The following is a 144,179-nucleotide window of genomic DNA, read 5'->3' as shown; positions in this document are numbered from 1 at the left end:
ATGTTTACAATGGGTTGCCTGGCTTATATACCGCCATGGGCACCCTTTGGGAAAGGGCATGATCTTATGATCGTGCCCTTTCATCTAATTAAACCTAGAATTAAAAAATAACCTAAAATTAACTAATTTTTTTACATAACATTGCCTTCCTCTCGAAAGAATGCTTTGTACTCAAAGCATGCGCAATGACAGATGTTGTTGACAAAATGCTTCATTCTCCCAAGAAACGTCTTCTTTGGGAAGTCCTTCCACTTGAGCAGATATTCCAAGATAATCAATGTCACACACTGTAAAAGGTTTTGGATTAATCTCTCAATTTCCGTTTTTTGGAGATGTGGATATCGGTATGGCTTGATGTTGACAAGGTCTGACCCTGCTTTAACTTCCGTTCTACGCTCAATTTCCCTACTAGGCGGCATCTTCATAGGTAGGTCTTGAATCTCTGGTGATTCTTCTCTGGTCATATTTGCAGATAACATTTCTAATTGGTGACATTGTATTGCATAAGCAAGTGCTCTTCTTCGACTCAGCTTCATCAAACAATGTAAACTTTGAAACGGGAACTATAAACTCAAAACGGGAACTCTGGCCAAAAAACCCCGAAAAAACATCAAAAACAGTGCTAAAAACGAAAAGTGTTGATGCTGGAATAACACCTTTTTTTTTCCAAGCTAAATTTTCAACATGTTTAAAAATGACGGTGAAAACCAATTTTTGGTGCAAAAATTGTCCAAAAAATGCCCTGAAAACGAAGTGTTGATGATCGAATAACATTTTTTTTTTCTCAATGGTAAATTTTGTGCAAAAAACACCCTCAAAACGAAAAGTGTTGATGCTGGAATAACAATTTTTTTTTTCAAGGGTGAAATTTCAACATTTCAAAATAATAGCATAAAATATTTTATCATGACCCCGAAAAACATTAAAATTTCAAAAAATAAAAATAAAAATTAAAATAAAAATTAAAACAATGAAAAAACACAAAACAAAAAAATAAAAATAACAAAACATAAATAAAAATATATACTAAAAACAAAACATAAAATAAAAAACACAAAACAAAAAAAACGGGCCGCCCCGCCCCGCCGCCCCTTTTGTGCTGTGAACTTGTAAGTCAAATTTGGAAACTTTGGGTTTACATGCATTTCTGTGTCGAACTGATATGTGAACATTTATATCAATACAAGATTGATGTTTATATGAAGATAATTATTATGTGGTTAGGCATTATATTATTTCACAATTATTATGAAATATTAATAAATTAATTAATTTAAAAAATAATATTAGAAATTTGTTAAAATACATTAAATAAAAAATAATATTAATATTTTAAACAAAATTTTAGTTAAAATGTTTGTGAATTATTTTGAATTTTAGTTAAAATGTATGTGAATTATTTTGAATTTTTTAAATAAATTATTAATTTAATTTAGAGTGTAATTATGAAAAATGATTACTCTTTTCCCTGCCCAAAGTTTAACGTAATGCATTCATATGAGACATCTTATTGTAATAACTTTGTACACATAGGAAATATATTATTGTAATAAAATATTTGGTTGGTTTGTAAATTAGTTAGTTAGTAGAGGACTTTGCCATCTCTGTTACTCTATGATATTTTCTCAAAGCTTTGCTCAGTCATGGTTGCTGGGTTATTGAAGTAGCGAGTATGAATGCATGTGATAAGCCTATTGTCTTTTGGGATGATGTTATAGATATTTAGTTGCAAAGTATTCTGGTCGTATCGGTATAGATTACATGTGGGAAAAATGGGAAAGAATAAAACTAAAAGATCAAATAAATCAAATAAATAAATATATAAACAACTACAGAGATTTGTCAGTGTTCATCATCATGTTCTCAAATTCCTCAAAATCAATTCTACCATCTGAGTTTCTGTCAAATCTTGCGATCATCATTTCACAACTCTCCAGATCTTGTCCTTCTTTTAGTCCTAAGCTGAGCAGCACCTGTTGAAGTTCCCATGGGCTGATGAACCCATCCCCATTCTTATCAAAAACACTGAACGCTTCCACCAACTCCTCCTTCAGAGCCACATTGTCCCCAGTCTCTGCCTCCTCTTGAGCACCTTCCTCCCACAGACTCAGAAAAAGGCTGCAGAAATCATCAAAGCTCATCCGTTCCAGAGAACCCATCACTGATTTCATATGATCATCAGACATATGTTGAATTCCAAGCTTTCCCATTAACCCTTGTACGTCCTCTGCAGTAACCAGGCCATCGCCATTGCTGTCCAAGGCACTGAACAGTCGAGCGAGGTCCCATCTATGAACGATATCCGGTCTCCTTTTATTCATAAATTCAAGGCTTGTTTCATCAACCATGCATCCAGACAACGATTCACCAACTGCCATTATAGTATCTGAGTCTTTTGGATTGCAAAGTTCAGGAAACATAGTTTTCATCATCTCAGAAACCCAAACATAAACATAAAAGTTGTAGAAGCTATAAAACTTTTGTACCCAACTCAGGGCCATGGATGCAATCATGCTCCAGTACATGGGCATGGCACAAACATTTGAAACTGCAGGGTTTCTGATGATAAGATGAGACAACATGTTTGGTATATGAATGAGATGCCTCAATTCAATAATTCCTGTAATGGAAAGAGCAGAGAAGAAAAAAGGAGCAGTGTATCTTGGGCGTTACAGAATGGTAGCTATGAAAGCCTGCAATTCCTATTTAAAAGCCTTTCATTACATAGCAGTGAATAATTCCTGCAATGGAAAGAGCAAAGAAGAAAAAGTGGTCCGTGTTGCTTGGGCGCTACAGAATGGTAGCTAACAATGCCTGCGAATCCTATTAAAAGCCTTTGATTGACCGCAGTGAGATGCTACGAAACTCAGCAGCAACAACCGTTGTGATTCGTATTAAGAAAGCCTACATGCATTTCTGTGTTCATCATATATAAACAACTACAGATATTTGTCAGTGTTCATCATCATGTTCACCCCGGCCCTCCCCCCGCCCCCTCCGCCCTCCCCTCCCTCCCCCCGCCCCCTCCCCGACCTCCTCCACCCGCGCAGGGCCACCCCCGGGCCGCCCCGCCCCGCCCGACGGGCGGCGGGTCGATTCCGGGAATCGACCCGCTGCCCGTCGGGTGGGGTGGGGCGGCCCGGGGGTGGCGCTGCGCGCGGCAGGGCCACCCCCGGGCCGCCCCGCCCCGCCCGACGGCGCACAGCGCCACCCCCGGGCCACCCCGCCTCGCTCGACGGGCGGCGGGTCGATTCCCGGAATCGACCCGCCACCCCTTCTGTGCTGTGAACTTGTAAGTCAAATTTGGAAACTTTGGGTTTACATGCATTTCTGTGTCGAACTGATATGTGAACATTAATCCCGCTACAGAGCATCTCAGTGCAATCAATCCCTTCAAATTAAATCACACTGGCAGTTAATATGATTGTTTAGGTGTAACATGTAGGCTATCTGGTTAACTCAATAGATCATTGGTGAATTGTAGGCCAACTGTGCCAGATGGGAGCCTCGTCATGGGCGGTTTCGCTTCAGATACCCTTGGACTCAGTACCTTAAAATTGGCGGCATGCTCAGACATTGTGCTTACTCAGTAGTTGCATTACATGGCTGTCTACGCTCTGAGATACAGGTAAATTAAGCTACATAATTTCACCAGATCTTTATCAATGGTGTTTTACTTGTGGAATTCGGAGAATCTTTCATGGGGTTTCAGTGCTCCATTCTTTTTTTCAGTTCAGTAAGAATTTAAAAAAGAATTATAATTTGAAACGTCATTCATAAAACTTTGCTTCTAGAAATTTTAGATTCTTTTTAGAACTATTCATATAAACAAAATTTTGAAAAAGGGGGAAAAATTCGAAATAGAACTTTGCCCCCAAAGACCCCGCCTTCTGTCCGAAATGTATTGAGGAGGCAATGCACAAAAATCAGCACTGAAGCAGTGAAGGTTCTGGAAGAACTGGCCGAGAGCGTCAAGGAAATGAGGAGATGTGGACCTCTGGAGCCGATGATGAAACGAATTGATACAGCGGTAAAGGAGCTTCACTCGGTTCTTCGCGCCGAGCCCGAGCTCTTCATCGACTCTAAAAAATGGTCCATAGTCGAAGAAATCCCGGAAAAAGATGAAGCTCCTGAAGAAGAATTAACCTTAGAAGATGAGACGACCTCCAATATTGAACCCGAAGCACAGGAATCTCAGGCTGGAGTAGAATTGATGGAGCATAGGAAAACTAGAGCAGTTGCAGGAAGCTCAGACTTGAGGATCTCTTGCTCCATGGATTCTTCGGGACAATATAAATCGAGCCAGGGTAAGCCCTCCCCAGAAAGATGTTCGAGACTTGTATCCTGGCACGGTCCAGAAACCATACCGACAACACCAAGACGAGAAAATACATTTCCAGCCTTAGGCCGCCATTATTCCTCTAGGAAGTTTAACAGAACAAATCAGCTTCAATTCGCAGAGGCGTTTCCTCTTGCTACGTTTGCATCGCTGATGGTAGAATTTACAGCGAGATTAAAGCACCTTGCAGTGGGAGTTGATGAGCTAGGGAAGCTTGCTAGGTTCAAACCTGCAACAGAAGGAGGGATCAATCGGCGTGGGCTGATTTATACAAGATCCAAGGACTTTGTGTCCACTCATGCTTATACTCACGCAGCTGAGTAGTGTCTCTGTATATTTTCAAGAAGTGTAATGGTTAAGAGATGTTGTGCATTTGAATTCCGACAGTAATATATTTACACCTGAAATTAAAGAGCGAGATCCCTCAATATGATAGATTGTTTATGGGCCAGATCAGAAAATTTCAGACATCGATTTTATTTTCAGTTAAATTATAATTTCAGGTTATTATTATTAATAATATTACAGATGAGATGAAAAAGTGAAGATTCTCCAGACAAGAAAAATTGTATTTTAAAAAAAAAGTTATATATTCATTTTACCTTCAATTAAATTATAATGCTTTAAATTAAATTATTATTATTAATCAACTTTTTACATCATAACATATTTTATCCATATTTCATAAATTCAAACATAAGCCACATGTTTCTTTATATTTGTTAAACAATTTTTATCATTAAAATATATTTATTTATAATTTGGAATATAAAATAAAAATATTTTATTTTTAAAAATAATCTCTTTATAAATTTTCTTTACTTTAAAAATAATAATCATGGTAAAACAAATTATTTATCTTTATTTTCATTACTGAATTTTTATATTAAAATATCCTTTTTATTATTGGATTTTTATGATAAAATATGTTTATTTGAATTTTTGAAAAAAAAAAACTCTTATAAAATTTTAATAAAATTTTAATAATTTTTTTCAAAGAATGATGATTAACATTTACTAAAAATGAAACATGATTTAAAATAGAAGAAATTATTTGGATTTTTTTATAAATTTTATCGTACTAAAAATAATAAAAAGTACATTCTAAAATTACTATAACTTTGTTAAATTAAAAGGTTAAAATTGTTGGTGATGTAACAAATATTTTGTAATGTCCTATATGATATGTACACAAATACAATAGCATAGAGGTAAAGGTTAAACTTATAATACTAAAAGCTTGTCATGTGCATGTACATGTTATTAACTTCTAGAGGGAGAAATTAATCTTATAAGATGCTAGATCATGATCTATAATCACATATTATGGCCATAGAGGAAAGGGTTGAATTGGGTGGTCATGATCCATATGGCACTACATCTATTAAGAGTAGTGGTTGAAATTATAAGACTAGAAAGATATTACCTATATCTACATATTACAATAACACAAAAATAGGGGTTTAACTAGGAGGAGGTTATGAGACAATTATATATATTTTTATATTTGTTTTTTAGAGACAATTATTTTATGTGGATTGAAAATTTAATTAATGATGTATAAATATGTAGAATATCGAAAATGTAAAATATCGACCTTCTTCTTTAAATATGCAAATCAATAAAAGCCCCACTACAAAAATAAAAATAAAAAAAATAAAAACTAGAAAATATGAAGAAGAAGATCACTTCCAAAATTATTAAATTTACGAAATAATTATTTAAATTTCATACATTAGAAAATTTAAAGTCAAAAAATAGGTCTTTTGAAAAAAGGGTTACGAAATAATTATTTACATTTCACACACTAGAAAATTTAAAGTCAAAAAATAGGTCTTTTAAAAAAAGGGTGTGATGCAGAATACTCACTTTTTAAAATCAGCATGAAAATCATTACCATTCTAAAACTTGATTTCATCCTTGAACATGAAAAAAATTTAAAGTTCCAAAAACCATGTTCTAAAAAAAACATGTGTATTCTGCATCACCACTTTTGAAAATCGGGTCATTTTTTGCTATCTCTACGAAACGGGTAACAGTATCAGTTCCCGTTTCAAAGTTTACATTGTTATCATCTGAGATGATGATACAACATGATTTTCTGGTGCTTGGAATCCATGTAGTTTGTACTTCTGACCTCCCCATTTGAATTTTATAAATTGTACTTGATGGTTGGCGGCATAAGTACCTAAAGTTCGTAGCCATTGGATACCTAAGACTACATCTACTCCTCCTAATGGTATTATGAAAAACGGAGACTCTAAACTGAAGTCTTGAATCTGCAATTTAACCTTATGGCATTTTCCCACCTTTTCAATCTTCTTACCGTTAGCTATCATCACTTTCATGTTTGGTAAGGGAAATGAAAATATATTGAGTCTCTTTGCCACGGTTGCATCTAGAAAATTGTGTGTGCTTTCAGAGTTGACGAGAACCACTACGTTGTTCTTCTTTATGTGTCCTTTTAACTTTAAAGTTTGAGGTTGTGATATACCTGTCATAGCTGATAATGATACTTGTGGAATACTTCCATCATCTAGTTCTGGTGAGAATTCTGGGGCATCTTCTGTGTCTTCTACGTCATAATCTTCACTGTTTGAATCATTGGTTGCTTCACAATTATATAGGTTCTTTGGTTCTTTTCCTTTAGCACATCTATGTTTGGGGTCCCACTTCTCACCACAGCGTTTACATTTACCCTCTTTTATCCTTTGCATTTCCACATTAGATTTTTCATCTTCACGACGATGTGGTGGAACATATCTTGTATTATTTGAGTCCACATACTGGGGTATCCTTCGTCTTGCATAAGCTTTTTCCGCTGTTGACCAAAATATTGGTTCGGATTTCTTTTCGGCTGTTTTTGATTTTCGTCTTGCTTCTTCTATAGATGTAATATCATGCATCTCAAGTTCTGCTTGTAAATGGGTTTTGAGTCCCGAGATGTATGATTGAATTAGACGAGATTCTGATAACCCAGGTACTCGTGTTACTAAGGTCTCCCATTCTTGAGTGTATTCATCGACACTTCCTTTTTGTCGTAGTTTGATGAGTTTTGAAAAGAATTCTTCTTCCTTTACACCTTGGAATCTTTTGAAGAATGCATCTTTAAATTTCCTCCAGCTAATGACATGTGTTGTCTTTTTCCACCACATATACCAGTTATATGCTTCTCCCTCCATTTTCATGGATGCATGTCTGAGATTTTCGTCATCGTCAGTGATGTCATATATCTCAAAGTATTCTTCTGCTTTATTTATCCATGCAACATTGTTTTTTTCGTTTCCATCGAATTTAGGCATCTCGACTTTTGCCCGTCGCTGGTATGTTGCTACTGGTTGAGCGAAAAAAGGGTGTTGATTGGTAAAGTTATCCCAGAGTTGCTTGTTTGTAAAGGCTGTGTTACTCGCTTCTTGGTGGGGTGTCACTGATTTTTTTGGGGATTCAACTTTGTCATGAGAGTCTGTGGACTTAGTTGAATCTGACGAAAGGTGTTCTTGATTCTCTTCACCTTCTTTTAGCAGTTGTTCAGGCGTACAATTCGACCTTTTACACAGAAATTTTAGCATTGTTAAGACCTCTTTGAAGTTTACTCCTGTTTGGACATGTTGACTTTTCATTTTTATCTCTATTCGATTTGTCGTATCTTCAAGATTTTTGATTTTGTCCGCTTGCTCCCCCAGCTTGCTCTCGACTTCATTTAATCTTTTACTGACCTCGTCGTGGTTGTTATTTATCTTATGCTCTACATCCAACAACGTTTTTTGGAAATCCGCCATTGTCATTGTCGACATTGAGCGGGTTTGCGGAGGCGTGTATTTATTTGCCAGCTAAAATATTTTTCCTCCCTCCTTTTTTTTTTTTTTAGCTAAAATAAATTTTATACATATAAATTTTAATTAATTAAAATAAATTTAATTAATTAAATTAACATATATATATATATATATATATATATATATATATAACTTTTTAATTAATTAAAATAATTTTAATTTATTAAATCAACTTTTTATATATATAAAAAACTTTATAACTAAATTAAATTACGTATTATATATAACATATATATATAATTATATTATATATTATATATATATTTTTGATATTATATATAAACAAACGTTATATATATATATATATATATATATATATATATATATATATATATATATATATATATATTATAATATACGTCACGTTATATTTATTCCAACTCTTTGTCGACCGTCACGTTTCTTGCTGGAACCGGTTGACTGTCCAAAACCCGATGGCTGACACGGAGAGTCACGTACACCCTAACGTCACGTCCGATGCCCCGTATCTGCACAGAAATACCGTGGCCCTTCCTGTCTGATTGTGGCCACGAGATTCTTGTTTACCAGCGGTTGCAGAGTTTTCCACGGCCGCAGTTGTTTAACCTGCGGACGTTTTGTTGTTTTGTATACTCACGCAGACGGAAGAAATAAACAGCGGCGGCGGGTTAGCAAGGAAATGGCAGGTGTGGAATGGAAGAGCGATGACGGGGTATTACAGTAGTGACAGGAGCAACTACGGGCGTCAAAACAAATTACAGTGGTGGTGGAGACAGCGGATGGCTACGGACCGGTGACGGTTGTTGCAGATGCCAAACTGGTTGTCCTACCAGATGAAGCACACACAATTAAATACTAAATTGACAAATTATATGTATATATTTTCCACTGCCGCTGGGAACGCACGTCTATTCAGCAAGATGCAGCTGGACTGAGCGAACTGCCTGAGAACCGAACCGCTCTGATACCAATGAAACAGAAAATTTAAGATATATGCAGAATTGATATATATAAATATTTTATTAATATGATGAATTACAGATGATGATGTTTACAATGGGTTTCCTGACTTATATACTGCCATGGGCACCCTTTGGGAAAGGGCATGATCTTATGATCGTGCCCTTTCATCTAATTAAACCTAGAATTAAAAAATAACCTAAAATTAACTAATTTTTTTACATAACAAGAATCCATAAGTTAGAATTTTGCTTCTGTTATGCAGCAAGAATTTGAAATGTGCTTGCTTGGTGAGCTTACCTATTTTCTTGGTCTACAAGTTCAACAAAACAAAAATGGTATTTTTCTCTCACAAACCAAATATCTGAAACAAATCCTAAAAAAGTATGGCATGGAAGATTCTAAACCAATATGTACCCCAATGGTAACAGGATGCAATCTTAGCTCAAATGATGAATCAAAAGCGGTACGTCAACCAAATTACATATCCATGATTGGCAGTCTGATTTATCTAACAGGTACCCGACCGGACATCATGCATGCTATGGGAATAGTTGAAAGATTCCAAGCAAATCCCAAGGAATCACCTCTTCAGGTAGTTAAAAGGATTTTCAAATATCTTCAAGGAACAGAGAACTTTGGTTTATGGTGTCTGTTTAGTCAATTTAGTGTTCCTAAATTGATGTCATTAATTGTCAACCCAAGGCTCGTAAGCTGATGAAGTGAAGGTGTACTATATGTACTTAAGCAACCTCTTAGAGCTTTTTGTCGTTTGGGGTGTTGTTTGTGGTTAATTTATCTTCCTAAGATGGAGTGATGATTTTATAAACAGATGAGTGATAGTGTGTGTAAGGTGAATTCTAGATGAGTGAGGGTGTGTGATTGGTGGTTTCTAACTACTTACTGAAAAGGAAAAGCTTGAAAGAAATAAATAACTTGAAATGAACTGAAAGCAAAGAACCACTTTCTAATGGCACTAGACACCATTCATGCTGCTGCAAATAAAAGGTAAGAAAATCACTTTAAAAACCAATGATAATGTTTATCTCTTCCTAACTCTCTGCTTCCAACACATAGTACTGTGTAAAACACGATTAGGAAGTAGCTAAAGATGAGTTTAAAAAGTGATCAAGAATGAGAAAAATCTACTTTAAAGACTAGTTATAATGTTCAGCTCTTCCTAACTCTCTGCTTCTAACATATGGTACTATGTAAAGCACGATTAGAAAGTAGTTAAAGATTAGTCTAAAAAGTACTCAAAGCTAGCTGAAATTTATTAGTATTCTGATCTCTAAAAGATGAACAATTTGTGATAAAGAGACCATCAATATGTTAGCAGACAACTTTGAGAAACTAAACTAGAAATCAGCTATGAAAATAAAGTAAAGGCAGCAACTTTGAATCTGTCAACTAAAAATACCATCAGATATAAAGCAAATACATAAAGACAAAAACAATCCCGGGTTAAAAACCTGCAAAAGAACAATACTGATCAGTTTAAGTGAATGCTGCAAATGAAATGACAATGAAAGTGAATCAAGCTGTACATGTTTCAAAGGAAAGGAAATGCTGAATGGAAAATAAGGAAATAGCAAGAATATGAACATAAAATACTATACAAGGGCAGTCATGAACGGGGGCCCTCCATTCATAAAACCCAAAGAAGACTCAAGGATTTGAAAACGTCAGAACAACACTGTCTTCTATTACTCCATATGCAGAAAATTACAGTCAAGAGTGCTAGAACAGCACTATCAAAACAGAGTCTTGAAATGCACTAAAATTATAACAAGTTCATAAAACACAGCAACTAAAAAGTAACATTAAGCGTACACAGACGCAAGTTTTTATAGGCATCTAAACGATTGCCTAATGCGTAAAGCTAGAAACTGAAAAATTAACTAATCTGTCATGCGTAATAAAGGTTCAGCAACACGTCATAAGCCTCGTGGATGAGCTGGAGGTTCTGGTCGTTATGGGAATTGAATCCAAAGTTGGATTATGTTTCCCACAACCTGCGTAACACGGACAAATCACCAGTTGCATTGACGTGACCCAACAGCTTACGCAACACCGTTTAAGCTGCCTTTGTTGACCGTGGCTTGACCCTCGTTGACCGGAGGTGTAGATGATGTGGCTGACCAAACCAGTAGCACAAGAACCTTGAGCACCTTTATTCCCACGTGCCCATGTGGCTCGTTTTGCAAAATGACACATGGAACCTCGAGATTAACAAAAAGGCTGTGGAATCACCAGATGGCTGCGGAATCGCTGAATGGCTGCGGAATTGCCAGACAGCTGCGGAATCTCTGTAAATATGTCAAAATCTAAACAAAACAGTCACACATTAGCAAAGTTCACTTAATCATGCTTAAAGACATTAAATGTAATGATCTGGGTTGGTTTACAAGGAAAATAAGGTAAAAGAGAGATGAGTGAGGGAAAACTGTAGGTAATGATGGATAATCAAGTGCAAGTTAGAGGCTCTACATACCCCCACTACGAGGGTGTTGCATGTCCTCATGCAACGAAAACATTGTTCAATCCACCTGCTGAGATGCCTCTGCTAAGACATCTAATCTTCTCTTCTTCCTCTGTGTGGCCACATTGACTCTTGGTCTTTTCATCAAACATCTGAATTTTAGATTGATCAAAGCTCTGTTTAACTTCTTGCATCTCTTCTTGAGCTTTTTGTTTTCATTTTGCCAAAGGCCCATATGAAGCATGGTATTATCTTGGACCATCTTGTCCACATTGCTTTGTTCCTTCAGTCTTTCATTTTCTTGTTTGATGTGGCGATTTAGTACCTCCAGCTCAAATACTTCTTGCTTCAGTGATTGAACTTGCTGCTCCAAAGGTTGAACAGTGCTTGGACCAGCAGCTGCTTGTTCTAACGTCTCCAGGTAATTATAAACTTTCTGCTAATCTGGGTCAACCTCTGGTGACTTTTTTGGACTAGGTTCATACTTAAATTCGGATCCATGTTCATATTCAGGTTCATGCTCAAAAGGACTTTCCTCACGTGGAGGACTGGTCTCAACATACTCAGTGTGTGGAGGGCTTTTCTCAAAGTCAGGTCTTGTAGCAACCTTTTCAGGTGTGCTCAAGTCAATGATGAGTGACTTTTTACCCTTTGTGGCCCCCACTTTGTCTTGTATCCTTCTGCTCCTTCTCACGGTGGTGATGTTCTGTTTTTCTTTTTGTGCATTTTGCTTTTGTTTTTCCACCTTCTTGGAAAGGGCAGTTTCATGGAGTTGGGCCAACCTTTGTGCTAAGGGCTGAATATCTTCTTCACTGGAATTTTCAGGAGTAAGGTAAGTTTCTTGGGCTGCAGCTTTGCCTTTATCTTTCTTTTGTTTCTTCCTACTCTCTTTTCTCTTTTGAGCAACTTCTTGGGCAAGTTCTGAAAGGGTTTCTGTGATGATTCTTTGGGCTGTTTGATCAATGTCCACAGCAGGCTCAGGGTCAATTTCATGTTCAGAATGATGTACATCAGTTTCTTCTTCAATCTGTTCTTGGACAGTTTCCTCTTGGACAACAGTTTCAGGGGTAGCCTCTTCTCTTTTTCTTCTACTCTTTCTAGGCACAGAGGTTTCTCCTGCTTCTTCAAAATGGTTTCTCACAAGAAATCTCTCCCAGGTATCTCTTTTTGCTTTCAACTGTTCCTCAACTAGCATCTTAACAAGACCATGATGATACAGATGTGGTTCAATGTTTCTTGGGTTCCTTTGGACAATTGAACACATTTTTCTAAGACTTGAGAGTAGAAAATATGGAAGGTTAATATCATCTCCTAAGAAATGCATCATGACTTTGGCATGGTAAACATATAAAACTCCAAACCTTCCCTCACAAGTAAAGAATTTTTGCACTAATAAAAGTAAAGTTGTCCATTCTTCCTTGACATAAGTAACATGAATCCCTTTTGTAAAAATGCTGGTATCCATACCTGGATTCTTTAAGATTTGCTTCCACTGTTGGTCTTGTACTGATATGTTTTTAAACCATCTTTCTCCAGTTTGTGGAAGTGAAGTGGCCTGTGCTATACTGTTCTCAGTGACTGTAAACTTTAGGTCCCCTATCTCCACTTGATTGTCTTTGTCTCTAAAGGAACGTGCAAAGGCCTTCGTAACCTCTTTGTGGTAACCTCTGAATTTCTGGATGCATTGGAGCCAGTTTGCTTTCTGCAAAGCCTCTTTAACTTGAGGATATCCCTCTAGAAATTTTGAACCCTCTGGTTCTGCTCTTAAGAGTTTACCCATTGGCTCTACGGCTCTGTTCTAAAACTTTTGGAAAAAAGGTTACACGGCTTCAACAGTGGCCTTAACACAGTAAATTTACGGCTCTAATGTAACAGCCGTAACATACTTTCACTGATAATCAGAATTAGCAGAGAGGAAGAAGTAAAACAGAGTATGGCTAAGGTAGCAGCGTAGTGAGCACATCGGAATAAGGGAACTGTGGAAATGAAACAACGTGAATGGAATGATACGAGCGTAGGAGGGTTATGAAATGATGGGTAGAAACGGTTAGGTCCTTAGGCTTCGGTCATAGGTTTACACTTGGCTGCGGAATTATGACGTAGAGAGACGTAATACAGTAGTCTACGTCACTTAGGTACGAAAACCTTAATGGAGGAGCAGCCACAATTGAGTTTCAAAATCGTGATGAACAGGACCGATAAGTGTGGGGGATAGATGGATTTTTGGTCGCATGATGGGAAAGACTGGTAATCATTACATTAAATGGTAGAAAACATAACCCGGAAACTTTGCAAAATGAGATAACCGTAAGTTTAGGATTTAGATCATACCTCATATCCGCGCTTGGATTGCCTTTGATCATTTGCCACTAACCCTTCATTGTTTGATTGTTGTTGCATGACTCTTTTCCACTTATTGTTGATGACTTCTGAACTATAAATTTCTTTTCAAACAGACTGTGTTTCTTTTATGCAGGTGCAGAGAGCTGCGGAATTGCTGAATGGCTACAGAATTGCCAGACAGCTGCGGAAACTGCAGTGGTACCCTCCGGCTGCATAAAACAACTTTAGTTATCTAAAAAAATAACTTTATTGATGGAATGAAATGTAATGAATGGATGGATGGATGGAAAGAAATGAGGTGGAGTGAGAGTGATTAAATGAATGAGATGGTGAATGAAGTGGATGAAATGGCGAAATGAGATGGAAGAGAGAGAGATATTTTTTTTTGGAAAACATGAGGTGTCAGGTGACCCTGATTTTCACCTCAGGTTTTCTGCATAAGACTGCCAATCAGAGATTGGTTTTCAGGCTTATACATTTTTTTTTTTTCTTTTTTTTTTTTTTTTTCTCTTTTTTTTTTCTTCTTTTTTTTTTTTTTTTTTCAAAAACCAAAGATTAGGCTGATGGAGGAGAAGAATCCTTCTCCACCAACCTGATTGCAGAATCTTCTTTAAACAACTTTACAAACTCTTCTTTTGAGAATGGCTTTTGGTAGATTTTCAAGCGATGGCCAATCACAATAAGAGGAGTATGAAATTCATCAATAGTTTTCACTCGAACTGCTCCATTGCTAAAGACTTCATCAATCTCATATGGCCCAAGCCAATGAGTTTGAAACTTTCCTTTGAAGTCTTTGAACTTTGAATCAAACAATAGAGCCCAATATCCTTTCTGAAACTTTCTTTCTTTGATATGACGATCATGCCATTTAGATCTTTGGTGCTGAACTAGATCGGTCCTTAGAATTGCATCTTGCCTTATTTCATCTAGCTCATTTAGCTGGTCCATTCTGTGTCTTTGGGCTTCTGTGAGGCTCATTCCCAATTGGACTGCCATCTTGAAGGTCTTGATCTGGAACTCAATGGGGAGCAGGACTTCCTTCCCATAAACAAGTTCATAGGGAGAATGTCCTGTTGTGTTCTTCCATGTAGTTCTATAGGCCCATAAGGCTTCTGGGAGCCTTTCCGCCCAATCTCTTCTATGAAGATGAACAGTCTTGGTGATAATGCCTTCAAGAACTTTATTGGTAGATTCCACTTGGCCATTTGATTGTGGATGGTATGGAGTAGATGTTCTGTGCTTGATCTTATATTCCTCCATCAGCTTCTCCATCAATTTAGATGTAAACTGGCTGCCCTGATCTGTCACAATTTCCCTTGGGACACCAAAACGAGTGAAAATATCCTCAAAAAGAAATTGAACAACTGAATTTTCAATGGCAGAAGGCAATGCCTTGGCTTCTACCCACTTAGTAACATAATCAGTACAAACCAGTATATACTTCTTTTGCTTTGATGGAGGATTAATTGGTCCAACGAAATATAGAGCCCATTTCTCAAAGGGTTCGATGCATACCTGAGGCTGTAGAGGCATTTCATTTGAAGGAGTTGGTTTCCCAACTCTTTGGCAGCTGTCACACCTTCTAACATACTGCTTTGCATCTTTAAAGAGAGAAGGCCAATAATATCCCAGAGAAAGGATTTTATAGGCTGTCCTCTTGTCAGCAAAGTGCCCGCCGCATGGTTCATGATGACATGCCTTAAGGATGTCAGGCGTTTCATCTTCCCGAACACACCTTCTGATTATACAATCTGGCCCTGTTTTGAACAATTCATTAGAAATCCAAGAATAATGTGAACTCTCCTGAATGATTTTCCTTTTCTCATTAGGAAATAAGTGTAGAGGAAGCTTCCCTGTAACAAGATAATTAGCCATATCTGCATACCAAGGAGTCTTGGTAGTCACTGCAAACAAGTATTCATCTGGAAACTTATCTTCTACTGGAGAATCTTCATTAGTGTTTTGGATTCTAGACAAGAAATCAGCTACTGTGTTTTGTTTTCCAGGTCTATCTAACACAGTAATGTTGAATTCTTGTAAGAGTAAAAGCCATCTTGTAACTCTACCATTGGTAACAGGTTTGTTCATTAAATATCTTATGGCAGAGTGATCAGTATGGACAAAGGTTTCATAGCCGGTTATGTAGTGTCTAAACTTATTGATCGCATGTACCACAGCTAAGAACTCTTTTTCTGTAACAGTATAATTTAACTCAGTGGGAGTCAAATTCTTACTTGTGTAATAAATGGCATAAGGGATCAAATCCTTTTGTCCCAAAACAGCTCCTAGAGCTGTATCTGAAGCATCAGTGGAAATATGGAAAGGAAGTTTCCAATTTGGCCCCCTTAAGATGGGTGCTTCAGATATTCTAGTCTTTAAAGCTTCAAAAGCAGATTGACACTCGGGATCCAATTTGAACTCACAGTCCTTGGTAAGCAATTTGAAAAGAGGGGATGCTATCTTAGTGAAGTTTTCAATAAATCTTCTGTAATACCCAGTAAATCCAAGAAAACTTCTAACATCCTTCTGGCAATTTGGAATAGGTAACTTAGAGATGACTTCAACTTTGGATCTATCAACCTTAATCCCATCTCCTGAAATATGATGTCCGAAAACAATCCCTTCAGTAAACATCATAAAACACTTTTCATGACTTAAAGAAAGATTTGTTTCCTTACATCTTACCAGTACTTTTTCCAAATTTTCCAAAGCTTCTTCAAATGTATTACCATAAACTGTGAAATCATCCATGTATACCTCTACACAATCATGAATCAGATCTGAAAAGATTCCTAGTACAACCCTTTGAAATGTAGCGGGTGCATTGCACAATCCAAAAGGGAGTACTCGGTAGGCAAAAGTTCCCCAAGGACAAGTGAATGTGGTTTTGTCTTGATCTTCAGGTGCTACCTGAATTTGATTATACCCACTAAAACCATCCAAGAATGAGAAATACTTTTTACCTACTAAAGTGTCTAGTACCTGATCAATAAAAGGTAGAGGGAAATGATCCTTTAAGGTTGCCTTGTTCAATTCTCGATAATCAATGCAAACTCTCCATTTACCATTCTTTTTGGGCACTATAACCAAGGGAGAAACCCATTGGCTATCTGAAATGGGGTAAATGAAGTTTACCTTGAGCAATTTCTGGAGTTCTTCTTTCACGATTTCCCTAAGGTTTGGATTCATCCTTCTTTGTGGTTGCCTAATAGGTCTGCTGTTTTCTTCAATATAGATGTGATGAATACAAGTCTTAGGATTGATTCCTTTCATGTCAGTGTATTCCCATGCAAAGGCAGTGGAATGTTTTTGCAACAGTTTGGTTAATTCTTCTTGTTGTGGTCTTCCCAAGTTTTTGTTAATGTTCAATGTTTTTCCTGGAAGGATTTCAACTGTAGAACTACCAAACTCTTCCATTGAGAAGAGAGACATCTGTCTAGAGGAGAGATATTCAATGTCTGCATCTAACTGAAATTGTGTAGAGTCATATTCTAAAGGTATTTCAAAATTTTCTAATGTATTTAGAATTTGACTATCCTCACTGATTTCAGAGATGGTTAGAACAGGTTGAATAGTATCCTCATCATCAACCCACTCATCTTCTCCTATTTCTGTTATTGCCTTTGCTGGAGGATACAAGTTGAATTTCTTGGTGGAATTACCATCTGATATATACATGTCCCCAGACCTACAACTTATGAAAGCATCAGCTGTGGCCAGCCAAGGTCTTCCTAAAATAAGAGGATATCCTCCTAGATTGTTCTTGGGAGTTAAAATCATAAAATCAACTGGATATTCCCAAGAATCTAGGGAGACTGGAATATCTTCCAATACACCATCAGGTTTAATGATTGATCTATCTGCAAGCTGCAGCAAAGTAGGTGTAAAGAGAAGGTTAGGAAGCTTTAACTGATCCATGGTCTGTCTACTCATGATGTTGATTGTGGCTCCTAAGTCAATCAAAGTATTTGGGATTTCAACCCCATTAATATGAGTTTTGACAATAGGGCTACCGAGGTCCACATATTTTTGCATGGTAATCTTACCCATCATAATGTCTACAATTTTTCCAACTAGATGTATCCTTTTAGTATCTCTGGTTCTTTTTCCTGTTTTCTTCAAACTCAACTCCTTTATTGTCTTTGCTAGAATGGGAATTTCTTTAATGGCTTGTAACAAGGGGATCTTGATACAGACATTCTTCAATTCATCTAGAAAACTATAGTCAGGCACCCATATTTGCTTTTCCACTCCTTTGTCAATTTGTAATCTTTCAGGAAAAGGAGGTGTAGCTAAAGGTGTAGGTTGCTCAACTATGGGAGTTGTAGAGGTTGATTCTTTTTCTTTTCCTTTTTGGATATTTTGGTTTTGAAGTAATACTTCAGAACCTTTATTGACTTTGAGAGATTCTTCCTCAGAAATACTTGGTTGTTGAACACTTGTAGAAGGTTGATCTAAGATTCTACCTGATCTGAGTTGTACTTCATTGAGAGGAACAACCATATAGGTAGGGAATGGTTGACCTTCCATCATGTAAGCATTTTGAGGGTTCCTATTATTTGGATTTGGTAATGGCTGAGAGGGAAGTTGATTTGATTTCTGCTGGGATTGAAGCGATAATTGAGAATTTTGATTTTGTGGAGGAGGTTGTTGTTGTTGAGGATATGGCAATGATAGTTGTTGACCTTGATTTGGAAGTTGTGGAGCCTGCTGATTCTGAAATGATGGAGGATATTGATAGAATTGAGCAAATCTCCCATAAGGATTTTGCATGCTTTGCATCCATGCTTGAAAAGCATTTTGAGGTTGAGGCCAAGGTTGTTGCCAAGGATTCCAATTTGGTTGGGATTGAGAATTCATAGAGTTGTTAAACCCTTGATTCTGTTGTCCTTGCCAAGGTCTCCTTGCAATAAAACAGAGAGATTCAAGTGTATCTGGATCCTCTTGAAAGACTGCTTTGAGGCCAGGAATTGAAGGACAATCCTTGGTCTCATGAGTTTCTGAGCAAATTACACATGTTTCTACAACGTGTGCATCTAAGGGACATTCCCTTAAAGCTTGTTTCTTTCTACATTTCGGGCAAAAGATAGCCAAAGCCTCATCTTCTGCTTTTTGTTTATTGTGAATCTTAAGGGTATCTAGTTGTTCACTAAGACTCCCTAAGATGTCAGTTTTAAATTCATCAAGCATACTGCCGATTTCAGCCCTACTTACTGATCCTGTTGCAAATTTATTTGCCCTAAGGAGAGAAGGATCTCTAGGCCCTTTTTGAGTTTTTGATTTGCCCCTTGAGAGATGGATACAGAGTTCTGCTATATCATTGAGTGAAAGTTGAGAAATATCCCCTTTCCCCATCATGTTTAAGATATCTATCCATTCATCCCTAATGGCTTTTAATAAGAGGGCTTTTAAGGTCTCTTCATCCAAGGTACTCATTTTTGCTCTTTTCAAGTTATATTGAAATCTCTCAAGTAAATCTTCTAAGCTCTCATCTTCTCTTTGTATCATTTTAAAAACCTCGTCCTTGTGATTAGTAGGCATACAATAGTCGAAATACCTATCCAAAAATGTCTGTTTCATTTCATCCCAAGACCTAATGGATTGAGTGAGTAACCCCATGAACCATTTCAAGGCTTGATCCTTCAGTGTTGAAGGGAACAATTTGAGTTTCTGAGAGTCATCCAGGTAGTCATAAGTTTGACACACCACTTCAAACTCAAATAAGAATGTTTCAGGGTCCTCAGTCCTTAACCCATGGAAATTTGGGAGGACAGATGGTGATATGTTTTTCATAGTGGCTCGGGAATCCTCATTAACAACGGGAAACCCAAATGAATTATCCCCATCTCTATTTCCTCCTCCAAGGGGACCTCTACCTCCATTATTGTTATTGTTGTTTCCTCCTCCTCCTCTACCTCTACCTCTACCTCTACCACCTCCTTCTTCCTCTGCCATGATGATTCTCCTAGGGATTTCAAAATCTTCGGGTTCCTCTACAAAAGGTGAATGAGAAGAGATTTCTCCTTCTTCTTCAGATGATTCCACTTCCTCAATTACAACTGGTCTTTCTGTAGGAGAAAGAGAAGAGTCTCTTCCTGGTTCAAATTCAATAGAAGGTGTAGGAGAGTCAACTCTTGGCTCTTGAATTCCAGGAATTCTAGGACTAGGAGTGTCGGTTGGAGATAAGGGAGGTGTCTCTTGTCTATCCCTTGAAGCAGATGGACTTGTAAAAATTGAACTTCGAGCTCTAGCTAAAAACCTTCCCCTACAATCTCTAGCTCTATGCATGTCATTTTTTATTATTTTCTTCAAGTCAAGTTAATAGTTCTTTTTCTGATCTTCCAGATCACTCTAGGTGCAAGAAGAGAGCATACTCAAGAAGCTACCAAATCAATAACTTTTTCTTTTTCTGATCCTCCAGATCACCTTGAAGTGCAAGATGAGAGCATACTTTGATAGGTTATCAACTTCTTTCCTTGAAATTTTTATGTTTTTTTTTTCTAAGAATATGGCTACTTAATTTCACTTCCCCGGCAACGGCGCCAAAATGTTTAGTCAATTTAGTGTTCCTAAATTGATGTCATTAATTTTCAACCCGGGGCTCGTAAGTTGATGAAGTGAAGGTGTACTATATGTACTTAAGCAACCTCTTAGAGCTTTTTGTCGTTTGGGGTGTTGTTTGTGGTTAATTTATCTTCCTAAGATGGAGTGATGATTTTATAAACAGATGAGTGATAGTGTGTGTAAGGTGAATTCTAGATGAGTGAGGGTGTGTGATTGGTGGTTTCTAACTACTTGCTGAAAAGGAAAAGCTTGAAAGAAATAAATAACTTGAAATGAACTGAAAGCAAAGAACCACTTTCTAATGGCACTAGACACCATTCATGCTGCTGCAAATAAAAGGTAAGAAAATCACTTTAAAAACCAATGATAATGTTTATCTCTTCCTAACTCTTTGCTTCCAACACATAGGACTGTGTAAAACACGATTAGGAAGTAGCTAAAGATGAGTTTAAAAAGTGATCAAGAATGAGAAAAATCTACTTTAAAGACTAGTTATAATGTTCAGCTCTTCCTAACTCTCTGCTTCTAACATATGGTACTATGTAAAGCACGATTAGAAAGTAGTTAAAGATTAGTCTAAAAAGTACTCAAAGCCAGCTGAAATTTATTAGTATTCTGATCTCTAAAAGATGAACAATTTGTGATAAAGAGACCATCAATATGTTAGCAGACAACTTTGAGAAACTAAACTAGAAATCAGCTGTGAAAATAAAGTAAAGGCAGCAACTTTGAATCTGTCAACTGAAAATACCATCAGATATAAAGCAAATACATAAAGACAAAAACAATCCCGGGTTAAAAACCTGCAAAAGAACAATACTGATCAGTTTAAGTGAATGCTGCAAATGAAATGACAATGAAAGTGAATCAAGCTGTACATGTTTCAAAGGAAAGGAAATGCTGAATGGAAAATAAGGAAATAGCAAGAATATGAACATAAAATACTATACAAGGGCAGTCATGAACGGGGGCCCTCCATTCATAAAACCCAAAGAAGACTCAAGGATTTGAAAACGTCAGAACAGCACTGTCTTCTATTACTCCATATGCAGAAAATTACAGTCAAGAGTGTTAGAACAGCACTATCAAAACAGAGTCTTGAAATGCACTAAAATTATAACAAGTTCATAAAACACAGCAACTAAAAAGTAACATTAAGCGTACACAGACGCAAGTTTTTATAGGCATCTAAACGATTGCCTAATGCGTAAAGCTAGAAACTGAAAATTAACTAATCTGTCATGCGTAATAAAGGTTCAGAAACACGTCATAAGCCTCGTGGATGAGCTGGAGGTTCTGGTCGTTATGGGAATTGAATCCAGAGTTGGATTATGTTTCCCACAACCTGCGTAACACGGACAAATCACCAGTTGCATTGACGTGACCCAATAGCTTACGCAACACCGTTTAAGCTGCCTTTGTTGACCGTGGCTTGACCCTCGTTGACCGGAGGTGTAGATGATGTGGCTGACCGAACCAGTAGCACAGGAACCTTGAGCACCTTTATTCCCACGTGCCCATGTGGCTCGTTTTGCAAAATGACACGTGGAACCTTGAGATTAACAAAAAGGCTGCGGAATCACCAGATGGCTACGGAATCGCTGAATGGCTGCGGAATTGCCAGACAGCTGCGGAATCTCTGTAAATATGTCAAAATCTAAACAAAACAGTCACACATTAGCAAAGTTCACTTAATCATGCTTAAAGACATTAAATGTAATGATCTGGGTTGGTTTACAAGGAAAATAAGGTAAAAGAGAGATGAGTGAGGGAAAACTGTAGGTAATGATGGATAATCAAGTGCAAGTTAGAGGCTCTACAGTATCCTAGAGATACAGATGTTACATTTCATGCATATACAGATGCAGATTGGGCAGGAAGTGTTGATAACAAAAAAAGCATTAGTGGTGGTGCATTCTATATGGGTTCCAGGTTAGTGTCTTGGTTCAGCAAGAAACAAAGTTCAATTGCATTATCTAGAGCTGAAGCAGAATATGTGGCTACTGCATCTTGCTGCACACAACTACTTTAGATGATGAAAACCTTGCAAGACATTCAGATCACATGTACTCCACCCATCTCCATTCTATGTGATAATACAAGTGCCATCAGTATTTCAAAGAATTCAGTCATGCACTGCAAAAACAAGCACATACCCATAAAATATCATTTTCTACGAGAACAAGTGCTTGAACAAAAGGTCAAATTGGAGTATGTTCCCTCCAAAAAACAGGTTGCTGATATATTCACTAAACCGCTACCCAAAGAGACATTTGAATATCTTAGAAAAAAACTGGGAGTAGTTGCTGCATCATCCTACTATTAAATCCTATCTTCTTCGGAGAAAGGTTGTTATACTTGAGTTTCATGAAGCATAGTCGTGTACATATGTTGGTTTCTGTGGGTACAATCGCGTACATGTTGGTTTGAAGAAAAGCAGTGGGTTAGACTCATGAGAAAGGGGTTTGATATGGTTTGTTACAATCTGCTGATCACATATGGAAATATCTTGATCCTCATAAAGTTGATTGATAACTTGATGTATATCTGATTGATGATGATGCTGTGATATCTCTTACTAACATATGCAATGATCAGATTTGACAGTGAATAGGTGGAACAGATTCAGGGGGAGAACATGGTTGCTGGTCTGGATGCTGATTGACAGATGTTGTTGATGATAGTTGTTGCTGACTATCATGGTCTTGTTTAAGACATTTGGTCTCTGTTATATATGTCATGTATATCATTTAATGTAAAGGTCATGAAAATACCTAATTTGTAACCCCACTATGCATGGGACAAATGATGTAATGTTTCTTGCTTTTGTCATATATAAACAATTTGGTATATCCCCACTTGGTTGGGAGATGGATGTATGTATGAGTCATTGGTGATAGGAAGGTCATTGGTGATGTATGTATAGAGTCATGTTATCTTTTTGCAGACCTTTCTTGTGCTCAGGGGGAGCATTAACTCAATCATGGGAGCTCAATCAACACACTTCAACATATCAGAGAATTCAGCATGTACTCAAGGGGAGCATGACCCTTTGCCCTTGATGTCAAAGGGGGAGAGTGACTTGGTGTTGTTGTTTCCATCAAGTCCAAAGGGGGAGATTATTGGAATTATGATGCATGTGTTATACTTGATGGGAACCCACTTGTAGCAGAACAACTCACTTGTACATGATAACTAGATGAATCTATAGAAGAGATATCCGATGTGACAGAATGTCTGGCAGTAGTATTTATAGATGTGATGAAATGCATGGCAGCTTCAAGGAATCAGTTCAGAAGGCAACTCACTCAGATGCCAGATCACAGTAAAGCAGGTTAACAGCACAGAGTTATAGATTAGACTTCATAGAATGAAGAAAGAGAGGTATATGCAGGTTCACCATTGGCCAAGCCGCGTATACACGCGAGTTCACTGTATACAAGTCGCGTATACATACACACACACTTTCACAAAAGGAAAAGTGCGTATACCTTGGAAAACTAAGTTTTTGGTCTGAAGTATTTGGTCCATGGTATTTTGATCCATGGTATTGGTCCAAGGTATCGGGTCTGAGGTATTGACCCTAGGTATTTAGTCCAAGGTATTGGTCCTAAGTGGTTTTGGTCCCTGGTATTGAGAAAGGCCTACAAATTATAAAAGGGGGAGAAGATCATTAGGCCAAGGTGTGTAAGTATCAAATATCTTATGAAGTGTGAGATCTAGTATGCAGGTTATTGGGTTATGGTGCATCACTGGATCTGAACCAAGGAAGAACCTTAGTAGATAATGAGGAACTAGATCTAATGATGGATCGGGATCTTAAGGCGTAAAATGAACTATTATTATGTGTTTTTGCTCATGAATATTCTAGATCTGAATATTGACGAATATATTATTCTGTAAATGATATGGTCTGGGTATGACTGAAGTCTGGAATAGTTGTAATGTTTAAATCATCATTTACAGATTTGTACGCAGGTTCACTTTAGAAAAAGGGAGTATACACGTTGGTTCTGCATATCAAAGCAGCGTATACGCAGGTTCGCTTTGAGGAAATCACGTATGCACATAGGTTTGACACATCGAAGTAGCGTATACCTTATTAAATATGTTTTAGTTGCTTCTGTTTGTTGTTGTAGTGTTTTTAGCTTTTGGCTTGGGTTCTGGTTGTAGGAATTTAGAGGGTAAGTTTCTCAGACATAACACCAAAGGACACCGCTCACAAACAGATCACAGATCAATACACCAGTATTTTGATGTGGTTAAAACCCTCGAAGAGGGAAACAGTCCATGGCCTGAGCCAACGCGGCCAATTCAGGCAATTTATTAATAAAAGAATGAAAATTTACATATGCTTCTCTCATAGATGGATTACCCTACAAATGACCCTCCATGCGCTTTAAATAGAAATCATGGACCAATCGGGTGTTAAGCCACAGATCAAGTGTCGGTAATACTGAGGAGAGAATGAACCGTCGGATCACTACATATCATGACCGTCGGATTGTAAGTTACAAAATGTACAAGGTAAAGAAACACACTTTACCTAACTCTATACCTAAATCTATACTAGACCAGGTTGTACTTAACTATTTCCTATGTGTCGGAATATCCTAACATCCCCCCTTAAGAACAACTTGGGATAGGATTGAAGGATTTACAAATATGACACAATAGGAGAAGGAAGGAGGCACTAGAGCCTATCCCCCCTTAGTGACAACTTCCTGAACTCCAACCATAAATCGAAGTTTAGTGAACTTCGCCTCTGTGAGAGCCTTTGTAAAGATGTCTGCAACTTGATCATCTGTTGAACAATATTGCATTTCAAGAACATGGTCATGAATGAGATTTCTGATGAAGTGCATGTGCAGTTCAATGTGTTTGCTGCGCTGATGTTGGACTGGATCTTTGCATAGCTGAATGGCACTTTGATTATCACACCAAAGTGTAGTCGGATGCTGTTGCTGAAAGCCAAACTCTGACAGGATCTGACGAAGCCACAAGGCTTCCTTACTAGCTTCTATGGCACCACGATACTCTGCTTCTGCTGAAGAAAGAGAAATGGCACCTTGTTTCTTGCAAGCTCATGTAATAGGTCCTGAACCAAGAGTGAACACATAACCTGCAGTAGACTTCCGATCATCAGGGTCACCAGCCCAATCGGAATCAGTTAAACCAACCCATAGAGGAGATGCTTCGGCACTGTAATGAATCCCAAACTGAATTTTACCTCGAACATAACGAAGTGTTCTTTTAGCTGCTTTCCAATGACTTTCATGTGGGTTTTTCATAAACCGAGCAACAAGGCCAATGGCAAAGGAAAGGTCAGGACGAGTATGGGTTAGATACAAAAGTTTTCCTACAAGTTGACGGTATAAGGTAGCATCAACTTCAGGAGAAGTACAAGTGACTAAAAGTTTGACTCCAGACTGAAAGGGAGAAGGGGTTGGCTTACAGTCTTCCATGTGAAAGTGGCGTAGAATATCACAGGCATACTTGGACTGAGAAAGGGAAATACCTTCCTTGGATTGCAAGACTTGAAGACCGAGAAAATAATGTAAGTGTCCTAAGTCTGTCATTTCAAACTTCCTTTTAAGGCTAGACTTCACATGGTTTATAAGGTTGGGATCACTGCCAGTCAGGATAATATCATCAACATAAAGAACAAGAATGATAAGATACTTGCCCACTTTCTTGGTGTAGACAGTATTGTCAGAATGACACCTAGAAAATCCATTTTCTAAAAGAAAGTTATCCATTTTGGCATACCAAGCTCGAGGAGCTTGCTTGAGACCATAAAGGGATTTCTTAAGCTGACATACAAGGCTGGAGTCTGTTTGTATAAAGCCAATGGGTTGTTCCATATAGATTTCTTCATGCAAGTCCCCATGCAAGAAGGCGGATTTAACATCCATCTGATGGACTTCCCCTTTGAAAGAGGCAGCAAGGGAAAGAACAAGGCGGATAGAGTTCATTTTGGCAACAGGGGAGAAGGTTTCAGTATAGTCAATGCCTTCAACTTGTGAAAAACCCTTAGCAACAAGACGAGCTTTATGTTTATCAACTTTCCCATCTGGTCCATACTTGGTTCTGTAAACCCATTTGCATCTAACAAGTTTTCGTCCCTTTGGTAGAGGAACAAGATCCCATGTATCATTTGCCAATAATGAATGATATTCTTCATTCATAGCTGCTTCCCAATCTGGATGGCCTGAATCTTCTGCAAAGGTGTCAGGATCATAATTCACTAAAGCTTGAGCCAGTAAAGAAGAGGCTCTCTCGAACTGAGAACGTGTACGTCGTTGATCTGTAGGATCACCGGCAAGATCACCTGCTGCATCCCGAGTAGCACGGACCCATTTTGGAAGCTAAGGAGCTGAAGGAGGATCCTGAGAAGGTGGGGGAGGATTTTCATCCTCGCTTTCATCATCAGAAGAAGAAATATTTTCAAAAGTAGAAGAGATAGGGAGAGGTGGTACATCCGCCGAACTAGGCTCGCAGGCCGATATATTTTCATCAAACTTTACATCTCTTCTAATGATAACATTTTTGGACTTAAGTGGAATAAATCTATATCCTTTGACATCTTCAGAATATCCAACAAAAATACATTTTTCACTCTTTGGTTCTAAAGCTTTATGTTTCTCATTTGGAATATGGGCCCATGCTTCACTTCCAAAAACACGAAAGTGACTTACATCTGGTTTGTTTGAGCTCCATGCTTCTTCTGGAGTGATATTCTTTAAAACCTTAGTAGGAGTGTGATTTATTATGTAATTTGCACAGTTAATTGCTTCTGCCCAATAATTAAGACTAAGTCCTTTAGATTGAAGCATACAATTAGCCATTTCCTTTAAGGTGCGATTCTTCCTTTCAGCTACACCATTTTGTTGTGGAGTATATGGAACAGTATGTTGCATTTGAATTCCATTCTCAGTGCAAAAGTTGATGAATGTGTTTTTAACATATTCTCCGCCATTATCAGATCTTAGCTTAAGAATTTGATGTCCATATTGTTTTTCAACAAAGGCCTTAAAGGCCAAGAACATGTTAAATACTTCACTCTTGAGTTTTAAGAAGTATACCCAAGTGCGTCTGGAGAAATCATCAATGAAAGTTAAGAAATACTTGTAGCCAGAGAATGAAGCAACTAGAAGTGGACAACATAAATCACTATGCACGAGCTGTAAAGGGGCTGAGGCATGCCAAGAGGCACATTTTTCAAAATTGTCCCGATGATGTTTTCCGAGTACACATCCGGAACAAATACCATCTTTGCAAGATACCATTGGAAGACCTATCACCATATTTTCTTTACATAGAATCTGAAGAGAGCGATAGTTTAAGTGACCAAATATCTCATGCCAAAGTTTGCTCACTTCATCATTATGAGCAACAAATACTGAGGGAAGATCTGATGACCCAAAGTTGTGAAACTTATACAACCTTGTAGAATCATCAGCAATGCCAGTAGCTAAAATCTGTCTAGGATCTCTTAGGTCCTTAATTACAACATCGTGAGGTGAAAATTCAACGATTTTACCTTCACTTGAATGGGTTATCTGATATACAGATAGAAGGTTGCAGGATAAGGTTGGAACACATAATACATCATTAAACTGACCATTGTCTAGATGAACAGTTCCAGTCCCTATAACACTAAGAGATCTATCATCACCAACATATATATTTTTGGTGTTACAATCATTTAAAGAAGAAAACATGGCTTTGTTTTTGGCCATGTGATAAGAAGCTCCAGAATCAATGAGCCACTCATGAGAATAAGAAGAAGAAGATACATTTAGTGCATAGCTGGACCGAGATGCTTGACAACCACATGCAGAAAATGCCATTCCTAAAGATGAAGTTGAAGTTGAAGATTGCTCCAAATGGATGTTATGCTTCTTCATTGCTGCTTCCAAGGCTTCCATCTTCTTAAAGCATTTGGATTCTAAGTGGCCATCTCGATTACAAAAGTTGCAATGTCTATCAGTCTTCTTCCCTTTGTTTTTATGTCTTATCATTTTGTTGAAATGATTTTTCATTTTGAGGCTGAAATTGCTTAGGACCCTTGTTTGGTTTAGGACCATTCTTTTTAGGATACAACTTCTTAGGATTCTTTGGATTTGGTTGTTGCTGGGCGGCTAACGCTTTCTTAGAAGAGTTTCCAAGATGAAGAAGACCAAGGTGTAAGAGTTTTTCTTGTTCTCTTATTAAAGAATCACAAAAGGAATCAAAGGAAGGGGACTTGTAGGTTTGTCCTTGAGAAATGAAGGCTTCTCTTGTAGAATGGAAGGTGGAAACAAACACAGAATAGGCTAGTCCTAACTTAGTAAGAATGGAGTAGATAAGGCTACTATCTTCTTTCTTAACCTTAACACCTTCCAAGAGAAGTCTAAGGGTCTTGAACTTGGACAAAAAATCTTCAATGCAAGAAAAATTATTGGGGTCCAATGTAAGCAATTCATTTTCAAGTTGATGGGCTTTAAGTTCATTTTTAATTCCAAAGACTTTAGTAATTTGTTGCAGTGCTTCATTAGGAGTATCAAGTTCTGCAATATGGAATCTAAGATCTGGAGAAATAGACATCCCTATCAACCCACGTGCTTGGTCTTGCCTATTTTCCCATTTAGCTGCCTTATCTTCATCTTTCGGTTTGGTCTCTTGGCCTGTGGCTATTTTGTAAAGACCTTTACTTCTAAGTAAATCCACAATGTATGACCACCATTGGAAGTAGTTAGTGTTATCAAGAATGACTTGGCATGGAATTTCCATTTCTAACAGAAGCTGAAGCTGTAGATGCTGAAACTAAGTGTACCAATGGAAAGATCTCGAAAAATTAGGCCATTTAAAAAAAAAACAGTTCTGAAAATGGCTTCCAGATGAAGAAGTTATGGCTTTTTGAAAAAAAAAATTGACGAAGTCGCCGACGAAGTGCGGGAATGTGCGGAAATGAAAAAAATCCGCCCCCACAAAATGGAGACTTGAACCCAAGACCTCTACTCTCATAAATTAGCTTTGCACCAAGTGAGCTATACAAAAAGTTTGAGAGAGAGAGAGAGAGAGAGGGGGTTGATGCTTTGGGTTGCGTGCTTGCTTTGAGAAAGCTCTTTTTCCCTACAAAACAAAAAACACAAAACCCAACACGGACACACAAAAAAAACGAACCTTGCGGCTCGAAGTTAGCTTTAGCCGGAAACTAAATATTTTCCTCAATGTTTCTGATTTTCTGAGATCACACTAAGGCGCAGCGGAAAAGAGCATACGCATGAGAAAAATCATTCCTTTTTGTTTCTGATTTGCCTAGATCGCACAGAGTCGCAGGGCAAAGAGCATACGCAGAAATGAAAAGTGTAAATCCGGTAATAAAAAAAAGCTAAATAAATCGAAACCGAAATAAACAGAGAGAAAATAACTATAAACTGCAAATAAACATTGTATACCTCCAGATCATAAAAATGATGTAGCTAGGGCTACCGGAAACCTTCTCGTGTGAAACGAAAGGGGTTCATCACTGGAACAGATGCTCCCAACACAACAGAGCAGTCCTCTCGGCCCGAAAGCAGTCAGAAATAGTAGATCTAGGAAACAGCAGTCGGATGCAGTTCTACCGGCTTCTGATTTGGATCACCAACGGACACAGCCCTCAAATAGCTCTGATACCATGTAGGAATTTACAGGGTAAGTTACTCAGACAGAACACCAAAGGACACCGCTCACAAACAGATCACAGATCAATACACCAGCATTTTGTCGTGGTTAAAACCCTCAAAGAGGGAAACAGTCCATGGCCTGAGCCAACGCGGCCACTTCAGGCAATTTATTAATAAAAGAATGAAAATTTACATATGCTTCTCTCATAGACGGATTACCCTACAAATGACCCTCCATGCGCTTTAAATAGAAATCATGGACCAATCGGGTGTTAAGCCACGGATCAAGTGTCGGTAATACTGAGGAGAGAATGAACCGTCAGATCACTACATATCGTGACCGTCGGATTGTAAGTTACAAAATGTACAAGGTAAAGAAACACACTTTACGTAACTATATACCTAACTCTATACTAGACCAAGTTGTACTTAACTATTTCCTGTGTCAGAATATCCTAACACTGGTTACTGTATTCTGGTGACAGCATTCTAAAAGATCAGACTGATGGGTTTTCAAAATGACTGATTTATTCGGTTGTGATTGGTTTTTGGTTAATTTAGTGTCCTAAATTGCTCTACATAAATTATCAATCCGGGTATCGTAAAATGATGAAGTGTAGTGCACTGTTTGTGTTAGATGACCCTTCTTTCTTCATTGTTTTTATGTTTTATGTTGTTTTGGGGGTTTTTGGTCCTTTAATCTCTTATGATTTACAATGTAACTATCAAAATCTTAAATCTAACTTCTGTAAAGACTGCTAAGAATCTAAAAATGAGAAATAAAAGAGCTTAAGGAAGACTTGGAAGCAAAGTTTAAGCAAGAAATGAAAACAGAGTTTCTATTCCTGTTTTATCATTATTTCCAAATCATGAACTAAAAACTGAAAGTGAAATTGCAACTAATGTCTAATCTATTATAGAAACAAAACAAAATGAAATACTTAGTTACTTTGCCTCTCAATTTTGGGACAAAATATCCTTGTGATGACATTTGAGGAATTTTGTACTTCATTATTCTAAGAGAAAATAAATGCAGGAATGTAGAAAAGACTCATTGCATGAATGAAGTGTTCAACCACTTAGTTTATGATGAGTTATCAACTAGAAGGGCTCTTCAGAAATATTCATTAATGCCATGATTCAATAAACTAGTAATAAAATGGCAAGAACAGTAATGGCACTGATCAGTCTAATTGAAAATTTAAAGACTAGTAAAACAGTGAATGAAATAAACTAGATTACACTACTGAATTTCAACTTCTAATTACTGATAAAAATTAGAAGGAAATTAAGCAAAAAGAAGCTATTCTGCACTAGTAAGAAAATGATGAAAGTTGCATTATAAACAAGGTTAGTACGAAAATGATTATGAACACTGTGGAAGGAAATGATGAATTTACAGTTTAACTAGAAAAGGAAAAAACAAAATGAAATAAAACCTCATTCAGTGCAGGGGACCTCTAGAACTGATTAGGTTATGTGTGCTTAATAAATCTCCAAGAAACTCTTTCATATGTTCATAAAACATGCGGTCTTCATATTAAAAACAAGGAGATAAGTTTCAAAATTACAGAATAGTAAGTGTGAGCTTAATACATGAGGAAATTCGAACTCCTTCTGAGTTCTTTACAACTGATATTTAAAGAAAAATCCTAACTGTCCTTTGAGAGAATTTAGCTACATGTGGTCCACGTATTACAACAGATCTACGTGAATGGGTGATCAGCTACAAGTGACTTTAAGTCAGCAAGGTAGTTGCATGAAACTGTTATCACCAGTGGTTGGTTCAAGTAAATGCTACAACAGAAGCTATCAGATGTATTAAATAACCATGAAGAATGGAAACATAGTCCTATTGCTCCCAGGTTTCCTCGTTTGACTCCACCTTTGACTGAGGTCTTGAGCTAGTTTCTTTGTCGATTTGGGCTGGTTGACTAGGATAGGATCCATGTCGTGACCATTCCAGAGATGCCCATGTGGCTGGTTTCCTCGTTTGACACTTGTAACCTGTTAAAGCATGAAGGTAGCTGCGGAAAAACCGATTAGTTGCAGAATAGGCCGCGTTCCATAGCTAAAAGTCAAAAATTTATTCAAACAGCAAAACATAAAGGCATAACATGTAAATCACTAAATGTCCTCCTTAAGGCAATATACACTGGTCATTGATGATAAGAATGCATTTTCTTCATGAAAAAATAAAGAAAAGGAATGAGAAGAGTTGCTAGGGAAAGAGTAATTTTGAGACTCAGCATAACCCCACTGCAAAATCATTGCATGTCCCCATGCTATTTTAAAAAATGTGAACTTTTTCCTCCTATTACATTTGTTCTGACACTTCTGCCAGCACATCCAACTTCCTCTTCTTATTTCTCTTTGCACTGACTGCCATCCTTGGCTTCTTCATAAGAAGTCTGTATTTGAGGTTAATAAGTGTTCTTCTCAGCTTCTTATTTTTCCTTTTCAGTTTCCTGTTTTTCTTGTACTATAATCCCAAGTGTAGCATTGTGTTGTCATGAATAGCTCTATTTAGCTTGTTCTATTCCCTCAAGGTTTCATTTTCTTTTTAAATGTGCGTGTTCAAAATTTCTAACTCAAAGATTTCTTGTTTGAGAGAGCTAGTTAGAGTTTCTTGTGGGGTGACAGGCTGCTCTGGATTAGTTGAATTTCCTGGATCTATCAAGGTATTCTTTTTCTCTAATGACTCTATGTAGTCATAGATTTGCTGTTGTACTGGATCTATGCCAGGAGAAGCTCTACTTGGGTTGCCTTCAAAATTCTGTGGAGGAGAGTTTTGTGGACTGCGTTCAGATGGAATACTGTAAGGAGATTGAACTGGGGTTTCTTCCTCTAAGTTTATGAACTTGGCTTCTCTTAATGTTACCCTCTTCACCTTACCTCAGAGTCTAGAGCTCCTCCTTAAGTTTTGGAAGCTTACGGTTTCTTCTTTTGTGTCTTTATTCTTCTTTCCTTTCTCCTTATTTTTCTTGATTTGCTCCTTGATATTGGTCAGTCTTTCAGAGAGTAGCTGTTCATCTTCTTGTGGTGATGAAGGTTAAGGAATGTCCTCATTGATTTCTTCAGCCCTCTCTTTTATTTTTCTCTTCTGTTTAGTCTGCTTCCTAACCTCTGGTTTAGGAGTTGTCTCTGCATCATCTTTTTGTGAGGAGTTTTGAATATTAATGCTGATCTTTCTCCTTCTACTTCTCTTAACATGACTTCCCTCAGATGAATCTGGAGCATCCTGGAATAAATTTCTTACCAAGAAATCTTCCCATGTATCCCCTATATTTCTCAAATGGAATTCAACTAGAATCTTCACTAATCCATGATGATACATAGTTGTTTCTATTGATTCAATTTTCTTTTGGACATTTGTTTCCATCCTTCTCAGATTGTTCAGAAGGAAAAAGGGAAGATTGATGGTTCCATTCTCTAAAAAATTCATTAACAAGCGTATATGGTAAACATACATAGACCCAAATCTTCCTTCACATGTAATGAATTTTTGCAATATTAACAACATGTTACTCCATTTGTTCTTGAGTGTTGAAATAGGAATCCCCTTTCTAAATATTGTAACATCCATACTTGGGTTTTTAAGGATCACTTTCCAAGATTCATCATGAAATTCCTTGTTTTTAAACCGTCTTTCTCCTAGTCTTGGGAGCTCTGTTGCTTTTGCTATGAAGGATTCTGTGACTGCAAATTTGATATCCCTTATATCCACTTTTGTGCCATCAAATGATCTTGCAAAAGATTTGGTAATTTCCTTGTGGTAGCCATTAAATTTTTCAATAAAATTTAACTATCTGGCCTTTTGTAGCATCCCTTTAAGCTATGGATACCCATCCATATATTTTACTCTTATGGGCTCTGTTCTAACAATAAGCCCCATATCCTCTGTTTTCGGTTAGCCTTCAAAATTAATCTCACTGTCTAAGAAATGGAATGACTGCGTATATGGAAATATAAAGACTGCGTATATGGAATGACTGTGTATATGGAATGACTATGTGAATATGAGAGAAAAACTTAAGACTTTTCCTGGAATAAATAGACAGTAAGGGTTTAGAGAGTCGTAGATAGGTAGGTCACATTGTTGTCTTGACCGTTAACAGGTGTAGTTGTGGAGGATCGTTTGAGTATAGGTTATGGAGTTTGAAGCGGAGATTTGTTATGAAATAATCATTGAGACTGTTTATCATTAAAGACGGAAGATATGGCAGAGACATTGTGGCGGTCAAATCAAATGATGGTTGGTTAAGGAGACATGTGATTATACATACTATACAAACTTATGTTTTCAAATTTCTTTTTGAAATATATTTTTGCCTTTACCTTTGGAACCTTTACCTTTTGCTCGCTAATATTTTGATGTTGATCCACAGGTACCTTGAGCTTGATTTCTTCGGAAATTTGATTTTTCTTCAATCCCCTGCATACATGGTTTTATTATGAACTGTACACTTGTGCCTGAACTGATAAGAAAATTGTAGCTGTAGAACAGAATCAACTGCAGAACGTGAAACAGAGAGTAAAATATGGAAATGGCTGTGTAAGTGAAAATAAATGAGATATAAGACAAGATGATAAATGAAAATGGAGATGGAAGAAATACTGGAAAGGGAAAAATTTATTGGTGAAATATGGCAATGGAATGAAGTGAAATTGTAAAAATAAAGTAAAGTGAAGTGATACGGGATAATGAATTTTGTAGAATATAGAGTGACTGTGGCTTTTTGTCACCACTTATTACAGAAAGGAAATGGAAAATATAGGGTGTCAGAAACCTTTGATTTTCACCCTGTATTTTCTATATAAGCATACCAATAAATGATTGGTTTTCAACCTTATACAATTTATTATTATTATTATTATTATTTATTTATTTATTTTATGGATAGGAAAAATAAAGACTAAGTTGGTGGAGAAGAAGGATTCTTTTTCACTAACTTCATTTCAGAATTATCCTGGAATATCTTGATGAATTCCTCCTTTGAAATTGGTTTTTGGTATATTTTTATATGACCATTCACAAGAACAGGAGTTTGACTTTCATCTATTTTTCTGATCCTCACTGCTCCACTACTAAAGACTTTTTCAATCTCATATGGCCCAAGCCAATGAGTTTGAAACTTCCCTTGAAAATCCTTAAACTTTGAATCAAATAACAACGCCCAATCTTCCTCTTTAAACCTCTTGTTCTTGATATATTTGTCATTCCATTTAGCCCTCTGTTGTTGGACTATACCAGTCCTTTGAACTGCCTCTTGCCTGATTTCATCAAGTTCATTTCATTGCTCCAGTCTATGATTTTGAGCCTCTAATAAATCTAGTCCCAATTGGACTGCCATCTTGAAAGTTCTAATTTGGAATTCTATAGGGAATAGAGCTTGTTTCCCATAAACAAGTTCATAGGGTATATGTCCCGTTGTGTTCCTCCATGTATTTCTATAGGTCCATAAGGCTTCAGGAAGCCTTTCTGCCCAATATCTTCTATGTAGATACACAGTCTTGGTGAGGATTCCTTCAATCACTTTATTTGTAGATTCCACTTGACCATTTTCTTGTGGATGATAGGGAATAGATTTCCTATGCTTGATTTTGTATTCCTTCACATGCCCTTCCACCATGTTGGATGTGAATTGAGATCCCTGATCTGTCACAATTTCTCTTGGAACACCAAAACGAGTGAAGATTTCTTCAAAAAGAAAATTAACTACAGATTTTTCATTAGCAAAAGGTAATGCTTTGTCTTCTACCCATTTGGTGACATAATCAGTGCATACCAATATATACTTTTTCTGGTTAGATGGAGGATTAATTGGTCCAATAAAGTCTAAAGCCCACTTTTCAAAAGGTTCGATAAGTACCTGAGTTTGTAATGGCATTTCATTTGAGGGAGCAGGTTTCCTTACCCTTTGGCAACTGTCGCATCTTATGACATATTCTTTAGCATCTTTGAAGATGGATGGCCAATAATATCCTAAATAAAGGATTTTATAGGCCGTCCTCTTGTCAACAAAGTGTCCACTACACGGCTCATCATGATATTCTTTGAGAATCTCAGGAATTTCATCTTCTCTGACACATATTCTGATCATAAGATCTGGGCTTGTTTTATACAATTCGTTAGTGATCCATGAATATCTTGCACTTTCTTGAATAATTTTTCTTTTCTCTCTAGGAAATAAATGTGAGGGTAACTTTCCTGTGACCAAGTAATTAGCAACATCTTCAAACCAAGGAGTTTGAATAGTTACTGCAAAAATATATTCATCAGGAAACTTATCTTCAACCGGAGAATCTTCCTTGATATTCTGAATCCTGGACAAGAAATCAGCTACTGTGTTTTGTTTTCCAGGTCTATCTAGCATAGTAATGTTGAATTATTGCAAAAGTAAAAGCCATCTTGTAACTCTGCCATTAGTAATAGGTTTATTCATCAAATATCTAATTGCAGAGTGATTTGTATAAACAAAGGTTTCATAGCCTGTTATATAGTGTCTGAACTTGTTAATTGCATGAACAACAACTAAAAATTCCTTTTCAGTCACAGTATAATTCAACTCAGTGGGAGTCAAATTCTTACTTGTATAGTAAATGGCATAAGGAATCAAATCTTTTTGTCCCAATACATCTCCTAGAGCTGTATCTAAAGCATCTGTGGAAATATGGAAAGGGAGTTTCCAATTTGGACCTCTTAAAATAGGTGCTTCAGAAATTTTTTCTTTCAAGGTTTCAAATGCTAATTGGCAATCAAGATTCCAACTGAATTCACAATCTTTTGTAAGCAAGTTGAAGAGAGGAGATGCTATTTTAGTGAAGTTTTCTATAAACCTTCTATAGTATCCTGTAAATCCTAGAAAACTTCTAACATCCTTTTGGAAATTTGGAATTGATAACTTAGAGATGACTTCAACTTTAGATTTGTCAACTTTAATTCCATCTCCCGAAATGTGATGTCCTAAAATAATACCTTCTGTAAACATCATAAAATATTTTTCATGGCTTAGTGAAATGTTTGCTTCTTTACATCTTTTAAGAACTTTTTCTAAATTTTCCAAAGCTTCTTAAAATGTGTTTCCATAGACTATAAAATCATCCATATATACCTCTACACAATCATCTATCAGATCAGAAAAAATTCTTAGTACTGCTCTTTGGAATGTTGCAAGTGCATTACATAATCCAAAAGGAAGTACTCGGTAGGCATAAGTTCCCCATGGACAAGTAAATGTGGTTTTATCCTGATCCTCAGGTGCTACATGAATTTGATTATAACCACTAAAACCATCCAAGAATGAGAAATACTTCTTACTTGCTAATGTATCTAATACTTGATCTATAAAGGGCAAAGGAAAATAATCTTTAAGGGTTGCTTTATTCAATTCTCGGTAATCAATGCACACCCTCCATTTACCATTCTTTTTAGGCACAATTACCAAAGGAGAAACCCGTCGGCTATCTGAAATTGGGTAAATGAAGTTTACATTCAGTAATTTTTGGAGCTCTTCTTTTACAATCTCCCTAAGATTTGGATTCATCCTTCTTTGAGGTTGTCTGATAGGTCTACTGTTTTCCTCAATATAGATATGATGAATACAAGTCTTCGGATCAATGCCTTTCATGTCCGTGTATTCCCATGCAAATGCAACAGAATGTTTTTGTAATGTTTTGGTTAGCTCTTCTTGTTGTAGTTTCTCCAAGTTTTTGTTTATGTTCAATGTCATACCTGTGAAAATTTCAATTGTAGAGCTACCAAACTCTTCCATAGAATAGAGAGACATCTGCCTAGATGACAAATATTCAACATTAGATTTTTCTTGAAATTGTGCATGATCATATTCTGAAGATGTTTCAAAATTTTCCAATTTATTCAAAATTTGACTATCTTCACTAATTTCTGGAATAGTAAAGAGAGGCTGAATATCATCTTCATCATCAATCCATTCCTTGTCATCTAATTCTATGATTGCTTTTGCTAGAGGATACAAAGTAAATTTCTTTGTTGAATTTCCATCAGAAATATACATGTCACCAGATCTACAAATAATAAAAGCATCAGCTGTGGCCAACCAAGGTCTTCCTAATATGAGTGGATGTCCTCCTAGATTATTCTTGGGAGTTAAGATCATGAAATCAACAGGATATTCCCAAGAATCTAAGGATACTGAAATATCTTCTAATACACCATCTGGTTTGATTATTGATCTATCTGCAAGTTGCAGTAAGGTAGGTGTGTAAAGAATATTAGGAAGTTTAAGCTGCTCCATAGTTGTCTACTCATGATGTTTATTGCTGCCCCTAAGTCAATCAATGTATTTGGAATTTTAATTCCATTTATATGTGTCTTGATAATTGGACTGCATGGATCCACATATTTTTGTAAGACATTTTTTCCCATCATTATGTCTGCTATTTTTCCTACCAGGTGAATTTTTTTGTTTCTTTTTCTTTTCTTCCTGGTCTTTTTATGCTCAACTCCTTTATTGTTTTGGCTAGAATTGTAATTTCTCTAATGGCTTGTAGCAAAGGAATTTTGATACAAACATTCTTCAATTCATCTAAAAAATCATAGTTGGGCAACAAGATCTATTTTTATACCCCTCTATCAATTTGTAGTCTTTCAGGAAAAGGAGGTGTAGAAATAGATGCTGGTTGCTCAATGATATGAGTTGTGTTCACCGGTTCTTTTTGTTTTCCTTTTTCAATGTTTTGGTTTTGGAGAAATGTTTCCTCAAAACTTTTATTTTTTAGAGAATCTTCATCAGAAATGTCTTGTTCTTGAATAACTACAGAAGGTCTTTCCTTTTCTAATATCCTCCTAGATCTTAGTTGAACATCATTAAGATCTAAAGGAGTAATCATGTAAGCTGGAAATTGTTGTCCTTCTACCATGTAAGCATTCTGAGGGTTTTTATTGTTGGGATTTGGTAATGGTTGGGCAGGTAGCTGATTTGGTTTCTGCTGAAATGGTAGTAAGAGTTGGGGATTTTGGTTTTGTTGTGGAGGTTGTTGTGGAAATGGCAATGAAAGTTGAGGGTTCTGATTTTGAAGTTGTGGCTGCTGATTTTGTTGTTGATTATGTGGGGGAGGATAATTCTGATAGGATGGAGGATATTGATAATATTGAGAAAATCTCCCATAAGGATTTTGTACTCCTTGTGCCCATGGTTGAGATTGAGGCCAAGGTTACTACCAAGAATTCCAGTTTGGTGGGGGTCGAAGATACATTTTATTGTTAAATCACTGATTTTGTGTCGCCAACCAAGGTCTTCTTGTAATAAAATAAAGAAATTCTGTAGAATTTGGGACTGTTTCCTCTTGAAAGACAACTTTAAGACCTGGGATTGAAGGAAAACCCTTGGTCTCATGGCTTTCCGAACAAATCATACAAGTTTCTACAATTTTTGCATCTAAAGGGCATTCCCTTAAACCATGTTTTTTTTTTTTTTTTCATTTTGGACAAAAAATGGCTAAAGAATTAGCCTCTATTTTCTACTTGTTTTGAATTTTAAGGGTGTCTAGTTGCTCATTAAGGCTCCCTAGAATGTCAATTTTAAATTCATCAAGAATATTGCCAATTTCTGCCCTACTTATAGATCCAGTTGTAGAATTGTTTGCTCTAACAAGATAAGGATCTCTCGGCCCTTTCCATGTTTTATATTTACCTCTTGAGAGATGAACACACAGTTCTCCTATATCACTCAATGGAAGTCGAGAGATATCTCCCTTCCCCATCATGTTAAGGATATCTATCCGCTCATCTCTAATGGCTTTTAATAAAAGAGCTTTCAAAGTTTCTTCATCTAAATTGTTCATCTTTGCTCTTTTCAAATTATAATTGAATCTCTCAATCAAATATTCTAAGTTTTCACCCTCTCTTTGTATCATTTTGAACACCTCATCTTTATGATTGGTAGGCATGCAATAATCCAAGTACCTATCCAAAAATGGCTTTTTCATGTCATTCCATGTTCTAATGGATTGAGTGACTAACCCCATGAACCATTTCAAAGTATCTCCTTTCAGTGTTGAAGGAAACAATTTAAGTTTTTGAGAGTCTTCTAGATAGTCATAAGTTCTGCACAAGACTTCAAACTCAAACAAAAATGTTTTAGGGTCCTCACTTCTCAACCCATAGAAGTTTTGGAGGACAGAAGGTGAGATATTTTTCATTGTGGCATGTGTTTCCTCCTCCACTATACGGAATCCAAAAGAGTTATCTATTTCCCTATTTCCTTTGCGTCCTCCATTATTTCCTCTACCTCCTCCATTATTTCCTCTACCTCTCCCTCTACCCCCTCCTCCAAACAGTGAGAATTCTCCATCTTGTTCCTCTTCTGCCATTATAGTTTCTTCAGAGTCAATATAGGATTCAACCTACAAGGTTACTTCCTCCTCCTCTGGTTCTTCTATTAATAGACTATGGGAGAGAGGTTCTACTTCTTTTTCCTCACCAGGTATTCCTAATTCTTCAACTACAATGGGCTCTTATATGGAGGTGAAAAAGGCTATTCCTGTTGTTGGAGATTCGAATTTTTTCTACCCTAGGACTATCTTGGTAGATGAAGTAGGAGATTCTTTTGATTGGATTTCTGTCCCTGGAATTCCAGGAGTCCTATGGCTGGGAGTATGAGTTTGGGATGGAGGTGTGTCTTTTCTTGCTCTTGGTGGAGTAGGTGGTGTTGTAGGAATTGAACTTCTGCCCCTAGCTATAAATCTACCCCTAGAGTCTCTTTCCCTATGCATGTCATTGTTTTTTTTTTGGAATGTAAGAGATAAGGCTACCTAGTTACACTTCCCCGACAACGACGCCAAAATGTTTGGTCAATTTAGTGTCCTAAATTTCTCTACATAAATTATCAATTCGGGTATCTTAAACTGATGAAGTGTAGTGCACTGTTTGTGCTAGATGACCCTTCTTACTTCATTATTTTTATGTTTTATATTGTTTTGGGGGTTTTTGGTCCTTTAATCCTTATGATTTACAATGTAACTATCAAAATCTTAAATCTAACTTCTGTAAAGACTGCTAAGAATCTAAAAATGAGAAATAAAAGAGCTTAAGGAAGACTTGGAAGCAAAGTTTAAGCAAGAAATGAAAACAGAGTTTCTATTCTTGTTTTATCATTATTTCCAAATCATGAACTAAAAACTGAAAGTGAAATTGCAACTAATGTCTAATCTATTACAGAAACAAAACTAAATGAAATACTTAGTTACTCTGCCTCTCAATTTTGGGAGAAAATCTCCTTGTGATGACATTTGAGGAATTCTGTACTTCATTATTCTAAGAGAAAATAAATGCAGGAATGTAGAAAAGACTCATTGCATGAATGAAGTGTTCAACCACTTAATTTAGGATGAGTTATCAACTAGAAGGGCTCTTCATAAACATTCATTAACACCATGAGTCAATAAACTAGTAATAAAATGGCAAGAACAGTAATGGCACTGATCAATCTAATTGAAAATTTAAAGACTAGTAAAACAATGAATGAAATAAACTAGATTACAATACTGAATTTCAACTTCTAATTACTGATAAAAAATAGAAAGAAATTAAGCAAAAAGAAGCTATTCTGCACTAGTAAGAAAATGATGAAAGTTGCATTATAAACAAGGTTAGTACGAAAATGATTATGAACATTGTGGAAGGAAATGATGAATTTACAGTTTAACTAGAAAAGGAAAAACCAAAATGAAATAAAACCTCATTTAGCGTAGGGGCCCTCTGCAACTGAATAGGTTATGTGTGCTTAATCAATCTCCAAGAAACTCTTTCATATGTCCATAAAACATGCTATCTTCATATTAAAAACAGGGAAATAAGTTTCAAAATTACAGAACAGTAAGTTTGAGCTTAATACATGAGGAAATTCAAACTCCTTCCATGTTATTTACAAATGATATTTAAAGAAAAATCCTAACTGTCCCTTGAGAGAATTTAGCTATAAGTGGTCCAAATATTACAACAGATCTGCGTGAATGAGTGATCAGCTACATGTGACTTTAAGTCAACAAGGTAGTTTCATGAAACTGTTATCACCAGTGGTTGGTTCAAGTAAATGCTACAACAGAAGCTGTAGGATGTATTAAATAACCACGAAGAGTGGACACAGATTCCTATTGCTCCCAGGTTTCCTCGTTTGACTCTACCTTTGACTAAGGTCTTGAGCTGGTTTCTTTGTCGATTTGGGCTGGTTTACTGGGATAGGATCCATGTTGTGACCATTTTAGAGATGCCCATGTGGCCGGTTTTCTTGTTTGACACCTATAACCTGTTAAAGCATGAAGTAGCTGCGGAACAACCGATTAGCTGCAGAATAGGTTGCATTCTGTAGCTAAAAGACAAAAATTTATTTAAACAGAAAAACATAAAGGTATAACATATAAATCACTAAATTTCATTCTTAAGCCAATATATACTGTTCATTGATGATAAGAATGCATTTTATTCATGGAAAAACAAAGAAAAGGAATGAGAAGAGTTGCTAGGGAAAGAGTAATTTTGAGGCTCAACAATTGGTTCAAAAGGAGATTGGTTGATGTAGATATATTTGATGATTGAATGATGTTGTTGATGGATCCAGTCTGAAAATTTATGAAACATGGTCCCTGGAAGAAAAGAGAAGGTTGTAGCCTTCTGTAGGCCAGCACCTACGTGCTAGTAAACATATCAACTAGTAGAAGAGCTCGGGGATTGTAGCTCCCTTCCAGTAGAAGCTGGAGAACGAGAGAAGGTTGTAGCCTTCTGCAAGTAGAAGCTTGCGTACTGGTATAAGACTGCACCAGTACAAAATGTAAACATAATTTTCTTATTATTAAAAGAAGACAGAGACGATTGCAGCAGGTGGTTTTCACCCACATTGGGTTTCCACCTTATATCTTAGTGTTCATGTGTGTTGCTTATGTGTGATGCTTTATTCTGATTTTACTGCACTATCTAATGAATTCTTGATAAACTGGTTAATCTTCAATGCATGATAATTTGGGTAAATCAAAAGATCTCGGCATATACACAGGTTGCATTAAGTACAGTTGCGTTGGAATTTTCTGGTGTAATTACTGCCCTTGATTGCTTATTGGGTGGGGCGTTGGTCGAGCCTGCTTGCGCATCCTCTCACTCTCCCCGGTCATCGAGCAAGACAGATCCAACCTTTGCTTGCTTGATCCTTGCTTTCCTTTTCTTTCCTTGTCATTCCTTTGTTTGCTTGATTTCCTTCTCCTATTGGTTCTCTTCTCCTCTTTGAGACTAATTCCAAAAATGAATTGACAAAGGCTGTGAAATGATCCTCATAATCCGTTTTATCATTGAGACCTCTTTTTCCTCTATTTTGTTTTAATTTCCTCCTCACATGCAATCTGTGACCTTTCACCTTCCTCTTCTCCTACTTTCCTTTATTTTCATAAGTAAAATACCAATTAATGCCTCTTTTCCTTTTCAAAGCCTTTGTCAATGCCTTTTCCAATTTCCTTAGCTATAATAAACCGAAATGAACACCCACTACGATGTTTTTCCCAACATTCAACTTGGAATACATGTCCCATGACCTTGGTTTTATTTCGACTTTATTAACTTTAAGTTTAATGCATCTAACAGAGGACCAAGATTTCGGTCTGAGGAGAAGAACAAGGGTGATGGTAGGAAGCCCTTACAGTGTTGGAATTTTGGAGAGCATTGCAGGAGAGATTTTCCACAGCATTAGGGTGGTAAACCACATATCTACAGTGCTCAGAAGGCACATATAGTGGGTGATGTTGGACAAAGTGTGCCTAAGATTTATGCAGTGCTAGATAACAGGAAGGCATATCACAAGACGTCTATTATCAAGATGGAAATTATAAGCTTTGTGTTCAAGTTATTTCTATTTTGATTGACCCTGGATCTAATTATAGTTATGTTAATTCTGACCTGGTGGATAAGTTTGGTTTCAATAAAGAAGTGCATGTAGAGTCTTGGTTAGTGCAGTTGGCTACATGTACTAAGAAGAAAGTTCATCATTGGCTAAGAGCTTGTGCATTTGAGTTGAATGGGATGCCTACATCAACTCATTTTAATGTGCTTCCATTGGGATAATATATTATGTTATTGGGTATTGATTGGTTGTATCGTCATATGACAAAGGTGGATTGTTAGGACAAGGATATTGAGTTCTTGGATGAAAATGGAGAACAGAGGATATTGAAGGGTAAGAAGAAGGAAACATTAGTTAGAATGGTGCCAATTATGCAGGCAAAAGCATAGTCACAGAAAATGCAGTTGAAGGGAATGTTTGACAATGGATACATCAGGCCAAGTGTAACACCGTGGGGTCCACCGATGTTGGTTGTGAAGAAGAAGGATGGTACTCTCAGGTTATGGATTGACTACAGGCAGTTGAAGAAGGTGACCATCAAAAATAGGTATCTGTTGCCAAGGATTGGTGATTTCTTTGACCGGTTGAAGGGAGCAACAATGTTCTCAAAGATTGACTTAAGATCCATATATCATCAGGTGCACATTAAGGAAGTTGAAATCTACAAGACTATTTTCTAGACCAGGTTTGGGCATTATGATTTTGTTGTAGTTCCATTTGGTTTGAATAATGCTCCAACTATTTTTATGTGCTTGATGAATAGTGTGTTACATCCCTATCTAGACAAGTTTGTTATTGTATTCACTAATTATATATTGGTATATTCTAAGAACGAGGAAGATCATGCCAAACACTTAGAAAGAATATTGAGATTACTAAGAAAGCCTCAGTTGTATGCCAAGCTCAGTAAATGCAGTTTCTTTTAGATAGAGGTACATTACTTGGGACAGGTTGTTTCCAATGAAGGCATAACAATGGATCCAGAAAAGATAAGAGATATCATCGAATCGACAACTCCTAAAAATGTGGATGAGGTAAGATCATTCATGGGGTTAGAAATTTATTATAAGATATTCATCTGAAACTCATCTCAGATTTCATATCCAAGCTGAGAATCTTGATTCTCCAAACAAGCCATCCAAAAAATTTAATCTTTGATGGCATATACCAAGACCATACATACTTGAATAAGCAAAGTACCTTCCAAACAGATGAGAGAGAGTCATATGATTATATACTTATAAGACCACAAGTTGACCTCGTTGAGGCTACCGTTCGATATAAGTATATCATTCCCATCTGCATGAAATATCCCCACCATTTGAAGGTCCAGGATGTATCATTCCCATATCACAACATATTCACCGAATAGACCCACAGAATCAACATCTTTCCAAATGGGATATAACTACAATAAGTCATAATTTTCTCTAATCTAGTATATGAAGAAAATGCCCTTATCATGTAATCATTTGATAATCGCTCCTGGTAAGGTGTGGTCTCCTTGCATGTCATGGAGGGGGTCAATCCCCACTAAAATGTTAGAGCTAGACCCAATATCCTATTGGAGATTCCCAATTAGCCATTGTTTTGACTTCATAAAGTTGCTCCAAATGATTGAGCCAATATGTTTTGGAAATCGCCCAAATCAATTCATGAAAGACATTTTGTTCATATATTTTTATTTTATATTTATTTTCCAAATACCAACTCCAAAAATGGCTCTCCAAAAACTCTTGGTCAAGAGAGTTATTCCAAATATATTAATATCTTTAAGTCCCCATCCACCATAATCCTTCATCTTTGTAATGTCTTCCAGCCGAGCCAAATGAAATCCCCCCCCCAACCCCCTTTGCCCCAAACCAAATGAAGTTTGAAATAATGGCTCTAATTTTATGGATGATTTGGCAAGGTAACTTGAATAAATGCATCCAATATACTGAGATGTTCTATAGCGCTGAATACATAAGTATAAATTTTCCACCCATAGAAAGCCATCTATGAACCTAGAGAGATAACCTACATTCAAATTTGTTAATAAGCCATTTTCAGCCCATAATATGGTAGTGTTTGGCTTCAATCTAAAACCAATATAGGAGAACCATTATTCAAGAGTGGACATTCCAACATCTAAAATGTTTGCGATCTCTAATATAATGTCTCTTTTGTGAGAAGAATGGATAAGAAGAGACTTTATATTATTAATAAATAACCCTTAAGCATTCTCCATTGACACGTGGATACATGTACAAAAAGAAGTATGTCATCGACAAACATTAGGTGGGAGACAACAACATTAGGCTTGTGACTTATAAGCCAATGAATCGTCCATCTATTTTGGCCTCTGTTATTTTCCTACAAAGATCATCAATTACCAACAAGAACAATAAAGAAGATAATGAACAACCTTGTCGTAGTCCTATGTAAGCACTAAAAAAATTAGTTGGCACTGCATTGATCAGAATTGCATAACTAGCGGTGGACACATAGGCCATAATCAAATCTACCATCTCAATAGATAGCCCTATATTGAATAAAATCATCCGAAGGAAATTCCAATCTACACGATCATAGGTCTAGTGTAGATCCAATTTTAAAACATTGGCTTCCTTTTTAAAATATTTTATTGAGTGGATGCACTCCTTGGCGATAACAACAACATCTTGGATCTGAAAGCTCTATGGGAACTATATATATATATATATATATATATATATATATATATATATATATATATATATATAGATATATATATAACTTTTTTCTTAAGAGGTAGGTACTAAGTAGCGATGTTGCATATTACACTTGTTATTATATTAAAAAGCGTAGTCTAACTTACAGATGAAATAGCTATTTTCATCGGAATTTGGTGATATGATTTCAAGCAAGAATGTGATATTTTGTTGTTTAAAATATGTTTTTGAATGCATAAATAGATTCAACACACTGAAAAACTTTAGGTCACTCGAATTCTATAGATTAAACAACATAAACTCAAGTTTTTAGATTTCTCTGCCAGAATTTGGTTAAAATTAACAAAAAAAAACATTGTGAAAAAAGTCATTTCCTCTATAAGTTAGACTATGCCATATTAAAAGGTTCATTTTATAATACAATATGAAGGAGATGTGTAATTCCTTCTATGCTCAATCTTGCATTGAAAGATGTTTCTTTTAAAATTAAAAAATAATATTCTTTAAATAAGCAAGCAATATCAAATTCTATAGATTAAACAACTTAAACTCGAGTATTTAAATATCTCTCCGGATTTTGGTTAAAATTAACAAAAAAAAACATTGTGAAAATCCATTTCCTCTATAAGTTAGACTATGCCATATTAAAAGGTTCATTTTATAACCCAATATGAAGGAGATGTGTAATTCCTTCTAGCATTGAAAGATGTTTCTTTTAAAATTAAAAAATAATATTCTTTAAATAAACAAGCAATATAAGCTATAATGAAAAATAAAAAAATGAATATGCATGTTTTGTTAATTTTAATTAAAAACATTATAAAACATCAATTATTTCATTCTCCAAGTGTTTTATATATATAGAGAGAAGTTCCATCTTAACAACCCAAAAGGATCAAATCTTTAGAGAGACAATATTTTGGAATAGGATTTTGAGAATTTTAATTTAACTATCAATAATTATTAAATTGATGATAGAGATTCAATTTATATAAAGTATTTTTTATAATAATATAGATTAAAAGTTAAGATTTATTTTTAAAATAATTATACCATTTCTAACTTTTTAATTAAATTAATTAATAAAAAAATATCATATTTATAAATGGCATATGAAAAGAAATATAGTTTTTTAAACATGTGATATTGATAAATCATAATATTATAAAATGCATCTATATATATATATATATATATATATATAAATATAATTATATATATAATTATATATGTGTAATTCATACATCAATTCTTGTATAATATAAATTAAACTTACATTTTAATGATTTTAATTTACAAGAAAAAACATATTATTGTTTGGCTTCAATCTGAAACCAATATAAGAGAACCATTATTCAAGAGTGGACATTCCAACATCTAAAATGTTTGCAATCTCTAATATAATGTCTCTTTTGTCGGAAGAATGTATAAGAAGAGACTTTATATTATTAATAAATAACCCTTAAGCATCCTTGAACTTAGAAATGGTGTGGAAGAGATTCCTCCATTGACATGTGGATACATATACAAAAAGAAGTATGTCATCGACAAACATTAGGTGGGAAACAACAACATTAGGCTTGTGACTTATAAGCAAATGAATTGTCCATCTATTTTGGCCTCTGATATTTTCCTACAAAGATCATCAATTACCAACAAGAACAATAAAGAAGATAATGAACACCTTGTCATAGTCCTTTGTAAGCACTAAAAAAATTAGTTGGCACTGCATTGATCAAAACTGCATAATTAGCGGTGGACACATAGGCCATAATCAAATCTACCATCTCGATAGATAGCCCTATCTTGAATAAAATCATCCGAAGGAAATTCCAATCTACATGGTCATAGGTCTAGTGTAGATCCAACTTTAAAACATTGGCTTCTTTTTTAAAATCTTTTATTGAGTGGATGCACTCCTTGGCGATAACAACAACATCTTGGATCTGAAAGCTCCATGGGAACTATACATACATACATATATATATAACTTTTTCTTAAGAGGTAGGTACTAAGTAGCGATGTTGCATATTACACTTGTTATTATATTAAAAAGCGTAGTCTAATTTATAAATGAAATAGTTATTTTCATCGGAATTTGGTGATATAATTTCAAGCAAGAATGAGATTTTTTGTTGCTTAAAATATGTTTTTGAATGCATAAATAGATTCAACACACTGAAAAACTTTAGGTCACTTGAATTCTATAGATTAAACAACATAAACTCAAGTTTTTAGATATCTCTACTAGAATTTGGTTAAAATTAACAAAAAAAAACATTGTGAAAAAAGTCAATTCCTCTATAAGTTAGACTAGGCCATATTAAAAGGTTCATTTTATAACCCAATATGAAGGAGATGTGTAATTCCTTCTATGCTCAATCTTGCATTGAAAGATGTTTCTTTTAAAATTAAAAAATAATATTCTTTAAATGAACAAGCAATATCAAATTCTATAGATTAAACAACTTAAACTCGAGCGTTTAAATATCTCTTTGGATTTTGGTTAAAATTAACAAAAAAAAACATTGTGAAAAATCATTTCCTCTATAAGTTAGACTATGCCATATTAAAAGGTTCATTTTATAACCCAATATGAAGGAGATGTGTAATTCCTTCTAGCATTGAAAGATGTTTCTTTTAAAATTAAAAAATAATATTCTTTAAATAAACAAGCAATATAAGCTATAATGAAAAAAAAAAAAAATGAATATGCATGTTTTGTTAATTTTAATTAAAAACATTATAAAACATCAATTATTTCATTCTCCAAGTGTTTTATATATAGAGAGAGAAGTTCCATCTTAACAACCCAAAAGGATCAAATCTTTAGAGAGACAATATTTTGGAATAGGATTTTGAGAATTTTAATTTAACTATCAATAATTATTAAATTGATGATAAAAATTCAATTTACATAAAGTATTTTTATAATAATATAGATGAAAAATTAAAATTTATTTTAAAAATAATTATACCGTTTCTAACTTTTTTATTAAATTAATTAAAAAAAATATCATATTTATAAATAGCATATGAAAAAAAATATAATTTTTTTAACATGTGATATTGATAAATCATAATATTATAAAATACATATATATATATATTTTTAATTATATATGTTTAATTCATACATCAATTCTTGTATAATATAAATTAAACTTATAATTTAATGATTTTAATTTACAAGAAAAAACATATTATTAACCCAGATATATATTGGGGTTTTCTTTCTCATGATTATGGGGACATGGAAATATGAACAAAGTGTGTTCTTCCATTTTTGAGAGCCTGGAAACTTTTTTGGTCGGGAACAATTCCAAAAGCTTGAGAGTTTCAATGAACAATTTCCAAGAGCTTGAGACGATTTTTTTACAATATAATGAATTTTAAACTTTAAATTTTTAATATTTATAAATATCATTATAATATAAGATATTTTTAATATATAATATTATTATTGGTTTTGGCAATTAAAATTTTATTTCTTTTTCACATTTTTATTTACAGTGTCAACTAGCTTTATGTCCTCCAACTGATGTTTTTTTATATATATAATTAATATAATTTTCTATATTTTTATATTATATATTTACATTTTATTTTAAATTAATAATTATAATATTATACTAATTCGAGAAATGTAAAGTTTTAGTGTTGTATATTTTAATAGTATGATTAAAATTTTAAAGTTTCTCACATTTTTATTTACAAGGTCAACCCTATATATATGTTTTATTTTAAATTAATAATTATAATATTATACTAATTTAAAAATTGTAAAGTTTTAGTTTTGTATATTTTAATATAAATAACCCGCGTTTATATATATAATACATTTATGTTCTATTTAAATTAATAATTATAATATTATACTAATTTGAAAAATGTAAAGTTTTAATGTTGTATATTTTAATATCAATAACCAGCTTTATATATATATATAAAATACATTTATGTTTTATTTTAAATTAAAAATTATAATATTATACTAAGTTGAAAAATGTAAAGTTTTAATTTTGTATATTTTTATATAATTGAAAATTGATATTATTAAAATGATAATTTAATATATTAATATAATAAAATATAATATATTATAATAGAAAGATTATATAATTCTTCTCACTTTCATCTAAGTTGTAACTTTTTCATTTAGAAATTTGTTTAACCTATAAATTTAAAAAAGGTTTTTGTTTAAAATATAAATTAAAAAAATTGCATTATATATTTTTTATTATATTTAAAATATTATATTACAATTTAATTGTTTAGTCTAAGTAAGTATATATACTTATTCTTTTTGAACCTGTAATTTTTTTAAGGAGGAAACATATGCTTTTAATCATTAGAATTTCTTAATAATCTACAATGGGAAGAAAAAAAAATCTCCATTAAATCATTTTCCAAAAAAATCTTCCATTGGAACTGCACAATAGTAAAAACAATGATCACCATTAAATTTTCCCAAAAGATGAACTGGCTTGTAATTAATTAGAGTAGAAGGTAATGAAAGGGAGAAAACTCATCTTTGAAGTTAGATTTTTTTTGGGTGTAGATTATAGAGTTCTTTGATTTCTTGGTTATCATCATGAAAAACGTGATCTTGTTCTAGGGACTTGCACTGAAGAAGCTAGAGGAGGTCATTCACCCTAACACACTCAAGGTTACTCTTGCAAACTATCTCAATATTTATATTTATCTTCATTAGCTAATAATTCAATATTATTTTCAATAATTCATTAAAAGACAACACTTCATTTATATTTGTTTGCAAAATTCAGAACTTTATGTTAATGTTCATTAAACATAAATTTGTTACAGTTAACAACACTTCATTTATATCTTCTTGCAAAATTCAAAACTTTATATTAATATTTACTAAACATAAAGTTGTTACAGTTAAATCCATGAGGAATGTTTTGACCACAACAACAAGGTCCTAATGTTTGGTTTAGGGCTCTTAGTGACAATAGTCATTTGTGCCAAAATATTTATTAACTACATTAAACTTATAATAAAATTTGGGGGCACTTATCTAAGAGCTCATCATACTCTAAAACTACATCAAATTCTAAAACTAGTGGAATCCTAGTTTATAGTTATTTAATACATAATAATTATGCTCATTTCTTTTATAATGTTATAAATAATTTTATAAACAAATTAATTGTAAAAATGACCTTTTCTAATTAACAAAAGAATAATATGGGGTTTTTAGAACTACTCTACAACCCTCTCAGGATTTGCAGAAACTCTAGATTGATATCACAATGACTACCTTGGAGGGGGCTTCTCCCCCTCTACCAAACAAGGTTGCGGGTGTTCAGGCTTTAGTGTGTTCCGTTTCGAAAAAATCCAAGAGAAAAGAGTCTAATGCCAAGTTCGTGAAGAAGATGGTGGCCATTCCTATGATGGCTCTTCCCATAGGTGTCCAAAGAACTACACTAGTATTTTTTTATCGAGCCTTGATTGGGAAATTTACGGGGATGTGCACATCCCCTCGATCCATGGATTCCTTGATAGGCAAAATGTGGAAGCCGATGATGAAGGGTAATATTGGATTGTACACATGTGGTAATGGATTTTGGCTTTTGTATTTGAACTCAAGGAGGATAAAGATCTCATCTTTGAAAACGGATCTTATTTCTTTGGATCTCGAGGTATGTATTTGAATAAATGGTCTTTGGATTTCGACCTAAGATCTTCCGAATGCAATTCTAATATGGGTCAAATTCCCATGGCTTCCACTTTCTTGTTGGAGTGATGATTGTTTGAGAGCAAGAGGAAACGATGTTGGAAAAGATTTGGACAGCGTCTAGCCCAAAGGATCTCAGTTTGCATGTGCTAAGAACTATGTGGAGTTTGATCTAGAGAAGGGTTTTCCTTCAAAAATAAATCTGACCCTAGGGGGATGGACCCATTGCTAGACACTAGATTATGAGAAGATCCCATTTTGGTGTAGGTTCTTCCATTAGTATGGTCATTTCTCTAGAGATTGTAAAAAGGACCAAGCAAGTAAGGGCCTAGATCCGCCAATAGAATAAGAGGAGCAGTGGAAGTCTTGGTAGTGAGGGGGGGAACAAAGGAAAATTGTTAGTAGCTAAGAACCAAAACACCCAAATAAGAATGGGGCCTTAACTTCGACAAATCTATTTGATGTATTGCAGACCCAAGAAGGAAATGGTTATGAATAATTCGTTCCTAACTCAAAGAAGGTCGGAGAATTCCTGTGAGGAAGAAGAAAATTTGGAGTAAGAATTTGGGGGGTTAAATTATATAGAGGAGGTCCCAATTATTGAACAAAGCATGGATTTATAACCCATAGAGTCGATCCTATTGAGGCTAAAAACATTCTAGAACATAATGATGGAAGTTCCCCGCCCAAATCTGGGAATGCTAAGGGTGGTTTGTCTTCTAAGAGGATAAATTGGAACATGGAACAAAATCTAAGCTAGGCAGATGAAGGCAGTAGCCATGAGTCAGAAAGAAATGAGAAAAATGAAGGGAGGCCATTCAAGAATATTGCTCAGGAATTAAAGGCAGAAAAAAATAAAAATTGGGAAACCATCCAGCAATCACCAAAATACTGAAGCCTATGGTACCCAAGGGGACAAAATCACCAAAAGAAGAAGGAGGTAATTCCCAAAATCCTCTCAAAAAATGATGAAGATCTTGTCTTGGAATATAAGGGGTTTGGGAAACCCCAGAAAATCCCTATCAGTTAAGGATATGGTGAAATAGGAGTTGCCTTGGATTATTTTACTTCAGGAAACTAACCTCAAGAAAGCAGAAGTTATCAATGAAACTAAATATTTCTTGAGAGATAGCACAAGAATTACGCAAGGCTCCAGCGGAGGTTTAGGTGGATTAGGTACATTTTGGTCAAAAATTCATTTTAATCTAATATATTGTACAAAATCTCAATTCTGGGTGGCAGTGCTTTTGGAAAGAAGAGATACGGGTGAGCAGATCCTTGTCATTAATGTATATGCATCGATGTTATGTGGATAAAAATCATAATTTTGGGACTCGTTAATATCCCTTAAAGAGAACATGTGGTACAACAATTGCATAATAGGTGTAGATTTTAATATTGTTCTTAGGTCCACGGAGAAGAGAGAGGGATGACCATTATATGATCCATTTAGAGAGCGTCTGGAAGATTTAATATTGGAATGGGACCTTGTGGATATTCCCCCAAAAATAGGTAAATGCACATGGATGAATAGAAGGAGTGGAGACAATCACATAAGAGCCAGATTGGATCGGTTTTTAATACACACTATTTGGATTTTAAAGGGGATGGATTGCATTTCTATAATCAAGACGTAAGGTGAATATGATCATCGACGAATCTCTTTGCCAAGGGATCATATGGAGGATCTAGGCCAGATCCCATTTAGATTTAGTCTAGCATGGTTAAAGGAAGAAAGAGTCGTGGAACTGATCAGGAAAACATGGAGCAATCTAGTTAGTGGATCCCCTACTTATTTGAGGGAATCAAAATTAAAATCAGCGAAAAAGTGCCAAGGAAATGGGTAAAGGAAAATTATCAAACCCCTAGACGTAAATGGACTGAGCTAGTTAAGCAATTAGAAGTTCATCAAAGTCTAATTGAAACAAGCCAAGTGGAGCCTTGACATCTTGAAAAGGAAAAGGAGCTAACAAGAAATATATTTGAAGTAAGTAGGAAAGAAGAAGAGATTTGGAGGTTAAAATATCAAATTTTGTGGCTCCAAGCAGGGGATAAAAATACCTCCTTTCATAAGTAGGCAAAGGCTCGTGAACTTCAAAATGGAGTTAGGGAATATCCCCCTGAAGGAAGGTCGTGGTTGAGTTTGGTTGAGGATATTGAAGAAATAAGCATATCATCATTTTCAGGATCTCTATAAGGAAGACAAAGAAGTAGGCATGCATCAAGCCCATAAATTCCTTCAATCCATCCCCATTATTGTTTAAGAATTTTCCAATAAAATCATAGTTAAAGTAGTCGAGGAAGCATAATCAATGCAAGCAATATGGGATCTGGACCACGATAAAGCTCCTAGCCGAGATGGCTTCTTTTGGCCTATGACTAAGAAGGACTTGCTTCATATGTTGAATGGAATGCATAAAAAGGATAAGATCGGGGGTAGCATGAACTCATCCTTCCTTGCATTAGTTCCAAAGGAACCCAGTGAACTTCACTGGCTTCTGTCAAATCTCCCTCTGTAATGCTTCTTATAAAATTTTAAAAAAGATCATAGAAACAAAGTTGAAAAATCTATTGTTGGAAGTCATTTTAGAGAATTGAGGTGGATTTATGTAGCAGAGGCAAATTTTGGACAATATTATCCTTGTCACAGGAAGAATTTCATTCTAGGAAGGAAGTAGGCGAGCTTGGTCAAGTTTTCAAGTTGGATATGGCAAATGCCTTTGATTGGGTAAGACACGCTTTTCTCTTCTTTATGCTAGAAAGAATGGGATTTTGTAATTAGTTGATTAGATGGATAAAAGCTTGTATTGGTTCACCATGGATAGCATCATTAGTTAATGGTCACCCCAATTTTTTTTTATTGCCTTAAGGGGACTAAGATAGGGTTTTCCTCTATCCCCTTTACTTTATATCATTATCGCTAAGAGCATGAGTAGAAATCCAGAAAAGCTAGATAGGTAGGAAAGCTTGTTGGTTTGAGTATTGCTGGGAATATAAAAGGGGTGTGTAACACCCTCCTACCACATCTACCCAAGTAACTGTCCAACCGAGGTAAACAAGTGAAGAAAAGTTACTATGATATGATTCAACTCCCTATGTGTTAGTTAAGAAAGTGGAACTGATGGAACATAACAGAACAGACCTTCCATACCTACTGCAGAACCCTAGGAGCCATCCAAACCTTCCAGGTGACTAGCCTCTGAGACAAACTAAATTTTTACTACATTAATCCCCAAATCACTCCCATGACATGGGTATGAGTGTGTCTTAGACCCTTCAGTCTCTCCCATAGCATGGGTATACCTGTGCTTGGGGACTTTCCCAAGTTGTTCTATGCCTGTGACTCCAAATTTTGTGCCACCTTTTCAAGCCCAGGGCTCAGGTCACTGCCCAGAACTCCATGACACTTCCAGAATTGAAATATAACAACGGAATAATGATGCAGATATAATTACTTGAACAAGGAATTGACTGGACCCCTACTAGCCATGACATGCATTTCATCAAACATGTCACAAAGATGAGATCTTCAGGTTTAAACAACAAATTTAAGCATAGGGGTCTCATACTTATCTGAGAATCACTAAGAAGCATTGGTGCCTCATCGCAATAACTTCATTACCATATATTCATTGTACATTCAGTAATGAACCAAAAAATGATGAGAGCCATACGTTTCCACTGTCATAAAACTCATTGATACCTAGCATATAACCAATAGAAATATCAAGGGTATAAATAGTCATATAAACCACATATAAAAAAGTAAGTTTACCCATGAAATACCAAGGAGAAAGAGATCTCTTATTGATGATTTCATAAGATGACTAGGTATGGGACTTCCACAAACCACTTGATTGTACACTAGGTTGAACCAAATATTTCTTTCAGCCAGTCACCCCTGTGCCATATTCCAAGCATGAATGTGGGATCTTATAAAAAAATCAATCAAAACCATCAGGGTTTCTTGAGGCCAAACCACCTCAACCCTCAACTAGTGATTCCACCTCATGGTTGGACATCACTAACCATCACCATATTGGTATCTACCCAAGTTGTCTAGGGCTCTAGAGCATTTGTTCCAACCAGGGCTTCCAAGACTAGTAACTCCACCCACAACTATTTTCGGGCTTCCTGAGAATCTGTCCAACCAGGGCTTCCAGGACTAGTAACTAACCCACCAAGGGATTCCACAACATTTGCCCAACCAAGGCTTCAAGGACTAGTAACTCAACCCAAGTTGTTACATGGCTTCCAGTGTTGGGTGTGGAGCTTGATTATCTTCTTTATTAGGTATCATCACTTTGGACCCCTATTTGTAATGGGGTGAAAACATTGCCCATTTGATCGCCGACAAGGGGGTCCAAGGGGGGCGACAACGATTTTTATGAGCCCTCCCCCCTAGCAGGGGTTCGGGGGAAGCACCCTCGAAGCTAAAAATAGATGTAAAATTTCCTTGTAAAATATTTTAATTTCGTAGTCAATGTAAGTCGTTCATTAGGCTGATGATATGACAGTAGAACTTATGTTTAATTTAGGGTTTTTTTCCCCTAGAAGGACACCCCTTGCTATATATGAGGGAATTTTATTGCTGCTATGTATATGTGTATTTTGAGCGAGAAAGAGAGAGGAGATTGTGTGAGAGTGAGGAAGAATTACAACGGATCTACTGTAGGTTGCATCTCTTCATTTTGCTGGATAATATAGAAGGAAGGATTGGTTGTTTCTCCGTGGATGTAGCCCAAATTGGGTGAACCACCTATATATGTGTCTCTCTTGTTTTATGTGTTTTCTATGTTTATGTTTCTGGGATATTTTACATGTTCCATTGCTCTGTAATATATAATTTTCTAACATCCAGAGCATTTGTCCAATCAAGGATTCCAGGAACTAGTAACTCAACCCACATGTAGAAAATCACATAGATTCACAAGCTAATGCAATTTTCTAAAGCAAGATACAAGAATTTATTTCTACTCTTTACATCAGAAGCCCATAAACATCAAGCAAACAATAATCAATAGAGGAAGATAATCAAAGGCACATAACACAATAAATATCCATGGAAAGACATAGCTCAAAATACCACTATCTGTTTTGTATTAATCCAGAAAATCAAGATAAAATTACAATGCTTATTCTCTCAATAACAATCCCAGCACTCAGAAATTCAATCTCCAACTCATAAGCAAGCTCAAGGCCAAAGCTTAGCCTCTTCACAAGCTCTCCAAGTCTCTATTCCAATGTGTAATTCCTATGAAGGATAGCTTGTATTTAAAGCGAAATAAAGCCTCTAAAAATAGCGCAATCCCTCAAGGATCAGTTCTTGATTACACGCACTATCAGTGCAACTCAAAAAAATATAAAACAAATAGTACATTGTCCCTGCACTCTAGTCTCAACTTGGTCTTTCTTAAAATCAACATGCATGAGTTTTTGATGAGTAAATATTCAATTAACTAGAGTAGCATTGGTGGAGTTCACTAGTGTCACCACTGACTGTTAACTCACTATTAGTTCTCTCAATCAATTTGAGAACTAATTTAACTAAACTGACTCATGAAACTGAGTCTTCTATTTTCCAACTCATAATTAACTCACATTGGACTCCTACAAAGTAGGGAGAACATATACATGACTTCCAAAGGACTTCCAACTCAAATTTCCTATGTTAAGTAAGTTTAATAAACTTAATTTAACTATTTTAAGTTGCTATGAGAATAGAATTCGAATTTAATTCACAATTTAATTCAAGGACAAACAAAACTAGAGTTTCTTGTTTCCATTTCTCAACACCACAAACATAGGCACAAGAAAACCAACCAGAAAAAGAGAAGAAGTAAAACCCACAACACCATGGATATCCAAGAAATGGAAAGTCGAGGAAAACCCACTATTTATCCAGGAAATCCTCCATGCCAATAGTAGATCATAACCAAGAAACCACATGCATATGCCATTCATGCCAAAACTAGTGAGGAAAACATACATGCACCTTGGTATCTGTAAGAAAAACCCATTGTAGCTACCGATCCCATTGTCCTCTTACTCTTTCCTACTCTTCCTTTTCCTTCTTGCTCCAAAACTTCAAGTATGCCTCACTCCTCGAAGAGTGCTCCAAGAAAAATATAAGTATCCAAGAGTATGGGAGACAGAGAATAGAGAGAGAGGTCCAAAATTGAATTGGCCAAAAGCCATGAACTGATCCTCAGAAGCCTTTTTATTAATGAGACCTCTATTTTCTTCATTTTTCCATTATTTTTCTTCATTTTCCTCCTCACATGAAACATGTGACCTTTCACCTTCCTTTTCTCGTAATTTTCATTATTTTCATAAATAAATGCCAATAAATGCCATTTACCTTTCCAAAGCCTTAGCCATTTCCTTTGCCAATTTCCATAGCCATTAATTAATCACAAGTCTTCCCCATCACTATGTTTCTTCCAAACATTCAACTTGGAATACGTGTCCCATGACCAAGGTCTTATTTTACCTTTATTAATTTTACTTGGATTTTTAACCAGGGATGTTATAGGGTGAACCACTTGCAATTTGCAGATGATACTCTACTTCTTGGGGGAGCCTTTTCAATAATAGTAGATAAATTTAAACGAATTATAAATTCCTATCTTGATTTATCTATGGGCTCGGTCAACAAAAGGAAATGCCTAATATATGATTGGAGTTGTTTTGAGGCAACTTTAAATGAGATTTCAAGTATGTTAGAATTCCATGGAGCACATGATTTGAAGTCATTTAAATATATTAGAATTCCAATAACATTGGGAGAATCAAATACTGAAGATTGGGAGCAGGTTTTGAAAAGAAAAATAGGAAGAGAACCAAATCTTAGGAAGTGCAATGGTTAAATGCAATGAGGAAAGTTGTATTAATAAAATCTATGTTATCTTTCCTTCCCATCTATTTAGGATCTCGTCTGCTTTCCCCTAATGGTATAATCCAACGGAGTGGAGGCCTCCTTTGGAAGTTCCTCTAGAATGGGGAGAAAAACAATGAAAACAAATTCCATTTGGTATATTGGAGCATAGTGAGACTTCCTAAGAAATTTGGTTGGTTAGAAATCAAAGATCTTGAGCTCAATGAACCTAGTTTTGTGAGAAATATCGTTAGGTGTCTCCTCTCAAAGACTCTAACGAATGGTGGAAATAGGCCTTTGCTCACAAATATTTCCACAAAAATAGGCTCACTAGATCAAAAGAGAAATATTGCTAGAAAAGGGATCCAAAATATGGAATATATGTAAAGTGGCGGCCCCTATCATCATTGACCAATTGGGCTGGCAAGCTAGAAATGGTGTATGGATCAATATGTGGAAATATCACATTCCATCAACAACTTTATTGGATGAGAACCAAGGTATCAAGGAGCTTGCTAATTCGATGGAAGAAAATGGATATAATACGATTGATGACATCTCACAATGGGATCCTAATGGCCACTAGGTTGGATCACATTGTCAAGATCTCCCACCCAATTTCCAATCTAACTAGATCACATTAGTTAAATCTTTAAAGGGCCTCATTCAAGTCAAAACCTCAAGGTTGGATTAAAAGGAAATGGATGGGAAATAAGAATTGTTATCACTTGATAAAAATGGGTTATGAAAAGCTCATGCAAAAAATTCTTTGTCCTCCTACAGATAGGTTGTGGAGGAAGATATGGCATAAGGATGGTCTCCCAAAAATAAATATATTTTGTTGGGAAATTGTTCATGGGAATATCCTAACGACATATAACCTCAAAAAAATTAGCATACAAGGGCCATCTCACTATGTTTTGTGCAAGAGGGTTGAAGAAGACATCCCTCACATCTTTAGATAGTGCACCTTCACTCTAGAGGTTCAAAAAAATGCCTTGGAAAGGGTTAGTGATATAAAAAACATTTGAAATAGTTGGAAATATATGTTTGAGGGTTGGAAATCCAAAATCCATTAGAACAGAAGATCTAATTTGTTATCCATGAGATGCTGGATCGCTCTCCCTATGTTTTTGTGTTGGGTGGTTTGGCTGGCACACATCAAAGTAGGCTTCAAGGGAGTTTGTCCAATATCATCTTCCATGGCCACCAAAGCAATGCAATTGATTTTTTAAGCTATTTATGATCATGGATATGATTCAAGCGAATTGGCCAATTTGTCGCAAAGTGAGCATGATTGGTTACAAATTGGTCAAAATCCAAATTAGGTTGGAAGCTTTAGTTATAAGCCTTCTACTATAAACCCCTTTGTTATAAGGATGGACCCTAAAGAATTTCAAAAAATGCAAGAACAATAAGGGGAAATATTCTTTACTTTTTGATGGAGCAATGAAAGAAAACCCAGGGTAGGTAGGAGAGGGAGGGGTTATCTATTGTTCCAATGAATAAATTGAGATACAATATGCATGGGCCCTTGGGAAGTGCTACAAATAATCAAGCCAAGTTTTTAGCTTTGTGGAAGGGGTTGGATTTGTCTATTTCACAAAAAATATCACAGTTAATGGTCAATGGGACTCGATGATAGTCATCCAATAGGAATGCAATCTCTAGGAGAATTCTCAACAAGTTCAATCCACAATTCTTCAAAGAAAAATCTTACAAATTGAAAATTTTGAAACCATTGAATTATATCATGTAAATAGGCCTCAAACTTCAAAAGAAAATGAGCTAGAAAACAAGGGAGTTATCCTAGACCAAGGGATATTAGTTTAGGATGAAGGAATTGGTGTTTTTAGACAATTTCCATGAAATTTTCAAATAAAATTCAAGGTGAAAAAGTATTGTAAATATTGAAAAATGGGGAAGTATTTGGATGTTGGTTCGTCGTCTCCAAGTCTCATCTCATCTCCACAATCTACAAGTATTCATTCTCTTTGCCTATATCTTTAGAGACTCTTTACTCTCATAAGGGTCTGGGCCCATGTGCATATTTGGCCTGGCCATGTGAATACAAGCATGGCCAGGGATAGATGGAAGAGGGCTCATGTTCACAATAAATTTGGAGTAAGCCAAGGGATGTTACATTCAAATCTGAAGAGAGGATGACATGATCGGGGCACAAAGCTTTAATGGAGAATAACGGGGATTTCAATTTCAAAATCGAATGTCAGGACATGAGAATATGTATGGAAATCAGATGCATTAAATATGAATGGAGAATTTTCAGCCTAGAGGGTGCTTGATTTCTTGGTTATAATATGCAATTTGTCGTCATTTATGATGAAGAACATTTTTGTATCCTCAAAGTCACAATTTGTGAGGAGATTTGTATTACTGGTGCAAATATGGAGGGATCATCAAGCTTGGAGAAGGAAGAATTTAACCAACACTTTGGATATCTCACAGCCACAATGGAGTATATTATGTAATTATTAATCGAGTAAGGGGAAATGGGAGTAGTGGAGACACAAGCACAATTATCTCTTTTGAATAGGAAAATAGCCTTTCTTTAAACCAAGGTGGATAGATTATAGGAAAGAAGTGATTTCCTAGAACTCTGTCTTGCATGAATGGAACCCATGAGAGGAAATGATGCAAAAATTGTTGGAGTGTCTAAGGAACAAAGTGCGGTGTTGGTGGTGGCTGCAACCAAGGGATCAACGCAGATGAATAAGGATGTAGAGATGGTGACAGTAGCTCTAGCGCAGTAGAGGTAGGATAATGAGAACAACGATGAAAGTATCTTTGAACCCAATCAACCCAATGTAGGCTAGCTTTTTTATGTGTTAAATCATGTATTGCAGATTTATAGATTAGTTCTAGGACTCTTTTGGAAATTATATAGAAAAAATTAGTTTAGAGTAGGAACATGTAGATGATATAATCAAAATTCAATCTTGTTTTGGATACTTTTGAATTCAGTTGATGAAGAATTAGTTGTGTGACAACCCCTTGTTGATTTTTTTATGTTAATAAAATATGAGACCAAGGTCATGGGACATGTATTCCAAGCTGAATGTTGGAAAAAATATAGTGATGGGTATCAGTTGTGATGAATTAATGGCTATGGAAATTGGAAAAGGCATTAGCAAAGGAAAATTGGCAATAATTAGCATTTTATTTATGAAAATAAAGGAAAATGAGAGAAAAGGGAGGTGAAAGGTCACAAATTTGCATGAGAGACAAATTGAAGGAAAAATGAAAAAAAAAATGAAGAGAAAAGAGGCCTCAATAATAAAAAGGATTTTGAGGATCAGTTCACAACCTTTTGTTAGTTTTAGCTTGGATCTCTCTTCTATTCTCTAATCCTCTCATACACTTGCACACTTAGAATATTCTTGAAGCACTTTGGCATACATTGGATTTGGAAAATGAAGGCAAAGGTGAAAGCGTAAGGGAACAATTGGATCAATGACTACAAGTGGATTGCTTTGCAAGTAATAGGTTGCATGTATGATTTCCTTGTTGGTTTTTGAATGCATGGTATATGCATGTGATTTTCTATTTATGTGTTGTGATTGACATGATGATTTTCCTTGATTGACAGTGGGTTTATCCTTGCCTTTCCATTTCTTGAATAGCCATGGTGTTGTGGGTTTTTTCCACTTGATATATTTTTTAATGGTGCTCATAATTTATTATGTTTGTGGGTTGAAAAAGTGCTTTGGATCCCTTGTTGGGTTGAGTTACTAGTCCTAGAGCTGGGTTGGACAAATGCTTTGGAGCCCTCGAAGGTTGTGGGTTGAGTTACTAGTTCCTAGATCCCTTGACATGTGGGTAGAGACCAATTTGGTTGGTGTTAGTGATGTCCGATTGTGAGGTGGAATCATTGGTTGATGGTTGAGGTGGTTTGGCCTCTAGAAGCCCTTGTTCGGTTTTGTTTGGTTTATTCCACGATATCCCACATTCATGCTTGGAATATGGCGTGGGGGAGATTGGTTGAAAGAGAGATTTGGTTCAATCCAATCTAAGGTCGAGTGGTACATGGAATTACCTGACGTGGTTGGTATTTTCATATGTTAATAAGAGCTATTATTTTATTGCAATTCATATATATATATATTTGTAGCGATTTTGTTGGTGATGTTATGGCTGAGTTTCCATGGTTTATATTCTAGTTATTTTTTGGTTATATGTTGTTCATATGATGTGTATCTTATATGGCTTTTATTGTGAATTATTTAGTTATTGATTAGTTGATGAATGTATGTACTAATAAGTTTTGTTGCAGCTATGTGGAGAGGGAATAAATCCTTCTTAACGATTCTTTGGTGAGCTTATTGAATTAATGAACATATATATTTATAACATACAGGTACTATGTACACAAAGTGTTTGTATAAATGAGTAATTGGGAACTCTAACTTCCTTAGGTCGTAACTTTGGCATACGATCTCTGTTTGACTATCATAATACCTTTTTTCAAAGATCTCCATGAGGAGGTTGTGCAAAATATTTGTGGAACATATTTTGGTGCTTTTATAGTCTCTATGTTTTCTTTTAAAATGTCATTTAGGCCCTCAAAATGGCCTTAGATGTTTCATCATGATGTTGATGTTAGAACGATTGATATGTTGATTTTATTCTATATACATATGTTGTGATAATATGGAATTATTTGTGCAAATGAGTTAGCCTCCCTTAAACTTCATTAAGGTATGTTTGATCATGTTTATATTTGGTTTATCTGAAATGGTATGTTTGCAGGAAGAAGATCATAGATGACAAGCAAAATGGTGGACTATAGTTCATGTGATTCTCCCTACAGATTAGATGAACAACATGGTGATGAGTACTCTCCTGACATTGCAGATACATTGAGAAGTTTGAAAGCAGAGCCCAGAAGTTGTAAGGCAGATAATGACAGGATCATTCAGTCACAGGAAAGACTTGCCAGAGCACAGAAAAAGCAAGTGAAAGTCAATGTAGTCATCCTTCAGAGTCTATCAAGTTTGCAGAGATAAGGGCTACTTATGACTATTCAATGAATAAGAGGAAAATACCAATGGGGCATATAGCAGCAGGTCTTAATTAGGATACAAGTTTGACAGGGATGACACAATTAATGATGGTAGGTTCTTAGATACACCTGACAAGAGGGGTAATGACCATGGGTTATATTCTAGTTCTAATTCAGAGAGACATCTCATTATCACCATCACCATCCATATAGGAGACGTGAGAAGCAATACTTTCTATAGGATTTAAAGAAAGAAAAACTTCCTACATTTGATGGAGAAATGAAGAAGTCACAAGATGAAAAATGTTGGTTGCTTGGGATGAATAATTTTTTCAGATTTCAAGGTTATTCAGAAAATATGAAAGCGAGGATAGTTACTTTCAGTCTTAAAGGGAAATCAAACATTTGGTGGGAATATTTGAAGAATTTTAGAGGCATCCGGGAAGAGGAGTTGACTTGGAGTGAGTTCAAGGTACTTTTCAGGAGGAAGTATCTATTTGAAAGATACTACAATGATAAGGAAAATTATTTCTATGAGTTGAAGATGGATCTATGATTGATGAGGACTATACTAGTAGATTCTTGGAGTTATTGAGATATGGGCTTTATATTAAGGAGGAGAAAGCAAAGATTCATAGATTCATCTGTGGGTTTTTGGTATCATTCAAAGACAAGATTGAGTTTCATGAGCCTATATCACTGGAGGAAACCATCAAAAAGTTGAAGCACTGTTATGAGAAATCGAAGTGCAAGACTGATTCTAAGAAATATTGGAAAGGTAGTGAGAAGAATAAAGGAAAGTGGGTTAAGAAGAAAGGAAAACCTCATGATACATATGACAAGGAAAATGCAGCACCGTACAAGAAGTTTAATGCAGCTGACATAGGTCATGGATTTTAGTCTGAGGAGAAGAACAAGGGTGATGGAAAGAAGCCTTTATAGTGTTGGACTTGTGGCAATGATCATCGCAAGAGAGATTATCCAAAACATGAGTGTGGTAGATCATAGATTTACAGTGCTCAGGTGGCCCAGATAGTTGGGGATGTTGGATAGAGTATTCCTCATATTTATGCAGCTTTGGATATTAGGCAGGTTGATCATTAGGCATCTATTATCGAGATGGAAGGTATTATTTGTGATCAATTTGTTTCTATTTTGATTGACCCTGGATCTAACTATAGTTATATCAGTTGTGACCTAGTGGATAAGTGTTGCTTGAATAAAGAAGTGGATACAAAGTCTTGGTTGGTGTGGTTGGCTATAGGTACTAAGATAAGAGTTCACCATTGGGTAATATCTTACAGATTTGAGCTGAATGGTATACCTACATCAGCACATCTGAATGTACTTACATTGGGATCATATAATATGCTTCTAGGTATGGATTGGTTGTACCTTTAGAGGACTAAGGTAGACTGCTATGATAAGGATATTGAGTGTTTGGATGATGAAGGGGAGAAGAGAATCTTGCAGGGTAGGAAGAAGCCCACATTAATGAGAATGGTTACAACTATGCAAGAAAAGTTTAGTAGTAGGAAAGGATGTGTATTGTTTGTTGTTCATATTTCTAGTGATAAAGGTAAGGATGTTGAGGGTGCGGAAGTCTTGAAGAGGTATCTGGATTTGTAGTAGTTTCAGGATGTATTTCTAGCAAAGATATCAAAGTTGTAAGCTCATAGAGAAGTGGACTTTTCTATTGAGTTAATGACCTGAGCAATGCCATCATCAAAGGAACCATACAGGATGAGCACTCCAGAGTTGGTAGAATTGAAGTTGTAGCTTAATCAAATGCTTGATAAGAGATACATTAGGCCATGTGTGTCACCTTGGGGTGCACCAATATTGTTTATGAACAAGAAGGATCGTAATCTCAAGTTATGTATTTATTAAAAGCAATTGAAGAAGGTGATGATTAAGAACATGTATCCTTTGCCATAGATTTATGACTTGTTTGATTAGTTGAATGGAGTAACAATGTTCACAAAGATTGATTTGAGATCAGGATATCATCAAGTACACATCAAAGAAGAGGACATCTACAAGACTGCTTATGGACTACGTATGGCCATTATGAGTTTGTTGTAGTTCCTTTTGGTTTGACTAATGCTTTAGCTACTTTCATGTGTTTAATGAATAATGTGTTGCATCCTTATCTGGACAATTTTGTGATAGTATTCATTGATCACATATTGATATATTCTAAGAATGAGGAGAGCATGTAGAACATTTAGTAGTAGTGTTAATATTGTGGAGAGAGCATTAGTTGTATGCCAAACTTAATAAGTGCAGTTTTTTTCAGAAAAAAAGTTCATTACTTGGGGCATGTCGTTTCCAAGGAAGGTATAACAGTGGACCCAAAAAATATTAGAGCTATCATGGAGTGGGAAGCACTTAGGAATGTGGATGAGGTCATATAATTTATGGGATTAACATGTTACTACAAGAGGTTCATCAGGATCTTCTCAAGGATTTCCTATCATATTAAATATTTGCAAAGAAAAGGAAAGAAGTTTGAATGGACAGAGGAATGTGCAACTAGTTTTGAGCAATTGAATCAGTTGCTTATAAATGCTCCAGTTCTAAATATTGCAGATCTAGATAAAGAGTTTATTGTATGTACATATTCTTGCAAGAGAAGACTTGGTGGAGTCCTAATGTAAGAGGGACAAGTGGTATGCTATGAGTTAAGGAAATTGAATGAGCATGAAAAAAATTATGTAACTCATGATCTTGAGTTGGCAGTGATCATTCATGCATTGAAATGTGGAGGCACTAACTTTTGGGTAGGAAATTTATTCTAATGAGTGATCACAATGGGATGAGGTAACCAAATTTTAATGCTAGACAAGCTAGGTGGTTGGTTACGCTCAGTGAGTTTGAATTCGAGATTAGGTACATCAAGGGTAAAGAGAATAGGTTTGAATATGATCTTAGTAGGAGAGTGTAGGTAAATCACATTGCAGTAATGAGTTCATATGGGACAGACTTACAAGAGCAGATCTTGCAGGCATGACAACATGATGATATGTACCAGCAACTTAAGCACAGGTTATAGTAGTAGGGTATAGGTGAACAGGATGTGGATTATCATCTCATGAAAGATGGTTTACTTATATTTAGGGACAAGATCTATGTGTCAGACAACAGTGAGCTCAATAAGCTTATCTTGCAGGAATTTCATGCTAATCTGTGTTCAAGTCACCTGGGATATTAGAAGACGTTGAAATGGTTAAGAATTTCTACCATTGGCTAAACCTAAAGAAAGAGGTGGTTGAGTTTGTTGTGAGGTGTTTGGATTGAAAACACATAAAAGAAGATTGTAAGCATCTAGGTGGTTTATTGCAGCTGATTCCAATTCCAGAGGGGAAATGGGAGGTCATTTCCATAGAATTCATTACAGGTTTTCCAAGGAAATCCAAACAACATGATTCCATTATGGTTGTGGATGGAAAGGTTGACCAAGGTATCTCACTTAGTTCCTATGAATACTATGAATTCATCTAGTGAGGTAGCTAATGATGAGCCTCAGTATTGCAACAAGAATGCTGCAACTCCCAAGGCTACTGACTTTAATTATCAACCCGGGGTTCGTACAAGCTTGAAGGTGACAATGTTGTATACACAAATAGATGCAATGGGTCCACTCTTTGTCACTCCTGAGCTGGGGTGATAGACCACTAGGGTTTCTCAAACAAAACTTCTATTGATTAGAAGAAGTTTGATTACCAATTGAGAGAGAATAATTTTACCCTAATTGAGAGAATTGAAATGCTACTTACTGTAGTAATGAAATACAGAAAGAAATGCCTACAAAACACATAACTCATCTAGATATTTGTTAATATACCTTTCTTGCAAAAGAATTCTAATTCAACATGTGAAGTCTTAACTAACCTAAGAATGAAGTCTGATATAAACAAGCACTTAACTACTGTGTGCATGAATGAATATAAAGACTTTTTCTTTTTTATCTTTTTGTAAAAATGTAAATGCTAATCCTTCTTGGTTGCATGGAAGGTGAGATAGGTGTGGAGGGAGATGAGTGCAATGGGTGAGATCGCTTGGGATGAAATCATAGGTATAATCCTAGCTTTAGTGATGTTTCTTTCACAATTCGGGCTCAAAACAGGCCACTACAGGTTTTCCTATAGGATGTCCTAGTTCACCTACAAGATCCCCTATTTTCCTATAGGAACATGATGAAAGAATAAGGAGTGGTTTGAAAGGTGGTATGGATCTAGGAGAAAGTGAGTAAGGAGGAAATAATCCAAGGGAGTGGTAGGCACTCACTCGGAATTCAAACCAAAGCTTTACGATGGTTGGATTTTCTCAAGAGGTATGGAAAGTTTTCCTTGTAAAACGAGAATCCAAATTGAGACTTAGTGGCTTTTGGCGATCATGGGTGGATATGGTTAGGCTAAGGATGATGATATGAAGTCTTCCTTCAATGTATAAACTCTTGAAACATACACATCATTGTTGGCATTTATCCATAAATTCATCTCAAAACAAGAAGGGTTACTAAAATAGAAGAAGACAGGTTTTTCATCATTTATTTGCCAAGTTTATGCATGGGAATGCTTGAAAATATTATGAAAGAAACATGAAATCCAATACAAGACCTAATATATCATAAATGTCAATTGCAACCTACCTTCTAAAACTGAAAGATGGTGACCTAATTAGCAGAAAAACCCTAAATTTCATAAGAAACCAGAATTTTGTCTTTTTTGGGCTGAATGGGAATTGTTCCTTAAGCCATGGTCCCAACAAGGGATAAATGAGTAAGATCCACCTGTTATCAACCTTTTTTGAATATTTTCTTATCCCTATAATGCTACTATTAAGTTGTTCACAAATGGAAGCAAACTAATCAAATCTACCAATACTTGCAAATTAACAACACCACATTCAATTTAACAACTAACTATGAGATAACCTAAGCATACATATAAAGTAAGAGGAACATATGCTACAAGGGTTGGGCCCTAACCTAAGTGCTTCAGCCCTCTGAGTCAACTCAGTGTTGGATCAAGGGAATGTTGCTCATTTTCATTAACATATAAAAAATACATCAAAATGTTTGGTCACAATCCTTCAACTCAAAAATTGCTTAGTTATCTTGCACAAAACATCTGAATCCTAATGAGGCTATAGGCCTATTTGTTTATACAACTGAAGTTTCCAAAAAATTCCTTAAATCTAGGGCGGCTTGGATCCCAATCTTTAGATTAACTGGTTCTTAACTGTCACTGGCTTGGCTACCAATGATCCTCATGACTCGGCTTCTTGCAACTCTGAGATGGTGTGATTTGATTGAGGGATATTTGAATGAGTGAGGAGTTAAGGAGGGAGATCCTATCTCCTATAATCTCTTGTACTTGTCTCATTCGAGTTCCTGCATACTAATTAACCACATTTTTCTCCAAAAACCTGCAATCAATGCACATTAGACCACTAGACATGACATCGTACTTTTACTCATCTCATTAAGCAAAATATTATTAAAACATGTAAAGAATTATGAGAAGAGTTGATTTTAGTAAGCTGGAGGTGCATTAAGGTCCATATATTTTACGCATTGATGAGCCTCATCATCACCTGCTACTGAAAGTGTTGCTCATCCTTTGAGCAACTCAATCTATGTCCATGTCCTTCATTTCTTTGGTGGCTTCCCTGACATCCCATGCTTTTGTTGTAGTCTCTTCCTCTTGTGAATAAAACCCTACATTCTTCTCTATCTCCTCCCACTGCTTTCTTTCTTCTTCTTCTTTTCTTCCTTCCAACATTCCTAAAAGAAATGGTGGACTGAGCTTCAAGCCAATCCAATTGAATTTGAGTCTTTGTAATGCTTTCTTATACATTGGGGTTCTATTTAGTGCCTCCCTCATTCTGTCAGGAGAATGATATTCTCTAATTTTTAGGCTGTAAGGTAAGGTGTTCCATCTCCTTTGGTAGGCTTGCTGGCTGTCATCTCCTAGCAATATTAGCATGTCTTCAAAATGTGTGACTACCTGTTCTTGTACAACAAGGTATCTTGGTGCAAGTTTGGGATCATTTGCAATGAGGTTGTGAGTGCTGATGACAACCATTGGGTTAGACTGTTCTACTCTAATCATAAGGGGTTATACTCCTTCTTTTGCCAATACCTTTTTCATCTCTGTAGCTCTCAGCTCCTCATGATTCATCCAAGATGCCAAGGTCATTAACTGTAAGTCCCCTAGCTTTGGATTTGGGTCCCACATATCTAAATATGTCAAAGCTAAATTGTGTAGATATAACTAAGATATCTTTGCTTTATCCTCCACTGTGCTTTGATCATAGAGGTCAATGAATTGTTTGTAGTCTTGGAAAGGCATATTTCCTCTTTTTTCTAGGGTATTTATGTGGAATTGTAGCCATTTTTCCTTGAGGTATAAGGCATATGACTTTGTTCGCATCCTGCACTGGATTGCCTCCATGGTTAAACTGGCCATAGTTTCCAATTGACCTTCCTTTTCTTGTAGCTTCTTCTTTAGCCATGTGTTCTCAACCTCTAACTGAGATTTCCTTGTTGCTTCTCTACCTCTCATGCTACTTAGTTCTCTACCCATTTCCTACAATTTCTTTTCCATGTGGCCCACATCCTCTACCCCTTTTTATTTAGAATTTTTCATCCACTTGTGTGTCCTTTCCCTATCTTTTTAAATTTCAAAGAATAGAGGAATGGAAAACTTCTGTGATATCACCCTACCTCTAATGAATTTTTAGTAGGAGCTGAGGTTTGGTTATGGGCCAAGTTTCTTCAGCTCTTGGGCCTCTTCCTTTGGTTCTTCTTGAGTAATTCATTCTTGGTCCCTTTTCTGTGTTTCTTGTAGGTTTGATAGGGTTTCCTATAGGATTGTCTCTGCTCCATGTAGGTCTGATCTTGTCTCGTGTAGGAGACATTTTCCTTTTGTTAAGGCTGACTTGGTGACAAAATTCCTAAAATAGGTGATTGGAGACTTGGGAGAAGCTTTTTTTGATGTTCCTTCTCATTCCTTTTTCCCTAGAGGGATTGTTTTCTCTTGTTGTTTTGGTGAGTATTCTATGATAATTGGAGTTTTGGTAGGGGTTTGAAGTCTCCCTTGTCTAATCTCGGTGCTCGTTCTTGTCCTGAAGTAAAGTGGAGATTGAATTTATCTCTTTCCTTTTGACTTGACATGTGTACTTAGGGCAGTTAGAGAAGCTGTTGCCTCTTTCTCTATAGGCTCTGGAGACACTCTTGGTGATTCTTCTTCTTCCCTGCTCTGAGTTGTAGACTTTTGTTCATTATTTTGTCCTTCATCCTTTTTTCCACTTCCTTTTTCATCCTCTTATTTGTCTCTTTTTTCCTCTTCTGTTTCTTCATTCTTCTCATCTGTTTCTTCTTTTGTTTCCTCCTTTTTTTCTTCTTCATTTTCCTCCTCTGTTTCTTCTTCCTTGACATCCTCTATTTCTTCTTCTCCCTCACTAGCAGTAGGGCTTCTCTAATACTCAATAGCTTGAATTTCTCCTTCTTCCTGCATGTCTGCAAATGTTGTCCATGCAATACGAATTCTTAAGTTGTGTAGAGCATATTCAAGGATGAGTTTGATCAACCCATTATGGGATAGTTGTTGATGCTTTCCCTCTTCTACCTTGATGCTCATGTATATCATGGATTGTAACATAAAATAGGGTATACTCAGTCTGTTATGAGGAGGTGTGTTCTCTGCAAATCTCAATTCTTGAAGGAGTCTGAAGTGGTATCCATACACTACACTCTATCTCACTTCACACGAAATATATTTGTTGATGTGGTAATTGACTTCATTCCAAGGGTATGGAATGATCTCCCTTCTAACCCCATTTTTGTATTCAATTGGTTCTTCTTCTTCTAGAAAGAAACTTTTCTTTGCAAGGGTGTTGTTACACTTGTCCTCTTTTCTCCATTGTAACCCTAGGGTGAGTGTAGTTATCCTACTTATAACCTCAGGGGTAATTTCTATTGATAAGACCCTCACTACAACAATGGCACTGGCTCTAGTGAGGGGTATGAGTGACAGGGAAAATTATCTGGCCACATCATCATCATATCCTCTCATCTTCTCAAAGAACCCCATCCATTGATGCCTTGTAAAAATTTGCACCACAGGAGGATGCTGGTGGATTCTTGTTGTGTTGGTGGGTTCTCTTTTATTGAAACCTCCTGTCATATTTCCTTGGTAATTCTTAAGGTTTGGGTTGATACAGTTCAAGACTTCTGGTAGGTGAGGAGGTTTTGGAATCTAACCTTTATTGACATGCAATGCAATCTTTCTATCCTTATATGAACTGCAAATTCTTAACCTAATTGAGGATTTATTCTTTTTAAAAGGAAAATATAGAAGGTATGGCACCTACCTCCCTTTGCTATGTTTTGGTGATGATAACCCTTGATTCGATATTTAGTGTCCACTGATAGCTCTGTAGGCTAATCTCCCTATATCATGTAGGTTTCCTGCTTGCTGTAGGTGCTATTTCAGGAATGCCTAGAGTAACCTCTTCGTTCGATCACTCCTCGAAGTTTTTTTTGTCTTCTTCACATGGGAGTCAATGTTTTATTTCTATTTTATGGATGATTGTGTTGGATGGTGTCCTGGCTGGCCGAGTATGAGTACTTCTTTTGGACCATTGATCCCACTACCAGTCGATCATATCACCTTGCCTCGTAATCATCTCCCACTCTTACCCTCTATAACTTAACCATTTTTGGATTCATTCCCTCTTTCCCTTTGATTTGACCTTGTCGTGTGTGTAGTGGTCTAACCCTTTTCTTCTTGTTATCTGACCAAGGGAGGCCGAGTTAACTAGTCACCTTCACTTATAAAACCAACTCCCGCATTATTCCTATAGTTTTGATCATATCGTACTTATGAGAGAGTATTGGTAAGATGACATAACTGTGGGTCCTTTTCTTTGTTGATGATGCATGCTGGAGTGTGGTGCCAATTTGCTGTTCTTTTCGAGCTGCATATTTTCAACTGTATATTTCCTCTTCTGATGACCTGTTCCTTTTGATGATGTATAGGTGCTGGACCTTGTTGTTGCTGATCTTCTTGTTGATACTGAGCTTTGGAGGAGATTTCTCATCCTTGTATTCCCTGTGCTGAAGATAGTTGTAGACTCTATGGTCTCTTCTGTGGGATAGGCTGCTATAGGATTTTCCATAGGATGTTTACAAGATAACCTGTAGTTGCCTTTCCCATAAACTCTTGCAATTTCCCTCAGATTTGAAGTAGAAGGGGTGTTGAAATGAGTGGAGAATGGGGTTATGGAATGGTAGGTGAGGGATGCTGCTTTTGGGTATACCTCCTCTTTCCTTTTTTCCCTTTTTTTTGTTTTTTTTGTTTTTGTAACTTTATTTTGAACTTGATTTCTTTGATGGATACAGGGGCGACATGGTTATGAAAGGTATTGGTTGTGGTGTGGTGAGGTAAATGGATTTATTTATTTATTTTTTATTCAGACATAGGCTTATGTCACCACCTTGCCATTGGACTGCTCTTCTTGTGGTTTTCAATACCTCCTATAATTCCTACAGGAAACTCCTGTAGTATTACAAGGAATCCTGTAGAAAACACAGAACTATTTGAAATGATCTGGAGTGGAGTATAGAGGATAATGGAGTAGGGGGATAATGGAGGATATGAGATGGGTGAAGTAAAACATGGATTTTGTAGGTCCTTCTGTCCTCTACATGCTGTGCTTATCTTCCTCTTGCAGACCTGCAAAACAGAATTGTCATCTTTGTATCTTTTTTTTTTAAACAACTAGTCTGCCTCCAAGGAGGTTTTCATCCTAGTTGCCTGCCCTAGGTGCCTCAAAAGAGGTTTTCACCCAGAGATATTTTATTCTTATTTTTTTTTTAACACTCTTGGGCTGCCTCAAGAGGTTTTCAACCCAACAGTTGTACTTAGGTGCCTCATGGAGGTTTTCACCCAAGCCTCTTTATTGTTATTATTATTTTTTGTTTTTTTTTTTTTTTTTTTTCAGGGTCTTGGTGGGGTGGAAGTTGAGGCTTGTTCGACCACCATCACTATCTTTCTGATGCTATTGATAAATTCCTTCTTTGATAGGGGCTTTTTGTAGATTTTTAATCTGTACCCATTGACAAGAAAAGTGATAGGCTCTGCATCAATGGTTCGTATTTGAACAACACCATTATCATGACACTTTTCTATTACATATGGCCCTAACCATCTAGTCCTTAACCCGCCTTTGAAATATTTGCACCGAGAATCATAAAGCAAAGCTCGATCGCCTTCTTGAAACTTCTCATCTTTTATATTCTTGTCATGCTAGATTTTCCTTTGAACTTGAGTCACTTCTATGTGCACTAGGGCTTGCATCCTAAATTCATCTAACCCATTTAGCTGGAGCAATCCTTCTTGTTGTGCCCTTGTGATATCTAGATCCAATTGTGCTGCCATCCTTAAGGTGTTGTATTTGAATTCAATAGACAACAAGGATTTCATCCCATAGGCCAGTTCATAAGGAGTGAAGCTAGTGGTGGTCTTCCAGCTGGTATTGTAGGCCCAAGTGGCCTCAACTAATCTATCTGCCCAATCCTTTCTGCTGCTACTAATCACCTTGGTTAGAATGCCTTCCAATGCTCAGTTTTTTACTTCCACTTTCCCATTAGCCTATGGGTGGTAAGTGGTGGATTTTTTGTGCTTGATCTTATGCTGGCTTAGTGGATTTTCAATCATGTGAGATGTAAATTGACTACCTTGATCAGTGACCAACTCTCTAGGGTACCCAAACTTATAAAACACATTCTCCCTTAATAATTCAACCACTTTTTCTTCTGTTGCTTGTTTGATGGCTTTGGCTTTAGCCCATTTTGTTAAGTAGTCAGTGCACATAATGATGTACTGCTTCTGTCTGGATGGAGGTTCAATGTGTCTGATGAAGTCCATGCCCCACTTATCAAATGGCTCGAAAGTCACTTGAGGTTGCCCTATCCTTTGGCATCGATCACATTGGCTGGTATACCTCCTTACATCTTGGTGAAGAGTGGGCTAGTAATAACTAGCTTGGAGTACCTTGAATGTTGTTCTTTTGGTTGTAAAGTGACCTCCACAAGGCCCATCATGACAGGCCAGAAGGATGTTGAAGACTTCTTCCTCCCTGACAAATCTTCTTAAAATTTGATCCAGACCTAGCTTGAAGAGATTGCCCCTAGTCCAAGTGAATGGGGTGATTTTTCTTATGATTATGCTCTTTTCCTTGGAGGACAAATTTGGAGGAAACTGTGTAGATACCAAGTAGTTTTCTGTGTCAACAAACCATGGAGAGAGAATTGAAATGGCGAATAAATGTTCATTTGGTAACTGATCATCAACCATTCCTTCATCCTCTGCAGGCAAAGTCAATCTGGATAAAAAATCCGCAACTACATTCTCCTTTCCATGCTGATCAATAATAGTTAAATCAAATTGTTGCAATGAATGTAACCATCTAATAATCTGGGAATTTACATCAGGTTTATTCATCAAGTATTTAATTGTAGCATGGTCGGTATGTACAAATGTCTGGTAACCAATAATGTAATGTCTAATTTTTTTTCAATGAATGCACAACAACTAGGAGCTCTTTTTCAGTCACTATGTTGTTTAGATCGACTTTCGACAGATTCTTACTGATGAAGTAGATGGCATAAGGCATCGTGTCATCTATCTGGCCTAGAAATGCTCCTATAACTTTGTGAGAGGCATCAACATGAATATGAAAAGGAAGAGCCCAATTTGGGCCTCAGAGAATAGGTGCAGTAGTCAACTTGTCCTTTAGGGTGTCTAAGGCTTCTTGGTAGCTTTCTGACCATAAAAATTCAGAGTCTTTGGTCAATAACCCAAATAAGGAAGAAGCTAACTTGTTGAAATATTTTATAAATCTCTAATAATATCCGCATAAACCTAAAAATATTCTGACATCCCTATGTTTATGTGGAGTCGGGACCCTTTTGATGATGTCTATCTTATTTGGGTCAAATTGCAGTCCTTCTTGGGATATTGAGTGCCCTAGAATAGTTCCTGCAATAATTAAGAACTTACAATTTTCGGGCCTAAGGGATAAGTTCATTTTAATGCATTTGTTTAACATCTTGCCTAGGTTAGAGAGAGCCTCCTAGAAATCACACCCATAGGGTGTGAAGTCATCCATATAAATTTCTACTGCATCATGGAATAGCTTTGCAAAGATACTCAGGACTGCTCTCTGGAAAGTGGCAGGGGCGTTGCATAGACCAAAAGGAAGGACCCTATAAGCAAAAGTACCACAAGGACAAGCGAAGGTGGTTTTATCCTAGTCCTCTGAGCTAATCTGGGTTTGATCGTACCCGCTGAACCCATCCAAGAAAGAGAAGAACTTCTTTCCTGCCAAACAATCTAGCACTTGTTCAATGAAAGGTAGAGGAAAATGGTCCTTTGTTGTGGCTTTGTTTATCTCTTGGTAATCGACACAAATCCTCCACTTTCCATTTTTATTTGGAACCAACACCAGAGGAGACACCCACTCACTATCTAAGATAGGGTAAATGATTCCCGGGTCCAACAGTTTCTGTAGCTCTTCTTTGACTATATTCTTGAGAGATGGATTAATTCTCCTTTGGGGTCGTCGGACTGGTTTGCAACCTTCTTTGATGTAAATGTGGTGAGTACACATTGAGGGGTGCACTCACTTCATTTCTTTGTAATTCCAAGCAAAGGCATCCAAATGCTCTCTTAACATATTATATAACTCTTCTTCTTGGTGTACAGAGAGAGAGGGGTTAATTTTCAATGCTCTTTTAGGGTCGAATTCTATTGTTTTGACATGAGTAGGGTTTGATTTAGATAACGCATAGATCAATCCCATGGTTGTCCTTGGTTTCCTTCACTACTTCCTCCAGAGAAATGGTGTTGGGAGTTGGATTTTGGAGGATGTGTTTAATCAAATCATCTTCATCAAGTTGCCCTCCTCCTATGGCAGTTTCTAGGGTATAGATTTGGGAGGAGTAGACTTAATCTTATTCCTCCTCTTCTAGCCATAAAGGTAAGTCATGTTCTAGAGATAGCTGAGAGGGAGGGTATAGGACCAACTGCTTGGATAGATGTCCATTTTTTATAGTCATATTTCCAGCCCTGCAGCTTATGTAGGCATCAACAGTGGCTAACCAAGGCCTCCCAAGGATGAGAGGATAACCATTAAATTTGGTCTTAGGCTGGAGAACTAAGAAGTTCACAGGGTATTCCCAGGAATCAATGGAGACCATCACATCCTCAACAATCCCCTCACAAGCTACTATGGATCGGTCTTCAAGCTGCAAGACTGTTGTGGTCTTTCTTAATGATCCCTAGAGATTCAGCTTGAGCATAATGTCCTTAGTCATTACATTGATGGCAGCCCCAAGATCAATCAAGGTATGGGGGAAAATGGTGCCATCAATGTGTACATATACTACAAGGCTCCCAGGGTCTAAATACTTTGGGCAAATTACTTACCCCAACATTAAGTTGGACAATTGTCCAATGAAATTAATGGTAGGGTGTTTCTTTTTCACCTTCCTAGATGTTTGAAACACTTCTCTTAGATCATCTTGTTGTAAATGGGTACATCTTTAATATCTTGGAGAAGTGGGATTTTGACACATAGATTTTTCAACTCACCCAAAAGTTCATTCTCTTCTAGGGTATGCTGGACTGGATGTGTTAATATTTCAGGAAAGGGTGGTGGATTTACTTAAGGCATACTCTCCTCTCTTTCCTCCTCACTCTCCCTAGGTGGAGATGGAGGTTGGTTATCTGGGAGCACTCTCCCAGACCTAAGGTTGATTTCATGAATTTCCACATCATAAGCAGGGTAGAATGTATCTCCACGGTAGACCTGTTGTGCCTGTCTTTGTTCGGGTTCAGGTTTGGTTGGGCAGGCATTTGAGGTTGTTTAGGTGGAGCACGGTGTAAAAGCTATGGTTGAGATGGAGGTGAAGGAAATAAAGTTGGAGCATTGTTGTATGGGGCCCTCCAACCCTGGGGTGGTGCATTCAACTAAGGTTGTGGAGGAGTATATGGCAGAAATGTCTGGTTGATCAGCTGGGAATGGTATTGAGGTGCAAAAGACCAGGGAGAAGGTGTAGACCAGGAGGGATGAGCATGGGGGCACCAAGAGCGAATGGATGTGTTTTGATTAGGGTTTTAATATGGATAGGATGACCCTTGAATGCCCTGTTGGTATGGTTGAGGCCCATGAGGCCTCCTTTCATTTATGTAGCAGAGCTATTCAGTCACCCGTTCAGTTTCTTGATACACAACTTTTAGTCCAGGTAGAGAAGGGCATTTGTCTCTAGAGTGGTTTTCCTCATAGACTGAGCATATTTCTATAAGGTTCAATGGAAATTCATTCCTAGGGTTCTGTTATCACTCAGGTTGTCCCTTTTGACTCCTAAAGGGATACGACCGAGGTAACCACAAACCAACTTTGGACTGCAGGCCCTAGCCTGCCTGCAGTCAGTGAGGGCTCTCTCTTTATGATTTAGCTTTGTTGAAGGGGGTGATTTTAGGCTAGATATGATGCACAGGGGTTTTGATTGAGTTTTGGTAGGAAAACTGACACTTTCAGGTAGAGAGGCTGAGCATAGTCTGAATGTTTCAAACCATTGGGCGTGGAGTCGAGGAGGGGAACTGCTGGTGTGTTTCCTTAATAACAGTGAGGGAACATGGAGCAAGATAACTGAGGTTGAAGCAATTTTCAGGTTTAATGGATGAAATGAACGCTAAAGAAAGAGAGGCAGTTAAGAATCTCTCCAACAGATTAGCAGAGAAGGTAACAGGGCGCTATCTAGGGGCAGTTAAGAATCCCTAGGTAATTGGCCAGCACAGGTGAACTGGGGCAAACATGAGCCAGAAGGAATTCAATGTTCATAACCAATTCATTTAGAAGAAAACATCAAGAAACAGTAGGAATTGAGCATAGAGAGTATTTAAACTAATTCTAGGCTATTCTTTCTTCCTTCTATTTAGATAATGGAAAACACATAAGATAAGAGGCACTTATTGCTTCAGGCCGCAGCGCAGGAATTCCATCTTCAACTCTTCAACACATTCATCAACAACAGACAGTTTGCTCTCCAAGCTTTAAGCAATATTTGATTACATAAAAGTTCAGGTATACACAGCGAGTCTCTAGTGAAAATTATCAATTGACCAACCCTTAAAACTATACAGAGGGTGGTATATATAGGGCAAAACTCTCTGCATAGTTCATTTATTACATCTTGACCTAATTAGGTCATAAAAAATGACTACTTGACCTAATCCTATCCTAAAATAAATACAAAAAATATCTCGGGCCGTGCTCAGGGCCGATGTATCAAAACTGAATAAATGATGCTGTCCTTGGTGGCTTGCTGCAGTGATTTCTGCAATAAATGAGCATGGGTCTCTGCTTCCTTGCTGTCCTGGTGCTTTGAATGCCTTGACGGTGATTTTAAGGCAAGGATGGGCTGATGCTTATCGATTTGACTTTTTGGGGGCTTCATCAATATTCAGGTGCCTCGAGCCCCTAAAAAATCATGACTGATTCTCTCTGGCGTCTTTTCTTCCACTGATACTCTCTGACAAAATCTGGTCTGCGGATCTGATGTGCTGCGGGTCTAATCACCAGTAAATGGCCGCTGTTCAGCCTCTCTATCATCTGGAATTGTCTTCTGATCCTTTTGATATGATCTGTGAAGAAAACGGATCATTTCTGCGCCTTTTCGGGCTTCCTGGCGCTGCATGGAGCGAAGATTCCTTAAAGATTCCCTGAAGATTCTCCATTTCGGCCTAAAAAATCCTGCGATGAGCGATTGCGCAAATCGCTCATCAAAAACTGCTTCAGAATTCGATTCCGGGGCTTCGAAGTGCGATTTTTGCGCCTCTGCGCCCAAAAAAGTGCTGATGACGTCAGCATTGTACGGAGGGTGACGTTAGCATGACATCAGCATGGCGACGTGGCGGGATGACTTCAGCATGATGTCATCACGTACGGTCGATGATGTGGCAGGTACGGTGGCGGGGACACGTGGTAGTGACGTGGCAGGAGGCCACGCAGGCAGGTGACTCATCGGGTGACTGGGCAGGGGGGGTGACGTGGGCATGACTATGCAGGGGGTGACGTGGGCTGGTGACGTCACCAGGCGGGGCGGTAAGCGGTATGTGGCGCGCCGCTTTTAAGGGATGGCGGTTTCGGAGGGGGGGGCTCTGCCACAGCCCGGCGCCTGACGCATGGCAGGAGTACGGTGGCAAAACTGCCGAACTCCCGAACATTAAAGGCCGGGCGCGTCGGGGATGAGGATGCCTGCCAACCGTAGATCTTCGGGGCTGTGGATCGGACAGCTGGCGGCAGACGCGATGGGATAGGGGGTTAACGAGCGAGAATATTCGCAGGAATATTCCGAATATAATATGCGCGGCGGATGGGTTATAAACTTAGGAAAATGGGTTTGCGGGGTTAAATAAAGGCACGGGTTAATATTTATGCACAAGAACTTTGGATTAGGGGCGGACTGTGGGTTTTTACAGCGGTGGGGTGAAATTTTTCACGGGGAAAGGTGAAATCATGGGTTTTTTGGGGGTCTTTGGGGTTAAGGGAGAGGTTACTAGCTGACCAGATGTCAAACCAGTTCCTCAATGATGCGGATGGGCTAAAAACAGTCCCAGATGGACTGAGATTTCCCGGACTTGGTAGAATTATGGCCATAATGCCAGGGAGGGGTATTTACATAGGGGGATTTATATACATGATTTTAATAGGGGAAGGGAAAAACTAATAGGGAGTTATATAATAAGGGTGATGAGAAAAAGAGAGATGTTAGTGAACTCCAACCTGAGTACCTCCAACTAAAAAAAAAACTACCTCGGACCGAAAAATGAATTGCTTATCAAAATTGGAACACAGCAGTGGCCCTTAGACTAGCACAATCCTATGGATACTTTTTTGGCCATCTGTAGCAAATATGGAGCATTGCAGCATGCATAGCACGACATATTTGGCATGAAAAAATGTCGATCATGAAAGATGATTAACCTGCTGCAGCAGGAGGCTAACAGTGGCTCCACTTGGGGATGGCTTTTCCTTGTGAAAAGCCAAGAACAGCAGGTCAGATTGCCTTGTATTCAATTGTTGCTGTGTTCTGCAAATTTCTCTTGGCTGGCTGCCTTATTGATCCTACCTACCTACCTACCCTAACCAACACTTACTTTGCTGTTAGGTGAAGTGAAATAGCCAATGCAGCCACTTAAGTAATAATAACATGAGTGGGCTTTGCTGCTTGTGCTTGCTAGTGACACCAATTGATATTTTGCAATTTGTTATGGCTTTGTCAATCTTTGAGAAGATCAGGAAGCTACTGACCTCCTTTGCAGTGTTTAAATACTGTACAAAACTGTCCTGCAACATATATATACAATTTTTTGGCTGAATTAAAGGACTGTACAAAAGTTTAGGATCACTACCATGCCTTGGAGTCGGGAGATCATTGACACCTCGATACTGAGCCTTGCAGCCTGTTGATGGCGACGTGCATTGATCTCTTTCATCATTTTGCCTGCCAGCGAATAGGTCATTCAGAACTTACAGAGGTGTCTGCAATTTATTACAATCTAGCTTGCATAGGACTTGACTGATCTGAGCAGGCTGCCGGTCTTCTTCTTCTTTGAATAACTCAGATGGCTGTAAACAAAGAGGCAGGGGATCCACTTGGATCATTTGGTCATATGCTTCTGCTTCTGGGTCCTCCTCAATCTGATAGTCAATGGCTCTTTGGGGCTGCAAAACTAGAGGCGATACCTTTGGAACAATATCTTGATTAACCTCCAGACGGTCAATAGCAGCGCGTGGTGACACTTGATCATATATAACATGATAGTTATCCTTGATAAATTGAAAAGATTCAAAACAAAAGGGTAAAGTTCCTTCACTGCAATGAACACACTCTGCGTTTTCCTCCTTGACGTCATAGCTGAGACGGGCACGCTGATCATTGGGTTCAGGTAGCTGAACCTGAACACTGCTTCCTGCCAAAATTGGATCTGATTCCTCTGCAAGGCTGATTTGGTTGTTAGGCTCATAATCATCATCATACAGATTGTAATTGGGCAGACATTTGAAAGAAGAGAAGCTATTATATTCACACAGTATATCAGGAGACTGCTCCATCATGTATGGCTGGATGAATATGTCATCTGTTTTGTGGCAGGTTTGTTCATGAATGTCACTACTTTCCTATTGTGAAACAGATCTGTTCTAGTGCTCTAAACTTTCCACTTTCATTGTGATCAGCTGCATCATTTCCTCTGTCTTTTGTAACACGCTATGAAATCTTTCTTCTTGCTCTGCTTTGCGCTGTTCTTCCCTCCTTTTTAGATTTGCCTCTACGTCCACAGCTATGTCTTGCATCTCTTTCAAAGTGGACGGGCATCTTTCTCTCAGACATAATTCCATTTCTGTGTCAAATGCTCTAGGTTATTGCAATAGAGCTAAATCAAGGGGAGGTCTTATATTTAGAGGCATGGCTTGATAAACTTGATTGAATCTGTCTGAAAACTGCTGAACAGATTCATTTGGGTGCCTTTCTAAATGATTGTATTCTTCGATGAGCAAGAATAAATTACCTCCAATCATCCATCTATCAAGGAAAAGCTTGGCACACTGCTGAAACTTAGAGATGCTTGCCTCAGGCAACGCTTTAAACCAAGTCCTAGCTTCGCTTTGCAAAGAAAGGGCAAATAGTCTAAGACTGACATCTTCATCTTCCACTTCAAATGTATTAAGATAATCTTCAAAAGCCTGGATATGTTTCTGGGCAGTAGTGCCATTCTCTCCATCAAATCTAGGGAGATATTTAGGATGATTTGCCGGCAGGGGACCAAGCACAGGAGGTAAAATGAGTGACTTATATCTTTCAGGAACTTTACGAGGCACGGGAGTATGTACAGGAACTAGAAGATTGGGCTCTATTTTTGGTTCCTCCTTGGCTGTATGATGATCTTCAACAACATTTGAAAGATGCTGCTCTGATGTGTAGGGAGGCTTTTCAACAATCTTTTCCAAAGGAAAAACACAAAAATCTGACATAAAATCGCTTTTAAAGTACAATATGCACAACAACATTTGGTGCAAGAGAAAGAACATGGTTTCTTGGATAATCATCCAAATCAAGAGCCTGATCTGCTTATATAATTCCTTTGGGTTCATTTCTCCAGCGGAGTCTTTATTATGAGGATGATGTGGAGTCGCCAGGTGGATGATGTAACCTTGAAGTGCCTAATCTCTATCCACCGTCACAGATCAGAGCTGAACGTGAAAAACCCTGAAGAAAAGGAACACTTTCTCTAGAAACGAGGCGAACTCGTCAAAATTGAGGATTTACACTAATAAACGCATGATTCATCTCCCCAACGGAGTCGCCATTATGTTATCACTCAGGTTGTCCCTTTTGACTCCTAAAGGGATACGACCGAGGTAACCACAAACCAACTTTGGACTGCAGGCCCTAGCCTGCCTGCAGTCAAAGAGGGGTCTCTCTTTATGATTTAGCTTTGTTGAAGGGAGTGATTTTAGGCTAGATATGATGCACAGGGGTTTTGATTGAGTTTTGGTGGGAAAACTGACACTTTCAGGTAGAGAGGCTGAGCATAGTCTGAATGTTTCAAACCATTGGGCGTGGAGTTGAGGAGGGGAACTGCTGGTGTGTTTCCTTAATAACAGTGAGGGAACATGGAGCAAGATAACTGAGGTTGAAGCAATTTTCAGGTTTAATGGATGAAATGAACGCTAAAGAAAGAGAGGCAGTTAAGAATCTCTCCAACAGATTAGCAGAGAAGGTAACAGGGCGCTACCTAGGGGCAGTTAAGAATCCCTAGGTAATTGGCCAGCACAGGTGAATTGGGGCAAACATGAGCCAGAAGGAATTCAATGTTCATAACCAATTCATTCAGAAGAAAACATCAAGAAACAGCAGGAATTGAGCATAGAGAGTATTTAAACTAATTCTAGGCTATTCTTTCTTCCTGCTATTTAGATAATGGCAAACACATAAACAGAGATAAGAGGCACTTATTGCTTCAGGCCGCAGCGCAGGAATTCCATCTTCAACTCTTCAACACATTCATCAACAACAGACAGTTTGCTCTCCAAGCTTTAAGCAATCTTTGATTACAGAAAAGTTCAGGTATACACAGCGAGTCTCTAGTGAAAATTATCAATTGACCAACCCTTAAAACTATACAGAGGGTGGTATATATAGGGAAAAACTCTCTGCAGAGTTCCTTTATTACATCTTGACCTAATTAGGTCATAAAAAATGACTACTTGACCTAATCCTATCCTAAAATAAATACAAAAAATATCTCGGGCCGTGCTCAGGGCCGATGTATCAAAACTGAATAAATGATGCTGTCCTTGGTGGCTTGCTGTAGTGATTTCTGCAATAAATGAGCATGGGTCTCTGCTTCCTTGCTGTCCTGGTGCTTTGAATGCCTTGATGGTGATTTGAAGGCAAGGATGGGCTGATGCTTATTGATTTGACTTTCTGGGGGCTTCATCAATATTCAGGTGCCTCGAGCCCCTAAAAAATCATGACTGATTCTCTCTGGCGTCTTTTCTTCCACTGATACTCTCTGAAAAAATCTGGTCTGCGGATCTGATGTGTTGCGGGTCTAATCACCAGTAAATGGCCACTGTTCGGCCTCTGTATCATCTGGAATTGTCTTCTGATCCTTTTGATATGCTCTGTGAAGAAAACGGATCATTTCTGCACCTTTTCGGGCTTCCTGGGGCTGCATGGAGCGAAGATTCCTTAAAGATTCCCTGAAGATTCTCCATTTTGGCCTAAAAAATCCTGCGATGAGCGAGCGCAAATCACTCATCAAAAACTGCCTCAGAATTCGATTCCGAGGCTCCGAAGTGCAATTTTTGCGCCTCTGTGCCCAAAAAAGTGCTGATGACGTCAGCATGACGTCAGCATTGTACGGCGGGTGACGTTAGCATGGCGACGTGGCAGGATGATGTTAGCATGACGTCATCACGTACGGTCGATGACGTGGCAGGTATGGTGGCGGGGACATGTGGCAGTGACGTGGCAGGAGGCCACGCAGGCAGGTGACTCATCGGGTGACTGGGCAGGGGGGGTGACGTGGGCATGACTGTGCAGGGGGTGACATGGGCTGGTGACGTCACCGGGCGGGGCGGTAAGCGGTATGTGGCGCACCGCTTTTAAGGGATGGCGGTTTTGGAGGGGTGGGCTCCGCCACAGCCCGGCGCCTGACGCGTGGCGGGAGTACGGTGGCAAAACCGCCGAACTTCCGAACGTTAAAGGCCGGGCGCGTCGGGGATGAGGATGCCCGCCAGCTGTAGATCTGCGGGGCTGTGGATCGGACGGCTGGTGGCGGACGCGATGGGATAGGGGGTTAACGGGCAGGAATATTCGCAAGAATATTCCGAATATAATATGCGCGGCGGATGGGTTATAAACTTAGGAAAATGGGTTTACGGGGTTAAATAAAGGCGCGGGTTAATATTTATGCACAGGAACTTTGGGTTAGGGGCGGACTGTGGGTTTTTACAGCGGTGGGGTGAAATTTTTCACGGGGAAAGGTGAAATCATGAGTTTTTTGGGGGTCTTTGGGGTTAAGGGAGAGGTTACTAGCTGACCAGATGTCAAACCAGTTCCTCAATGACGCGGATGGGCTAAAAACAGTCCCAGATGGATTGAGATTTCCCGGACTTGGTAGAATTATGGCTATAATGCCAGGGAGGGGTATTTACATAGGGGGATTTATATACATGATTTTAATAGGGGAAGGGAAAAACTAATAGGGAGTTATATAATAAGGGTGATGAGAAAAAGAGAGATGTTAGTGAACTCCAGCCTGAGTACCTCCAACTGAAAAAAAAACTGCCTCGGACCGAAAAATGAATTGCTTATCAAAATTGGAACACAGCAGTGGCCCTTAGACTAGCACAATCCTATGGATACTTTTTTGGCCATCTGTAGCAAATATGGAGCATTGCAGCATGCATAGCACGACATATTTGGCATGAAAAAATGTCGATCATGAAAGATGATTAACCTGCTACAGCAGGAGGCTAACAGGTTCCTCCTTATACATCTAGGGCATAAGATGGCTACTTCTCTCTCTGCTTCCTCCTGCTTCCTCTTGATTTGCATAGTGTCCATCTGCAGGGCAAGGGTTTGTAACATTTCACTCTTAAAATCTTCCAACATGTTCCCAATTTCACTTTTTATAAATATGTTGGAAAAGGATGAGTTGGCCACTATTTGACTAACCCTACCCCTTTTTCTAGATGCCCTAAAATTCTTAAAAACGGTCTTCATATCTTGATAGGGTAGCTGGTAGATGTCCCCTCCTGATAGCAAGTTTAGGGTTTCTAGGAGATCTTCCCGGATCCCCATGAGAAAGACTAACTTAAGTGACTCGGGATCAAGTGTGCACCTGGCTCTTTTATAGCTAAGCTGGAATATTTCCTCAGAATCCTCTAAGGACTCATCATGTGCCAAGGTCATTCCAAAAATTTCCTCTTTGGTATCTTTGGACCTGCAGTAGTCCCTATACTTGTTGTTGAAATCTTGCTACATCTGAGCCCAGGTGGTGATATTATCCCCAGGTAAACCCATGAACTAGCATAGGGATGCATCCTTGAGAGTGGATGGAAATAATTTCAACTTCTGATCATCAGAGGTGTAATCATAATTTCTACATATGACAACAAATTCAAACAAAAAAGTATTTGGATCTTCTGAGGTCAGGCCATGGAAGTGAGGAAGAGAAGAGGGGCTTATGTTTTTCATGTTGGCATCCCCATTGGTTTCTCTGATGGGAAAAACACCCTCAATTCTTTCTCTATCTCACCTTTAATATCTCTTTTGGCCATTATGTCAGTTGGAATGGTTTCTTCTTCTTCCCCTATAGGCTCTTCAAAAATATCTGGTTGTTCGCCTAAGGGGTCCTCTAATTCATAACCACCGAAGATGAGGGAAGGTTGGTTGTTTGAAGTGGTGGGGGTATTTGGTAGAAATTTTCCTAATTTATCCCTATTCTTACGAGGCATGAAAGGAGTGTTTTTGTTTTGTTTTTCAAGTTTTAAGACTAATTGCAAAATTAAAAAGACAAACTGAATTGAAAATAACTGCTGAATGGAATCAATTGCAGAATGGAAAGGAAAGCAAACCAACTTACAACTACTTTGAAAAATGGAACTAATTATAGAATGAAAGAGATGATAAATGGAAGAAAGAAAGAAAAAATCACATCTACTAAGACACCTCCCCAACAACGGCACCAAAAGGTGATGAGCCTCGGTATTGCAACAAGAATCCTGCAACTACCAAGGCTACCGACTTTAATTATCAACCCGAGGTTCGTACAAACTTGGAGGTGACAACGTTGTATAAAAAAATAGATGCAATGGTTCCACTCTTTGTCACTGCTGAGATGGGGCGATATACCACTAGGGTTTCTCAAACTAGCCTTCTATTGATTAGAAGAAGTCTGATTACCAATTGAGAGAGAAGAATTTTACCCGAATTGAGAGAATTGAAATGCTAGTTACTGCAGTAGTGAAAGACTGAAAGAAATGCCTACAAAACACACAACTCATCTAGATATTTGTTAATATACCTTGCTTGCAAAAAGAATTCTAATTTAACACATGTGAATTCTTAACTAACCTAAGCATGAAGTATGATCTAAACAAGCACTTAATTTTTGTGTGCATGAATGAATATAAAGACTTTTTCTTTTTATCTTTTTGTAAAAATGTAAATTCTAATCCTTTTTGGTTGCATGGCAGGTGAGATAGGTGTGGAGGGAGATGAGTGCAATGGGTCAGATGTCTTGGGAGGAAAGAAGGGGTCTACTCCTAGCTTTAGTGATGTTTTTTTCACAATTCAGGCTCAAAAAAGGCGCTACAGGTTTTCCTACAAGATGTCTTAGTTCACCTACAAGATCCCCTGTTTTCCTACAAGAACATGACGAAAGAATAGGGAGTAGTTTGAACGGTGGTATCGAGCTTGAAGAAGGTGAGTAAGGAGGAAATAAGGTAAGGGAGTGGTAGGCAGTCACTCATAACTCAAACCAAAGCTTTACGATGGTTGGATTTGCTCAAGAAGCATGGCAAGTTTTCCTTGTAAAATGAGAATCCAAATTGAGACTTAGTGGATTACATGGGTGGGTATGGTTAGGCTGAGGCTGATGATATAAGGTCTTCCTGTAATGTAGAAACTCCTGCAACATACACATCATTGTTGGAATTTATACATAAATTCATCTCGATAGAAGAAAACAAAATTTTCATCATTTATTTGCCAAGTTTGTGCATGGGAATGCTTGAAACCATTATGAAAGCAACATGAAATCCAATACAAGACCTAAGATATCAGAAATGTCAATTTCAACCTATCTTCTAAAACTGAAAGATGATGACCTAATTTGCAGAAAAACCTTAAATTTCATAAGAAACCATAATTCTGCCTTTTTTGGGCTGAATGGGAATTGTTCCTCAATCCATGGTCCCAAGAACAAAGGAATGAGGCAATATCCACCTGTTATCATCCTTTTTTGAATATTTTCTTATCCCTATAATGCTATTTTTAAAGCTATTTACAAATTGAAGCAAACTAATCAAATCTACCAATAATTGCAAATTAACAACACCAAATTTAGTTTAACAACTAACTATGAGATAACCTAAGCATACACATACAATAAGAGGAACCTCTACTGCAAGGGTTAGGCCCTAACCCAAGAGCTTCAGCCCTGTGCGTCAAGTCAGTGCTGGATCTAGGGAATGCTACTCATTTTCAATAACATATCAAAAATACATCAAAATGTTTGGTCACAATCCTTCAACTCGAAAAATGATTAGCTATCTTGCACAAAAAATATGAATCCTAATGAGGCTCTAGGCCTCTTTATTTATACAACTAAATTTTCCAACAACTTCCTTAAGTCTAGGGAGGCTTGGCTCCCAATCTTGAGATTAGCTGGTTCTTAATTGTCACTAGCTTGGATGCCAATGATCCTCATGATTCGGCTGCTTGCAACTCCGAGCTGGTGTGATTTGATTGAGAGATCTTCGATTGAGTTATGAGTTAAGGAGGGAGATCTTATCTCCTATAATATCTCTTGCTTGTCTCATTCAAGTTCCTACATCCTAATTAGCCACAATTTGCTCCAAAAGCCTGTAATCAATGCACATTTGAACACTAGACATGACATCTTAGTTTTACTCATCTCATTAAGAAAAATATAATTCAAACATGTAAAGAATTATGAGAAGAGTTGATTTTAGTAAGATGGAGGTGCATTAAGGTCCATATGTTTTACCCATTGATGAGCCTCATTAGCTAAGGTCTTCATCATGGAGATGGTGAGGTTACATGGTATTCCTAGGAAGATTGTGTCAGACAGAGATGCCAAGTTCACTTTCAGGTTTTGGAAAGAGTTGTTTGCAGGTCTGGGGACAAAATTAGCATTTAGTACATCTTATCATTTGTAGGAATATGGACAGATAGAGAGGGTTAACAATATTCTTGAGGACATGTTGAGGATGTAAGTTATGCATCTCTCAAACTCATTGGCCAAATCCCTCTTATGCTTGATCATCAGAGGCTCACTACCTATCAAGAATAGATCATCAATATATAAAACAAAAATTAAAAGCATACCTTGGATGAACTTAGAGTTTTGGATCAATATAGATTTTGAGCTTGAGTAATTGTCCATCCAAGTTTGGTGAGCTTGACATAAACTATACAATGATTTCTCAAAAACTTCCCTGATCATAGAACTCTTCCATCATCTGCTCCATGTTTGAAGGTTTTTCATCCTCCTAATACGCTCCTAATCTCATGCATAATACTTTAGTTTTTATAACCTACAGGCACAAATGCACCCGTAGGCCGTCTTCTATTCAGTTGGGGGTCTTATGGCCACACCCGTAAGCATTTCTCCTAGTAGTTGGGGCTTGAGCTAGGAAGAAAATTTTCTGCTCAGATCAGAAGTTTTCCAAACCTTTTTGCACAACATCAGATGGTTATTCATGTCCAAAATCCTTCCTTCAACAGTTGAGTATCTTCTTTCCAAATAATACTCATGAAGCATTTCTCCCTCTGGATTAAAAGCCTCTTTAATCATCACTATCAATTTGTCTGTCATAACATTTTCATGCTACAACAAAACTGTTAGATCACAAACTATATTAGGTTCTTAGTTATATATCATAACATGTCATCATCATGTCATCAAACATTCATCAAGGGTTAGTTTCATATAATAGTATCTTCATACTTCAAGGATCATAATAATCAAGTTAGGGCTTCCAATTCTACCACATGTCACATTTACTAATATTGACTAAAATCAATAAGAGAATCAATATTATTGTCACACATTCATAATTTTTATCTCAAGAATTAACAACACCAAGCTATAGAAAACAATGTGCTAGCATTCTTTATGAAATCCATATTGTCTAAAATGAAAGTTGCTTGCCAAATATCAAGAGCACCAATATATATCACATGTACCATAAATCAAACTTATTTTCATATGTATGCATGAAGGTGATATTATTTTCATACCTCAGGGATTACCTTTCCATCCAATATTGCAACTCACACACCTTGTAGTATTCATGTACCTTTGCAGCTTCTAACACTTATTTTTCGTAGGTAGTTGTAGCACTTTGTCAAATTTCCACTAGCCCTTCTCTTCCTACACTAACTATAATTTCTTGCACCTCAAATGATCCTCTTGAAGAATCCACTTATCACATCTTCTCAGGAGGTTAGAAGTATTCAAATACTCAAATTTACATGCAAGAAGAAATAATCAAATCAATAATCATAAAGAAACAACCTAAGTCTAAAAGTTTCTTATCTTTAATGAGAGGCGATCATCATCCCCTTGAACCAAAGTTCAAGAGTTAGTAATGTCCATAACAATGTCGCCTTCCATGTTTCCATCAATAACCAAGGCCTTCAACCCTGAAACAAAGCTAGAACATCTTAACATAGATCATGTTTCAAAACTGTAAAACTCAAACCATCATCTTATCTTAGGTTTTTTTCCAGACCCTAATAACCAACTTTCCTAGAGTTTCCTTCAGTCCCTAACATTTTTTTAGGTCTCCTCCATCTTCTCTGGCTTCCATCAAACGTTCCTTCTTAATGAATTTTCTTCAGCCCAAATCTGATACCATGTTATTTTTTCTTAGGGCTATATTGTTATTTGCTTTGATAATTGCATTTCATTATTTCCATATTAAACTCACCCACAACATCATAACATTATTCAGATTTACATCATTATTCAACAACATATGCAACTATATAGAAAGAAAAATATCATCATCAATGTAGCAGAACATAAAGGAACAATAAAAGAAAAGCATTCACACATAGAGACACTGAGATTGGTCAGAAACCAGGGAAAAAACCCACTATGGGTAAAACCCTTTCAAATTATTCTTCTTATTAGATTACCATTGAATGATTCAACAAAGAGAGAGTACATTAATCCATATCTTCAACCATAATCCTATCTAGAAATATTAGCTAAACAAAATTCATGGTATGAAACCAACAATGCTAATAATCAAAACCCTACTTCAGAAGCCTATGATCAACTGAAAAATCAAATCCTAGGTCCCAACTGTAGGCAAAGAGCAATGTGCATATCGTTGAAACTTTCCATCCACATTCATGATCCTGTGTGCTTGTGGTTATATTCAAAACTTGCACGTTTCAAGCTTGTAGTTGTGACCCAAAACCCTAGACATGTGTGCAAGCTTTAGACCCCTGCAATTTCATGCCTGTGTGAGCCGGTCTTCGTAAATTGCCTCATACCTATGCAAGCCAAAACCAAAAAAGACGATAGAATAATGTCTCATGATGATTTCCAAATGAGGTTGAGGTCACTTGTATTTATAGCTTTCCAAGAGTGTCCAATTTTCTTTTAGGCCAACCTGATCAAATGTGCACATGTGGTCTTTAATTCAAAAATACACTTCCCCTTATCGAAATTGAGTGCTTCAATAGTCAAAATTGGTCCTCTCGAAAAATGGAATATAGTCCCATGATTGGAATTTATCACCAAGCTACCAAAATTTAACATCCTCCAAGATTGTTTCCTTGAAGCCTTCTTTATGTGAACTCGAGCTTGAAAGAGGGAGGTTCTCAGTATGCAATCTGACATTTTCCTTTTAGACCCTTGCCAAATCCTCTTTTAACTCCTTCACTTCACCTACCAATAATTCTACATTATGTGCAGTGAAAATGGAAAATGTAGATGTGATAGAAGCTATGGAAATTGGATTGGTTACAATGTTGACCATTATGACCCTATCAATGGTAACTAATGTAGGATTATTTGGATCTCTTTCCAAGTGCTTCTGTATCTCTTGATATATATTTTTCTTGAATTGGTCAAATCTAAAATGTGAGAGATCTATTAATTTCTCTTCTTCCTCAAAGGTGTTTCCTGTTTCATTAATCGAAAGGTGTCCTCCAGTAATATGTGTGGGAGGCTAGATATCCAAAGAGGGTATAATTTCTTCTAGCTGCAAGTTGTTCAATATGGTTTCTTCTGATTATTTTTCAATTATTTCATTGGCAATGGTTTCCTCCTCTAGATATTTGGACAATTCTTCTTCTCTCTTATTAACTTCTTCTTTTCATTTCTTCTCTTCCTCTTCCCTTTTCTTCATAGTTTCTTCTTCCTACTTCTTCTTTGTCACTTCTTATCTTTTCTTCTTAAGTGCCTCCCACTTTTGTCTTTCCTCTTCCTCTTTTATCTTCATGTCTTCTTCCTCTTGATTTTTCCTTGCTTCTTATTCACCTCATTTCTTCTTTGCCTCCTCTTTAGCCTCTTTCTGGGCTTCTCGGTTGGCCCTTTATTTCTTTAATCTTTCTTTATTTGCCTATTTCTCCTACTTTCTTTTCAATTTAGCTCTCCTCTCTTCTAGATTCATGCCCTCTTGTGAGTCTTGCTCTAAAAGTTCAAGGTTATTTAAAGGTTTATAGGTGCTAGTCCCTAGGGATGCTTCCAAGGATTTGGAGGGATTAAAGGAGTTATTTACCTTATCCTCATATTCACCAACAAGTGAAACACATGAACAACTATAATTGAATGCTTTACAATGTTTAGTGGTGATGCCCTTAAGATCTTATCTGTTAAAACTCAATTCACCAAACCTAAAGCATTCCAAATATTTGGATTCTTCCTATGCATTCTAGAAATTTTTAATACAATATGCTCCAATATTCAAAGGAAATGTATGCCAGGGGTAGTTCTTGTATTTCACCAGCGAGCTAGTCACTCCTGTAGTGAGTTGGTATGCTACTTCTTGTATAACCACTTTGTTTGTGATGAATATAGGTTATTGACGAGGAGGATTGTATGCACCAAATACCTTGATGTATGTAGTATCTCCAAGGATGAACCAATATGAAATATCCTACAAGGACGTCCTAGCTCATTCTGACATACAAGGAGTTTTTATGTAAAAAAGTCTTTGATATAGTGCGGAGATGAAGTGTTTAGTGATCCGATCATACATCCATTTGTATCTTAGGTCCATCTCCATCCCAATCCCTTGAACTCGCACCTAACACACAAGACATCTAGCAAGTAAGATGCCATGTAAAATTATGATCGCTCCCTTTCGGAGGTATTCTTCACCCTTCTAATATTTTCTTGAATGGGTGAGGCTAAGAGATTTGCCCAATTGAATATGGATTTATCCATGGGACATGCATACATCATAGGCCCAACTTTATTAAAAAACATCTACATCATGTTTACCATACATCCGACAACACATGGGTCCTAGCATCTAGTATACTTTCTTGAGTTATTTCATCTTGTAAATGCCATCAACATTTTTCTTGAATTTTCTTGGTTCCTACCACCAATATTTGAAATTGTCTTTTGTCAATTTGGTGCAGCTAGAAAACCATTTTGTTTTGAGGATCATGTTTTGCTTAGGTATCCTATAATATTCAATTATGTCAAATGACTTGTAAGCCGTTATAGGTTCATCGAGGTCATTTATGACTATGGTATCATTTTCATGTATGTTTTGAAGAATCCATTCGACTATCTTTGCACATAGAAATGCATCTGGATGGAATGCAACCTTGTGAAACCATGATTTTTTAACCTTAATATATGCTTGGTGATATTCTTCATCCTATGGCACCTCTGCTTCCATCTTGGAAAACAATCGATATATCTCAGCCTATGTTAACTTCATTCTCTTATCAATGTAAAAAGTAGTGTCAATATATATAGGTACTCTGTTGAGAGGGATTTCCACAAATCCCTTAATATTTATCTCTGGTAGATATATATCAAACTTCTACTTAGTTGTTGGAGCCATTTTACTGATAAACATTGAAATATTGAAGCAAAAAAGATCAATAGTACTTGAAATTTCAAATATATTCATGGACACATCAAATTTTAGTCAAAATGCAAGATAAATCAGTCTTTAAAACTGGACCACAAGTTGTAAAGTTAGAGTGTGGTTGGCCAAAAATTCTAATTGGGAGAGAAGATTATAGTTAACTTAGATGCAAATCCCAAGGTTAGGTTGCAAGTGAGTTTCAACTGTGACATGTAGTAGTGATTTGTGGTGAGTGGTAGCTTAGTCATAGATCACGAGATTAGATCAGAGACATGAATGGGGCTGCAAACTACAATATTAGATAAATGACGAGATTTAACTATGATCTGCGGTAGTAGTTTGTGATAAGTAGTTGTTTAGTTATAGTATGTGAGGGTAGATAAAAGGTTAGGTTCCTCCATGACATGCGGTTGTGATTCGTGATTTACAATGAGAAGGGGAAGAAATTCTCTGGATTTTGTCAATGTAGTGAGGCAAGGTAAAACGGGGTTCAAGTATTGAAACCTTGAGCACTCATAGGGGAAGGATCAACTCATTAACCTAAAAGGTTTGTAATAATGTTGTCAATTATATTGGGTTTATATCATTAAGGGTTGGAGGAAGGACAAACATTGAGAACATGGAACAGTGGGGTAACCCAAATGATAAGGAAATGAAAGATAAATTGCAATCACAAAATACAATATAGGTATGTGGTACTACCCCGCAACCAACTACTAACCACAATCATAGAATGCAGAGAGAAAAGAGGTCTTGAAGAGCTAAGAGCGAACTATCCAGTGTGAAATGAATTTGGGGGGAACCCCTTTATATAATTTGGGTCACACGCATTGAGGAAAGATCATTAAATGTATGAAAATGGTAAGATTTGTGGTATGGTAAGAGGAAGTGTGGTGTAGCTAGTTACCACGTGTTGGGTAAATAGCCACAAAGTCGCATTTTAGATCTTGGAGCCACAAATTTATTTTCAATGATGCATCATGCAACCACAAACCACATCGTCAAGGGACAGATGGGTTTGTATTGTAATTTGCGGTGGTGGTCTATGGTAAGGTGTCAACAACGCAATTCAACGGTGTAGCCAACCATAGAATCTTGTGACAAGGGTTTCTTAGTTAAAGTTAAAGTGCAAAAAGGACTTAGAATAATCTTAGAAACAAATAAGTTTAGGATAACCATTGTAATGCATTTTCTAAGGACTTTAGTACAGGGGCTCCAAATTTTAGGGTGCCAAAATTTTGGGGGTTGTTGTAGATGCTAAAACAAGGGGACATGGCATTATAACACTAGTTTCAAACTCCCAAACTCAAATGTTGCAAAAAGAAGGAAATTCATGGAATTTAAAGAGGGGCAATTCAAAACTAGCCTCATCAAGTAATCATATAGAACATGGGGAATTCCATGCATTATAACAGATGAATTGCATGAAAACATGAAGTTGCAGAAAATCAACAAAATGATCAACATGTCTAGCTCAAAATACAAGAGGGAAGCACTATCACATTCTTGGAAAAATGTTGTTTTTCTCCAGAAATCAATATTTTATAAAAGACATGGACTAAACATATGCTTGTTAATGTAAATAAATACATTGAAAAAAGGGAGACATAATTCCAATAGATAACTTCAATTGAAGAACAGGGAACCTCCAAATGCAAGTTTTATAGAAAGTACAAATCCCCCTTGGTGAATAAATTATACAATTATGAAAATCACATAACATCATTATATGTAATGCCTTTGAGTACTCGAAAGGGTTAAGGAAGCCATGTGTCACAAAAAATGATTAGTGTAGTAAATTACATAATGATTTCAAAAAACATAATACAAAAGTAATAACTTTCACAATCCACAATTTCCATGAAAATATGCCATCAAACCATTACCCCTTCCTCATAGACATTAAATGAATGGAGGGTGGTGAGATAACACAATGACACACAATTATCACAAAAATAAATCATTGTTACAAGAGAAAAAGTAGAAATATTCAACATATAAATTGAAAGCATCACCTCCCAAGTAGGTTATATGAATGAATCAAAGAATAAATTAATCTATTCAAGGGGATACTAGAGGAAATCCAAACAACATTTCAAAGTTGCACCACTAATAAGCTTGGGAGATAGAGATAAATTCCAATTAATTTCGTAATGAACCCATAATTCAATGAAAAGTGTAAGGTCACAAGGGCAATGTATAGGATAGATAAAATCAAAGAGAATATCACTCTATAGAGTACGATTGCGGTGAAGCATCACAGTGGATTTAGGTTAAGACAACAAGACCTTTTTAATATGGTAAGGGAAAATATAAAATCATTTTGTAGGTGATTGCAAACAAAAAAGTGGGTGGAATCTAATGATATCACATAGGCCCAGTGATACTACATATGAGAAATCTATATAAGAATCCAATTAAGTAAAAGATTCTACTTAAATTAGATGTAAAGGAAGAAGTTTTAAAATAAGACTATGTGCAAGAAAGTATAAAAAGGTGCGTTGAAAAAAATCAAAACAAAAGGGATGTAAGATGAATAACTAAAATAATGAAAGAATACCCTTAGTTGACACATGAGAAATCTACCTCAATATGATGGTCAAAGATGGGGTTCCTAAGCAGCAAGGATGTAGTCCTTTGATTTTCCATATTCAAATGGGGAGGCAAAAATAACCCAGGGAACTCCAAAACCATCATGAGTAACACAACCATTTCTAATCTCATAGGACATATTATGGAGAACAAGTGAGCAAATGGGTAGAGGAAAATGAAAAAATAGCCACAGAGAAAGATACTTTCCAATTAAAGCACTCCACAGTCAACCATTTTCCCAATAGGAGGCACATATAAAATATAATTGGTATAACTGAGGCAAAGATCTACGGTTTTGTTTTGTCACTTTCAAAATAAGCCTTCAAAATTATCCCAAGGGAAAATATATAAGAGAGAAGTAAAATTGAACCCGATCAATCGTTTTTTTTAATCTCCTTAATTGTTTGAGTGCCTTTTTTTCTACAAATGTGTTAAATTGGATGTTATTTCATAGTCGAGGCTAAAGTTGTTGCAATTGAAATTGGATTAAGAAATATTACATATATTGGGAACTTTATCAAAGGTTCAAATGTGAATATTAAAACTTATATTCCAAAATTATCCATATACCAAGATTCTTCACTCACAACATTCACTTTTCACAATTCAAAAACAAATTCAAGAATGAAAAATCATTTTGCATTCAAATGGAATAAAATGACATCTAGCAAGAAGGAGCCCCAATAATCTAATATCCATGGTTTGGATAGTTTTAAGTGATGGCCATAAAGCATTGAATCTAAAGATCATACCATATCAAAGGGGATATTTTCTTTAAGATTAATCCATGATAAAGCAATTTTTAAACTCGTAGTATCTTCTCATTTTCCACATGGAAGGAAAAGTTAGCAATAATCTTAATCCTTAGGGGATAATTAATTGGAGCAAGAGTTATTCCTTAACAAAGAAGAGTGAATTTAAAATAAATCAAATTATCTTTGACAACTTCTTCCATTATTGGAGCTTTATGAGTACTAGAAGAGAAGGTCCTACGTTCCTCCTTTCTCCTTGTTGCTTCAATAATAACATAATACCAAGTGGAAATTTGACTCCTCATGTACCATGAAATGTCCCTAAGACAATGTGTTGTTGATCCAAAGATATTGCCCTAGATCCATCAGACAATGTGATCCAGGTGGATATTAGTAGCCATCCACCTATTCCACCTATACATCCAGTTGGTTTCATCTCGTTCCTTGTTTATTTCAACATTTACTATTTTTAGTAGTTTTTCAGGTCCTGGACTTCTGGAGTAGTTTTGACCCCCTAAAAGATGTTATTTTGAGGTCTGCAATAGGGCCAAAGCCATAGGGGAGGGCCTACGAAAACTCCTGTAGTACTCAGAGAGACCTTTCCAACAAGGTATCGTACGTGCCAAAAATAGATAATATGACCAAGTTACGACCTCAAGAAGTTAGGGTTTTCCCTTGTTGTTCAGTAATAAATAAGCCCTTGAGCCTCATTGTAACATAGTTCAGAGGGATGCAACCACCACATCTCTTCTCAGAGATAATCTACCATCTCCGAGCTAGTTTATTGCCATTCTGTTTGTAAACATATTTCAGTATTTTGATATTAATGAAATGAAGTGCTATTTTTGCTCCATATCTATATTTATGGTTATATATGTAATATGTTGCGTTCTTTTTTAAGTTTGGATAAGTGGTATCAAAGAGGTGTGCTCTTTCTCTTTTTTTCTTTGCATGTCCCCAGTGAAGTCGGGGTATAAGGAGTTAGGGCTCGAACTGGTTGAAACTTTGCAAGACTAGCCTCACAAACCCCGACGACCTCCCATGGTGAAAGAAAAGAAAGATGAGGGGGCAAGAGATCCTTTCAAAATATTACTCAAGGAAGCTCTCAAAAAAAAGAGGAACACGATTATGGATAACTTTGCTCATATCCTCTGACATCTACCCACAGGCGATGCATCTTCATCTAGCAACCACTTTGGAGGCGGTACCTCTTTTAAGGTATAAGTTAACTGATATTCCCATATTTGAGGGCCAGATAGATGCAGATGCCGTAGATAAATGGTTGAATCTGTTGGAAGGGTATTTTTCAGTTCATGACTTTTCCAATTTGGAAAAGATTACTTTTTCACTTCTCAAAGCTGCCCCATACGTCAAGGATTGGTGGGAAACCTAATATGCACAAAAGTACGAGAGGGAATCCTCACTACTTTCAGCCGCACCCATTTGGGATTATTTCCAAGACACCATCAAGGAACAATATTACCTTGTCAATAGCTATGAATATAAACACATAAAGTGGACCACGCTACGATAGGGAAGGGACCAAGATGAGCTTGAGTTCACAAATTTTTTTCATACCCTCTCCACGAAGTTGGGTATCAAGGATTATGAGTGGCATTTGGTACTCAAGTACCACAATTGTTTACACAAGTACATCTAGGACGAGATGGAGTTCATGAACATTTCCTCACTAGGCATGACATACCAATACGCAGTCAAGATTGACTAGAAGTTTAAATAGAAGAAGTGAGATTTTGGATCTATGAATATGAAGCAAGGAAAAGGTGCCCCTAAACCATAGAGCCAAGGCCAAAGCTAAAGCGGGGCGACCCAGGACAACCTGCCGAAGCCACAAGAAAATAACAACACCATGAAGACAAAGAAGGACACTAGAAAATGGTGTGAGTTCCATAAGAGCTCCACTTACAACACAGGTGAGTATCAGGCTAAGCAATCACTAGTGACCGAGCTGAAGGCTTCTTATTTAGAAACATGTTCTGACTCTGAGTCAGAACCCGACAAGAGGAATGGCAAAGGGAAATAGATCATTGACAGGAGCCCAGTGCCACCGTGGCCATCACCTAGATCCATAAGAATGACCCTGAAGATCTAGAGGAGGGGGAATGCCTCTTCCACTCACAGATGTGGGTGAAGGTTTCTTTACTGTAGTTCATTGTCGAAAACGGGAGCCAAAAGAACCTAATTTCAACAAAGGTCATGAAGCAGCTGGGCCTACCGAAGACAACACATCCACAACCGTACACCATCAGGTGGCTTCACCAAGGATGAGATATCCACGTCAGCCAACAGTTTCGCCTTCCCTAAAGCATCAAACCCTTCACGAATGAGGCATTGTGATGTTTCTCCTATTGAATTTTTTATGTATTATTAGGACAACCATACTTGTGGAAGAAACATGGTATATATGATTCTATACCTTGCTCTATGATTATTACTTTGGGCAATAAGTTGTACGGGATACAGAAGGTAGCCCCTCCTACTGCCATTTCTTTGATCACTGCAAAGAAATATAGTAAGATCATTTCCCAGACTGGAAAATTTGTTTTCCTTATGATTCACCCTCAAGGCAAGAAGAAGGTTGTGGCCATGACTTCTAGATGGGGTTCCTCCGCATAGCAGCAATAGATGGACAAGGTCATGGAGGAGTACAAGGAAATTTTTGCCTCACATATAGGGGTATCTCTGCACTTTCAGGTCAACCACTCCATCGATATGACCCTAGGCATGCCACTACCCAATGGACCGATCTATCGATGCTCTATTATGGAGAACAATGAGATCAAGAGGTAGATTAAGGAGTTGTTGTAGAAAGGGAACATCATGCCAAGGTCGTCACCCTGTGGGAGCCCGATTGTATTGGTACAAAAGAGGGATGGGACCTAGAGGCTCTGTATTGACTATCAGGTGCTGAACAAGATCAATGTCTGGAATAGGTACCTAATCCTACATATTGATGAACTTATTGACCACCTCAAGGGGGCCAAATATTTCAGCAAGATTGACTTGAAGTCTGGTTATCACCAAGTGCTTATCAAACCCTCCAATGTGTGGAAAGCTGCCTTCAAGTATAAGGAGGGAACTTTTGAATGGTTGGTCATGCCTTTCGGGTTTACGAATGCCCCTGCAAACTTAATGAAATTGATGGATGACATATTTTGACTCTTCACCAATTCATTCGTGGTGGTGTATTTAGATGATTGTTTGGTCTTTACTTACTAAGGTAAGTTAAGCTCTTAATTCCTTAATCAACCCGAGAAAGTACACTTAGAGGTGCTTACCTAAAGTATATAGATCTAGAAGGATCTAAGGTTCTAATGATAGCCTAGTGAATGAAATTAATAGTGCCCCCTTACAAGAGATCCTTCATTGTATTTTTCAATCACTCAAGCATCAATCTAGATAAAACAAACCTTATCAATTTCTGATTGCATAAGTAATAGAAACAGAGTGTTAATGACTAGTTAAAATACTAACATTCCCTTACAAGAATATTGCTCAATAGAACTTTTCCCAATCATAACAATCCAAGATAATTTCAATAACAAATAGTGAATAAGATAAGTAAAGTTGCAACCCAATAACAGTTGAATCTTTTACAAGAATCATCTATCAAACTGAAAATTGAATTCAAAAACTACTATCTAAATCACTTGCAAATAAAACCATAACTGTCCTCAAAGTCAAAACTAATAAACAAGTACTGAAATTGTGTGACAGCTAGCATATATATATATATATATATATATATATATATATATATATATATATATATATATATATATATATCAATTTGAAGATCAGGATTAGTTGAATCCTTTTTTAAGGTTCTCTTCACAAGAATACAAGCTCTTTTCAATTGATAATTCTAATAACATAGCCTTTACTTCTGCACACAAATAACTTCTGATTTTCGAATTGGAATATATAGCTAGTAAGGAAACTTAAAAAAAAACAGTGTACCAGCGTAGTGATGAGGGCCCTTCAACACTTCACAAGCACACTATAAAACGATTTAGAAAAGTGTAACCACAATATCTTGACACATAAACTTGGTGATGAAGTCTGTATTAAGTTTGGAATAAAAAATGCACAAGCTGTACTTTCATATGTTCACAATCTAGCTCTAAAAACATAGTCTTTTTTCATAGGTTATTTATAGTAAATCCTTCTAACAAAAGAAGCTATTTCTCCTCCCTATTCTCCTAACAAAATTCTATTAATTACATTCAAGAAGGTCGAAATTAATCAGTTCCTTCATTTATGCCAAAATTCTCAAAATAGAAATTATTCTCTTCACAAAATCTGGAAAACTTGCTGAAGTGGATGGGTTTGACTAGCGTTGACCGGACACTTGTTTTATTCAAAACTAAAAGTGGATAGATGATCCACCATCCGTGTACATTTTACTTCATGCCCACAATCTTCAAATATATCCACCTGTTGTGCAACAGGTCAAACAATGAAGCATTTACAGGAAGTCACAAGTTGTAATTTTCTGAAAAAATGTCATTTTAACATAATAATTTCAAAAATTAATTCCAAGCTAAAAATAATGATAATGACATCATATCATTTATTTTCTAAGGATTATAGCTGTAATATGAAGGTTAAATGGTCAAGATTGATAGTAAAAAGAGAATTCTAAGTGGAATGGACAGTCATAATTTGATACCAACAATGACATCTTGATCTTCAGCCAGAGTTGGGAAGAGAACCTCCACCATATTCGGCAGGTCCTTCAAATCTTGTGACAAAACAAGTCATGTGCCAATTTAGACAAAATGCACTTTTGGCATGACCCGGCTTCAATATCTGGGGTAAATCATTGATGAGCAGGGTGTGCATGTGGACCCAACCAAGATACAAGTCATTCGGGATTGGATAGCCCCAACCACTCTAACAGAGCTCCACATATTTTTGGGGCTTGCCAATTTCTACCGCGGGTTTGTGTTGGTGTTCTCTCATATCACTTGGTCTTGAAGTCGAGTACCCAAGGGTGGAGCATGTTATGCTCCTATACCAATAGGTGTCATATTTCATGATTGACTTGATGAGCTCTGCAATATGTTCATACCTTTTCTTGTTGCAAAGGTTTTCCATATTTTCAAAAAATCAAAAAATTTAAAAAACGTAAAGAGGGTATACCCTAAAAGAAAAATCAAAGGGCTAAAAGAATAAGATGTTCAAAAAAGTGAAAGAAATGAACCCCAAACAAAGAAAGACCAAGAAAGTGTGCAAGTATAAATGCCACTACTTTTTCATTTTCTGTAATAAGCAATTGTGTGCAGCTTGTTACTTATGCGACAATTGATGAATAGCCAAATAGCTTAAGCTTGGCTAGTTCATATTTCAATTTCATGTTTTAGAAATAGAGAATAAAATCTGACCAAACTGTTTAATCTTGGCAGATAAGTAGTTAGGTAGAGTAAATAAAAAGGAGCTCAACAGTGTAATTTGAGCCCTTGGATGTAATAAGTGCAGACTTAGGTAGGCTTGCTATGTAAAAGAAAAAATTGATAAAGGTTTGTCAGTCTAAGTGCACCCAAATAAAGAAGGAAAAAATGATAGGTTAAAGTAAGTAGGGTAGGTAGATGGTATTGCAGAATGATACATGTGATGGATCATGTCTCTACATGTGTTAACTTTTACTTTTATCACAAGTGCAAGGCAGACATTATACTTGATGTAGTTCAAGCAAGACAAGGTCAAATAACTAACTTCCATTCACATTTTTCCCTAAAGATTTCACTAATTCCCCCTAAAGTATTAAGGTCTTTGAAAATTAAAGGGGCTCAGAGAATTTCTCTGACTTCTGGAGGGACCAGACCCTTGGCCCAATAATTTGAAAAGCCTAAGTACTTAGTATCATCCATAAACCATTCATTTCATTTGATAAAGTCTTTCCTAAGTAAAATCCTATTTTACTTAGGAATAATGCACAACATCACCTAAAAGAACCCCTTTTATCTTTAACCTAAGTTTAAATATAAACGTGAAATGTTTTAACTTGGCACTTTTACACTTCATAGTCATATTAACTATTAACATATTTAATATATAACTCCCACACCACATTACCCTTCTCGTCTTATTAAATATATTAAAAATATTCCCAACATCTTCTATATCCCACCCTCGGTTGAATACAACCATAATCAACGATTAAAAGAGGATTAATGAGTTAATCTGTAATTCATTAAGAACCTTAAATCCCTGTCGCACAAAAAGGGATTAGTTAACCCTCTTGGTTAATTAATAACCTATCTATCCATTCGCGATCACCCCGATATGATTGATTAGTTGTTAATTATATTGGGCCCGCATATGTAAAGTCCCGCTGTACCCCACTCCCCATCCGCCGTCCGATTGCTCCCCCGTCATCCGACGGTCGATGTCATCGCACCCCCTCTGGTGACCACGCTTTAACGTGCGATCGCCAGGTGGTTTTCCGCCCGTACCTCTGCCACGCGTCGTGCAGTCTATGTGATCGCTGTCCCCCGGCCAAAAACCGCCCGCCTCCAAAAGCGATGCAATCACGTACCACTTATCGCCCTCCACAAATGACAAAATGTCTTCTCCCGCTTGTGTCATCCGCTCAATAATCCCAAAAAACCCTGCCAACCTTAGTTTTGTTAAATAAATGAACAAAGTGTCATTTTCACTGTTATACGCTACGACTCATGCTCCCATGCAAAACAAGGTCCCAGTAAACTGTTCTAGCTTTCCAACTACCACTTGATTAGAAAATCTACAGCACCGCACTCCGCAGCCTGTCATCCAACCTGCCATTGTACTAGTCACTCCCTTATTGCAGGTATTTATCCAATTTTCACTAAAACCCTGTAAGTTTGGTTTACTACTGAAAATTCTACAGGAAAGGGTAAAATTCAGGTCTAGTCCAGTTTGTGTTTGCCTCATAAAGTTCCCAACCTAATGTCTTGTCTATTTTCTACTAAATACCCCTAATTCCATTTTTTGAATCCACAAGAACCAAATATGGAAACCCCTATAGCCCTGAATGTCACACCCATGAACACTCCTCACAAAGACTTAGATTATCTACCTCTGGCCAATAAATATTTTCAGATAAAAGACTTATCTGGTGATAAAAGCCATCTTCAAGTCTTCTGCCAAGCCATAGATAGTTATCTGAATAATTCTGACATTTTTGGACTATGGGAATCTAACCTTCCCATGTATTTCCTCCCCTCAGTCCATGTTTTCCCAGATATAATTCATCAATGCTATGCCAATTATGATCCTAATCAAAGAGCTCTTATGTACCCAAGCCAAACAATCTTTTTTCCCATAACTGCTCAAGCCATCAATGAAATGTTGCAATTCCACTCCAATCAGCCCCTCACTCCTATTTCCATGGGATATTTACTTGAAAAAGCATCTCAGTTGTCCCAATTAGAAGTAAGCCATATCAGTCAAACCTTCATGTTACCAAAGCACCAACCCAAAGGTCCACCTCCTTATCTGTAGACTTTCTTCACTGAAACTGGAAGACGCATTGTTGATATGATATCCCTAATTATGGGATTTAAATCTAGTGAATATGTTGATGATATCACCCTAGTGTTACTATCAATCTTTACTCCAGGACAACCCCCTGTTGTCAGATATGACTATGCCTCCTATATTGCCAACAGAATCCATGACCAATTCCTGAATTTGGAAAGGGAATGAGTCTTCAAATACACCTCTTTCATATATCATCTTATGTTATATCATCAGTTAGATAAATTTCCTTTCCCTATCCAGAAAATTGACACAAAAGGAAATCCAAGGTCTATTATCTTCTGGAGCCCAATATTTCATAATACCAATGAGTCCCCTTACACTTATAGTGAGTTCATTGACTTATTTGTACATCCAGCAACCACTCTGTTGACAGGAGTTTCCCCTCCTAGGATCAATGGTGACATGAAGAAAATTCTCCAGCTCTCTAAGCAGTACAGGATAGGTGACAGGGCAGTCAGCACAGAATTACTAAAGAAGACAACAACAAGCCAAATCATAGGACCTGCCTCCAGCACACTCAGCAAGAATAGGAACAGCACAACATCAGTTTACCTTTCTCCTATCTTCGAGACTAGTTGTCTCTATTTTCTTGTAACTTATTCTTAGTCATCCTAGAATATATCTCACTCTGTTATGAGATATTTTTTGTAATTTTTTTTGTATAAATACCCCCTCAATTGGAGTATTGAGGGTGGATTCTTAGACATTGTTGTAATATTGATTATTTTGGAATAAAGTGCTGATTGGACCAAAATTTTGTATGGCTTGCTGGATAAAGAATTGATGCAAAGGACTTTCCATAGATTTCTCGAATCAAACACCAGATCAATAAGTCATCTATACCTTGTGTTTTAAAGTTTTCTTTGTTTCTTACATCATCTATGTTTCATATCTGAATGATAAACAAAAAAGAGTAATTCAGAATATGCATGATTTCACTTTGTCTTCAAACGTTATTATTCTCTATGTTTTCTTCTGAATTAGAATAAACAGTGAAACCTTAATTGCTCCTGTTTTCTAATTCATTCACTTTGATTATTAATTAAAGAATACTTTATTGCTCTTTACTAATAACCAATTCAAGTTCCCTTTTCAAATAGGTTGAAGGATTCTTAACTGCTCTTCACCCATTTTGAAACCATTCCATTTATTCCAAATCTTTGTTTGTTCCCTGTTTGACCATCTTGCTCTGTAAAACCATCCTTTGTTGAGAAACCTAATCCAGTTAAGCCATCTTCTTTGACTCCATTAGCCCAATGGCCTAAACTAGTCAGTCCTACCCCTCTGCTATTGAATCTCACCACCCAAACTCAAACAAAAATCCTAAACTTCACAACTAGCCTAATATCTTTCAAAACAAAGCTAAAACTTAAAGAGAGAGCCCTCTCTGGATACAGATTAGCTAGATTCTGTATCAAAAATATTGGTTTGTGGTTACCTCGGACCCCTTTCCCCTTCTTACAAGTTCTGGAAAAATCTGAGTGAGAACATAGTGGCAACTCCGCTGGGGACCTGAATAATTTGTTTGTTACTATAGTTTACTTTATAAGCTACAGACGGAGCCTGAAGTTAGCTAGGTAGCCTTTGAAATGATCTTTCTTTGCAATTGCAGAAGTAAATGAATGTTGCTTCAGTCTATCTTCGGTCTAGTTTGTAGATGGAACATTTGGTTTAAAGTACTCGATCAGTCCCTCTTATCAAATAAGTCTTTAAGAAAGTTTAAATCCCATATCTAAAGCCTCTTAAAGAAACTGTTGAAGTTGTATTGTCAAAACCCGTTTAGAGAAAAAACAAAAAATACACCTAGAAACCTGGCTTCAGAAAGGATCCATTATACCAGAGCTAATCCTGATCCAAATCCACCACCTGTGTTTGAAAATCCTAATCTCATTCCTAGGATTCTTAGCAAACAAGAGAGCCAAGAAAGTTCTGCTAGTTCTCGGCCTCTATACAGATCAAGATCCTGTCCTGTGAAGTGGATTTACCTTGAGGATGAACCCTTTGATAAGTTTTCTGAAACTTTTTTATTTGTAACCTTTTCGGACTCTGGGTTAGCCTACACAGTCCATGACCCCATATTTATTGAAAACTTACAATTAGAAGCTATCACTTCACATATTGACAAACATCTGCAGGACTCCCTTCAATCTAAGCTTACCTTTGAGCAAACATCAAACCTTTCTGTAATCAACACAGCCTCTCCAAGTTCATCATCAGCACCTCAGACTTCACAACCTCAAGCCACCCCTTCTACCCCTCCAGCCACCACTCCAAGACCAACCCCAGTTGTTGTTTCAACCCAATCTATTGCAATGGCAAATAGATACACTCCTCTGCACTTACCTACCAACTTGGGTGCTATGCCCCAAGACTATCAGAGTAAAATCACCTAATTTGATGGCACTGGCACCTAAATAGCTCAACAACATACTAAAAAAATGACTGGTTATTTTGAAATATATGAGGTTGATGCTGATGATGTTAGAATGAGGGTATTTGTTCAAAGCTTGATTGGAGATGTTAAAACCTGGTTTAGAGCCCTCGCTGCAAATAGTATCAATGACCTACAAGCTCTTTATTAGACATTCTTGAGTAGGTGGGAAAAGAAAAAAGATCCTCTCCAAATTTTATCAGAATATGAAAACCTGAAAAGAGGTACACAAGAAACTGTTCAAGATTACTGCACTAGGTTCAATAATGTTTACAATGTTATTCCCCAAAATCTCAGACCTCCTCTGATCTAGGTGGATATTGGTGGCCACCTGCCAAGTCCACCTAGACCCCCACCATTGTTTCTCTCAGCATTTTTAGTTCTTTAATTGTAGCACAACTTACTATTTTTAGCATTTTTCCGGGTCCTGAACTTCTGGAGCCGTTTTGAGGCCCTAAATGACATTTTTTGGGAAATCTGGGGGAAACATGGGTCCATGGATTGATGTTGCCCTTCCCAAAGTGGTAGTACTTGGGTAGATATTTCTAACGAGCTATTGTACGTGTCAAATGGAGATCGTATGCCAAAGTTACGACCCCGGGAAGTTGATGTACCAATTTACCCAAATAGGGCCCACAGTTTGGCGTTTCATCTTCTAGGGTTAGGTTTTGGAATGTTAAGGGTTTTCCATTGTTTCTCAACAATAAATAGGCCTTTGAGCCTCATTGTAATACAGTTCAGAGGCATGTAGCCACCACACCTATTCTCAGAGATAAGCTACCATCGCCCTAGTTTATTTCTATTATTGTTTGTAAGCATATTTCAGTATTTTACATTAATGAAATGAAGTATTATTTCCACTGCATATCTGTGTTTATGGTTATCTATGTAATTTTTTGCGTTCCTGTTTAAGTTCGGATCAGTGGTATCAGAGCGGTCTGCTTTTTCTCTGTTTTTATTTGCATGTCCCCAACGAGGTCGGGATATAAGGAGTTAGGGCTTGAACTGGTCGAACCTTTGTGAGACCAGCCTCGCAAATCCTGACGGCCTCCCATGGCGGATGAGAAGAAAGATGAGGGGGTAGGAAATCCTATCAAAATCTTGCTCGAAGAAGCCCTCGAGCGACAACGGAACGCGATGATGGACAGCTTTGCCCAGATCCTTCAGCGGCTACCCAGAAGCGAGACATCGGCTTCCAGCAGCTACTCTAGAAACGCCACGCCCTTTAAGGTACAAGTTAATTTTGAAATCCCCATATTCGAGGGTCAGATAGACACAGATGTTGTAGATAAATGATTAAATCTACTAGACAGGTTATTTTTTTGTTCATGAATTTTCGAGTCAGGAAAAGATTGTTTTCGCTCTTCTCAAAGTAGCCCCCCACGTCAACGACTGGTGGGAAACCTACTGCGAGCAGAAGGATGAAAATAACGGCTCACTATTTTCAGCCGCACCCACCTTGAATTCATTCCGGGATGCCATCAAGGAGTAGTACTACCCTGTCGGAAGCTATGAGGATGAATACATAAAGTGGACCACGCTGTGGCAGGGAAGGGACCAAGACGTGCCGGAGTTCACCAATCTTTTCCATACCCTTCGCAAAAAGTTGGGTATCAAGGATACGAAGCAACATTTGATACTAAAATACTGCAACTACCTACACAAGTACGTACAGGAAGAAATAGAATTCTTGAACATCTCCTCGCTTGGCACAACATACTGATATGCCGTCAAGGTCGAGCAGAAGTTTAAACAAAAGAAGCAAGACTTTGGATCTGCAAATCTGAAGCAAGGGAAAGGTGCCCCTAAACCACAGAACAAAGGACAAAGCCAAGGCGAGGCAGCCCAAGACAACCCGCCAAAGCTGCAAGAAAAGAACAATGCCGCGAAGCCGAAAAAGGACACGGGAAAATGGTGTGAATTCCATAAGAGCTCCACTCACAACACAAGTGGGTGTCAGGCCAAGCAGTCATTGGTGGCTGAGCTAAAGGTTTCAGAATCAGATGCTAGTTCCGACTCTGAGTCAGAACCTAACAAGGGGAATGATAAAGGGAAGCAGATCATTGATGCAGATCCCAACGCCACTGTTGCTACCACCAAGATCCAGAAAAATGAACCCAAAGATCCAGAGGAGGAGGAGCGTCTCTTCCACTCCCAGATGTGGGTAAAGGGCTCCCCGCTACAGTTCATTGTCGATAGCGATAGCCAAAAGAACCTCATTTTGGCAGAGGTCGTGAAGCGGTTGGGCCTACCGACCACAACACATCCACAATCATACACCATCGGGTGGCTTCACCAAGGACGGGATCTTCGCATGAGCCAGCAGTGTCGCCTTCCATACAACATCAAGCCCTTCACGGATGAGGTATTGTGTGACATTGCTCCCCTTGAAGTTTGTGATGTATTATTAGGAAAACCATACTTGTGGAAGCGACATGCTGTGTATGAATCAAGGCCCCGTGCTGTTATTATTACATTGGGAAATAAGTTGTACAGGATACCAGAGGTAGCACCGCCTACCGCCATCTCTTTGATTACTGCAAAACAATGTAGTAAGCTCATTTCCAAAACCGGGAAATTTGTTTTTCTGATGATACGCCCTCAAGGAAAGAAGAAGACGATGGCCATAACCTCCAGACAGGGCGCCTCTGCACGACAACTACAGATGGACAAGGTCATGGAGGAGTACGAGAACATCTTCACCTCCCTCGCAAGGGTTCCTCTGCACTGTCAGGTCAAGCACTCCATTGATCTGACCCCAGGTGCGTCGCTACCCAATGGACCAATTTATCGGCGCTCCATTCTGGAGAATGATGAAATCAAGAGCCAAATTTAGGAGCTGTTGCACAAAGGTCACATCCATCTGAGTTCATCACCTTGTGGGAGCCCGATTGTGTTGGTACAGAAGAAGGTGTAGAAATTTTGAATAATTTAACACATATTCACAGAGATTATCCTGATCATACAATTATAATCGGAACATGTATAATACATAATCTCCTCTACATTGATCATCAATTTACAGAAGCAGAAACATTCACAGGTACACATAAAAGCATCAATCAAACTCATTAACACAGTATGTATCCTGGGGAAAGCATCTCGCTAAAAACCCCACACTATCTGTATATTATATTGATTGAATCATGTAACATTACAAAGTACAACGCTTATCACAATCAATCTAGTACCAACTCCACCTGTTACACACAATACAGCTAAGATCTGATCTCCAAATCTATTCCACTGTTTGCCTGCCTCCACAGCTCAATACCTGCTCAAGAACTAATGAGAATGGCTTACCAAACTCGTACTTGACCTGCAAATAATCACTCACACTCTGTTGGAAGTGAGCACAGGCTAAAATTCTTGATATTGGCCAATTCATTGGCATACTCAATCCCTCTGATTGTGCAAATCATCATGCACAACTATAGTCACAACTGATAGCAATCTGATCCTCTAACACCTGTCCCTGCTGAACTGAACATGCACTGAGATGCAACTGAGTTAACTGATGTATTCTATAGTTGCATTATGAGTTAATAACTTGTGAATTAATTAATAACTAATTCACCCAACTCATCTCTAGTCTATTGATCAGTTAGACTAAATACAACTAGTTTAACAAAGCTAAACTGAACACAACTCCATCAACTGCACCTCCAGTCCACTAAACTCAACTCACTTGAGTTATAACTGAAGTCTTGCATGCAAATATTAGTCATCCCATAGGTAACCACGTATTTCCTTCTGGGATCTGCATGTACCACATCCGTAGCTCATCCTGAAGTGCTCCAAGAGAATAAGATCAAGTTTATAGTCCAAATATTATTATGAGACAATAATATTTGACTTTTCTATTTTTAACAGCCAATCTAAAAATATACTTTGATCACTCATACTGTGATCACTCACACTGTGGTCACCCACACTTTGGTCACCCACACTGTGATCACTCATACTGTGATCACCCACACTGTGATCATCCACACTGTGATCATCCACACTGTGATCAAAAATAGAACTTGCGCCATAATTTGCCTGCGGGCCCACTTAGTGAAGGCGACTCTTTTCACTAAGCTCCATCATCTTGTTGCATTCTCAACAAGCATTTCTTGTTGCACACTTTTCAACACTCCCTCTCAACAAGAAAGGCTTCCTCTCAAACCCGATCCTGAAACTCTGGAATGTTCTCCATGCAACACATCTGGCCGATCCACTTGCTCTGTCATCAAAGTCTCTGACTGCTATTGCCTCTGTCGACTGAAGACTCTGCATCTCTGTGCTCTTCAGTATCTGACTGCTCTAGCCTCTGTCACTTTGATCTCTGACTGCATCTGTGCTGCTACTGGTTCTATCTCCCAGCATTTCATCCGCACTGCACCTCCCAACTGACCTCCCTGTTGGGCTAGAAACATCCTCTGTTGCTGAAGCTCTACCTGCTCCTGACAAGTTCTCCCTCTCTGAAATCTGCGCTACTGCAACATCTCCATGCATCTCGCACCATTGCACACCTCTCTGTGCCACCTAGCACTGTGCAAAACACTTGTGCCTCTCGCATTGCTGCAGCCTACTAGCTATGTGTTGTCCTAACATTCCCTGCACTGTCGCTCTCTTTGCCGCTCCATCCGCATCTGTCTCTACCCAATCAGTCAGTTCCTGCTACTACACATTTGGGGCTCCCGTAGCAAGGTCTCATCTAAGAGGTTGGGTACCTCAAGGATCCTGCCCCTCCTCCTTGGGACAATCAATCCACATCACCCCACCTCCTACCTGGAGGTATGGCTGTATGCTATCCCTCAGCCCACCTGGATCGAAGTTTCCCCCTACTGGAGGTCTCTGCATGAGTAGATGTCTCTACTTGATCTCCACTCAGCTTCCCTTGTTGTGGCTGCTCCACAACCTCCTGAAGCTGCTGCACCAATCGTGGCTCCTCCACAATCGTCTGAGACTTCTTCTGGCTCTGCATGTTGAGAGGTAATATACGCTCCCTCTCAACCACCAAGTCTCCATCAGTTGCCTCGCTGCTCAAGGCTTTGCATGCATCTTGAACCTCAAGAGCATACAGGTTCTTGACCCGTGAACCAATCTGCTTCACCTGTCTGGTGATTATGTGTCTAAGGAAAACCTTTCCCTTACTGAAGACTGCATCATAGCCTTTGTCTTCCAGCATCGTGATCGACACCAAGTTTCTCTTCAGTCCTGGTACATACTTGACATCGGTCAAGGTAAGGCGAGCTCCATGCTCCCTCTGAAAAATAACCATGCCTACACCTGAGACACTATACTTCTCATCATTACCCATCCCTATGAGTATTTGGAGATCTTTCTCCGCCAAAGTACTGAACAAACTTTTGTCACCGGTCATGTGGAAAAAAGCTCCACTGTCAAGAAACCAACCACTTCCCATCATGGATGAAACCATGCATGCGAAGAGTGTGAAATCCAACTCAAAATGTGAAGCAAGTGCCTCACCTTCAGATCCTTCCCCGGATCCCTTCTTGGACTTCTTCTTTGGGCAATTAGTAGCATAATGACCCAACTCATGACAACGAAAGCATCTCACCTTCGCCTTGTCAACCTTCTTCCCATCATTGGAAGAATTGGATTCGGAAAGAGAAACCTTCCCCTTCCCCTTCTTCGCCTTAATCGCTAAGGCACAGTTCTCCTCATCTTGCATGGATGAAGAACCGTCTCTGGTGCTCCGCCTGATCTCCTCCTGCACAAGATCTGACCATATTCTTTCCCATCCTGGCAATTTCTCCCAACCATTGACAGAGTCCTGATAGGAATGCCAACTCTTCGGAAGACCAAGGAGAGCCAAGCTCACCAAGTCCTCATCATTGACAGTAACCCCACACTGTTGGCATTTTGGCACAGGTGTGGCGCTACGGTACAGGTGTTGTCCTTGATGGCAACTCTCTTTGATGACAGATCTCAGTCCAGACTACAAGAATGAAGAGAAATTTCATATACGCAGGTTCATTAAGCCCAAGATGTGTATACACGCTGTACGCTATATACTAAGTCGCGGATACGCAGGCTTGCTATATACGAAGTCACGTATACACGCAGTTTCATAAACAGAAAAGAGCGTACATGTCGAGAAGCTTCCCTTTGGTCCGTGGTAGTTAGTCCTCGGTACTTGAGCCTATGTTTTTGGACCAAGGTATCTCGACAGTCGTGTTCATCCCGAGTTTTGAAGTTGATGGTATTGTATTTCTATGGTTTTGGCCCGTGGTATTGAGGAGGGCCTAATGCTATATAAGGAGAAGAAGATCATTAGGCTTGTGTATAGAAAAAGTCTTGAATATCTAATGAAGAAAGAGATCTAGTATGCAGGTTCTAGGTTGATGATACATTGCTTGATATGAGCTAAGGAGAGATCACATCGGTTGATGGAAGGATAGATCGGGATCAAATTGGTTGAAATGAACTATCGGTATATGGTTGATTACGCATATTTTTAGAACTGCATACTGACGCAATGTTATGTTCTGAGTATGACTGATGACTGGTATAGCTGCAAGTTATGAGAAATTATTTTTAGATCTGTACGCAGGTTGGCTTCGGTAAAAGCGCGTGTATACGCGGGTTTGTTTCATTGAAGTAGCGTATATCTTTTGAAGCTTAATTTTTGGGTTGCAGTTGGGTCTGTCTGTTATTGCAGGGTTCTGTAGTCTGCTCTGTGTTCTGGTGACTGGGTGTTGACAGGGTTTCAATGGTTCAGTGATTCAAAGTTTGATGATGCTAGTATTGGTTGTTTTGTGCTTCTATGATTTGCTATGAAAAGTGAATGAATCGTGGTCTTCAGATTGAAATGTTGTGCTTCAGGAGTATCCAGTCTGAAAATTGATGAAAAGTGGTACCTAAAGGAAAGAAGATTGTAGGCCAGCACCTACGTAGTAGTATCTTAGCTAGTACAAGAGTAAAGGGGGTTGGAGCTCCCTTCCAAGAGAGTTTGGAAAACGAGAGAAGGTTGTAGCCTGCGTACTGGTATAAGGCTGCACCAGTACAAAAGATTGTAAACTGAAGTTTCTTATTAAAGAAAGATAGAGACGACTTGCAGCAGGTGGTTTTCACCCACATTGGGTTTCCACCTTATATCATGGTGTTCATGTGTGTGGCTTTTGTGTGATGATCTGTTCTGCACCTATTTACTTTAATATGGTTAATAATGTCATGATGCATTTACTGAAGATAAACTAACTGAATCATAAGATTTCTGGTTATACGCTGGTTGCTTTAGACACAGTAGTGTGTACATGCTGGTTCACTTAACTGAAGTAGCGTATATGTTTCTGAGTATTGAAAAAGTTTTATTGATATGATAATACTGATTCACCCCCCCCCTCTCAGTATTATTTCCAACAATTGGTATCGGAGCAGGTCCTTCAGAGAAGCTTGATTTCTTGAAGGTAGATTGTTTATCATGAGCAACTACGAGAGAGAAGCATCAATCAGGCCACCGGTTTTTGATGGGACAAACTTCAATTATTGGAAGGTAAGAGTTACTGCCTATCTTCAATCTCTTGGTACAGAAGTTTGGGACATCGTAGAGACAGGCTACGCTTTTCCTTCAGCTACTCCTACAGATGCAGCCGAGAAAAAGAAGTATGAAACAAATGCAAAAGCAGTCAGTACCCTATTAGGATGTATATCCCAATCAGAATTCATGAAGGTAATGCACTATAAATCCGCAAAAGAAATAGGGGACAAAATTGTCACGAGCTATGAAGGAGACGAACAGGTAAAGCGTGCTAAACTTCAAACTCTCAGGATTAAGTATGAGACTCTCAGAATGTATAATGATGAAAGTGTGGCTAACTATTTCCTTAGGGTAGATGAGATTGTTAATTGCATCAAAAACTTGGGCGAAGAAATAAAAGAGGCTATTGTGGTTGAAAAGGTTCTAAGATCATTGTCCCCAAAATTTGAATCTAAAGTGTCCGCAATAGAAGAAAAAGAAAATCTACGAATTCTTACTATGTCTCAGCTTCACGGAATTCTAACTGCTTATGAAATGAGAAAAGGAGGTCCATCAGACAGAAGAGAAGCTGCTTTCAAGGCTTCAGGCAAAGAAGATTATTATGAAGCAAGTCACGTGCCAGAAGATGAAGAAGAAGAATCAAATTTTGTCAGAAATCTTCAAAGGGGTTCTGGAAGGTTCAGAGGTAAGTTACCTTTTAAATGCTTTGCTTGTGGAAGAGTAGGTCATTATGCTGCCAAATGTCCTCACAAAGATAAGAATGAAAAGGGAAAGGAACCTGTTAAATGGAACAAGAAACAGAATGAAAAGAAGAAAAGCTATTACACTCATGAAGATAGTGATGATCTTTCAAATAGTGACGAAGATGAACAGGGTTATAGATATAAACTTTTAATGGCTTTTGAAGATGATGACTACATGGATGCTATAGATGTAGAAGGCTTTTATGAAGAAATGAATAACCTCAAAGTTTGCTTAGAAGAGAAAAGTGCTATTATTGATTCTCTACAATGTCAACTGGCAGAAAAGGAAAAACATCTTGAAAAATTGGAATGTGAGATTGTTTGTCTTAGAAAGGAGATTGAGAAAACAAAAGCAATTAATCTTAAATTTGTTAAAGGATCTGAAACCTTGGATGAGATTATCAATGTGCAGCGTTCTCCTCTGATCAAGACAGGTCTGGGATATAATGGAGAAACATCTCAAGCTTCTACCTCTAAAAGTTATCTTGATGCAGCAAGGAGGAGCGAACAAAGACCAAATAAAAGTCATCAGGTGAATCAGGGACAGTTTACCTCAAGAACAAATAAAGACTATCAAGAAGTTCGGGGACAAGCGGCCTAAGGACAAACAGAAGCTACAATCAGCCACAGGTAAAATCTTCCCAATATGCCTCAAGAATGGATGTCAATAGAAGCTACAATCGGTTGGATGATAGATCTGATTATCAGAGAAATTTCTTTAATGGCCAATGCTTTTCTTGCCATAACTTCGGTCACAAAGCAGCTCAATGTGTTGCCTACAAGACAATCATGACTAGAGAAGCTCAAAAGCAAAGAAGTATGACTGGAACCATGAAAAGGACTTATAACAACTTTTCGGTTCTTGAAAATGAAGTTGAATGCTCTATTTGTAATAACTTTGGTCATGAAGACTCTGAATGCAGGAGCAGGTTCTAGAAGACAACTCAGAAGGAACAAACCTCAAATGTCAGAACATGGAGAATAAAGGAACCGCAACCAGAAAGATGTGGGATAGCCTTTTATGCAGAAGGTCAAGAAAGTCTATGGTACATTGGCAGCGGATGTTCGAAGCATATGACAGGGGACAAAGAAAAACTTGAATCATATACCGCATTAGAAAAGGGAAAGAAAGTTTCTTTTGGAAACGATATCTCTGCAGCCATAAAAGGAAAAGGCGTTGCTCCGTTGAAAGAGAAGGTCAAAGCTGGAAATGTTTTGTATGTTGATGGATTGAAGCATAATCTTCTGAGTGTCAGTCAGATGTGCGATCAAGGAACAGAGGTAATATTTAGATCAAATGGATGTTGTGTTCGTGATCTTGATACAGGTGAAACAGTGATCAAAGGAAGAAGGACTCCAAATAATCTATACATATTTGAAGAAAGACAACAACAATGTTATTTGAGCAAGAATGATGAACACTGGCTATGGCATCGGAGGTTGGGGCATCTAAGCTTTCCACAAATAAGGAAAGCATGCAAATATCAGGCAGTTCATGATCTTCCAGATATCAAAATTCTAGACAACACCATATGCAAATCATGTCAGTTTGGAAAGCAAACCAGAACTAATTTTCCTGAGAAGGAAGGATCAGCTAGCATGCCTCTTGAGCTAGTACATACAGATACATGTGGTCCATTCAGAAAAAGAACACCTCGAGGAGAAGAATATTTGATATTATTCATTGACGATTTCTCCAGGTTTGTCTGGTTAGGACTTATGAAGCATTCGAAAAATTCAAATCCTTCAAAGCCTTGGCTGAAAATGAATCAGGACACAAGATTAAGTGCCTCAGATCTGACAGAGGTGGGGAGTTTACCTCAAATGAATTTTTCGATTTGTGTGAAGAACATGGGATAAGAAGAGAATTCTCTACAGCTAGAACTCCTCAGCAAAATGGAGTTGTGGAAAGAATGAACAAAACAATCCAACAAATGGCTCGTGCTATGCTTGATGAATCAGGTACTCCCGCAACTTTTTGGGGTGAAGCTGCACATGCTGCGGTTATTATTCTCAACAAAACAAATGTCCGAGTAAACAACACTCAAACTCCTCATGAGCTCTGGTGTGGTAAGACTCCTTCGGTGAAGCACTTCAAAATCTTTGGGAGAAAATGTTATATTAAGAGTACTGATGAGCAACTTGGCAAACTTGAACCAAGAGCAGACGAAGACATTCTTCTTGGTTATTATCCACATAGCAAAGTATACAAGTGCTACAATAAAAGACTTGGCAGAATTGTTGACAGCATTGATGTTGTGGTTGATGAGAAGGGATACATTCCTAGGCAAGTTCATCATGAAGACATCGAAGAAGATGAAGGCTACCCTCAAAGACAAAATAATGAAGAAGAACCTCAAGAAGAAGAAGAACCTCAAGAAGAACCAGAGGAGCAGACAAGAATAGAAGAGAAGACTCCATCCAGATATGTCCAGAAGAATCATCCAGAATCTCAGATTGTGGGACAGAAAGAAGCAGGAGTACAAACAAGAAGAACAATTGCAGAAGCTTCAAGCTATTTGGCATTACTCTCTTCCACTGAACCACAAAATGTGAAAGAGGCATGCAAAGATGAATGTTGGGTCAAAGCAATGGATGAAGAACTTGAGCAGATCGAAAAGAACAACACTTGGGAATTGGTTCCTAGACCAAAAGATAAGAATGTCATAGGGACAAAATGGGTCTTCAAAAATAAATTGAATGAAAATGGAGAAGTAATTAGAAACAAGGCCAGACTTGTTTGTAAAGGGTATGCACAACAAGAAGGAATAGATTTTGAAGAGACCTTTGCCCCTGTTGCAAGACTTGAGGCCATTCGAATGTTCCTTGCTCTCTCAAGTTTTCAAAACTTCAAGGTATTTCAAATGGACGTGAAATCAGCCTTTCTGAATGGAGACTTAGAAGAAGAAGTATACATTGAGCAGCCAGATGGTTTCATTCTTGGGAATGATCCAAACCTTGTATGCAGATTGAAAAAGGCTCTCTATGGTCTCAAACAAGCTCCAAGGGCTTGGTACTATCGGTTGGACAAATATCTTCACCAACAAGGTTTTTCAAAAGGATCAGCAGATAGCAATCTCTATATGAAAGTTGAAAATAACAAATTGCTAATACTTGTTGTGTATGTAGATGATATTATCTTTGGCAGCAATGAAGAGGCTATGAGTCAAAACTTTGCCTTGGTTATGTAGAAAGAATTTGAAATGTCATTACTTGGAGAATTGACATACTTTCTTGGATTGCAAATCCAACAAAATGAAGGAGGTATTTTCTTGTCTCAAACCAAGTACCTCAAGTAGATCTTGAAGAAGTATGGCATGGAAGATTCAAAGCCAGTATGTACTCCCATGGTTACAGGATGCAGCCTCAGTACAAATGATGAATCAGCAGCAGTTCATCAACCAACTTATAGATCCATGATTGGGAGTTTGCTTTATTTGACAGGTACCCGACCAGACATTATGCATGCAGTAGGAATTGTTGGAAGATTTCAAGCCAACCCAAAGGAAACTCATCTTCAGGCAGTCAAAAGAATCTTCAAGTATCTTCAAGGGACTCAAAACTATGGCCTATGGTATCCTAGAGATACAGATCTCACTCTTCATGCTTACACAGATGCAGATTGGGCCGGAAGTGTGGATGACAGGAAAAGCACAAGTGGTGGTGCATTCTTCATGGGTTCCAGATTAGTATCTTGGTTCAGCAAGAAACAGAGTTCGATTGCTTTATCTACAGCTGAAGCAGAATATGTGGCTGCGACATCTTGTTGCACACAACTTCTTTGGATGATGCAGACCTTGCATGATTTTCAAATCACTTGCACTCCACCTGTCTCTATCTTATGTGATAATACAAGTGCAATCAGCATTTCAAAGAATCCAGTCATGCATTCAAAGACCAAGCACATACCAATCAAGTATCACTTCCTCCGGGAACAAGTGCTTGAACAAAAGGTCAAGTTGGAGTATGTTCCTTCTAAAGAACAAGTTGCTGATATTCTCACAAAACCACTGCCCAGGGAGACTTTTGAATACCTCAGACAGAAGCTGGGAGTAGTTGATGCTTCATCCTGCTGTTGAAGCTTGTCTGTTCTAAAGAAAAGTTGGTATACGCGTGTTGTATAAGGGATATCCGCGTATATGGAGTTCTGAACAGCAAGGGCAGACTTTGATTGGAGAAGGTTTGAGATGGGTATGACAGAGTCCTTCAGGCACAGTTTCAGGGGGAGCAGCAGGCACAGTTTCAGGGGGAGCAGCTTAAAGTCTAATAAAGCATTGTTGGCATTTAGATGCTTTTGGTCCTAGTTCACAACTATTGTTGAAGAAGGAGCACAGAAGGAAATCTTGGTTGCTGATCTAAAAAGATGATTATCAGATGCTGCTGGTGACTTTCATAAGTCTTGGTCTAGTTCTTTTGTCTCTATGTCATGTATCTTTTTTTTTTGTGATATCTCTTCTATGGTGTCAAGGTCATGTAACGGCCTATGTTGATTTCCCCACTATGCCTGGGATGAATGATGTAATGTAATTGGTTATTATATGTAAATTTCTGATGTATCCCCTCTTGGTTGGGAGTATGGATGTATGTATTGAGTCTTTTGGTGATAGGAAGGTCCTTTATGATGTATAAGGCTTGGTTCTTTTTGAAGAACATCTTTTGCAGATCTTGCCTACAGTCAGGGGGAGCATGTTCAGCACAGCAGAGCAGAGATATCAGCACATTCACAGGGGGAGCACAACCCTTTGCCCTTGATGACAAAGGGGGAGAATGATTCTAAGGATCTTGGGGTTGCCATCAAGTCCAAAGGGGGAGATTGTTGGCATTTTGGCACAGGTGTGGTGCTACGGTACAGGTGTTGTCCTTGATGGCAACTCTCTTTGATGACAGATCTCAGTCCAAACTACAAGAATGAAGAGAAATTTCATATACGCAGGTTCATTAAGCCCAAGATGCGTATACACGCTGGTACGCTATATACTAAGTCACGGATACGTAGGCTTGCTATATACGAAGTCACGTATACACGCAGTTTCATGAACAGAAAAGAGCGTACATGTCGAGAAGCTTCCCTTTGGTCCGTGGTAGTTAGTCCTCGGTACTTGAGCCTATGTTTTTGGACCAAGGTATCTCGACAGTCGTGTTCATCCCGAGTTTTGAAGTTGATGGTATTGTATTTCTATGGTTTTGGCCCGTGGTATTGAGGAGGGCCTAATGCTATATAAGGAGAAGAAGATCATTAGGCTTGTGTATAGAAAAAGTCTTGAATATCTAATGAAGAAAGAGATCTAGTATGCAGGTTCTGGGTTGATGATACATTGCTTGATCTGAGCTAAGGAGAGATCACATCGGTTGATGGAAGGATAGATCGGGATCAAATTGGTTGAAATGAACTATCGGTATGGTTGATTACACATATTTTTAGATCTGCATACTGACGCAATGTTATGTTCTGAGTATGACTGATGACTGGTACAACTGCAAGTTATGAGAAATTATTTTTAGATCTGTACGCAGGTTGGCTTCGGTAAAAGCGCGTGTATACGCTAGTTTGTTTCATTGAAGTAGCGTATATCTTTTGAAGCTTAATTTTTGGGTTGCAGTTGGGTCTGTCTGTTATTGCAGGGTTCTGTAGTCTGCTCTGTGTTCTGGTGACTGGGTGTTGACAGGGTTTCAGTGGTTCAGTGATTCAAAGTTTGATGATGCTAGTATTGGTTGTTTTGTGCTTCTATGATTTGCTATGAAAAGTGAATGAATCGTGGTCTTCAGATTGAAATGTTGTGCTTCAGGAGTATCCAGTCCAAAAATTGATGAAAAGTGGTACCTGAAGGAAAGAAGATTGTAGGCCAGCACCTACATACTAGTATCTTAGCTAGTACAAGAGCAAAGGGGGTTGGAGCTCCCTTCCAAGAGAGTTTGGAAAACGAGAGAAGGTTGTAGCCTGCGTACTGGTATAAGGCTGCACCAGTACAAAAGATTGTAAACTGAAGTTTCTTATTAAAGAAAGATAGAGACGACTTGCAGCAGGTGGTTTTCACCCACATTGGGTTTCCACCTTATATCATGGTGTTCATGTGTGTGGCTTTTGTGTGATGATCTGTTCTGCACTTGTTTGCTTTAATATGGTTAATAATGTCATGATGCATTTACTGAAGATAAAATAACTGAATCATAAGATTTCTGGTTATATGCTGGTTGCTTTAGACACAGTAGCGTGTACACGCTGGTTCACTTAACTAAAGTAGCGTATATGTTTCTGAGTATTGAAAAAGTTTTATTGATCTGATAATACTGATTCACCCCCCCCTCTCAGTATTATTTCCAACACACACTTCCCAGCTCATCTCGACACTGAGTGAACTTCTTGAGATACTTGGGCATACTGTCACCATTCTCGCATTTAATGTTTCTGAGTTTATCTCTTGCTTTGGAATTAAATCCGAATTCCACCAGCTCAAAACTCAACCGCTTCCGATCTAGAATTCGTGAGAACAAAGTATTTCTTGTACAGAGATCAATTGTATGGGCATTCACCGGATATCTCACCTTCCAAAAGAAGGATGAATCTAGAGGCTACCTGGCCCGATTCACAGACTCTGCCTGAAGAAATAAAATGTAAACACTTTCTGAATAGTAGATCTGATGATCAATCCTCGCATGATATCCTGTAAAAATATCTTCTACAAATCAAGTTGCTTTGATACCATGTAGAAATTTTGAATAATTTAACACATATTCACAGAGATTATCCTGATCATACAATTATAAGCGGAACATGTATAATACATAATCTCCTCTATGTTGATCATCAATTTACAGAAGCAGAAACATTCACAGGCACACATAGAAGCATCAATCAAACTCATTAACACAGTATGTATCCCAGGGAAAGCATCTCGCTAAAAACCCCACACTATCTGTATATTATATTGATTGAATCATGTAACATTACAAAGTACAATGCTTATCACAAGAAATCCAGTACCAGCTCCACTTGTTACACACAATACAACTAAGATCTGATCTCCAAATCTATTCCACTGCTTGCCTGCCTCCACAGCTCAATACCTGCTCAAGAACTGATGAGAATGGCTTACCAAACTCGTATTTGACCTGCAAATAATCACTCACACTCTTTTGGACGTGAGCACAGGCTAAAATTCTTGATATTGGCCAATTCATTGGCATACTCAATCCCTCTGATTGTGCAAATCATCATGCACAACTATAGTCACAACTGATAGCAATTTGATCCTCTAACATCTGTCCCTGCTGAACTGAACATGCACTGACATGCAACTGAGTTAACTGATGTATTCTATAGTTGCATTATGAGTTAATAACTTGTGAATTAATTAATAACTAATTCACCCAACTCATCTCTAGTCTATTGATCAGTTAGACTAAATACAACTAGTTTAACAAAGCTAAACTGAACACAACTCCATCAACTGCACCTCCAGTCCACTAAACTCAACTCACTTGAGTTATAACTGAAGTCTTGCATGCAAATATTAGTCATCCCATAGGTAACCATGTATTTCCTTCTGGGATCTGCATGTACCACATCCGTAGCTCATCTTGAAGTGCTCCAAGAGAATAAGATCAAGTTTATAGTCCAAATATTATTATGAGACAATAATATTTTACTTTTCTATTTTTGACAGCCAGTCTAAAAATAGACTTTAATCACTCATACTGTGATCACTCACACTGTGGTCACCCACACTATGGTCACCCACACTGTGATCACTCATACTATGATCACCCACACTGTGATCATCCACACTGTGATCATCCACACTGTGATCAAAAATAGAACTTGTGCCATAATTTGCCTGTGGGCCCACTTAGTGAAGGCGACTCTTTTCACTAAGCTCCATCATCTTGTTGCATTCTCAACAAGCATTTCTTGTTGCACACTTTTCAACAGAAGGATGGGACTTGGAGACTCTGTATTGACTATCAGGCACTGAAAAAGATCACTGTCCGTAATAGGTACCCGATCTCACGGATTGATGACCTCCTGGACTAACTAAAGGGGGGAAAATATTTCAGCAAGATTGATCTAAAGTCAGGATATCACCAGGTACCAATCGAACCCTCTGATATGTGGAAGACTGCCTTCAAAGCTAAGGAGGGCCTTTTTGAATGGTTGGTTATGCCTTTCAGATTGACGAATGCTCCTGCAACGTTCATGAGGCTAATGGATGACATCTTGCAGCCATTCACCAACTCATTTGTAGTGGTATACTTGGATGACATTCTAATCTTCAGCAAGATTTGGGAAGAGCATCTCCACCACATCCGACAGGTTCTCCAAACACTGCGGCAACACAAGCTATATGCCAATTTGGAGAAATGCACTTTTGGCATGACCCAGGTTCAGTATCTGGGATACATTATTGATGAACAGGGGGTGCATGTGGATCCAGCCAAGATCCAAGTCATTCGGGATTGGCCATCTCCAACCACTCTGACAGAGCTCCGTAGCTTTCTAGGTCTTGCCAACTTCTACCGCAGGTTCGTGTTGGAGTTTTCTCATATCACTTGGCCCTTGAGTCAAGTCATCAAGGGAGGAGCGAAAGAAAAGTTCTTTTGGTCTGAATCTCAACAGAAGGCATTCATAGAGTTGAAATATCACCTCTGCACGGCACCAGTGCTCTTGTTACCAGATTTACAACAACCATTTTAGGTCGAGATAGATGCCTCTGACTATGCTATTGGGGCAGTCCTTACTCAACACGGGCATCCAGTGGCATATCACAGTGAAAAAATTTCAGACACAGTCCGGAAGTATCCCACTTATGATAAAGAGATGTATTCCATTGTGCAGGCCTACTGACAATGGAAGCATTACATTTTGGGGAAGGAAACGATCATCCACATAGACCACCGACCCCTGCAGTTCATACAGACCCAAGGGAAATTGTAGAATGATCGCCATTAGAAGTGGTCTACATACCTGCAACAATTCCATTTGAATATCAAGTATAAGAAGGGCAGCACCAATAATGTTGTAGATTGCCTCAGTCGACCACCGATCATGGCATTAACCACCATGCTCAAATCTTGTGGGCACGAAACTTTTGATTGGCCACTTCTCTACAAAAGTGACCCAGAATTCGGCCACACATACCAGACACTCACCTTATGACTACCCTGTTATGCCACCTGGGTCACCTTTGTGTTCCTTCAAGCGAGCGTGCTAAGATGATTTGGGAAGCACACTACAGTCGGGCTGCTGGGAACTTCGGGGTCGAGAAACTGGTGGTAATACTGCAAAAGTATTTCTATTGGCCGAATCTTCGACAGGATGTTGGAAGTACATCAGATCATGTACTACTTGTGCCATTGCCAAACCAAACATCAAGAAGCAAGGCCTCTATACCTCGCTGCCTACCCCTAGTCGACCTTGGGAATCCACCTCCATGGATTACATGTCAGGCCTTCCTTCCACTAAGCATGGAAATGACTGTGTTTTTGTGGTCATCGACAGGTTCTCAAAGATGGCCATTATGGTGGCCTGCAAGAAGAATATCACAGCAGAAGCCACTGCTAAACTCTTCTTTGAACGAGTGTGGGTGCATTTTGGGATCCCACAGTCTATCATCTCAGATCGGGACAGTCTGTTCCTTAGTACATTTTGGTCCAGTCTCTGGTCAATGTTGGACACAAAACTCACTAAGTCTACAGCCTTCCATCCTCAAACTGATGGCTAAACAGAGGTTGTCAATAGGATGATTGTACACATTCTGCTTATGTACAACTCAAAGCATCCATGCACATGGGACGAGAGCCTCCCCTATGTTCAGCACAGCTACAACTGAGCTCTTCACAGCTCGACTGGCCACAACCCTTTTCAGGTGGGCTTGGGATTCTAGCCACTATGCCCCATTGATGTGGCCATGCCACTTGCAGCTACTCACAGATTCGGCTCATGTCCAGTTCGAAACAGACAAGGCAACCAGCTTCATTGAGCACATCCAACATATTCGCCAGTAGGTCCATGACATTCTGGAGAAATCAAATGCAAAGTACAAGCAACGACATGATCAACATCGAGTGCCACACAAGTTTCAAGTGGGCGACAAAGTCTAGTTGCATTTGCAAAAGGAACGCCTTTCTGGAGCCTATCGGAAACTGATACCACTCCGATATGGTCCTTACACCATTACTAAGGCTGTGGGAGACAATGTATTTGAGCTCAGCATTCCCCCATTCCTTGGCCTGCACCCAATGTTCAATGTGGACCGCCTTCGGCCATACTTTCCACCATTGCTAGACACATCTACCATTACAGAACATCTCACACCCACAGAATTAAATCCAGATTGCATGGAACAAGCGGCAACTGATCGGATCATGGACACACAGATCAAGAACACTCGCCAACAGAATATCCAACTATATTGAGTTGTCAAAGTAGGCCAACTCCTTCACCAGGGCAAGTGGCTCACCAGGGACCAAGTTCAGCAAAAATTTCCTCATCTCATGGAGGAACTCAACGCAATGGGGACCATTGTTTCCTAATGGGGGAGGAATTATCCAGGTGGATATTGGTGGCCACCTGCCAAGTCCACATGGACCCCCACCATTGTTTCTCTCAGCATTTTCAATTCCTTAATTGTAGCACAACTTACTATTTTTAGCAGTTTTTCGGGTAGTGAACTTCTGGAGCCGTTTTGAGGCCCTAAACGACATTTTTTGCGAAATCTAGGGGCAACATGGGTCCATGGACCGATGTTTCCCTTCCCAAAGTGATAGTGCTCAGATAGATCTTTCTAACGAGATATTGTACGAGTCAAACGAAGATCATATGCCAAAGTTACGACCCCGGGAAGTTGATGTACCAATTTACCCAAATGGGGCCCACAGTTTGGTGTTTCATCTTCTAGGGTTAGGTTTTGGAATGTTAAGGGTTTTCCATTGTTTCTCAACAATAAATAGGCCTTCGAGCCTCATTGTAATACAGTTCAGAGTCATGTAGCCAACACATCGCTTCTCAGAGATAAGCTACCATCGCCGTAGCTGGTTTATTTCCATTATTGTTTGTAAGCATATTTCAGTATTTTACATTAATGAAATGAAGTATTATTTCCGCTGCATATCTGTGTTTATGGTTATCTCTGTAATTTGTTGCGTTCCTGTTTAAGTCCGGATCATCTTCCAGATTTGGCATTGATCAAATTCCCTGATGGATTTGATTCTGATATGGCATACCAACTTAGGGAAAGAGATCCTCGAACCTTAGAAGTTATGCAAAGTATAGTTGTTAGTGTTGAAGCCAATCTGATATCCAAATGAGCTAAAACCAGAGCTGAAAGGAGGATACCTTTAAAAGAAGAACCTTCAACCTTTGAACAGAAATTAGATGCTATTATTAAAGGAATGGATATGCTAGGTGATAGAGTAGAAACAATCGAGAGAAAATCCCCTTGGGATGGTCAACCAAGCAATACATGGAGAAATCCAAATTTTGGGAAGAACCAAAACCCTAACACTAGAAAGACTAGACCTAACCAAAACTTTAGGCGCCCATTCCAGGAAAATTATGCTGAAGATTCAACTTCTGATGAACCAATAGAAGACACTCAAATCAATTTGATGGGACTCGACAATGAACAACAAGTTTTCTTGACCCAAGAGGATCAAGAAGCTCACATTCTTAAACAATTCCAAACTTAGTTAGGTGAATCATTTGACTTTAGGGAGGGATATGATACAGCCATTTATGAAGTCAACAAACAATATAATCTGAGGAGTAGAAAAATTGATATCCCTGAAATCAATAGACAGAAAGATACAAAACAACCCAACAAAGGTAAGATCAATACCACCCATGTACATATTATTTATAGGACAGATCCTAATCCAAATAACCTAATTATTGAAGATGTATCTGATAATCAACCAAATAACAGACCATTTTCCACTTCCATTCCTTCCAAAGGAAACGTGGAAGAACCTCCAGAGGTTGACTTGGAAACAACTTTAGCCCATAACCCCACTCCTGAAAAGGAGAGAAATACAAAGAATACAGAAGAAAAAGAGAATCCAACTGTCCGAAATACAAGAACTCAGATTGAAAAACCTTTTAATCTTGAGACTAAAGTAGGCAAATTAAAAATAGTCGTTCCATTGTCAAAATTAGCTAAACATGATGTCTACAGAAGCCAAATCAGTAAATCACTCAAAATTTCTATTAATGAAGATTCAGTAAATGTTTTTGATGATCAGCCTGAATTGATTTTTGGCCCTGAAGTAAATGGAAAAATAGTAGATGGAAGAATCCCTCCTTTCAATGTAAGTTTGAACATACATGATAAAATACTTCTTAACGCCATGTTTGATTCTGGTGCATCTCATAACTTAATGTCGAAATCTGTAATGGAGAAACTAGACCTAGACATCATCAGGCCATACAAAGACCTCTTTTCTTTTGATTCAAGTCAGGTCAGAAGTCTAGGATTGATCAAAGACTTATGTGTATCGTCAGTTCAATATCTTGCCAAAACAATCTTAATGGACATAGTAGTAGCAGATATTCCACCGAAGTATGGCATGCTATTATCCAGATCTTGAAGTGCAAAGCTCCAAGGATCTCTACAATTGGACAAGTCTTATCCTACCATTTCAGTGTTTGGTCAACCTAAGAAACTATACAGAGAAACTTTAATTAAATATGTGGTAAGTAGTCAGGAGAAACTCCAAAATTTCCCTATCTACTCAGTACACTCTGATATGGATTCTTTCATACTTTACAATGCTGAAATTGATTCCTCAAATGAATTGGAAGTTTTAGCAGCAGAACCAAAAGAAATGACAAATGATAAGTCTAGTGTTAAAATCCAGGAAATTTCTGAGAACAATGAAACATCAGACATCCCAGAGAAACCTGAAGAAAGTAAAAAACCAGATCTCCTTATTAAACAGATCCCTGAGACTTCTGATACTAATTATGAACATGAGATCCTATGGCACTTAAAATTTGATTGTTCAGTTAACAAATTAGGAGCAAGAGCAGGAGTTTGGGTGCACAATCTTGAAAATGATCATGATGAAGGCCATGCCTACAGATTAAACCTTAGATGCACCAATAATATGGCAGAATATGAAGCTCTGTTGCTGGGTCTTAAACTTGTCAAACGATTAGGGGAAATAAGGGTATCTATCTTAGGAGATTTTGATTTAATCATTCAATAGATCAAAGGGAAGTTTCTCACAAATGATCCCAAATTAAGATATTACAGAGGAACAATGATAGAGATTCTCAATACATTTTTGGAAACTCAGCTTGCCAAAATCCCAAGAAACCATAACTTGCAAGCTCATAGCTTGGCAACATTTGCTAGCACATGTAAATTACCATTTAAACCTAATCATCAGTTCATAGCTGAGATTAGACACAGACCAGCCATACTTGATAATTTAAAGAACTGGCAAGTGTTTGACAGTGATAAGCAGATTAACAATTTCTTAACCCTAGAGGAAGAATTTTCTAGCATTAATATAGATGTAGATACGGTTAGCGAGTTTGATCAAATGAATCAGATAGAGATGGACATTTCAACGGAAAGTGCAACTCAAATGATTCACCCAACAAAATTTGCCAACAAAGAAATTTAGGATCTTAAATAAATGGATAGTGATGAAATTATTGAAGGAGAATCTGAAGTTATCAATTTAAAAGACAACCATTTGCCTAAAGGATTAACTCCTTTGGAATATCTCTTTGATTTCAAAGATATTCCAAAGAAACCTAAGATGGAACCTCTAAAAGCAGATATTGAGGACTATAACCTGGGGACTGAAGAAAATCCAAAAATAGTAAAGTTATCTAAATCTCTGTCCCCTAAACAAAAACTCAAATACAGTGAGCTGATGAGATAATTCCAGGATTTCTTTGCCTGGAGCTATGAAGACCTGAAATCATATGACACCTCTATAATTCAACATACAATACCTCTAAAGGAAAATAAAAAACCATTCAAACAAAAGCTCAGAAGAATTAACCCTGTACTGCTTCCCTTAATTGAGAAAGAAATAAAACGAATGTATGAAGAAGGGATAATTGCTCCTATCAGATTTTCAGAGTGGGTGTCTAATTTAGTACCTACTAGGAAGAAAACTGGAGAAATTAGATTATGTGTTGATTTAAGAAATGTTAATAAGGTTTCTTTGAAGCACAATTACCCTTTACCTAAGATGGATCACATTTTACAAAGGGTAGTAGGTGTTTCTAGGATTTCAGTTTTGGATGGGTTCTCAGGCTATAATCGGCTTCTGGTTCATCGTGATGACTAGGAAAAAATTGCTTTTACAACACCATGGGGAATATTCAAGTATGTTAAAATGCCATTTGGGATTAAGAATGCAGGGGAAATCTTTCAAAGAGCAATGGACATAGCCTTTGCAAAAGAAATTCATGATTTTCTGGTTATATCTAGATGACCTGACTGCTTTTTCTAAATCAGACCAGCAACATTTCGATCATCTGAAATAAGTATTCTTAAAATGCAGAAAATATGGTATTTCTTTAAATCCTACGAAGTGCTTGTTTGGTCTAGAGGAAGGTAAAATCTTGGGCCATATCATTTCCAAAGATGGCATAATAATTGATCCTACTAGGATAGAAGCTATTCTGCAAATACCCCACCCCAGAAATGTCAAAGAACTTCAAGCTTTCCTAGGAAAGATTAATTTTTTGAGAAGATTTATATCCAACTTAGCTAAATTAATTAGATTGCTTAATAATAGGTTGAAAAAGGATTCAAAGGTTAAATGGACAGTAGAAGCCAAACAAGCATTTGAAGAAATTAAAATGGCTTTGACCAGAACACCGGTCCTTACAAGTCCAAAGTTTGATAGAGACTTCATAATATTTTCATTTGCATCAGAACACACTATAGGAGTTATTCTACTACAAAAGGATGATCAAGGATGTGAGAAACCCATAGCCTTTTTTAGTAAAGCACTAAGGGATGCACCATTAAAATACAAAATCATGGAAAAACAAGCTTATTCACTTGTAAAAGCTATTAAAGACTTCCGAGTCTATATATTATACTCCCATGTAATAGCCTATGTACCAAATGCTGTTGTCAAAGACATCTTAACCCAGGATGGAATTGAAGGCAAACGAGGTAAATGGATTGCCACTATATTGGAATATGATATTGAAATAAAACCTACAAAGCTTATAAAAGGACAGGGATTGGCCAAATCATGACTGAAACAAATTTTCAGGCCCTTGATATTAATGAACTAGATAATGAATAGGAGATGGCAACTCCACAAATTAGCTAGGCCTTCTTAGATTCACATTGGTATGCTGATATAATTTATGTACTATTAAACCTACAGGCTCCTTCAGGGTTATCCAGAACAAAGAAAAGGTTTTTAAAGATGAAAGCTTTAAAGTTTTGTATTTTAAATAATGTTATTTTTTGGAAAAATCATGAAGGTATTCTATTGAATTCTTTATTAAAAGAAGAAGCTGACAAGGTTCTCAAAGAATTTCATGCAGGAGACTGTGGTGGACACCTTTACTAGAAATCAACTGCAGACAAAATCCTAAGGGTTGGATTTTATTGGCCAACCTTGTTCACTGATGTCAAGAAATTTGTCACTACTTGCTATAAATGTCAAATTTTTGAAGGCAAGAGAAAATTATTACCATTACCCTTGAGACCAATTTCCACTGAAAAGCCCTTCCAACAATGGGGTTTGGACTTCATTGGAGAAATCCATCCTCCCTCTTCTGGCCAACATAAATGGATTCTAACTACCACAGACTATTTCACCAAATGGATAGAAGTCATTCCTTCTAGGCAAGCCAATTGCACTGTGATTATAGGATTCTTACAAACCAACATATTGTCTAGATTTGGCTCTCCTGAAAAGATCATAACTGATAATGTTGCTGCCTTCAAATCTAAGAAAATGATAAGTTTCTATAACAAATACCATATCACCTTAGGCCATTCCACAGCCTATTACCCTCAAGGTAATGGTCTAGTTGAGTCTTCCAACAAAAGCCTAATTAATATTATTAAGAAATTATTGGAAGAAAACAAGAAAAATTGGCACAAGAAACTTACTAATGCACTATGGGTAGACAGACTCACTACCAAGAAATATATTGGGTCTAGTCCTTATGAATTAGTCTATGGCATGGAAGCTGTATTTCCTTCATCTTTAGGAGTTCTTGTAATGAAATTACTTCAGGAATCTCAAGTGGAACCCAATGATATTCAAAGGAGAATAACTCTAGACCATCCATCTGCAGCAGATCAGAGAAGAAGTGTATCAAAGATCCCAATTATTACAAGACAAACTTAAGAAAATGTTTGATAAAAGAACCAAGGCAGAAGATCTCTACCTTGGAGACAAAGTTTTAAGATGGGATTCCAAGAGAGAGGATAAGGGAAAACATGGGAAGTTTGACTTCCTTTGGAAATGACCTTTTGTTATCCAGGCCTTACAAGGGAACAATACTTACTTTCTGAAGAACATGGATGGTACAGAAATAGAAGAAGGGTCAGTTAATGGTCGAATGCTAAAACTTTACTTTGATCCAACTTTTTAATGTATTCTGACTTTAACATGTATATACTATATCCTTGGTAATGTCACAATTTGGATTGGATAGTAATTTGTTGGAGCTGAAGCCCGAAGAGAAGGCCCTAAGCTTCACAATTGTTACTGTCATATATTGTTACTGTCATATATACAATAAAGCAACCAGCAAAAGGAGATTTTAGATCACAGTAAAGTCATTCAGAAGGCTATCTGACCTACTGTTCTTGACTTTTCACCAGGAAAAGCCATCCCCAAGTGGAGCCAGTGTTATGTTCCTATACCAATAGGTGTCATATTTAATGATTGACTTGATGAGCTCTGCAATATGTTCATACCTTTTCTTGTTGCAAAGGTTTTCCATATTTTCAAAAAATCAAAAAATTTAAAAAATGTAAAGAGGGCATACCCTAAAATAAAAATCAAAGGGTTAAAAGAATAAGATGGTCAAAAAAGTGAAATAAATGAACCCCAAACAAAGAAGGACCAGGAAAGTGTGCAAGTCTAAATGCCACTACTTTTTCATTTTCTGTAATAAGCAATTGTGTGCAACTTGTTACTTATGCCACAATTGATGAATAGCCAAACAGCTTAAGCTTGGCTAGTTCATATTTCAATTTCATGTTTTAGAAATAGAGAATAAAATCTGACCAAAAATGGAACTTCACAAGAAAACTGGAGAAATGGTCTATTCCACATTGGCTGGTAAAGCAATGATGGCCCACAAGCTACAAAATTCCTAATACAATTGCCCAACTGCACTTGGAGAAAGCCTACTCCCTGGCCAAGGATAACATAATAAAATCATTAGAAGAAATCATCATTGGATTGGGACATGATCCCAAAGATGCTAAAGGTGTAGAAGCACTAATCAAGAAGAAAGAAGAAGACATTGCTACCCTAAGGAAACAACTAAAGCTACCTCCTTCAAGGCATCCACAGACTACTGGGGTTATAAAGTAGAAATCTGAAGAAGAGATGATGGATCTCCTATTAAAACTCAATGAAAAATTGAATGACTTCATAAGGACTTCACCCAATTCTTTCTTGCAAGCATCTGTACATACCACAGACTCTTTGTCTGGATCTATGATATTTAACACTTAAGCATGTATCAACATCTACTTTGACTCCTCAAACCTGGTTGCACATTCCTCTGTCCATTCAAACCTCTTTCCTTTCTTTTGCAATGACGTGATAGGATAAGAAATCTACAATAATTTCCTGATGAACCTCCTGTAAGACCCTGCTAACCCCATGAAGGATCTCACCTCATCCACGTTCCTAGGAGTTGCCAACTCCATGATAGCTCTTACCTTTTATGGGTCCACTGTTATGCCTTCCTTGGAAACCACATGTGTCAAGTAATGGAATATAGTCTGAAAGAAACTGCACTTGCTGAGATTAGCATACAACTGTTGCTCTCTCAAAAATATCAATACTGTTGCTAAGTGTTTGGCATGATCTTCTTCATTTTTAGAATATACCAAAATATCATCAATGAACACAATAAAAAACTTTTCCAAATAAGGACGCAACACACTATTCATCAAGCACAAAAAAGTAGCTAGAGCATTAGTTAAACCAAATGGAACTACAACAAACTCATAATGTTTGTACCTAGTTCAAAAAGTTGCCTTGTGAATGTCATATTCTTTAACACGTAATTGATGATATCTGGATCTCAGATCAATCTTTGAGAACACTTATGCTCCCTTCAACTGATCGAACAAATTATCAATCCTCGGCAACGGATACCTGTTATTGATGGTCACTTTGTTCAACTTCCTATAATCAATGCACAACTTGATAGTACCATCCTTCTTCTTCACAAATAGTATTGGTGTGCCCCATGGTGATACACATGGCCTAATGTATCCCTTGTCAAGCATCTCCTTCAACTGCAACTTCAATTCTACCAACTACTTTGTGCTCATCCTATGAGGTGCGTTAGATGTTGGTGCTGCCCCTGCTACCAACTCAATAGAAAATTCTACTTCCCTGTGAGGTGGAAACTCTGAAATCTATGTGGGAAATACATCCTCAAACTACTGTAGAACTAGGTACTTGCTCAAAACATATGCATCCTCAACTTCCTTACCTTTGTTACTAGAAATATGCATTGCAAATAACACACACCCTTTCCTGCGACAATGCTTGGCCTGCATAGTTGTCACCATTCTCACTGATGTTTCTTTCTTCTTACCTGTAAGACTCTTTGTTCCCTATTGTCATCTAGGAACTCAATATCATTGTCATAACAATCCACCTTGGTCCTCTAAAGATACATCTAGTCCGTACCCAACAACATACTTTACGATCCCAACAGTAATAAATTCAAATGTGATGAGGTAGGCATACCATTCAAATCAAATGCACAAGCTTTGACCCAATGGTGAACTTGCTTATTTGTACTTGTAGCCAACTGCACTAACCAAGACTCTTCATGTACTTCTTTATTCAAACCAAGCTTATCCACCAGGTTAGGATTAACATAACTATAATCAGATCCAGGGTCAATAAAAATAGAAACAACTTGATCACAAAGCTTACCATCCATATCGATAATAGATGCCTAGTGATCTTCCTGCCTATCCTCCAGTGTTGCATAGATCCTAGGAATACTTTGTCCAACATCTCCCACCGTCTATGCCTCTTGAGCACTGTAGATCTGTAGTCTACTACCCTAATGCTATGGAAAATCTCTCTTGTGCTTCTCTCCTCCACAAGTCTAACACTACAAAGGCTTCCAAGCTTCATCCTTATTCTTCTTCTCGGATTGAAGTTCCCGTCATCTGTCAGATTCATTGAACTTATTAGATGGCACTTCATTCTCTTTATTACTTATTCCTTGTGGTCTTGGTCGCTTCCTGTCCCATTTTCCTTTGTTCTTTGCATTACCTTTCAGTCCAATTTGGCCTCATATTTGTGCTTTGATTTCTCATAACAATGATTTAGGTTCTAGATGGCCTCCTCCAATGATCTAGGATAATCAAAGTCAATCCTATATTTGAATGTTATCGACAACCCACTAATGGATCTTTGACTCTTGTCTTTCTCCTCCTTGAGGTAAGGCACATACCTCAACAAATCCTGAAATCTGCTAGTGTACTCCTCATCGATCATAGAACCCATATTTATCTCACAAAAATCTTTTTCCATGTTTTCATAGTACATCTCCTATAGATACTTCTTCCTAAATAGTCTCTTACATTCACTCCATGTCAACTCCTCCTCATAAATATCTTTGACATTCTTTACATCTTCCCACCAAATATCTTATTTATCTTTAATACTAAATGTAGGTATTTTGGCCTTCATTTTCTCTGAGTAATCATGCAATCTGAAGAGCTTATTCATTCTAAGAAACCATGATTATATATCCTATGACTTCTTCATCTGTCCATAAAATGTAGGTGGCTTTTCTTTTTTAAACTCATCCAGAAAATATCCCCTTTCACTCCTCTTGTAAGGATGATAATGGTGATGATCATGATACCTGTCAGAACTAGAACTAGAATAGTACCTGTATCTATCACCTCTCCTATTTGAAGTGTCCATGAACCTACCATCTCTGATTGTTTCATCTCTATCCGACCTATACCCAGCAAAAGACCTAATTTCATATGCCCCATTAGTTTTGTCCTCTTGTCCATGATTGATTCGAAATGGCTCCTACCACTGCAATTTTGACAAACTATGAAGGATTACTGGATTAACCTTTACTTGTTTCTCCTGTTCCTGTATGATTTTTTCATTATCTACTTTGCAGCTCCTTATTTTTTCGTTCAAGATTCTCAATGTGCCTGCCAAGTCAGAAGAATTTCCAACACCGTGTTTCTCATCCGATCCAAAAGGAGAATCTCGTGAACTGTAGTATACCATCTCGCTAGTCATCTTGATCTCTTTCCTGCAAGGCATCTTATGTTAGCTAAACCAAATCATAAACAAACCAGCATACCTTATCATCATTTTGCAAGGATATCTCATCTACAAGATCAACTGATTTAGCATGATACATGTATAAACATAATCATAACAACATATAAACATATAGCATATAGATATGAAAAAATATAAACATCATTATAACCATAGTCCAGTCATCAATGCATGATCATATCAACTACACATCATGATCTCATGTATGAAAACAACAACCATATCAATGTACACTTGACAACATGTAAGCACTAACTTGCATAAACAACACAACGAATCATACACTCATGACGACACTTTCCACGACAACACCATAAACCTTCACATGGTGACATCATTACCACCATGATCAACACCATGCATATGCAACAAGCACATGGGCCACATGTATGAGTAACACAAATGTAACCGACATGAATGCATGACCAACACATTTCCTATAAACTCCGAGGAGTGAACCATGCTCTGTTACCACTCTATAAGACCCTCCTCCCACATCTACCCAAGTAACCAATGAACCAAAGTAAACATGTGATGAAGAGTTACTATGATATGATTCAACTCCCTATGTGTCAGTTAAGGAAGTGGAACCAACGGAAAACAAAAACACAAACCTTTCAGACCTAATGCAGAATGACTAGGAGACATCCCAACCTTCTAGGTGACTAGCCCCTCAGACAAACTAGCTTTCTATTGAATTAATCCCCCAGTTGATCCCATGACATGGGAATGAGTGCGATTGGGACCCTCTAGTCTCTCCCACAACATGGGTATGCCTGTGAATGGGGACTTTCCCAAACAATTGTGTGTTTACAGATAATAATTTTGTGCCACTTTTTCAGGCCCAGGGCTCAGGTCACTGCCCACAACTCCATGACACTTCAAAAAATGAAATATAATAGCAGAATAATGATGCAAATGTAATTATTTGAACAAGTACTTGATTGGACCCCTACTAGCCATGACAAGCATTTTGTCGAACATGTCACAAAGATGAAATCTACATGTTTAAACAACATATCTGAGCATAGGGGTCTGATACTTATTTGAGAATCACTAAGAAGCATTGATGCCTCATTAATATAAATGCATTACTATCTATTAAGCCATATATTCATTGTGCATTCAGTGATGAACCAAAACATGATGAGAGCCATACATTTCCACTGTCATAAAACTCATTCATAACCAACATTTAACCAACAGAAATATCAAGGATACAATAACCATATAAACAAGTAATTTTACAACTAAAATACTAAGGAGAAAGAGAGCTCTTATTGATGATTGCATAAGCTGACCAAGTATGGGACTTCCACTAGCCACCCGACTGTAGACTAGATTTACCAAATATTTCTTTCATCCAGTCACCCCCGTGCCATATTCCAAGCATGAATGCGGGATCTCATAAAACAAATCAATCAAAACCATCCAAGGCTTCCAGAGGCCAAACCACCTCAACCATGGCTCTGAAACTAGTAAATCAACCCACCAAGGGCTTCTGAATGTTTATCCAACCAAAGCTTCCAAGGCTAGTAAATCAACCCAAGTCGTTACAAGGCTTCTAGAGCGTTTGTCCAACCAAGGCTTCCAGGAACTAGTAACTCAACCCACAACCACAGGTGCAAGAAAACCAACTAGTTAAAAAAAGTAAAACCCACAACACCATGGCTATCCAAGAAGTGGAAAGTCAAGGAAAATCCACTGTCAATCCAGGAAATCCTCCATGCCAATCACAAATCATAACCAAGAAACCCAATGAATATGCCATGCATGCCAAAACTAGTGAAGAAAACATACATGCAACTTAGGGCCTACAAGAAAAACCCACTATAGTCATTGATTGTGATGTCCTCTTGCACTTTCCTGCTCTTCCTTTTCCTTCTTTCTCTAAAACTCCAAGTATGCCACACTCCTCCAAGAGTTCTCCAAGAAAACTCCAAGTGTCCAAGAATATGAGAGAGAGAGAATAGAGAGAGAGAGATCCAAAATTGAACTAACCAAGAGCCATGAACTGATCCTCAGAAGCATTTTTCTTAATGAGGCCTCTATTTTCTTCATTTTTCCATTATTTTGCTTCATTTTCCTCCCCACGTGCAACATGTGGCATTTCACCTTCCTTTTCTCCTAATTTTCATTATTCTCATAAATAAATTCCAATAAATGCCATTTTTCCTTTTGAAAGCCTTAGCTATTTCCTATGCCAATTTCCATAGCCATTAAATAATCACAAGTGATCCCCATCGCTATGTTTCTTCCCAAAATTCAGCTTGGAATACATGTACCATGACAAAGGTCTTATTTTAACTTTATTAATTTTAGATGGATTTTTAACTAGGGATGTTATAGGGTAAATCATTTTCAATTTGAAGATGATACTCCATTCCTTGGGGGATCCTCTTCAATAATAGTAAATCATTTAAAATGAATTATAAATTCATATCTTGATTTATCTAGGGACTTGATCAACATGTTGGGCAGCCGATCCCCCCATAGCAAGTTTTGGGGCTTAAAGCCCGAATTTTGGTGAATGTAATGTAAATAACTTGAAAAATGCAGGCACAGAGCATGAGAGTCTAGGGATGTCCACCCTAAAATAATGTAATTTAATATAGAATGTGTTGGCCTACCCATGGTCCGTAGACCATGGGATTGTATAAATAGAGGGAGGCTCTAAGTGTAAAGGCAGTTTGAAGTCATAGGATGTTCCTTTGGATGATGAATTAGCTCTGAGTTTGTAAGTCTGATTCTTGGGTTGTAGTAGTAGGAAGAGGCTCTGCAGCTGTGTGTGTAGAGGCCTGGTAGAGTCTGCAACTATGTGCACAGACCCTTGCAGCTGAGTGCGTAGGGCGGAGTTGGGATTGTACTTGAACAGAGGATTAATAAAAGATAAGTTGATTCTGAAATATTGTGTATCTACTCGTAGATCTATGGGTTTATGCGTCTGTTATATTTATTCATCTCTTTACATTTTTATGGTGGCGCGCACTTGTTATGAATGTTCAATGGTTAATAAGAATGTTGGGTACACACAATTAAGTCAAGATCTATAATAATAGCATAGTAAGGATAAAGGATCTAGATAATGCCTCTTCACGCTCTTTATAGTGCTGCGCGGAAGCAGTCACACAAGTTGCAAAGGTCAGACAGTTGTGCGGAGCAGCGCAAGCATGTAGGTCAGGTTTGCGAACTTCCTAGACCTCATCAAGACATCCCTAGGGTGCGGAAACCTAGTTCCAACACCCTCCCATACTACCTCGGGTGAGACCTCAGTTTGCGCACCGTGGACTATTGCCGAAAGGGCCTATAGTTTCGGGATTTGTTTGGCTAAATCACTTCTGAACCTAGGTCAGGTCCCATCAAGCCAACAAATGGTTCCGTTGTCAGGACATGGATCTACCTAAGGGATGTCTAATGTCATGCCATTGGAACCCTATAAAGGAGGAAATTGAAGAGTGGTTGGACAAGAAGCTTCACGAGTTCATGACACAGGAAAACAGAACTCCATAGATATCCGAGAAGAGGTGGCTGGATCACTACGTATATATGGAAATCCACGAGATCTTCTTTGCGTCCTTCCCTTCTAAACTATATGAGTGGATCGTAAGGTTAGCCGACAGCTAGGGGAGGTACAAGATCGATCTACCGATAGTGTGGACTCCAAAATTAGTGCGCAGACTAGAGACAGCAGAAGATAAGATCACATGAGCTATGGACCATTAGCTCGACTAGATAATAGGGGGATTTATCACTAACTTTGCAATAGACACGACCGTGAGATACAACAAAGCAGAGCGATGATTTCTCAAGGGACTGCGAGGTAGGTACATTAAATCCCTGAATACCTGGATTAAGATGCTTTTATGTGAAAAATGGGTGATGCAAATTCATTAGTGTTTGGAACAACGCGGAGCGGAAGAATCTACAAAGGTAGCAGGGAATTAGGAAATAGTCCCTTGATTTCACCTTCGCAAGAGAGCGAGGAAGAGCTCGCTTGGATCTCTCCGAGAAGTGTGGTCAGTTTGATAAGACAATGCATTCCACAGTTACCACCTCCACTTATGCCACCACCCATTTCACCACCTTCACCTACATATTCACCCACCCCACCTCCACCAAACCAGAAGTTCAGTATGGCGAGCGCGATCAAGCTACCCGTATTCAGAGAGGTAGGGAATGAGGATCTGGATCAGTTTTGGTTCGTGGTAAGAGTAGTGTGGGAATCACAAGGGGTCACAGATGAAAACATCAATAAGACTACATTGGTGAGTGTGCTGTAGGATCACGCATTGACATGGTATATCATGCACTTGAATGATCACCCGAATGCAGGAATAGCAGAGATCCAGAATGCATTGAACAAAGAATTTAGCTGGCTGAAATTAGAGACATAGTCAATCGTCAGATTTAAAGAGATCGCGATGCTTCTAGGTGAGACCCCCTGGGATCTGGATCAATGATTGAAGAGTACGATCCGCGAGGCTAATATGATGCTAATGGATGTGCAACACCGTGCATGGTTTGCGGCATCTTTGACACCACACCTGAGGACGACGCTGTCACAGCAGAAGCTTTCAACCCAGGCTGAAGCATTGGAAATGGCGATGAGGTTGCATCACACGCCGATACAAGATCCAAGGTTGGGAGTTCAACAAATCCATGCGTAGCTATAGAATCTTTGCCTGGAAATGCAGAGCTTGAAGCAGAATAGGGCACTGCGATCGGAGGCATGCGAGGAAGTGTGGTGCATAAAATGCAAAGGCCAGGGCCATTACAAGGATCATTGTCCAGTATTCGTGAATTAGTTGGCAGGAGGGGGGCCAATTCCATTGAAACCAGAGGCGCAGGTAGGGCTAAGTGCGACACCCGCACTATGGTGTGGGATCTGTGAGATAGGGGAAAACACACGACGGATAATTGTCATTTGTTACATAAGTATACGTAGACTCCCCAGCAGTTGTTTTGTAATTTTTGTAGGTCAGTAGGCCACGACGAACGTACGTGTTGTAGCTACGAGTTAATGATGGATTAGACCGCAGCCTATAGAATGCAGACAGAAACGCGAGGCCTTGACCCAGCCACTAGGATGGCGCGCGTTGGATTTTAGGGCCGAGGTCAAGGACGAGGAGGACTGGGGCCAAGAAGGGGCTGCGGATAGTTAATATGTTACAATTGCGGGGGACCTAGACACTACGCCCACAATTGTACTAATCCAACGAGAATGTCTTGTTCATATTGCTATCAGTTGGATCATGAAATGATAGATTGTCCTACGTTGATCACACAGATGAGTGAGAAAGGGGTACTCCAACCTACTCCAACCCAAAATATCCAAATGATGAGATCTGAACCGCGTGAAGAAGACCCAAATGTGAACATAGTTCTCAGAAGTGGTGCGACCACAGGGGAAGATAAGGGGAAGAAGCCTGAGGAAGATACATGGGTTCGCAAGGCTCCTACAAAGGAATCTGAGTTTCACTTAGAACGCACAAAGGAGATGTTCATGGAAGCTAAGAAGAGCCTCATGGAGGCCTCTACTTCAAGTAGTAAGGATCAACTAGAGCCGGGAATGGATCCTTCTATGCTTACTACCTTTTTAGAGACATGAATGAAGCGGATGCATGATAATAGGGCAGTTAAAGGACTACAAGAGCTAATCACTAAGTGCGCAGTGTTGGGTGAACTGCGCGTAGTTTGGAAATTGGGAAAGCATACATTGTGCATTGGAAGGGAGATGAGGTTAACGACACAGATTGGTGAATATGAAATGGATCAGATAATCTTGGACCTAGGGTCTGACTGAATGTGTTACCTAAGCAGACATAGGAACGCATGGGCAGGCCCGCGCTACAGTGGTCCCCTAATCAATTACGAATGGCGAACCAACAGAAGATTTTTCCCATGGGGAGGTTGCAAGGGGTAACAGTTGATATCGAAGGCGTGAGCATGCAGATGGACTTTGAAGTGATAGAGATTGTTGATGACAACAATCCTTATCCCGCGTTGCTAGGAATAGACTGGGCCACTGATATGAATGGAGTCATCAACTTGAAGAAGAGGAAGATGATATTCGAGAAAAAGTCCCTACGCATAGTAGTTCTATTAGATCTAACCAAAGGAGCACGCTACACTGAACCTGTGCGCGATGATGACAATGCCGATGAGCTAGATTGCATTTACCAGATAACGGTGAAAGACTAGGATCGGGTGAACCCGATTGTAGATGGGAGAATCTCATGGGAAAGTGATAGTTCTGTACTTTAGATTCAGATGAAGAAGTAGAACACTAATAGAACTGGTTGCACGAAGTGAAAACCTTGAATTGCAACATGATGATTAGATCACTGTAGTGCGTGAAGACAGAAGCAAGCGAACTGCCAACATATGTTGGGGTAATAGCAGTGGATGAATTCTTAGACAAATTTGAAACTGCAGTACCAGAACAATAGTGGTATGGTGCACTGGAATGGGTGTTGCGCGCGACACCTGCATGATGGTGGAGTAGACATCAGAAGACCATTGGAAACTGGAGTGAATGTAGAAGACAGATGTGCTTACAGTTTGGAAGTCCCCAACGTCGAACGAGGGTTAGGCAGCCAGTAAAAAGCAGCTTGCGTGCCCACCTATGTTGATGGGTGCAGATGTGTGTTGTGCAAACACCTCCCAAACTAAGGATCAAAAACCAAAACCAGACACGACAACAGGAAAAGTGACATGCACTACAAACTATTCCACATCGGAGCATTCAAAAAGCTATGTGGAATCATGAATAGAGTTTACCAGGTGAACAGAACTAACTGGGACCTGTGCGTTCCAGCGATTCGATGGGCCTATAGGGCCTTAATCAAAAAATAGAGCACGAAGATGACCCCAACACTAGCGAGAAGAGATGAAGCCATAAGAGAAGAGAAGAATCCCCATACAATAGCTCCCACAGTTGGGATAGTAAGCGAGGACTCGAGCAAAGAGCTTATGCAACCATGCGAGGACGAACATATGAAGATTTAAGAAGCCATTTGGTGAGGGAACCTTGAGCTTCACAAACTCAAAGAAGATCGGGTACGCATGAAGCAGAAGAGCATGATAATGGACACAAATATCAGAAAATTGGAAATGAAATGCGCAAGCATTACGCGTCGACTGAAGGACAGGACAACGTATGGGAAGCCCTATCACCACAATAGAAGATTGTCATCAAGAGTTTCTGGCTATACTAACATGGATGCACCTTATCAGACAAAGTAACCAAGGAAGTGTACCACATAAGGAAGAACTCGAGGCACTGGCTGGTGCAAGGGTAACTAAGGAAGGCCCGCGGACC

The 144,179-nt window shown here is 37.8% G+C and overlaps 1 protein-coding gene and 1 pseudogene across 1 annotated transcript; one reads left to right on the top strand and one right to left on the bottom strand.

Annotated features, from left to right (window-relative positions):
- Nucleotides 1-1,829: 1,829 nt before the first annotated feature.
- LOC149206824 (calmodulin-like protein 2 pseudogene) lies at nucleotides 1,830-2,747 on the bottom strand (annotated as a pseudogene).
- A 734-nt stretch (nucleotides 2,748-3,481) lies between these two features.
- Nucleotides 3,482-4,765, top strand: LOC149206823 (aluminum-activated malate transporter 9-like). Its single transcript, XM_089393803.1, has 2 exons — nucleotides 3,482-3,628; nucleotides 3,881-4,765. The coding sequence occupies exons 1-2, from the start codon at nucleotides 3,566-3,568 to the stop codon at nucleotides 4,661-4,663; spliced, it is 846 nt and encodes a 281-aa protein (XP_089249929.1). The 5' UTR covers nucleotides 3,482-3,565; the 3' UTR covers nucleotides 4,664-4,765.
- The last annotated feature ends 139,414 nt before the right edge of the window (nucleotides 4,766-144,179 follow it).

The sequence above is a fragment of the Pinus tabuliformis genome, chromosome 1_2 (assembly GCF_031772625.1).
Source record: "Pinus tabuliformis cultivar Carrire ecotype Pingquan chromosome 1_2, CPIR1, whole genome shotgun sequence".
Taxonomy (NCBI): domain Eukaryota; kingdom Viridiplantae; phylum Streptophyta; class Pinopsida; order Pinales; family Pinaceae; genus Pinus; species Pinus tabuliformis.
The sequence above is the reverse complement of the archived record's forward strand: the minus strand, read 5'-3'. Positions and strand labels throughout refer to the sequence as shown.

Bases quoted from the DNA above. Each gene is read 5' to 3' on its own strand.
- LOC149206823 (XM_089393803.1), top strand. From the start codon at position 3,566: ATGCTCAGACATTGTGCTTACTCAGTAGTTGCATTACATGGCTGTCTA. The intron at 3,629-3,880 runs GTAAATTAAGCT...TTGCCCCCAAAG, and splicing joins GTCTACGCTCTGAGATACAG to ACCCCGCCTTCTGTCCGAAA.